The 110,031-nt window shown below is 42.7% G+C and overlaps 2 protein-coding genes and 1 pseudogene across 7 annotated transcripts; 2 read left to right on the top strand and 1 right to left on the bottom strand.

The window, feature by feature from the left end:
- The first annotated feature begins 602 nt into the window (after nucleotides 1-602).
- On the top strand, nucleotides 603-91,504 carry LOC147219190 (low-density lipoprotein receptor-related protein 8-like). Of its 4 annotated transcripts, none has more exons than XM_086173277.1 (18): nucleotides 603-736; nucleotides 1,326-1,442; nucleotides 33,571-33,693; nucleotides 44,736-44,864; nucleotides 57,015-57,404; nucleotides 59,599-59,721; nucleotides 62,234-62,356; nucleotides 67,177-67,296; nucleotides 67,901-68,026; nucleotides 72,158-72,329; nucleotides 75,936-76,163; nucleotides 78,722-78,840; nucleotides 79,206-79,345; nucleotides 81,236-81,377; nucleotides 82,525-82,677; nucleotides 84,464-84,751; nucleotides 87,617-87,685; nucleotides 88,945-91,504. In XM_086173277.1, exons 1-18 carry the CDS (start codon nucleotides 670-672, stop codon nucleotides 89,283-89,285), a joined length of 2,970 nt encoding a protein of 989 aa, XP_086029403.1. In that variant the 5' UTR covers nucleotides 603-669; the 3' UTR covers nucleotides 89,286-91,504. The 4 variants fall into 4 exon arrangements, with proteins under 4 accessions (XP_086029403.1, XP_086029405.1, XP_086029404.1 ...); XM_086173279.1 differs by having other exon boundaries at nucleotides 88,963-91,504; XM_086173278.1 differs by having other exon boundaries at nucleotides 84,467-84,751.
- LOC147219191 (U2 spliceosomal RNA) lies at nucleotides 46,004-46,169 on the top strand (annotated as a pseudogene).
- A 1,850-nt stretch (nucleotides 91,505-93,354) lies between the features above and the next one.
- On the bottom strand, nucleotides 93,355-106,387 carry LOC147219192 (KN motif and ankyrin repeat domain-containing protein 4-like). 3 transcript variants are annotated; one of them, XM_086173280.1, is made up of 10 exons: nucleotides 106,124-106,387; nucleotides 100,140-100,223; nucleotides 98,600-100,057; nucleotides 97,639-97,720; nucleotides 97,078-97,410; nucleotides 96,844-96,943; nucleotides 95,984-96,203; nucleotides 95,750-95,892; nucleotides 94,460-94,660; nucleotides 93,355-93,913 (listed from the first exon to the last, which is right to left on the bottom strand). In XM_086173280.1, exons 2-10 carry the CDS (start codon nucleotides 100,156-100,158, stop codon nucleotides 93,821-93,823), a joined length of 2,649 nt encoding a protein of 882 aa, XP_086029406.1. In that variant the 5' UTR covers nucleotides 100,159-100,223; nucleotides 106,124-106,387; the 3' UTR covers nucleotides 93,355-93,820. The 3 variants fall into 3 exon arrangements, with proteins under 3 accessions (XP_086029406.1, XP_086029409.1, XP_086029408.1); XM_086173283.1 differs by having other exon boundaries at nucleotides 97,651-97,720; nucleotides 106,124-106,386; XM_086173282.1 differs by lacking the exon at nucleotides 106,124-106,387 and adding an exon at nucleotides 100,774-100,906.
- Between the last annotated feature and the right edge of the window lie 3,644 nt (nucleotides 106,388-110,031).

Raw genomic sequence — 110,031 nt, forward strand, 5'->3', positions numbered from 1 at the left:
TTGTCATATGCTTTTTCTATGTCTACAAAAACGCAATGCAGCTCCCTCTAACCTTCTCTGTACTTCGCTACCAGCAATCTTAAAGCAACTACTGCATCTATAATTCTCTTTATAGGCACAAAACCACAAATGCTGACATCTCCTCTCAGTCTAGTTTCCAGTGCTCTTTCCCATAACTTCATTATAATGGCTCATCAACTTGATGTCTCTTGTTCCTCTACAGTTACTGGCCCTCCACCAATCCAGTACAATAGACATAAGTTTGATTCGCATGTTTGGTTTTGGCACAAATTTTACACCCGATGCACTTTTTGGCGAAAACCCCTGCTTGGGACTGGCTTAAAAAGACACTGGCTTTTTCTCCCCTTGAGGCTGCCCCAGTGAAATAAAGGAGTAAACAAACACATGTTTTGGTTTTGGGAGTAAATGGACCAAGTTACTATTCTATTGTATTCTATTGTATTCTATGCCATTATATTCCATGCCCCGCCCCCTACGCTGACGTCATGTACAGGCAGCCAATGAGGTTGAGGGGGGTGAGAGGGAGGGGGAAGAGGGGGTTTACGGCGGAGAGGCAGGCGGCGGCGTCGCAGAGCTACAACGGGAGGAGCGCCTCTTCGGGCTTTGTCTAGTGGATGTGAATGAACCGCATCACCTTCTCCTCCGGAAATGTGGACGGAAACACGGATAATGCTACTTTTCTACCTGCTGGCTTTGGGGCGTCATTCCGGTCAAGGTCGGTGCCCTCCGTCACCTTAATTAGTGTGTGTATGCATGTGTGTGTGTGTGTGTGTGTGTGTGTGTCACCTCCTTACATCGTGGCGATGTGAGTGACGGGAGCGCTGCCTGCAAAGGAGAAAAAGACAAAAAAAAAAAAAAAAAGAAAAAAGGAAGAGTAACCCTCTCCTCCCCCGCATTTCCCCGCATTCTTCCGGTGTTGGGTGATCGCCCGCAGGTTCGGATGGGAAATAAAACCCTCTGCGCGTCTGTCATGTGTCTGCACCGCATCGGAGGTAGTACTGTAGTACTACACAGCAAGCAAGCCAGCATCCCCCCCCCCCCCCGTGTTTACTATTTGTCCCACGGACACGGGATCATCTTTTCTGCCCCTCCACCCCCCTCTTTCCCGGAACTCATTTTAATCATCTTGAAAAAAGTGGACTATAACCCCCGCACCCCGCAGCCCCCCACGCCAAAAGCGCTTCAGCCAATTGACCCAAATGAAAACTGAATATCAATCAGGCATTCATTTGCAAATGACACTTCAACTACTATAACGGACTCTATATGTTGTCTCTCTCATCCTCCTCCTCTTTTCTCTCCAGCCACGGATGAGTGCGAGGATGGACAGTTTCAGTGCAATAACAAAAGGTGCATTCCGACCATCTGGAGGTGCGACGACGATGACGACTGTTCAGACAACAGCGACGAAGAAAACTGCAGTAAGTAGACGAATCAAGCTGGGACTTTTAAGCTGCTCCTCCAAAAAAAAAGAGTATTAAAAATATAGTCAAAAGCTCAAAGTCACCGCCTTTCCTCTCACTCCTGCCAGACTCATCCGTGCACCACCCCCGGCCACCTATAAATCTTGTCTTTTGGTTTAAAATGGTCTTACGGTAAAAAAAAAAAAAAATGAATTAGACGCGTGTCATCAATCTCAACAGCAGACAAAACCTGAAGCCGCGTCATTCTGTTACAGCTTCACTTAATGGGCGGTTCATGACCAGAATGTGTATTGAAGATGCTCCAAATGTTCTTGTATTCCCACCATACGGCGGAGGAGAAACAGCAGCCGCAACCTCTTGGATGTTTGTCATCTGATGTTTTCATCCTATGCTGCGTTTTGGTGTTTTGTGGGTTTGTGTTTGCTTGCAGCACTCTATATCTTGTTTTTTTTTTTTTTTTAAGAGAGACTCACAAGCTGATACGGCTCACAGGATGTGACAAAGAGAGCACGTGCACAGATAAAATCATGTTTTGAGTGGGGATTAGGCATGTGTGTTTGGTTTGTGTGTGTCGCTGGCGCTGAATGTTTGGCTGTGATTTCATCCCAACGGAGATTGATTTTGTGGCACAAATTTCCAAATTTCCATAAAGAAATCGGTCCGGTCGAGGTTTTGAATTGGGCGGCTACATGACAGGAGTGGGGCGCCAAAGGTATCTTGGAAGTGTTCTACTTTGAATTCTGGTTTCCAGCCAGTGGCCTATATTTTGGAATAATGCTTGTGCTGAAACCAGTGAAGTTGTGCCAAAGCTCTGCATGTTTTGTACTGCTATGTTCTTTTGTGTCTGGGTTAATTGCAGCTCCAGAGGAATTTACACATGCACACACGCACTCTTGTGTTGTCACATATTCCTCCTTGTTTTTGTTTTCACTCCTCCTCGAGCACTTGCCCTCGTGCAAAAAGAGCCTCTGCGCCCCACCGCGTCCTTGCAGACAAGTGTACGCGGACGTGCTCGTCTAAAGGTCTCGCCAGCCTCGGAGATCAGCGGGATGTGTCCTGGGGCAGGGCAGCGGAAGCAGGTCTTTTGAAGCGTTTGTTGCGCCCCCCCCCCCCCCCCCCCCACACACACACACACACACACACACATTTGCAGATACATACCTTATTGTACCTTAACCTTTATTGTCCAACAAATCCAAAAGCCCATGTGGTTGTAACTCCGGTTTTCATGGCCAAACTCAATGTTTTTTTTTTGTGTCTAGGACCGCAACACTAATTGAATGAGGAGTCCCGCAAATGTGGTCCCAACCTGGTGTAAAATGTGTATCCCCGTATTGTTGTTTTGCACCCAAGGTTGTGTTTTTAGATCACGACGTGTTCGTTTTTCATTAAAAGTCGCATTTCCCAGGATGTAACAGACTGGTGATAAGGCTCTGCGTGGAAGCTATTACTCTCAGCCTTATTGCCGTGACATATTTTATGCAGTGCCAAGGTATTTTTGAGAACACGTATTGTGCAACAGAAAAATATACAAGACCCCCCCGAATGACTTTTGTCAGATTTTTTTTGGGTGACATTCAATAAACCGAAGCTGCTCAAAAAAAGGACAGATTTCAGTGACGGCAATAAATGCTTTTCTTTTCTCCCCTTCAACTCATGAGGAAAAATTTCAGGTAGAGATGTCTGACTTACAGACAACCTCATTTCTTTCACCGCTGCTTGATGATTCACCAGGTGTTTAAGGACAAAGACGCGACCTTTTACCCTTCTCATATTCCAGAATTAGTTTTGCTTTAAGCTGGTGGAAACAGTTCCTTGTGTCGCTATATTTTTGTAGCTGCTGTCGCCCGACTTCATTTGCAAGTCCCCGCTTTCTGCTTGTCATTTGTCTTTTTAATTCAAACCATGTCCCTTATGATGGAAATTGGAGTTCCTCCCAGACCTTTGTGGATCTTTCACACATCAGACGAGCTCACGTGATACACCTTGGAGCACAAACTCTCAGACTTGACCGACATCGTTGTCACTTCATGATGTTGTGCTTACACAAAGAAAATGTAACAACAGTAGGCTGTGGTGAAGTTGGGACAAATTCTTGTCTCCCTGGTGATATTGGAGCTTTAACAGTCACCATGGTATTCCTCTACATAATTTTCATGCGGTGCGGTGCACCCTTTGGTTTTCGCCATTATTGTTCTTAAACCGATGTCTCGAGTTCTTCAGCAACCTGATATTGCCTTTTTCGTTTTTCCTTTGTGTTGTGACACTCATGTGTCATGCGTGAAGCAGACATGCTTCAGAAAGCAGGGACAGCGGGCAATTGAAAAACACCACAAGGGTCGATGCGGTTGTTGTTGGTCATTCATGCATTCATTCATGATCTGTACCGATTATCCTGCGTTTAGGGTCGCGGGGGGCCCGTCCCAGCTGTCATTGGGCGAGAGGCGGAGTTCACCCTGGACTGGTCGGTAGACTACCACAGGGCCACATATAAAGATATACAATCTTTAACTCAGAGTCTCCAACGAACCCCCTGAATGTTTTCGGACCGCTTATTCAAAGCAGACACCAGGAGAACATGCTCACACCACACTGTCAGAATCGAACCGGGGACCTTCTCGTTGGGTGCCGAAAGCCCAAGTCGACAATGTCGACTTTGACTTAAGGTTGGACTGAATGGTTATGGAGCTCTGCTTGGATTGACATTGACGGAATCACTGAAAGAGATGGCGATGGAGATAAAAAGTTTGGCTAAAATAAAGATTATAGATCGATTTGTGGATTCAGTCTTTAATTTGTTAATGTTTATAGATATGCCTATGTGTCTACAGTGGCTAAAATAGACACTAGATATTTAATGAGATGCAAATTGAGCTATTGGGACTAGAAATTGTTCATTGATTGATTTGCAAAGGTACAAAAAAGGGGAAAAAATGGTATGCCTAGGAGTGAGATGACTCGAGTTGCCGAAAAAGATAGCCCAAGTTATTAATAAGAGTTAGTAAATTGTGCATTTCCACCACTCAAGCCTCTGGAATGGGGGCAGGAAACCTTTTCATGTGAGTGAGGAGAGAGACTGAAGAGTCACTCGCTGGCTTTGAGATGGATGCAAAGTCATAATGTTAAAGTTTGAGCACTGCTGCGATGGGGACATGCTTTGAGCTGAGAAGCCGAGAAGCCCCAATTTAATCGTATGACAGACATTGTAACATGAGGACTGACTGGTGATTGTGCCCACGCACACACACACACACACACACACACACACACACGATCCTTGTGTCTGGATAAACTCTCTAGACTCTGGTTTTATTCGCTGTTGTTTTTCTAACGAAATGGGGACGATGTTACAGACATTTTATTGGCTGTTTCGTGCTTTCCGTCAGACGGAGGCTCTTGACACATTATAGGTTTGATTGAAAACTTCTTCTGAAAGGCAGCCCTTTAAGCGGAGACCACTGTCAAGGCATTTGATGATTATGACAGAGCAGCATTGCCTGCCGTTATATTTGAGTGGCCTTCCTTTCTGGGTCCACGTCTTTTTCGGCATCCTGCATCTGCGTGGGCAGACACATGAGGCTGGCAGGGGCTGTGCAGAGTCAGATCTGTCTCCAACGACCCTTTGTGCTGTCTGACCACTGATTGGCAAAGGGTATTTTGTGTGTTTTGGATCCCCGCATACTGTGCGTAGCCATTCCATTAAAAGTAGCTCTCCGGGGTTGGTTCTGCAAAGCAATTTTTCTTGTATTCTTACACCTGAGGAGTGCAGTGAAGTGTAAACCTTTGCAACATATGCTGTACCGGAGGGATGGGGGGGTTCGGGCGGGGGTAGTGTGCGGTTAGGATTTGGCTCGTAAACACACAAATCCTGTATTGTCAATTTCATGTTGAGTACAAAGTGGCTGCATTTCTAAATTAAGTTTCTCAATGGCTGAATGGATGGCCTCACTTTGAAGTCCTCAAGCGCACGCAATGTATTATTTTCCATCATAATGCCAAGGCAAATAATCCAGCGAATGAAGGAGCGCAACAGAGTGCAATCATGAAATACGCTGACAAGACTAAATCTTTGGTGCATCCCCATATTTTCTAACCCGATTGAATTGAGGCCCAACAGAAGGCCAAACCGCCGTTATTCCTCATAACCATATCATACCCTTGGCGTGTTATGATCCCTCCACAGTGTTCTCAGGGTCCCATCCCCCACCGGTCCGCCCCCAGACGGCGCTCCTATTTCTCGATCAACCCCACCATCCCCCATCATTCAGACGCAATTCCCCGCTGACCGTCCACAAGCTGCAGGCACCCATATATACATTCAGTCATGCATAATTGGGCTCACAAGCGTGTCCGGACACAAGCGCACATCAGGCGCTTGTGGGATTATAAACAAAAGTGGAGAGATAAATGAGTGCATAACAATGCACCTTTCAAATGTGTCTGATAAATAGTTGGAAAGGTGAGTCCCCTTTTGTTTGAGATGAAGGTTTAAATGATCTTGTTTACAAGGCAGGAATAATTTAAAGGGTGGCGTAAAAGTAATACTAAACCAATGTTTTACTTTGAGTCACATCATTACCTGTCTTGAGAACACATACGCTGATCCATATAGGTAACACTTTTATGGATCAGTAACACTTATATGGATCTGTATCCTCTTCTCTCACACCAATGAACTATGTCATCTTTCACCATATCCATAAATCTCCACCTGGGTCTTCTTCTAGACAGCTCCAACCTCACCATCCTTCTATATGCCAAACCATCTCAGTTTGACTTTATCTCCAAATGTTCATCCTCATCTCTCCCAAAGAGAACCTCATCATCTTAATTTCTGCTTCCTGTATTTTCCTCAGTGCCACTGTCAAATCCAGGGGTGTCAAATTCATTTCCGCCGAGGGCCACATCGGGTTGCTCTCAAAGGGCCGCATGTAACGGTAACAGTATAAATGTAACTAAATGTAATGTAAAATAAATGCAACTACACCTTAATGTTAAGTAACTGAGTTTCTTACTCATTCAAATCCAAAGTGTAACATGCATTCCCATTTTTCCTGAAACAGTCCTCCATCTGCATCAACCTTTCTCTTCCTGGACATTTTGGGATCGTTTGTATTTCTTAGCTCCACTTGTTGGAAATGGGATTAATGTGGATACACTGCAATCTAATTGGCGTGATCGGCCTGAATTGTGGGAAATGTAGTTTATGGTCAACGCACGCGTTTGACTCGTTTATTTTAAGACAATCAAACCTTTTAAGACGTTCTTGCGGGCCACATAAAACAACGTGGCGGGCCACATAATGGCCCGCCGGCCTTGAGTTTGCACCGCCGAGCCACGTGTACGGAGTTGACAGCAGAGCGAGCGACAAAGGAATTGCGCCTTGAGTTTTCTGAAGTCTGATTTGTGCCGACTCCGACGCCGAGCCACCGTTTAATCCTCGTCCCGATTACAGCGGCGTTTCAATCTCTGTGTTCGTTTATCCTCCTTACCTTCAAAGTCCGGCGCGTCTGTTTGACTTTGTCTCAGATGTGATAAGGATCAGTTTCATCTGCGCTCATGAATTTACCATCTCCACCTGCAGGGGGGCATTTCTCATCATCACGTAAGCCTCGAAGAATGATTGTGTTTTCCTCTGCGATGCCAAGTCAGCAACAAACTCTCTCTTCGCCTTTTGTGTTCCTTTACTTAATAAATCCCCAAAACTCCTTCAGAGGCAAACGGCTGGCACCCCTCCTTCAGCCTTTGTTCGTTCCCTTATTCCAAAGTGAATGCAGCCTCCACCTCTGCAGTGTTAACTGAAGTCCTGCCAACGTGCCAAGTTATAGTATCTCCGCACAACTGAATGCTCATTTAATGATTTATTCAACAGCTGGTCTTAAATCCGTAGAAAGCTGTTGAGGTCGGACAATTCCTTTGTACACCCACGGGTTTTTAAATGTTATTTTCTCACACCAAAGATTGTCAGTGTCAGTGGTTCTCTGACCTACTGGAATTACTTGGGGTCAGGTGTTGGGAATCAGAGTGAGGAGGAGTTGGAAGGGCACGTAAGAAGTAAGTCACAACAAACCAATTCCAGTTTTCTCTTAAAGTCCTACTTCTGTCCTTATCGACAGAATTTCCCAAATGTTGATCCAAAGGCTCTCCGAGACTAAACGCTAAACCCCAGACTTTGTCCACTCCTTGTTTTGACGGAAATCCCACCAACACGCTTGCTTTCTCTGTGAAGAAAAAAAAAATATTAACAGGAGATTTTTTTTTCCACTCGTACAAGTGTTGTAAGTCTTCTGTTCTTCATCTGTTTGTTTTGAACGAACTTAATCGAGGCATAACAAGCATGATTTTTCAGCTTCCAAAATTATTTTTGCGTTGAAAGATGATTACAATGGCATTTTAGAGAAAGCCGACTGGTATAGTTTTTGTAATTTTGTTTTGCAATTCTATTTTGCTGCCTCCGGTATAATCGGTATAAATGATTAATGTATGAAGAAAGCTTTGTAGACACAGCAAGGCGCAGAGGCTTCATCAAATCTACTGCATCACAGCTTGGCGTGCCATTCCACACATGTACTGTTATACTTGCAGTTTAAAGGTCGATAAAGGAAAATAATAATAATCCACGATTTGTCCCAAACGGGTTTCAATGTGACCTCTATCTTTTTCCACCTGTCGCTGCAATTTAGCCCTGAACTCTGTACCAGTTCCCACTATATCTTCTGAGCAAGTCACCCAGAAGTTCCTATGTAAGAGGTGTCAACGGCCTCCACTCTGACTTTTCCATCAAATGTGGAGGTTAAGGCTCTTGGGATTACACTTAAATCCTTCAAGAGCCTGACCCATCTGTGTTATTGAGACACTTTAACTGTGAAAAACAAGGATTGACCAACTTCCAATTTCACTCCAGTCTCAATAGTGGCTGACGTGTCTAAACCCTGGAATTCTTAGCGAACTGGTAAAAACCTCCAAGCTGAAGTTCCGTTTGTATAGAATCACTGTATTCAGACACCTTGCATCATGCTTTTTTTTTTTTTTGTTATTTCCTACATTTATATGGCCTATAATTTAATTTCTTCTGAATAACTGTCAAGAACTGTGCGATGTTGCTCTTATGTCAACATAGATTTTTAATTTCCTCTCTTACTGGGCATCAGTTTCACAGCTTGTCTTAATTTGTCATTGCTTTCAATATTAAATTTTAAAATGTTTTTTTTTTTTTATTTCTTGATTGGTTTGTTGACTGAAAGCTATTCCGATAGAGTCTCACTGAGTGCTTTTTTTTTGTCCTTTCACATTTGGCTTTACCTTTTGAATTCATCGCCTTAGTGCTCCAAATGCAGCAGTGGTGGCATTCAAAATTTTGTTGGCTTACATTTGTTATGTTGGCTTTTTGAGTTGCTTCTCCTCCTGCCTGGCATTTGTAGCCATTTTCTCCTGTTCAGAAAATGACAAAAGAATGTGCTGAAACGATATCTGTTAATATTTAAACCAACACAGGGACTGTATCATTCTGAAAAAACAAACAAACAAACAAACAAAACATATAATGAGTTCAGTTATCTGGGCCATGATTTCTGCTGTGACTTCCAGAAGTATTAAAGGAGACTTCAGCCATGTTTTGGAGCTAAAAAAAAAAAGAGTAGGATTAAAGTGAGAGTTGTAGAAATAGCACAAAGTTGAAAAAAAAAAAAAAACTATTTGGGCGAATCACAGTTGCTTCACAGTCCCAGACAGGAAATGCCATTATCTCCTCATGCAGTGAGGTGTGTTTTATACTCGGGTGAAACTAAAATGTGTTGAATTAAAAAAAATTATATCTCAAAATAAGTAAAGCTGACCCGTCTTTTCTCTTTGCATCTCTAAATTTAATTCAGCTGCCAGCTACCGCCGTGTCTATTACACCTCTCTGAAACATCCCATAATACAATTTCCCATGGTTATGCTTGTGAGCGTCACATTAAATATTTGCAACGGGTTTTACTGACTCTTAAAACTTGACTTGAACACGCCATAGTGGACTCATATATGACTGAAATTCCTTCATCGATTGTCTTCCAAATGCATTATTCATAAAGTGTTCTATTTAATTTTTTTTCAACAAGACTAAATGGTTCAACAAAAGACATTTTAATCTCTACAAAATCCTGCAAGCACAGGCATTTGTTTCTTGCTTTACTTTTGCCGCTCATGTAGATTTGCAGTATCTTCCCCTGTCATGGGTTAAATTTCATGCTAATGCTCAGATGCCCTAGCGCCCCCCTCCCCGAATCTACTCCATTCAGACACGATTGTGTACTAAAAGCCTGCGGCCAGGAGAACGGCCTTGGAATCGAGGTACGCAATCTTGAAAATAACACTTGCGACAAAACCTTAGAGACTTTCCTGAAAAGAGGCCATAACTTCTCTGGACATTTGCTGGCATCAGGTGCGAAAAACTTTCACAGGGTCCTTCTCCTCGGCGGTCTTGTCAGTCCTCATCAACATGTGTGGGTGTGGGAATCTCGTTCGGTTGCCCGGTCGTTGGACCCGCTGGCCTTCAGCCCCGCATCTGCGCGTCTCAAAGCCGGCTCACCCAAAGTGACCATTAAGAAGTCTGCAGCTCCAATTGAGCTATTAACTCAGATTAGTGCATGTCGCTAAGCAAAGATGCAGGAAAACAGAGTGAGAGAGGGGATTTAATGTGGGGGTATAAAACATCACTCAGCCTCAACCTCTTGCGCTCACCCGCCACACATTTATCCTCATTCCTATTACTTTTTAATGCTCAAACAGAAGGCGTTTGCCCGCTTTATCTTATACAGTACACCACCCAGAAATCACTGTTCATTTCAAAGGATCAAGTGCACATATTTCTTGTGGGACACACTTAGTCGTCTGTTTCGGCCCATGAAAAATGCTGTTTTAATCTAGCCAAATCACTGAATTGCAGCTGTGATGTAAAAAAAAAAAAAAAAAAAGAAACACAAGAAAATGTTCTTTTAGATTTATTACATTTCTGTGCGGTTAGATTGTTTGAAAAAATTTGACTGTTCTAGTGATTTTTTTTTTTTCCCATAAATATCTGATCATTTAACTGGTGCAGAATCCGTTTATGAATACGACATGCTCTCTAAAAACATAGATAATATATGTCAAACAAATAATAGAATTTGTGAAATTGGAGAGGGTAGATTGCTCAGTCGTTCCCCAAAACTGAAATGTTTGTAGCGTTATGAAAATGAGGACAGACAGCGTATGCACCAGGGAAAAAAAAGAAAAAATGTTGTTGATTTTTTAATGAGCTGGGAGCTTGAGCTCGTTTTTTAAAAGCTTACTGTTCGGTTTATAGTCAGACATCGGAGATGCATCTACAAATAACTCCAGGTTTATCATTAGAGCGTTGTGTGGTTGTTATAAATCCAGGTTTGTTTCAACAAACCTAGATTTTCGACAAAGCTCAAACTGGGTGTCGAGCGGTGCTGCCTGGTCTGTCAAGCCGGATTTTGGGGGCCCCAGCCAGGCAAACAGCACCTTTCATCCGCTATCACCTCTAGAAAAACAAATTCAGGAGGGAGGATGCCAGCGCTTCCTGCGACGACCGCGGCCCATCGCGAGCTGTGACTCAATCCAGCCAGAAATGCCACTTTGTGTGACTCAACAGGCACGCGTGTGAATCTGCGCCGACAGCCCTCGGATTGGCCGCGTTCAGCCGAGAGTTCACTTTATTTTGATTCATCTGTTTGTGGATGAACACACACGTTCATCACAGGCCGATCAGGACCGCGCCAGGGTGGAATTGAGGCACGGTAAAAACCGGGAGAGTCAGCGGTCCCGCCGAGCATTGAAGTGGATTGATGAGAAAACGGCTGTGACACTGCAGCCGGAGCCCTCGGTCGCTCTCGCTTTTATTGATGACTCAGGGAAACCAGGCGGAATTACGAGCGCCGCCGTCGTTCAGAGGCCGACGGCCTCTTTTCACCCCGTTTCAGTGCGACATGACATCATCACCGTCGCAGCAGTGCATGCTAGCACGCCGTCGCCGACTCGACGCCGATCCACCTACGTACGCGCTTCTTCTTTTAGCGCGAGCGTCATCAGCATAACCCATGACCGGGAATCAGCCGATGAGGCCCGAAAAAGGGCCGTGTTTTAAAAACAACTCAGAGTAACTTTGGAATATCTTTTGAATGCAGTGTGACAGTGAATACATTAACTAATCACGCTGAATATTTTTTTAAAGCCTGTCGGGGAGGAAAAAGAGACAACTGCATTTTTACACTTTCAACGTCTATTAAACCGTGGCAGAAGTCTGTTTTGAGCTGTTTTGTATTCCAGAAACACAAAATTGCTGTTTGTATCTGATTTCCTTATAATTTCATGCAAAACATGGTCGAATTACATTTCATTTCATGCCTGGGTTTAGCACTTTGGGTTATTGCTGCGTGCCGCACATCCTTGTGAGATTGTGAAATTAGGAAGAGTTATGATGCATACTAAAGGTTTTTTTTGTGAGGTTTTTCTTATTTTGCCCCCTAATTTTTCAGTGGAACAATGTTGGGATGATGACCAGACTCGGTGGCTGTGTGGTTCAGTGACACTCTCTTACCTCAAAAGGCTCAATAACATTTTTTTAAATTTCCAAGAACCAATTTTTTATTATTTGGTTGGTATTTGGTCAATAAGTTAATAATGAATAAATAAATTAATTAAAAAAAATATGTATAATATGATCTGACATTTCTTTTTGTCCGATCCTGACCAGCAAAATATGTCATTTTTGTACACGGAGCCAAGTGTCATTGTGATGGGGAAAATGCTGACAGCCTGCAGCTTGGAGGGAGCTGTTAGCTAACTTTGTGTAAGCAAAATGCATTCGACATTAATACTCATAAACATCCAATGTTTCATGTCAGTAAAGATTGAACATTGAAATCTGCCTGGTGCAAATGTTTGAAGGTTAATTCAGGCAATTCTTGTTTTTTGATTTAATAACAGACTGACACATTCCATGTGGTCCATGTGATCTGAAGTCACCCAGCTTTATTTTTGTTTTTTTTTTATACACACTTTTCAAAGAAGCACATTACTAACAATTCCAAAAAACCAACAAGTCCAACAAAGCAAGAGAATCCTTTCTAAATAAACTTTTACGTAGCAAATATTTGCATTTTGACCGCTTAGGTCAGGGTTGGGCAATTATTTTGTCTGGCGGGCCACATTTCTTTTTCAATTTTTATGCGCGGGCCAACTAGGTATCATGGAAATTGAACAAAACTTAAATCGAAATCCAAATATTAAATTTTTTTGGCATTTTATTTCAACTTTAAAATCGTTAATGATCATATCAATGTACCGACATTATTTTGTATGTAACCATCCACAAAAAAAAGGAACAAAAGGAAAAAGTAATGAGTTTCTAAATTCAATATTGATTGAAAATATTTATAAAAATATTCAAAGAAAATAGTTTGGTCGGCTGGATAAAAAAGCAATATGGGCCGGATGTGGCCCGCGGGACGTAAAATTCCCGGGTCCGGCTTAGCTGATTCTCCTTATAAAACATGAAGAAGCCGCTCCTGTGTTCGGGTGTCTTTATGCAGCTGCAAATGATGATTGACTAAATAATCGAGTTTAAGTTGATTAGCAGCAATACTCAGCAGATATTATGTTAATCCTTGAATCTTGCTGGGAAGAGACTTTTTAAACCTCTTCCAGCGCATATAAAGAATATAGTGCTCCACTCATCCCATACATAAATTGGACGTTTTTTGATGTGGCATAACAACCTCAACACTTGATTAAATGGTAATGACGGCATTGTTTGTGCCAAACATTTTTTTTCGTTATTCATTATAAGAATCCTCGCGTAAGTAGGCAGTCGTCATTAGGTTCATTGGGTTAATAAGAGCGTCTGATTAAGCGAGAAAGACAAATGTTTCCTGCAGATTTGGAAAACGTGTTGTATCTGGTATGATTCTTTATAGGAAAATAACAGAGAGGGAATACAGAGTCTCATTCATTATTCAATATCTATACTGCTTATTGTGCAATCCTGGGTTGAGGGTTAGCGACGTTGGGGGATGAGGTGCTATCCAAGCTGTCATTGGGCGAGATGCAGGCTTCACATTGGACTGATTGCCAGTCTGTAGCAAAGGCAAATACAATTCACCCACTGTGCAATGTAGGGTCCCCAATTATTCTGCCGCATTTTTTGGACTCTCCTGTGGGAGGAAACCGTAGAACCCGGAGGAAACCTACGCAGACACAGGGAGAACATGAAGACGCCACACAGGAAAGCTTCCTGTTGGAATCGAACCAAGGACTTTCGTGCTGCGAGGCTGAACCACTGCACAGCCGTGCCGCAAATACTGATATTCCTTCTCTTCAAAAACCGCAGCATAGTATTATTCTGTTGTTTGCTTTAGATATTATACAAAGCTTTTTACTAGGACTGGTCCAAAGAATGATAGAATCTATTATTCCCGTGGCAGAAAAAGGCCTACTCTATCTCAACATTTATATTCAAATAACAAACTCCATAAAAATGTAATGCTGAGTGAAGATTTGCCCTGCCAGTGGTTGTTGATCCCAGCATTATTGAACAGAATTTGAGCCAACTTTCTCTTTGAGGTGGATGAAAATGTGCTGATTGGGAGCAGAGAAGTGGGAAATGTTTGCTAGCAGATGGTTTCTCCGAGTTGGGCCCGACCTCATGCGCTTTGATCAATGTGCAGCAGCTAAGCTTTGCCTAGAGATAAATATGTTTTAAATGGACACTGGGATACACACACACACACATATACACACACATACTCATTATGGGCCTGCAACACGAAAACACTTATGGAATTACACGCACGCATAGAACATTGGCTTTTTCAGCATTGTGTACCTTTTGTGCACTAGTACTGATGTAATTCCCTGTGACACAGATCACCAGAAAAGAAGAACAAGAGCGATGCAGAGTGAAAAAATGAGTGGGGGGGGGAGAAAAAAAAAAAAAAAGGAGGCTGCGTGGAGGGAAGGCTGTGGGGAGGTGTGGGCTGGGGGTTGAGGGTGGGGGAAGGCAAGGAGGGCGTTGCAGTGTCATTGATTTTCGACCTGTTGTTTTGCTGTGTTATTTTTGTGTGGCAAATCAGATAAGACAGACACGGGCAATTACAAATCACCTGTAGATGCTCTCACTCAGCAAAGGGTTGGTTTTATTGTCAATCTGCTCCATCTGCTGTATGTGCATCAAGTGTAGCAGGAAAATAGATGCGGGCTGATATTAGCATTATTACTTACATTAATCCAATTTGGACTAATAATGTTATGCCGATTTTGTTTGAATTCATAAATACAGTTGGTAGAATGTGCATAAAATACCACGAGTAAAGGTATGCATATTTATATTGATTTATATATCTTAATTATGCATTTTTATGTATGGATCACATCATTGATATTTGAACGGCATTTAAAGTTACCCAGTCAATATCGTTTGATCACATAATGCAATTATTAACAAATAAGACATATTATTATCCTAAAGAGACCTTTTGTTGTACTTCAAGCTGACTGGATGATTTTTTTTAAATAGTACCCTGACATTTTGGACCCAACTGTTGCGTTCTAATTGGCTATTATATGTATGCGGATCAAGATTTAATGGAACAAACTCTAAAACATAAGCTACAAGTGTTAAGATGGTTGTTTTCCAGCCGTGATACAAAACCGAAACCAATAGCCACCTTGTACGAGAAGACATGCAGACACCTTTACGTGGAGCTCCAAGCTGCCGCAGAACATCTGCTGATTCCATCAGACGGTGAGGCTGCTGAGAACACCTGGCAAACACACTTCTTTCATGCTCTACTTATAAGACCGTTTAAAGTCAATCTACAATGTTAAATAGCAAACCAGGCTGTAGCTCATCAGGCTCCCTGCACCTCAAATAAATATGTTTCAAACAGATCCAAAAATAGGATTACCTTTCATTTGTTTATCCCACAGTGTGGAAACTTAAAGTGTATTGGATTGGAAAAATAGACGTTTCTATACAAACTGGATACAAGACCCCCTAAAATGATAAATACATTTTTTTAAAAAAGAGCTGCAAACATCAGGAAACAGTCAGAATAAATGCCGAACTATGTACCAAATAGGTTAAAGGCTGACACAAGCTAAAAAAGTGAAATACCTGAAATCGAAAATGATATTAACATACATATATATATATATATATATATATATATATATATATATAAGAACAACTTTATTTACCCCGAAGGAAATTGTTGTGCCAGAGTTTCAAGTAAAACATATGTGTATGTATATATGTATAAATATTTGTATGTAAATATGTATGCATGTATATCATATATATATGTATAAATATGAAATACATCATTGTTAATTACAGTACTTTGGTAAAAATGTCATCAGTGACAAAAGAATTTCTAACATAATTAAGATTGAACTTAAAGAAATGTTCACAGCAACACAGTGTTGCAGCCTTCTCATAGTCAATGTATTTGTCAATTGTATAACAAGGATTCGTAATAATTGCATTGACAAAACCTCCAAATCAGTCATTCACAGTCTACCACCACTTTCCAATTTACCAAACATTTGATTGGTCTTTTTAAACACATAACAGAAATGTCCTGGCAGAGAGTACAGTAGTACAACCCTACTTTCAGTCTCCGTGCCACATATTGTACAGTAAACGTAGAGATAGCAGCACAAATGCCCCAGAAAATCCATCATTAAGATGCCTTATGCAACAGTACACTAACTTTTTTTTCACTGCATTGTAAAGAATTTTTTGCTCTCGACATTAATTTGCAAAGCCTGCAATTGCTGTATGCCAGAGGCTTGTAAAGCAAATGCAGAACCAGCACTATCCAATATCACAGCAAACACGTCTTAGACGTTAGGAAACCGCCATCGAAGCCATCGCGTATCCGTCGCCTTATAAAACAAATGCAGACGATGTGACATTTTCTCAAACCTGTGATGTAACCGTTAATTACATGGAAATTGAGATCAGTGGGGCTGAAATATTTCTCACACCATCAAGGCCCCCCAACAAGATTTTATAAAAAGGCTAATACATCATTTGCCGTCCCTTCTATCAGAACAAACGAGGCCGGCTGAGATGTTACGTCTTCGATGCGCAACAAATGTACCGTGCTTTTAATGAGACCATCTGAGCTTTTCACGCATGAAAGAAACCGCAGCACAAGCGCCAGAGTTCCCCGCCGTGTCACCTTCTACGAAGAATCGGGCACGCGGTGGATTCGCTCGTGTGCGCGATCATTTGTCCGAATATTACCGTTGCCCTGTAATTTTCTGCTCGTACCAGGAAAACCGCTTCACACACGTCTGATGTTCGACTTGTATTACCTGGTCGATCTAACTTAGTACTCATTTTGTATTTATAGAACGTGCCCAACGTGTGCAGTGGCTATATTATTCTCCTTCGCTAACAACGCCTTGTCACTTTCTCAGCAGCCCTGGTGAGAGGCAAACCTTTAGTCATGGTCTGAGTAATCTGTTTCCATGGTGGGTGGTTTGCTGGAGTCTTTGATTGTTACTTCTTAGCGGGCGTTCGGTGGGCCCACACCAAAGGATATCGAATCTCACAGAGTCTATCGTATAGCTTTCTGAGACTTTGTTCGTTCCGTCCGTGCTGTGTCGGGGTACTGTTTGCTAGAAGAAACCCAAAGTCTGGAGACTCTCGTCTCCCGAGAAGACCGGGCTCGCAAGTGGGCTGTTGTGTGAGGTGCGGTTGCACGGAAACGTTGTATTCAATGGGAAACGACAGACGGGACTAAATTCGGAGTCTGTTGTAATTACGCCACTGTGTCGCTCAGGGCGGATTTTGGAGAACAAGATATTTGACCCCAGGCAGTTGTGTTAATTTTTCTGCAGAGGGAATTGTGAAATCGTGCTCCCGTTGCCTCGTCACAGCGATCCTAATGCCTCACGCTTATCTCTGAAAACTCTGTCCGCAACTGGTTTTTCATTTTCTTTTTTCTTAGAACTACCGGCGGATTTTTTCAAGAGAGAGCAGGGGAGAAAGGAAAGGTTCTTTTTTTTTTTTTCACTGGATGTCAATCCGTTTAAAGTCAATCAGTAAAAAGAGAATATAATCCAATGCAGTGCCTGTTTACATAGACGGGGCAAACCGTTGTGCTGAAGACTAAATTTAAGACTCTCCTTGCACTTATTTTATAATTGTATTTTAAATTCAAGATGCGTAATTAAGGATCGCTGGGAACTAATGACTTTACGCACATATCTCTCCAAGGGTCTGACAGTTTATAATGTGTAGTAACATTAATGGGACAACATATTTAGGGATGCACTCAAATGTTTAAGTTGTATCCGAAGTCCCTGAAAATACGATACAGCTGAATCGGACCAAAACACAAATAAAACATTGCTCATCGGGTTTCAGTTTCAGCCCTGACCTCGCTTTAGATCACGTTCGATAATCTACATTTGAACCATCACACTAACTGCACTCCGTATGTGTTTTTATGGTATGTGTTCTGTAGAATTAGGTATGTGGTACTATGTTTGGTGTTCTTTCTAACATTGTTGTGACACTTTTCACAGACCCTAACTGATCCACTTGGGAGGGGGATTAAAGATTATATCTGCCGGATAACAAAATGGATCAAGCCCCCACTTTGACCGAAATATTTTGTTTATCGGGCCCCATATACAGTGCTGCTGGTTCTGGTGCCTTTCCACTTCCCCGTGATTGTCAGATCGACCACAAATGGACCCGCGTTGGCATGAAAAACTTCCCTGGCCTGTATAAGGGTTTATGAAACACATCCAGTCAAAAGCTATTGAGCTAAAGCTATTAGCCTCATCTTGCACATCTGGACCAGCTCCAATAGATAAACAGCGAGTTGCCATTTGGGGAAAATGGACAGATTCTGATCAGGAGTGTCTTGAATGAAAGGATGTATTCAAACCTTCTCAAAATCCAGCTTGAAAGTGTTTTGCGGCGCTTGGCTTCTTCAAATTGAACGACTCTTCAATGTTGGTCAAAAGACTTTCTGTATTTCATCAGCGCCAATCGTCGGGGAGGGCGATACAGTCGGCCGCGGACTTGTAATTGTTTTTAACCAAACGGATAACGGCTGTGAGGAGCACCAGCTCCCGTGAAACAGTGGAGGATGTCCATTTGACAGAGGAAAATTGCTTCTCTCATTAATTTCCATCCCTTCCAGTCATCTCATTTTCCCAGATTCTGCCAAGTTGAACGCGAGATCGAAAGAATGCGATAACATGTGACGCCGTACCGCTAAGCTGGATGTTATTTGTTGTTTTTGTTCAACCGGAGTCTTAAATGCTGAATCGTGGACCAGGGACAATATTTCAGTGAGATTTAGGATGAAAACAACTTTTCTTTTTCCGCTCTATGAACTAGTATGCACAATTTTAAAAGCCGGTTTGAGGGCATGATTACTGTCGGGGTTACTTTAAAAGCTTGTAATGTATCCAGAAAAATATTTTCAAGACTTTTGTGCCCGCAGAATTGGAGGTGTGTAACCGTTTGGAAATTTTTCTGTTCGAAGCCCTCGGGATTACTTTTCTTAAGCGGTCTGATTGCAAATCAAAGTGTATGTTGGAACGATGCACGTGCCCTCAACCTGGCGGAATCGTTAAAAGGTTAAAAACAGGAGGCCGGTTCAATGCATCTCTGAGGAAAACTTGTGGGTAGATTGCCTGGAACTGTGATGAGAAATACAAGACCTCAGGACTAAACAACGCACGGAGGAACAGAGCGGGGAAGCGAAGGGGGGGCACGGGATGCACGGCAGACTCCACAGGATCTTGGTTTGGTTACTGCAAACTGCAGTGTGTTTCAGGCCAGGAAGAAAAAGCATCTGGCTTGCAGTTGTGATTCGGAGTCATTTCCACTGAGCCATGCGAGAAAAGGGGCGAGCAGTGGGGAAAATGTCAGCTGCTTTGGATGTGGGACCCGTCTTCGAGCCGTGCGCCTCGTCGTTTTCTCTTCATCACCTTCATCACCAAAAAAAAAAAAAACGGTCGCGGTCGACAGTCCGCGCCGATCGGATCGTCGTGTTTCCTTTGGACAGCACCTCAACTGGAGGGCCTGCGGCCGTGGACGTGCGCTCCATCATATTTATTTGCCAATTTTCTCCAAAAGATTGCTTCATAAAAGCTTTTACTCCCTTTTATAAAGACCTGTGATTGTGTCAGAGAAGTAACTCTTTATCAAAATAAGCCCTCATCATTTTATCTTACCGCAGGAGGCCGGTCTGTCCGTAGAGCAGGATTAGTTTTATTAGCGAGCTACTTGTGTTTCTGCTCTTTCTGAAAAAAGTGGGATTTTGGGGAGCGTGCAGCTGCACATTTTTGTGACCCCTTGAATGGATTTAGAAACTGCCATCACAGCTAATGCCCGCCGCTAAAACCTTGCCGGCTTCCGACACAGTCCGCCGTAATTAGATTTCTCAGCCAAAATGCTTTATTTTCGGTTTGAGCGCAGGTTTCCCCAAATGAAATGCTGGGTAATTACTTGGCTCTTCTTCACAGATCTGATTTTTGAAATTGTAACTCTTCCTTTAAACTGGTAATGCAGTGGTTGAGACAGGGCTTTCTTTTTTTTTAACACCATGTAGCTCTCAATCATACTTTTGCCCTGAATTTTCACTTGATGAGAGTTTTTGGATCTCCTCAACAGAAGCTATGCATCAGCGGGAAATTGCAGCACTCTCGGGCGAGGCTATATATTTTGAAAACTTGCAAACAAAGATAGCAAAATCCATTCTTCTGTCACTGGCCTTTTATTAATGGTGTTTCCACTCACCTGCAGCTATGGGCACGTCTGCTCTCCAGCTAAACATGTGAAAAAAGAAAGAAATATCATAAAGAGGATTTTACATCAGTTGAAGATGGACATGTTGACATTTCAATTCAAGTTACATCAAATGTTTTTTACTTTGGAAACAGATTGAGTATAACATATATATAATGTAATAGAATATATAAGAACTCATGTCAGATAAAATACATCACTCCAGCTCCTTCAGCAAACCGATATAAAGTTACAAAAATGAAAACAAATGTGGACTGATGAAGAGGCTGCAACGACGGCCACTTTTGCACTGTAGGAACTTTTTGCAGTTCCAAGAACCTTTTCAGGAACTTGGTTGTTTTTCTTTCCTAGATTTCGACAACCATAGGAACCAGGGACCCCAGGGTCTGAGGAGCATTTCAACTCCTGCTCTGAGGCGGGCGGCGTTTTCCGTGTCGTCTTCGTCTCCTTCACGATGGATCGTTCTTGAGCATGACGCAGATCCTCACGTCATTACCGTTGTCTGTTACTTCTTGTGTGAAAGCAAAGCTAAGTGGTTCCCCTCCACAAGGGTAGTGGAAACGAAATTTGTACTGGGTAGTTCTTAGAACTGTTGTGTCTAACAACGGGTAATAACTTATACAGGACAACGAATTGTAGGCTATAATTTGAGGGAAGCGTTAATGAAGGGGGTAAAGGCAAGCCTTTTGAGCTTCGGAGCCGCCTCTTGCTTATCCCGATGAACCAGTTGTGCAAACTGCAAGGGATAAAAACACCATTTAATGGTTTTCTGGCTCTTTTCATGAAAATGTGCGGTCATTTTTTTTTATTTTTTTTATGCCTTTCTGATTGCTTCCTCTCAGCAAGACTATACACATATTACATCTCAGTCACATCTAGTTTTGGTGCGGATGGTTTCCAATTTAATTTTCCCCAAGCGTTCCACGCTGAAAGCTTGTTTTGAGAGCAGCCAGAGTTGTTGAGACTCGGCGAAAGATGTGACGCGCCGTTGTCACTCAGTTTAACTTAAGGCAGTTGTGTGATGTTTAATCTCTGACTGACAGGTGGCAGTTTCCGCTCTATCTACTTGTTGCTCCGCAGCAGACGGTTTATGTTGTCTGCTCGCTCTTCCATCCCCAATCCTGTTGTTGTCTGCTTCCAGAGGCCATTATCTTGAAACGGTGTCTTTCACATCCCGGTCACACCGTACGGGTGCTTTGGGCTCTGCTCTTCCACCTCTGAAGTTTAAGCTCTACGTTAACAAGCCTCCGCGACAGGAAACAATCCATAGCTGTGCAACGCACCACTAAATATAACGGTTAAATAAACCGCTTGTTGTTCTATTGTTTTAGAATAAGTAACAAGGTAAAATTCCTAGCCCAATCTAGACGGTTATACTTTCCAGCAGTAATTTCACAATGAGACTGGACTATGTTACATCCAGGTTGCATCACTGGTGAGTCGGACGATTTGCAAGCGGTATAAAAGAGGTGGAACACACGGAGGTGTCGCTCGAATCACGCTCCTTTGTCTCGTTTTATTTCTACTTTTACGGTCCGATTTTTATTTTCACGTCATTTACAATAAGATTTATGTTTACATTCACATTCCTTTTGTGCAACCTACAGTATATTATCCCGACCATCGATACATCGTGGTGTCTGTATCAGACATTGGCTGGCAGCGGCGGAGCTGATTGTCAACTTAAGTGGGTCAGTTCATTATTTCATCGCAACCCTCATATCGGCGATGGAATAAGTGACTGTCTCTGTAACGTACATGCAGCATGCGCAGAGATATCCAGTTGGAGGTTTGGTAGAAAATGCCAGAATTCTCATGACTATTCAGTGAATTACCTTCCGTAGCTTATCATTTGCCTTAAGGAGCACAATGGAATCGTGAAAGTTTGGCTTCCAGTATTCTTTTTAGATCGTATGTGGTGTTTGATTTAGATTCTTAGAATATTGTTGCATCTGGGGCAATGTTGGGGTAATGATGATGTTCCTGTACTTTTACTTCCTATTTAAGACTTGCTCTCCATTTTATGCAACGCTTTTTTTTTCCCCCCGATCCTACAAAATGTGACGGATAAGCTTTTTAATATTTGAAAACAAATGATCGAATGGGAACATTTTATGGTGTCAAAATGATTACAGTGATTGCCGATTTCTGTGGTAATAAAATAGCCCTTTTAGTCGTTATTTTTATACATTCGCAGTAAAAGTAATAAATTGAGTATGATGATAAAGGCTCAGTGCGACTGGAAAGTTTTGTTCGGAAGAGAAAAATGTTTCATCTCGGCTCTTAAAAAGAAGAAAAAAGAAGCCTTAAGCAACGGGAAAGTTAAATGTGTAACTAAGACCAAACTTTATTCTTGTCCAAGCAGCTTAACAAAGTAACTGCTGCATGCAGAGGACATACAATACCGGAGGAATTTGTGGTTTCTTCCATTTTGAAGTCAGATTGGCACCATGAACTTGGTGGACATGCTTTTGTAGACGTTGCTCTCTGCTGTAAAGTGATAGTGCGCTCAGCTCTGGAAACTGGAAGGCTGTTGTACGGAAAAATGGTTTCGCTGTGTCCAAAATACCGAATTCTCACCGGCATCATTCTCGTCCAAATCTGATTCAAACCAATTCACGCCTGCATTTTTCACATAATTGTAAACATTTTTGAAGAGAAGCCAAGCTGTGTGGCAAAAAGGATGACATAATATGTCATCATAGGTCACCAAAGCATTAGGTTCTCTAAATTTGTAACTGCACAAAAAAAAAAAAATAAAATAAAAATGAAAACAAGTGGAGCAGAAGGTCAGGCTCGTGGAGTGGGCATCGTGCCGTGAAGGGCAGGGGACGTGTGTGTGCGGGTGTGTGTTTCCTGATGTTACAAGCAGCGATGTGTTATCTCAGCAACGTTTTTGATTTGACTGTTGTTGCATGAGTATTTTCTGCATTTGTTCTATTTGTTTACACCCCAACTCAAGTTAAATATAAGCATACAGAGCGAATGTATGTAGGTTGTCAGAGTGAATTAAACACAGTGGCATCAATGCTTGAAAACACCTTTTTGAATCAAGAATTGTTGTGAAATTGAAGGCTCAGACAGCGACATACAACCACCTGTACGTCTACCCTTTGCTCGGCAGTCGTGTTCCGAGTATCAAGTCAAAATTCTGGAGGTTTAGCCAAGCTGAAATAAACCATCTTCTGTATAAATCACTCCCAGGCTGCCTCGGAGGGGACGGAGGAGCTCTGCTGGCTGGGGCTGCCCGTGTCTCTTAGTTGGTCAGGAGGTGTTTGTGCCGATGTGACCTGACAGGAAGGGGAAAAACACGTCTTTTACCAGGGGTGTGAGCTATAATTAACACACGGCGTCAGAAAAAATGAAAAACGCGGCAACAGCAGCGACTAGCCTGCATCCGACGCGTCCCAAGTAAGTACTTTAATGCAGATCCGGTTGCTTGTAATGAATCATTATATGGTTTCGACTTTTGTTCACAGCCACGGGGAAATATATTTTCAGTTTTGGTTTTACTGACAGTAAAAGTCACCTTGCAGTCGTGCCTTCTTGTTAGATTCCCCCCCCCCCCCCCCCCCCCCCCCTTGTGGGAATAGACCCTTATAAAAATTAACAACTGGGACAAGCTGTTGCCTGGTAACAGCCAATCTTATTATTTTGTTCAGTAAAATCATAGTCTTTTGTGAAATGTTATACTTCTTTATTTATTTTTTTTCCCCCCGCTCCATTTTTCAGTGTTAATTCCAGAATCAGAGTTGTTATTCTTGGAGCTGCCACTGAAATGGAATGCATGCCGATTTATCATATGGCTACCTATTGAGAAGATTAGGATGCAGGCTCATTAATCAGAAATGACAGTTTTATTTATTCCCACATGTTGCAAAATAGTCCGAGGCAGCTTGAAAGTGGTGCAAGTGCGTATCCCTGTGTCGAAACTTTGGACTTTTATTATTTCCCTTGAATAAATTTGATGCCAGAGTCACTGCGCTATCTTGAAAATTATTTTTCTAGAGCCACAGAGAGCGAAGTTGTATCTTTAGAAGCAAACGATGATCCAGAGCTCATTTTTACGTGGCTTGTTGTCCTCTTCCCTTCCGGTTGCTCAGTATTTTTCACTTACACCATGGCTTCCTCTGTTCGAAGATAAATAAACGGGGAGCAGAGTAAATAATTCACTCGGGCTCCAGACATCCGATCCCGCTGTCTGAGCTTCTGTTGGTATAATACATATTGAGATTATAAATTGAAATTATACCCGGCTTGAATCTCAACCCACAAATTAGCCCAGTTATTTTACATAATCATTCAACCCATCTATTATCCGTAGACTCAGATGATGCATCTTTCATTTTCCAAAGGTTTCCTTTTGCATTCCCGCTATAGCCAGCAGAGTACACTGTGTTTCACGGCCTCCGACAACACTCCAGTACTTTGCTGGGAGCTAATGAGGCTATTGGTCTTCTGAAACCCAGGAGGATGTGCTTATCACCGTATTACTAAAGTCTTTCACGGCCTGCGTTTAGCAAGAGCTGTCATTAATATCCTTCACGGCGAAAGAAAGTTTCTTTAAGGGCTAAGGAATGCACGTCTGCATGTCAGATGACTGAAAGCTGTCTGCTGCTCCGCTCTTCAACCTCCGCTGTATGATTGAGTGGGTTGAGCTGTCAACAGTGTGTCTTATGATGAACATTAGCGGCCCTTTTGCTCCCACATATAGATTCCCAGGTTTGACTGACAGGGGCTCTGACGTTGCCAAGCAAAGCTCCTCGCTCCTTAAAAATGGCACTGGAGTCACAAAAAAAAACCCACTATCTTGGTTCAATAAAACTGAGAATTTCATTGACTTCTACATAATAATGATATTACTGCCGGCAGCATCACCTGCCAGTGCAGCACTCAAGATGAATTATGAATTTATGCTTTTTTTTTTATATTTTGAAGTTGACTTTTGATCCTGCAATACTTTGTGCTCATATTAACATCTCTTGAAGTTGTTCCCATTGATCTATTGTTCACTGGGCGAATAATACCTCCCTCCACTTCCCGTACCGCAGCCACTTGTGTATTTTTGACGCCTGGGTAAAATGACCAGGAATAATCTGGGTGATGGAAAAATATCATCAATTCATCCAGTAACTGAATGATCGCACTCACTGATATATGTCAGATGTGTGAGTTAGCATCTCCTTTAAAAGCTTTCCATCTAATTGTCAAAACGTAGATGTGGAAACATCCATCATAACTTACCGAAAATATTCCCGTAGATCCAAAAAAACCTTTTTTTTCTCACCAGATACATCGGCACCGAACAAAAATTGACTGGCCTTTATCAAATTTCATACAAAGCACAACATCGATCAAACGTCATGGCGAACCCACAGTGTGTTTACGTCTACCGCTCGCATCCAGAGAGATGGTATCTAAGGAAGATGAAAAGGAGCGGAGGCAGTGAAATGTTGACAACATTGGCCTCGGAGGAGAAGACTCCAGGTGGGGTTGTCGGAGCGTGGCACTCTTTCAAACTGTACCTCCTCCTGGAGACATAACACGGCTGGGTGAACTAGTGGTGGGCTTTCATTCTGTCTGTGTCACATCCCATTTGTAACGCTCCTGATAGGAGACTCACACATCACTAAATTGCAACTTCTTTTGTTTTTTTTTTCTTCCCTTTTTCTTCCTGGGATTTTTTTTTTCTGATGCACTGCAGCTGTAACTCTCCAATAAACAGGCATTGTGTCTATGTGTGTGTGTGTGTGTGTGTGTGTGTGTGTGTTTGTGTGTGTGTGTGTCCCAGCAGTTTGTGGCTGGTTCAGAAATGGAATCCATTGATTCGTTTACAGGGACATGAATATTCCCTTTTCTCGTGACAGCCAGCAACACTTTCGAGCAGATATATTTTAATTGGAAAACAGTTGGAATTCATTGCAGACTTTTTAATATCTCCTTTGCCACATGATTTACCAAAAATAATTGAAACTTGTTTTAGCCAACTTCTTTGTCATTAGGTGACTGCAATTAATTTAGAGGAATATATTTACTTTTTTTATAACGATTATTATTGCTACTTTAACTTGCTGTTCACCCACTGTAATAAAATAGCCTAATAATATAACCTGTGGAAAAATATAATCAGTAAGTCCACTGCCTGTAGAGTTCCATACAAATGTTTAATAATTCAGCAATGCTGTGGTTTCGAGAATTAGTCGTTAGACGTTATTATTTCTCTATCAATTCTCATTTAAGGCCTTTTGTCGATAACCAAAGTTGACAGCAGATTCTGCATGTAAACAGGTAAATAATAAAAAATCTTTATACGTCATGAATTGTTCCTCTAAAAAATACATGACAAATAAACATTAAAAATGAATATTTAAAAAAAGAATTGATGAAATTACAAAATTACACCCTAAAAATATTGTTAAGAGAAAATTTTGTCACAGTGGAAAAATTAACCACTAAAATTTATTAGAAAATTAATTGGTAGCATGTATAAGAGGAGGCATAATGTTCACAAGGCTATTCTGGTTATTAAATCAATCTTTTTAATTTTGCTGGGTTTTTTTTTCTATTGTTTTTTTTTTTTTTTTTTTTAGAAATAAGAAAAGAAAAGATCATTTTAACAATGTCACTAGATGGTTTTTTAGCAAAAAATCATTTTGTTATTTCAATTTTGAAGCAAAAAATACACTGCAAAGTTACTATTTCCTTTTTTTTTTTTGCCCGTTTTGTTTTTTTGAAACCCACTGTATGAAACTCCCGGATGCATGTGAGAAAGGACGCGCGGGCCGCACTGACACAAAGATTTGATTTCAAGCAGGGGGCCACAAAATATTGTTCCGAGGGTCTCAGCTCTAAACAAAGTGACAAGGATAAAAACGCACATATGACTTCATTTTTATTAATTATTTTTCATTGAGCGGATGTTTCAAATTCACGCCACAAGTTGCAACAGACTTATTCAGCCGTTGTGTACGCATGTGTTTAAACGGAGAAGCCTGCGCTCTCTTTCGGACGTGAAGAAACAGATGCGGGTTTGATCTGAATTTACGGCGGCTCTGCTTCGGCCACGGCGCTCACATGTGACCGGAGCGATACAGTACATGTCATTGGTATCACTGTCAAATGTCTGCGAAAAAATTCGTTTTCGATAAAGCCCCCCTACCGCAGACGCCCCTCTCCGTTTCGTTTCTGCAGCTATTACTCCCTTCTATTATTTCTCAGCCCTCTTCGGGTTTGCCTTTTCCCCCTCCTTCCCACCCCCTGCTCACAGATCCCCCACGAGTGTAGCATTTAAAAAAAAAAAAAAAAATCTCCTAATTAAAGCAGAGTCGTTCTAAGCAGATGGCATGAGCTGGCCTGGGTAATTATTGCCAAGCCAACCGTGGCCTCCATAGATCTTCAGTGAAATGACTCGCAGTTGGACCGGGCGAGAAGCAAAGACTCGGAGAGGAGCCGCAGTATTTGGGCTTGTTTGACCTGCAGAGGTCACCCTGCGGGGAGATTGTTTTCGTCAAATGACCGAATTATGACGTCTTTTTAGCGCGGTCTTAAGCAGAACAGTGCCTTCTGAGTCCTTCCCTATAGTGAACACAGTATGATCAACAAAAAGGTAGGAGTTTTACAAAGACTAAGATTCATTGGCTTTTCTGGGAAGTGAAATAGTGCCTTACGCTGGGGTTACATCTTTGGATTTTCACAGTTCTAGACTTTAAACTGAATAGGAAATCTTACTGGAGTCTCACTGGAGTCGCAGCGCACTTGGTCATACCGTGGCTCAGTGTAAGGTTGTAATCTTACAGTCTTTGCTCAGTCTTTTCCTGGTCTTGTTCAATATTATCGCAAGTCTTTCAGACTTTTTAGCAACGTAACACAATCAACAACCAATAGATGAGCTCTGACGAAACCGAAAAGAACTGGAACGAAAATGGCGAAGGATTTCTCGATCAGTGCGGATCGGCCAAAAAGATCGTACGATGTCAACTCTGAGGGTTGCGTGGAGAAAGACAAGCGCTGAAATAGCAGAGGCAAATACACGGTGAAAACATGGCGGAAAAAATGTTTTTGCCTTTAGATGCAAAGATCCACAGTCTTTGTAAAATGTCAGTCGGAGCCCAGGCTGAGACTTAAACCTCTAAAAAGTAATCGTTAGATGTGATCTTGTGTGAGATGATGAAGTGTTTTCAGTCCCTGGGTGTCTCTACTCTGTGATTCGCAGTCGAGCAGATTGCTGTCGCTCTTGATCAGAATCTCATGTGTAAAACATCAACACACACCTTCAAGATTTCAACTGTGACCTGAATCTGACCTTCCTCCATCGCGTTTTTCGGCGACATATCAGAACACGTTTCAATCTTCCACCCCTTTTGTCAAACGGACGTTTAGCTCACGTTGTATTCCCGATGTATGTATGTCCAAAAAGCAAATTGTTTCTGAGTATTTTGGGAACATAATCCCCGTCCTTTTCTCTTCCCACAAAACATTTTGCGATGTTCGATGACTCACCCTGCATTCGGAGGCTTAGCGCCAGTGACTGGCATCGCACGAGATACACGGTCTCCTCATTGTGGGATTTCCACGGCACAAACATTGTTCTTTTTTTTTTTTGCGGCCGTTGTTAAAATTGAACATGGACATATTCTTATCTTTCAAGGTCATGTTCAAGGAGTTAAGAGAAGACATTCTTCTATATCCACATCGCCTAATAAAGAAATCTCTTCTTTTCTGATGAAAAGCTAAAACCTTGACCGCTATTAGCGGGATATTTTTGATTGTTTTTTTTTTTTTTTAAGGATGTGCCCATTAGTAGTGTGCTGAAAGATTAAAAGGTCCTATCCTGTACACTCCCCGGGTTATGAATTCTGGTTTTTTTTTTGATGTGTTTTGTTTCTTGCATTGCATATTTCTTCCGCCTCCAGTGTACGCATCGCCCTGTATGTCTTCTTGTCTTGAAAAAGAGGAAATTAGCCCCGTAGCCAGGTTCTGAAAACAGGCAGACATTTTTTTGCCCCCCCCCCCCTTTCTATTGTAAGCACACCACTAATGAGTGCACGCACTTGAGGGAGGTGTTTGGAAAAAGGGATGCCACAATCCTCATTTATCCCATAATCATCCATCTGCACCTCTTGAGAAAGGCTCACATTCCTGCTCCGTAATGAGGACACAAATGACACTTAGGTTTCACTCTAAAACACTCACGTGGTTTCTCGAAATAAAAAGAACAATGACACAATAAAAGCTGTTTATTTTTTAAATTTCCAAAGGGTTTTTATTAGTTTGACATCATTTCACTCTTCGACGGGAAAGTAGAAAATATGAGCGTACAGGGAAACTCGTCCCTTTCTCTATCGCCGTCTTGCTTTTTATCACCCAGGCTTTCTCTTTCTACCCTAACCAGTCGAGGCGGAAGGCCGCCCATATTGAGCTCGGATCCGTCCGAAAGGTTTCTGCACCGGTAAAGAGCAGTTTTTCCCGCCACTGTTGCTGAGCGCTCGCTCAAGTGGGCATGTCGGGGTTTCTGTAAATCATCTTAAAGAGCGTGGTCCAGACCTGCTCTTCATGTTAAGTGTTATGAGGCAACTGTGATTTGGTGCTATGAAAATAAAATCTGACTTGACGTGAACAGAAGCCTGGGGATTTATGGGGAAAGTGAGAAAGAGACCTCCAACCGGAGAAGCAAACAAGAGGAAAGAGGGAGTCAAAATGGACAGGGGATTTTTATTTATTTTTTGTCTCACTTCTTTAACAGTCATAGTTTTCCGGGGAAAGTGCGGGAGAGCGACCGTTAATTGGTCGGTCGCGGTTCGAAGCGCAAAATACAGCCGTAGTACACGTACTGCAACTTTATCAGATATTTCATCATTTCTTTTTATGATGTCAACAAACCAATGCGAGCTGATGCTGGTTTGACTTTGGCTCCGTTACACGGGAGATAATTAAGAGCGGAGCAATTAAACAAGATCTAGAATTATAGATGTGCTTTTTCTAATGGAGGAGCTTCTTGGCAGCAGGTCGCGTCGCCGTCACAACAAGACCTCGCATCGGATAAGTGACCCGTAATTTCCAAACGGCGGGATTGTATATGAGAGGGAGGGGTTTATTTATGTTGAAATATAGCCAGCTAGAGTGAGACCCGAAGGTCCGTGTCTGGACATCGCTATTCAAAACCATCTCCTCGGAGTCCCCGGGCTTGTAGTTTTATGTACTCACGTCGACCTTTCTAAACAGTGCAGTCTGCTGTCATAATTCTGCAAGACGTGGCTTCCGTTGCAAAAAAAAAAAATGCAAGTGCCGAGGTCACCTTCACTTACGACCACTACCTCGCAGTAAGATTCACGAGCGGCAATTAGTATTTGCTTTTTTTTATCCTCTCCCTTTTTAATGGATTTTGCACGTCATGCTACACGAGCTGACTTAATTGCCCGTTTTTTTTTTTTAAGTACCCTTATAGTGAAGTGAGCCAGAAAGAGTGCTTTTGTAGACAATGCAATGAAGTAAACCAAAAAATAAGGCTGGAAAGCCCTGAAAAATTGATACTGTAGGAACATGAAAACCAAGCGGACATCTTTGCCGAGGTCAGACGTATGAGGTCATTCTGTAGGCTGTTTGTAAAGTAAATAGCCCAAAGCTAATTTCCTGCTGAATTTCTCCGGGATCATGTGATGACACACGCCACATGTAAATTAGACTCCCAGTGATTTTTCTGTGTTTTTGCTTCCTTTTCCCATAGCGTTTCAGCGTTTTCAAACACGGAGGCTGCCACATCATTAAATTCATGTTGCAACAATATGACGGGTCAACCTCTCCTGACTCTTTGTCTGAGCCCGGCAGACAAAATACCCAAATACTATCTGTTCCCACGGTTTAACCTACTCTTGGGATAAACAGCATGTTGCCACATTCATCGCGTGAATCATTTTTTTATATAGACGCTATACGTCTAGTTAAATTACTACAATCTGTTTGACGGACATTACATATGTTACAATGTTGAGACCGGCAACAATGACTCCACTGACAGTCTCCAACTGATAATTCATAGGATAGAGAGAGTGAGCAGGTGGAGGAAAATCTCGAAAGGTTACGGTTTGTCCTGGAAAAGAAGGAGGGATTAAGGTGAGCAAGACAGAATATATGTGTGTGGACGAGAGGGATCCAAGTAGAACAGTGAGGCTACAGGGAGTAGAGAGGAACAAACACATCCAAGCAGGTTGGAAGGTTGGATCAGGAATGAGTCCATCGGAGGGACGGCGCATGCTAGACGTTCCGGAGATAAAGACAGAAAAGGTCATTCTCGGCGAACGCAGTCGCACGTTCCTGCAGATTCCTCCTCTACAACATCAGGAGGATTCGCAGATTCCTCACGGAGGACACGGCGCAGATACTCATCTGTGCTCTAGTCATCTCTCGCCTGGACGACTGCAACTCTCTCCTTGCCGGTGCTCCAGCGGTGACCATCAGGCCTCTGGAGCTTATTCAGAAAGCACCAGGTGTTCAACCGTCCTAAATTCTCCCACACAACTCCCCTTCTTATGTCCCTGCACTTACTCCCGGTAGCCGCCCGCATCAAGTTCAGGTTCCTACGTCCCTACCCGTCCCCTCCGATCTGGCACCTCTCAGCGACCATCCACCCCATCACTCAGAGCCCGATCGGACTGGTCTTGGCTCTTCCCGGTTTTGGCTCCTCAGTGGTGGAACAAACTCCCGAAAAAGGTCAGAACAGCAGGGTCGCTATCCGTCTTTCGCCGTGAGCTGAAAACAGACGTCTTCAACAAGAACTACCCCGCTAATTGCCGAACCGAAGAAATGACTGTATGTATGTATATGGTTATGAGATGGCTATTTGGTAGAGTGGTCACTTCTGACTTCCGACGACTATACTCCGGATCTTCGGTGACTGAATTGCGCTTTTTGTAAATCGCTTTTGGATAAAAGCGTCTGCCAAATGACTGCAATGTAATGTAATGTAATGTAATGTCAGGATTTGGGTGGAGAAGGACAGTGAAGATATTGGTCAATGGATGCTGAGGTTAGATTGTCCAGGCAGGAAGTGTTTTGGATGGAGTGAAAGAAGACATTAAGTTATTTGGTGTGAAAGAAGAAGATATGGACAAAAGGGATGCATGGATGAAGCTGAAGGGAGCAGCAGAAAAGAAGAGGAGGTTCAAATAGATGCTAGACAGACAGATTTGCCACTCAGGATGAGAGAATGGTGTCACTTAGAAACACCATCCGAACTCTACCTTCAGAACTACTGATTGCAATATCTATCATTTATATGCATCTTCTAATTCCTGAACGGGAAGTTTGAAAATAAACATGACAGAAAGTTAGTCGGTACAGTAAGGGGGAGGCTGCAAGGTAGGAAGGCCGTTAAACGTCGCCACCCACTCTCTCATTCTGTCAGTTTTTGTGGAATGAGTTGGATCCAGATCAGAACTTTGCAGCTTCTGCCTGCTTACCTGCACAAAGTCTGCAGTTTTTTCACTAATCCTGCTGACACCAAAATACTACGCCGAGGTAATAAAGAAGAGGAGTTGTGGTGTGAGACCAGCAAAGAAATTCGAAAAAAAAAAAAAAAAAAAAAAAAAAAAAAAAAAATCAGCGGCTGCTCGCTTTGCCTCTGCGAAGCTTAAGTCCCCCTGCACATCTCTAAAGGCCCGATCTCATTTTGAAGCATGTAAGCCAAGGTGCAGGTTGGCTTAGGAACAGCCACGACTGTGTGACAACACTGGAGAGCTCAGCTGACGGCCTTTTACCCAGTGATTTATTAAACCCTACTGCAGGTCCTCCCGGAGTAACTGGCCAAGGAAATTGAACGGCTCTGACCTTTGTTTTCGTCTTCTCTTGCTACAGGTGGACAGTTTGTTTACGTGTGTGCGTGTTATGCGTGTCTGCGCTCATTTCTCCTATAAATGCAGGAAAGCCGAGCGATTATCTTTAGCGGGCTGGAACTCTTTCGGCCGGCGCTGACAGGTGCGATTGCCCTTTCGTCCCTTTTTGTTTCCCCCCCAGACAATTTGTTTCTAGAATATTTTGTTTTAAGCATTTCCGATGTTCCTCAATATCAGCAAATATTATTCATGAATGAATAATATTAGCCTTGCTCCAAACAGGTTAGGGTAAAAAAAAAGAAAAAAAAAAAGTTAGAAACTAAAATTAAATGACGCCGAGAAGAAAGTAGGAATAATTTTGGAGAAATGAAATCAGACTGCAGATGGACCTGACGCTGCCTGTGAATTCCTGGTCTCATGATATTATCCTGTGTGTGTGTGTGTGTGTGTGTGTGTGTCTCTTTCTGAGCAGCCAGGAAAACATGTGCCCCGGCAGAGTTCGCCTGCTTAAATGGCCAGTGTGTTCCAGGACGATGGCGCTGTGACGGCGAGCCCGAGTGTCCAGACGGTTCGGATGAGGCGGAGGAAACCTGCAGTAAGAAACAACCTGGTGGTTTTCACATACAGAAATTTTATCCAGCTCGAGGCATGATTTTAAACATGGATAGTAGGGAATGTGACACCCTTTTTGGGAAACCTGTGACACAAGCAGCCTGTCTGTGTCCAAACTTATTAAAAACACCTTGCAGTAACTCTAAAATTGCTTTTTACACACCTCTAAAAAAGGGTTTTAAGGTTTTTAGTTGCAATAAATCAATGGAAATGATGCTGAGAGGAGCACCGATTTGTGGATTTTACTTTGCTCTGCAAAGTGTGAATTTGTGATTTCTCACTTCTGAACAAGCTGATTTAGTCTGATTGGCCGTCTCCTTTTCAAAATCAAAAGTTGGGCAGGAGGTCGAGCGATCGACTTTGGAACAGCACATTCCCGCTTCGATTCCCGGCTCCTCCTGGTGCGTCGAAGACATTGAACCCCTAACCGCTTACGGTTTGATTTAATTGCGGAGGATGAATTTCCCCACGGAGATTAGTAAAGGATACATTATTATTTGCACAACATACGGTATGCACAGATGAGCACGTTAGAGTTGTTACTGGTTCCACGGATAATTTTGGTGGCTATTTTCCGGGCCTGTGGCAACCAAGGTGAGCTACCCCAAAAAGCCAAGGGTTTCTTTTAAGGAAGCCATAACTACAAGAAAGGGAAGAGTGGATTTTTACTCCTGCAATATTCACTCGAATCCAAATGTTGCCCCCGTTGGCTGAGATGGATGTTTGCGGCACACAACGCGAGCGTTATTTGAAACCTGTCTTCAAAATAAATGTGGTGATGCAGCCGCCTCGCCGGCTTCCAGTCGCCCACACATCTCCGCGCCGTCTGAGAGTAAGAGTGTAAGAAAGGCCTCGATTACCTCAAGCTGCTGCAGCCCAAGATCTCCGGCTGGCTCATTCTTTGCAGATGTCGGTCTAGCTCACCCACGCACGAGCCCTGTAAGAGGGATAGGTGAGGTGACGCCTCTATTGCTTCTTTCTACATTCCTTCTTTTCTTTCTTAAATTAGAAAAAAAAAAAAAAAAAAATCCCTTATTTTTCCCTTTTAGCTGTATTCTTCTTCTGCAGTAGCATTTGTTGTTATTTCTCGCCGAACAGCACAAATGCATTGAGAATTAAAAGTGACACTGGAAAAATAAAAAAAAGAGGATTTGCTCTCTAAAAGACCACTCGCAATAAAATGATCCTTGTTTTTGTGGAAGTTTATCCAGGGAGTCTGCAGTACATTTTCTTCAGTGGCCAAGAAACTATGCACATTTATAGGAAAATACTTAATTTATACTTAATTCTTAATTGAAAACAGAATAAGAGATAATTAAGTTTCTTCCTCATTTCTCCTCTGATAACAAGGTGTGCACGTTCAAATCTTCACTGGAGGGCTTTATTTTCATGCAAAATAATGAATACTGAATGAGTAGATTGTGCAATGGCATATATTGTGCCGTCAATTTCTTTCTAAAAATACTCTCTCATGCCACTCAGATGTTGTTATTTATTAAAAGATCTTTACTAATAGATATTATAACACTTATCACAAAGCTATTTACTACAGAGAGGGTAGCTGTTTTATTACGCCACACATTTTTTTAAACAACCTTTAAGACTTGACACAGACACACACACACACACGGATTTGACATTTATGCACCCCATACAATAGACATTTCCATGTATACCTGCCACAGTTGGTGTTTGATCAGAAATAATGGAGTCTTTCAAAACTTAAGCCAAAGGAACACCGTATGCACAAAAACGCAGATTGAGGGAATCTTTAAAAACCACTTTTTGAATTTTTGGCTTAAATATAATGAATCCTTTAACAAAATGGAGCTGATGCTAAGGGCTGACGTTTGCATGTTCTCCTCATGTTTCTGCATGGGTTTCCTCCGGTTTCTTCAGTTTCTGTCCCAAACCATGCAGGGGATTCATAGGAGACCCCAAAATTCCCAAGCGTGTTAATAAGAGAGTGAGTAGTTGTATGTCTCGCCCAATGACAGCTTGGGTCGGCGCCTCAGGCTTCGGCGCCCGTGAGCGCAGGATAAAAAAATGAATGAATTGACGCTCCTGCTGCCTCCGAAAGGCCACATGATCTGAACCCCGTTTTCTCCAGAAATCCAGCGAGGATGAGTCATTTGGGCGATTGAAGTGGAAGCGGTTGTGCAACCTGTTGGCTTCGGTGATACGTGATTGCACTTTGATGATCAAATCTCCTCTAAAAGTTTGAAAAAGGCAGCGTCATTACTCAACAGTTTGTCACTAAGGGAATATTCCCTCCAGTTTTGTCACATTTTATTGGCTGTGGATGTGTGGGACAGCTCAATGAATAATGTAGCATCCTGTCTCCCACAGAAAGTTGAGTGAAAGGAGGGAGCCATAAAGGAACCTCTGAAGGATAACAAGTTTATATTGGAAATCCAATTAAAGATAAATGAGAGAATCTCTTGGCTGTAGAATAAAGCGATAGATATCTGGGCAAAGACAAAATCTATTTATATGGAAATCTCTTATGTATTCACATGCTTTTGTAATGTCAAATTTTTTGGTGCCAAGATGGTGAATTTGATGGGGGGGCGGGGAGGGGTGGGTAGCTTATTTCACTAAGTAAACAGAAAAATCCTGGATTAGACGTCCCTCCTAACACGGAGACGCACTGTGAGCGAGCGGTTTTCTTTGAAAGATCCCCTGCATGGACGATTTCAGACAAAAATACAACTAAGTGTGTGGGTTTCATGTTATTTTGCAAAAAAAAAAAAAAAAAAAAAAAAATTAATCTCCCGCTTCCATATTATACGCACTCGCACATATATCTTATCTGGAAACTTTTAACTCACACGGATGTGACACAGCTTTATTCGATTCCACCGCATTTTGACTTATTTTTTTGCTGAATATTCAAAACAGACATTGGATTCCGGGATAATGTACGAATTCACTAATCCTCTATATAGGCCCGCCTAAATTCAGATTCAGTACGTTTCACTGCTGGGTCACAGAAAACAGTGAGATGTCGGGGAAGGCAGACACAGCTCTACTAAAGATGCGACCCATTCAGTGAGATTTGAAAATGTATCCTGAACACAGAGATGGCTAATGACGTCCACTTCATCACAGCTGTCCTTTTGTTCGGAGTGGATACGACCGAACCCCGGTCGCACTGAATAGAAACCAGAAGAGGGATCCTCAAGGATGCACTGAATTAGCGCCTTCTTCTTAAAATGGCTCTTATCATCCATCTCATTAACGCCGTTTCACTTACAAATCACCTGTCCGTCCTTCGGTGCACTCGCAAGACCGTAAAACACCAACCGCACGATTTGAATACCAGCTATTTTGCAGATAAGGCGCCGCGAAAGAACCCTCTGAAGTGAAAATGATGCATTTTAGGGTTGGGGTTGCGTTCACCGCCATTTACATGTTGCTTGTTCACACGCGGCACTTCACATCCCAATCAAAAGCGACCGAGCTTCAAGTTCATCAGCGGAGCGTAGCGGGGGATTTTGATAAAAGGGAGGGAAGGATGTAATGTCACACAAGCTGCAATCGAGCTATAATCTGATTGTTCGCAAAGAGACGTGCAAGTTTCTGCAGAGCGATGACAGTTTTTACACGGGCGCATTTCATACACCTTTAATGCATCATGCTCCAGTTATGCAGAAGCACGCTAAGCCCGGACGTGCGCTCGTACGTCCGTCAGATCGCCCCTCCTCTCCGCCCGTGTTCTTTTTTCTGTTTCACATGTGCGCTAACATACAATGCTCACTTGCACACGCGTTTAGTTCCCAGACATCTGTGCCGCGCTCATTCTGGCTCGATGAGTGTGTTCCCAATTACACGCTGGAGTAGTGTTATACTGGCATATTAAGAATTCAAATTCGGGCCACATGAGTGAGTTACTTGCGAGCACTGAAAAATGAATGACTCTTTGGAGCAAAATGGAATACCGCCGCTCAGAGTTTTTGTATTGGATTAGAGCTTTATGCAAGTAGAACCGGGCAGAGGCAGCCAGCTGTGCAGCGGCTCCTGCGCTCCTCTGCCAAAGCGGTGACAATTTTTAAATACTCTTATTTACCTTTAAAGAAGAATTTTACCTGCTTGACAGTTTTAACAAAGTTGCAGAGCTCAGCTCCTCACTGTGGGCTGCTTTTTTATAATTTCTACCCGTGACTTGGAAGGCAACTTTCGTGAATTGCCTGTCATTAAAATGAAGATATAACCCTAACCCCCGGAGTACATTGAGGAAAATGTGAGATATTAAAACTGGGGACTTTTTTTCTTTTTAAATGCACCGTACCGTGCCCTCCATTTGGTCTCGTAAGTGTTATGCGGTTTTGTCGCGGATTAAAGATTTTTCTCGGAAGTGGGTTTTATGAAAACTTTCATAAACCTCTTTTGTGTGTAATGAGCTTCGAGCGGTGTTTGAATTTTCCCCCAGGGCAAATAATAATAATAATAAAACTTAACCGGTTTGTTGACTTTATAATGGGGAAACCGTTTGCATCTGCACGTGCCAAAAATGCCATGGTTTTAATTGTGTGTGTTTATTCCCTTGGACATCTAGGGGTGTGTTATTCTGTGCTGTGACAAATGACGCCAGGAGTATTTTATGCTATAGTTCAAAAAAATGTTACTCAGAGAAAATATTTATTATGCCACATTTCTCTCTTTTCACTTTTTTTCTCAAGTTGTAAAATGTTCAAATATGGCTGTTTTTTCCAAATTGTTAAAAGGAAATTAATACATAGCGATAACCCTGCATTTAAATCCACATCATTTGACATATTTCCTCTGTCCATTTGCGTCGGCGAGTTTCAGTCCGACGGCTTCCAGACGTCATGGACGGGAACACGACTTCCTTGTGCGCTTTGCTCAAAAAAAAAAAAACATTGGTTTCCCATCTAGCAGGGGCAAACAGCCAACACGCTCTTCTGTACCAGATCTATAATTCAGAGAGGAGGATATGGCCGAGCTAACCCTTCGCTGCTTAATGAAGCAGCGGGGCTCAGATATGACTCATGGTACTATTTCTTTTATTTGTTTTGTAATTATATATATAGAGAGAGCGATGAGTAAAGAGGATATGTGCCAATTCCTTTAATTATATCAATGATTCCCCTAGTAACCAAAGATTCAAGAGGAGAAACATCGAGCGTTTGAAAGGAAATGAGACAAATCTAGTTTTTTTGCTTTTTTTTTTTTTGAATTGGCTCGGTTTTATCAGTCAGTTGGCAGCAGCTGTGCTGTGCTGACTTATGATGGTTTGGGGTTTCCATCAAAATATACTTGCCAATTTACCATGTACGCCAATTTCAAACTTGTGTTATGTCTGACAACAGCGTCGCAATGAAGCCTTATTTCATCAGGATTACAAGATTTTGATGAGAGCCTGACGTGAGATGGATGGAGGCAATACCAATGGGAGAATCTGGATGAAGAGCATTTCCAATATTGATGAAACTGAAATTGTTAATTTTAAAACTGAATGTTACAGACAGGGTACACAGAGTACTGATGCGTCATGCTTGACAGACAGTTGTAATGGATGTCGTAAACTGTTGTCAGACATGCGTTTGAATTAATAGGAATCAATAACAAGAGACATAATACCAACCAGATAACTATTTTAAGGACATTGATATGCCTCTATATGCTTCAGAGATGTACGGTACTTAGTAACACAACTTACAAGCAACCCATAACAAATGTTTGGCCTTTAAAGGTTCATTATTTAACATCAAAACCTATATTGTTCTCTATCCGTGTTTTCCCAACAGTGTTTGAGCTTGAAATAATGCAATCTAAAATTGAAAATTCTCTTTTATCGCTCCCAAAAAATTTGGACAGGAGTGCAAAAAAAACATAGACGGGCAGCCATAGAAGTAAGATCTCTGTGGGAATCCCAACGATCGGTGAAGGGAATATTTAACTCGTTTTAAAGCTTTTTAAGTGATTATAAAAATGTAAACCAGTCACCTCAACCACTAGTTCAAAGGTCAGTGTTTGCTGGCTGTTCGAGTATCTCCTTTACAAAGAAGCTCTGTTATATCGGTGTCAGAATATTCAAATGAAATGGGCCTGGATGCAATGTTTAAATGCTTTAAGTTACGAATAGATCAAATTAGTGCTCAAGTTGACTTATCCTATTGGAGAAAACCATGTGACAGACACAGGAAATTACTCCCCTGTGTTCTGTCCCTTTTTTTCCACTGGATCTTACTTGTATTTGTCTGTTAGAAGCTTCGCACAAAAACTACCAGTTCAACATTCACCAAGCTTTCTGGGTTGTTGAACGGGCCAAGAAAGATCGCCTTCAGTTTCGGGGCTGAAAAAAAAACTACATTATTTACATTGCCCTTGGCAGAGGGCTATGGTCTCGAGTCTTCCTGTCTGTTTCTTCCGGTTTCATCCGGTCTTCTTTCAAAATGGGTTGCGGATTATGAATGGGATTTTTCACCAGTTTCAAAAATATTTCCTCATGCATCCATGGAAATTTTATAAACATATCAAAGAATGTAAAATCCAGTGTAGTCATCATTGCAATGGATAGTTAAAAAGAGCTGCTCCATAATTTAAAAAATTACAATTATCTTTGCATTTTGGCACAGGGTCCATGATGCTTGTGCTCATCATGACACATGCACGTACACATTTGAACATTTAAACCTTTATATCATTGTCTGAGATATACATAATTTGTCAATCAACTAATGGATCACGCAACCATGACTTCATGGCATATAAAGTAGTGTAGGAGTGAGATGAGTCAAAAATAGAGAATCTAGGTTTCTGGACGCTAGACTTTAGCAAGCCTTGGATTTAAAAAAAAAAAAAAATGACATGTAAAATAATGAGCAGCTTCCTTTCAGTACCTGCCCGTGATGGAAGGCGCCAAATTAGGATGTAATTAATATTAATGGGCTGAAAATGATCAGCGTGCTGCGGTGTTGCAGCATCGGGGCAGGAAGGTGAAACAACACGGGTTCGGCCTTATTAGCTGTTCGGTGTATCAGAGAATTACTTCTCCCGGCAAACGGCAAATTGAAGACATCGTACAACTCCATCAAATGATCGGGAGGCTGTCCGGGATGACAAGGGAAATTTCGGTCAACAAATAAAAACGAAAGCTATTGCGGCGTGCTATGAAGAGATAAACACTGTCTTTCTTGTAAGGGGTGATGAATTCCGAACCAACATCCTGCCATCAACAGCACCGAAGATAAATCCTCGTTCATCATGTCCACGGTACACAAAAAAAAAAAAAAAAAAAATCCAAGCAGTCTGTTTGGTTGTGAGTAATTGTCTGTTATTATGTTGCATCCTGCTCCAGCAGAAACCCATTACCTTTGTCTTTATAAACGCTGAAGTTTTAGTAATCAATACCTGTCAGCTGGGACGCCGAGGCACGTTGGTGGTGGCAGGATTCGGTCTCTGTTTGGGAAGAACTGCGCTCAGGCTTTATTAAAGAGTCATCAGTTAAAAGGACAGGCTGTCTCATCCCCTGCCCGCCTTTCCGCCTTCAGCTGGTTGCGCGCGGCGTGGACGACTTCTGTTTCAGGAGATCAATAGAAGGGAGGGAACGAAAGGACGTCTCTTCGTCCCTTCGTCGCTTCATACAGCATTTCGCTCCCGACAAGTCGCCCCCTTTTTCCTCCGAGGCCGTTCTCCGTCTCCTCCCCTCGATGCTCTCTGACATCCTTTCTTTAATTTCCTCTCTCGGTTTCTTGTTTTCTGTCAGGTCCTCTCTGGCCGTCATTGCATTCCACTACGCCCCCCCCCCTTTTTTTTTCATCTCCGCAATTCTCCGTACATTTCGCCTCTTCTGGGCCGACTGTCTGTAAACTGAAGAAGCATTTGTTTCAGTTTTTCATCCCTCCCTGCGTCACGGGTGTCACCGCAATTCTGTGCTCACCTGACAATCCGTGATTTTTGTCTTGAATGCGGAGCGCAGAATCCCTAACGGTGAAGAAGTTTAGAAAGAGAGGGTTATGCAGGATGCATCCAAAGAGGATAGTTTTTGAAATGCTTTGACTGACAATACAAATGAATTTGCAGTATAATATATTGTTGATGGATCTGTTTCTCATATTTCTTGTCACCACTTTCACGGCATGCCATTATGTGCATGTGTTTACCGTGATAATAATATCAAATGGTAGTTTGTGTTCATGGACCTGGCTAAGTGCCGCCGTCAGAAAATGCAGTTCTTCCAGTGTCGGATGTGTCAAGGTCGATGTCACAGTGCCGCATTCCTCAAGCTTCCGAAGAAACCGCCTCATCGCACCGCAGTGGTCAAGCGTTATTTATTTTTGTTTTCGCGGGGTCGGGGGCTCGGCTGCGTCAGCCATTCTCAGCGCTCGCCGCTCCCCGGGCACCAGCTGCTTCTCCAGGTCGCCTTCCGCTTCTTTCTCATGTCACCGCCCGCTGCATTCTCAGAATGGAAAATACGGGACCGTGTGAAATGACAAAATTTCCTGGTCCCGGGTTCAATCCTGAATTGAAAACCTCCGTTGCCCAAACACACGAATGAGCAAGCGCACAGTTGTGTGTCTCTATATGTGGCCGTTTTTGGCGGACGGTCCGAGGTGAACCCAACCTCTCGTCCAGTGACAGCTGGGATCGGCTGGCATCCCCGCCACCCTGAGCGCATGATTAGCGGTTTCGATAATTAATAAGTGAACGCCTTAAGTCATATTAGTCATATTCATATCAACCTTCATGCCATCCAGCTGCTATATGTATATTCCGTGCTCAATTGTATAAAGTATTCATACCTTACCGTGTATATCATGTCTATACACTATGTATATAAGTTGTCTACCCATAAGCTGGGAGCTCTCACTGCAAAAGTTTCATCGTGCCTATAAAGTGACAATCAAAAATTTTCAATCTTTAGCTGCCATTTTCCAAAACCACCTATATCATGTGAACCAACAACCTCTCAGCTAGTTAGCCCAAATAACGTGGTACCACCCAGCATATTGAAAAAGGAAAGGTCTGACAATGTTGGATTTGATCCAATGGGTTTTTATCGGTAAATAGTTGTGACCAGACTGTTCTAAAGGGATCGGTCTTACTGAATGATGTTCCAACTGGCTTAATTTATTTACTATGTGGCTTGTTTTTGACATTTTAAGTTCTTTTTTTTTCCTTCACCATCATTTCTTTTTTTCCAGGTTTAGCACATTTTCTTGTAAATCATAGCCAAGGACATCTGGCTCTATTGTACATTTTTTCTCAAATCGGTTAATATAATGTTTCATTTCAGTTGAAACTGAAAAGCTACATAGTTAAATTGAGATGGCTGTTACTTGCAAATTTCGAGAGATGTTTCTTAAATTACTTAATAGGCAGCTTTGTAACAGAAGCAAGGGCTCCCATCTGAGCGATTCTTGTTTCATTTATGCGTGCAAGATATAAATGGTTGACTCGCCGTCTCAGGTTTTGGTTGTTTTCTCAAAAATCAATTGTCGTCTGCAGTTTCTCAATTTTCACCCTTCGTTACATCAATGTGGGGTCAAGGAGCAATCTATCTCTTATTATTTTCACACTCAATTCACATTTTGATATTTGCTCTCTTCATTGTTGCCAGAGATTTGGGAGGCTCTCTGGTCGGAGTCAGCGTTGAGTCACAAAAACGATGACTTTAGAAATATAATAGACCTGCAATTTAAATGCACCATAACAGTGTTTGCACCACACACTTATGACTTGAATGCCCTGATGAGATCCCTGACACCCCCCCCCCCCCCCCCACACACACACCAAAAACATACTCAGACATTTATTTCTGTGTTTGCACAAAGACTTTTTGTGTCATTCCATCTGTAAAAATCCATTAGGATTTATTTTGGACTGTTTACCATTCACATAAAATCCGCCTGAATCGGGCTCTTGTTTTTCTTTTATTGTATTTATGTATGTGTGCTTGGCATAAACATTTGCAATACTCGTTATTTCGATGTAAATGTGTAAACTGGTCTGACGGTGGTTTGCAGCCAGTTTAAAAGAAAAAGGAAAACGAATATATGGACTATTTACGGCAAAATTTTTTTCTTTAAAGGGTATTTTTGTCCATCAGTATATTTTGACCATTGTTGACATGAATCTACAGCAAATTAAACTCCTCAAACCAACCTTATTTACTCTCTAATTGAAAAGAATCGTAACTGTAACTCATTAAATAATTGAAATCTTCCTCATATTGGGATCGTATTAGATAGAATAGGATTTCAATTTCATCCCTAAGTGCTGTGTTGCCACAGATGGAATTTAATATGAAGATGTGTGCCTTATTGGGGAAGATGGCTTCTGAGGGTCTCTCTCTGTCTCCTCCAATGAAGTCTCTTTACCTAACATGGCTCTTTGCAGCTTTAGAGATTGTGCAATATGGTATTCATTATGGGGCTTTTTTTTCCCCTCTCGCCGTTCTGCAAATGATCCTCTTACAGCAGCTGTTTGTGAACAATACTGCCACCGTAAGCTTGGATCTTAAAAGAAAAAAAAAAAAAAAACGTAAATGCCTCCAAACTCACCTTTATATGCAGCCTTCAGAGTCGCGAGTTTTTTTTTTTTTTTTTTTTTTGTATAAACTGCGAAAGCACAACAATCAAAGATAAATGATTTGGCTTAGAGATTGACCCTTTGATTTCATTTTGTGAGGCTTAAGGCTGCACTGTAAGCAAAGATGTATAATTAACAACACGCCTCGTATTAAACGCACTGTAATCTGGATCAAACCCGCACAGTGCCTATGAGAGCAGATTGGCACGGAAAGAAGGAGGGGGTCCGGGTTGTCATTTGCCTCACGGCCAACTGTGCATTTGCTGTAGTTCACAATCTTCATGCATGTCTCTTTAGAGGAAGCCCAGACAGCAAAACCAGTTGGCCGGAATTCTGGAGTTTTGGCTCAATTTTAAATGCACATTGGGAGCGATAGTCCAACGGTGTCTTGTAGTTTGTTTTTTTCTCCTTTATGGGACCGTAAAACCTCTGCAGTAATCCTTCTATCTCTTTTATCCCTGCCCACAGGCAAACAGACGTGCCCTCCAGAGAAATTTGACTGCGGGGGATCCACCAACAAGTGCGTCTCATTGTCATGGAGATGCGACGGGGAGAAGGATTGCGAGAACGGGGCGGATGAGGAGGACTGTGCTTCTGGTGAGTCTCTTTCTGGAAATAACGTCAAATAAACACCTCAGCTTGTGGTACATTTTTTGCAGTCTTTAAACTACAGGTGTCTTAAAGCTATCCTTACGGTTATCCATCCATTCAGATGGACTCATCACCTATCAAGGCAAAGTAGAGAACCCTTGATATAATTAAAGGGATTTGATGGGAGTTTTAATGCGAGATGGCTGTTTTTCGGCGTGAAATATCAGATATTGTAAGCTTTCGGTCGCTGTTTTGGGGCTTTGTGTCATTTCGTTTCAAACCTCGAGTCATCTGCAAGGCCATCACAACCATTAACAAGGACTTCACCTCCTAACCAGCCAATAAGACAACTCAGTCATCCGCTTCCCCCGCCCCTCGCCCCCTGCAGGGACTATCCTTGCCCTACTTCTGAGGCGGCGTGAAGAATCGGCTTCTTCTTTTCTCCCCCTCTACTCTTGCCTCTTCACATCAAGAAAAATTGATTGAGGCAGCAGAGCTGTAGGGTTTGTGGTGTTCAGACTTTGAAGATCCTAGAAAACGGCACGCGGTGGAAAATGCATACTGGAAGGAAGAAAAAAAAAAACCCTGAAAAACCCATGTTCTCGTATTGCTGCCATTTGTTTTGGCCAAGCGTGTGTTTAAGTGTGTAAATATGTTATGTTATAAAGAAAGGCTTTTTGAAATTCGAGGCATTTTCAATAGCGGATACGATGTAGCGTTCCTCTGCAGCCTAGAACGGGAAGCAAATGAGTTTTGCATGCTGTTAAATTATAAATCCTTCACTGGGAACCGCTGATCAATACAAATCGGTTTGCATGAATTGATGTTCTACGGACGGACAAAAAAGTACATTGAAAAAAATCAAAAGGTTGATATAGAGATCCATTGTTGGTCATAACGCAAATCTTTATATTCACCTTTAAACATCAAAAACTCAAAATAAATACTTACTAAACAAACCCGTGGTATCAGTGTAAAGCCTGCAACTAATGATTATTTCCAGTATTGTTTAAAACCTCCATTAAAACACTTAATATATATTTGTCAGTAAATATCAGCAAAAGTGCTACCTTTTTTATCATTGTATGTCTCGGACCGAGTATAGATCATATCCTCGATTTATAATTTTACTGATGTGATGCTTCATCGCTTCTCGGCCTTTTGGCCAAGATCAAGTGTAGTATCTGTTCTTATCAGTTTAATATCGTGGAGACTGTATATTAAAAATTGCTTTTTGGAGCAGGGAGACTGAACCGGTGCTTGCTCTGTCCACTCCACGCATCTATTGGAGTATCTCTGGGTGCACCTTTTTTTTTTCGGGGCGCCGTGGCGCAATCGTCCTCAGAACCGAACATTCCTGTTTCAGTTCTCGGCTCCTCCTAGCCAGTCAAAGACCCCCTAAGTGCTCCTCTGGCAACGCTGGCCTGTCCATCATGGGTTAAATTGCGAGGAGAATTTTCCGCAAGGGATTAATAAAGTATACCGTGATTTAAAAATCAAAAAAACAAAAACAAACATACCCCTGGTTTCTTATCCTGCATCACAATTAGACGTTCTGCTGACTTTTGATTTTGGTCAACAGAATCACCTCACGTCATCACTTGCGGTGGCTTTTTTTTTTTCCTTAATCATCCTGAAAGTAGCCTGTCATGCTTTCCCATCACAAAGTGGCCCCCCACACAGTCATGCCAAAGTAATTGCTAGTGATTCCATCGACTTGAGAGCTAATGCCTTCTTAGCTCAGATGGCTTTTCAGTGTGTTGTCCATTGAGACCCAGTCTAGCCTGAGTGAATCCTTTCTTCATTTTAATGTCTGTATTGATGCTGCAGACTTAAGCCTCTCCGTGGCGACAGGAGGGCCGGCCTCCGCCCACCCGGGCAGAGGACCAACTCCCGCCAGGCCTTAAACGCTGCTCGCTGTGACTGTAGATGCTTCTCTACACCTCAGTATTACAAATGAGGTCCATTAAGTGCGTGTCAGGCTAGTTTAATTGAACCTTGATTGGTCCCAATGCCTGCCAGAGGTAGAACATTTAAATGTAATAGTCCCTCGCTGCATCTCAAGCTGAACTGATTGAGAAGTGTGATGACCGGTTTTCACACCGGCAGGCATAGGATGGATAGTCTTACTGCATCACAACTCACCTCCCATTCCATTAGAGATATAAACAATACAACAAATCATTAAAAGTGAACATTCAAATTATTGTACTACAAATATTCTTGTACGCTGACACAGACAACACGGCACCAACTCTACATTATAGCCATGGCCCTTTTATTATTCATGAAAGATGCAGATTGAGGATAAATAACTAGTTTTTTATTCTATTTTTCTTTCAGCTGTACAGATACATAAAAACATCCATAGCTCTCCGACCACCCCATTTTACTGGCATTTTTTGCGTACAAACCGGAGCTACACTTCCAGAGGTGTCTTGATTTCTTTACACAACCGAGCAGGTGCGAGGTTCATTTCCAAGCAATGTCACGGTGGATTGTGTCATGTACACAGATAACCCAGACATCAGAACCGGGGCCAGGCGAGTAGATAAAGGGACTAACACGTGCTCCCGTTTTCCCCGGCACCAGGAAATTAAGTTGTAAACCCAATGCTTCTCAGGATTATAATGGAAAAAAATTCAAAGCAAATGAAATGACCCTGGGTATATTGCTCTCTTGATATGCCGCACCTCTTTTTTTTTTTTTTTTCCCTGTTGGTTGTCTCCGCCTGTCAGACAGAGTGGAATAAACTGACATTCAATTTTATTTAGACCTTTTCTATAACCTTAGGCGCCTCATCTTGAAACTCATCTTTGAAAAAAGTCAAGAGCCACAGGCCGGCATAGGGGCCCGTCCATGAATCCCCTATCCAAATGGATTTTCGTGCACAATAAAATGAACCATATGCCCTAATTTTTTTTTTTTTTTTAAATGTTCATTTTTTTTTGGTACATTTTGGAAAATTTGATGCATGTTTGTGTGTTGACAGAGAGCAGAAAGAAGTGAAGTCGGTGACATTCCCGATGGCCCCCTAAGACTTTTGTTGTCTGGGCCGGCTCTGCCTCAAAACATTTTCTTCGATATCTACCTGCGCACTTGTTTATATTGCCGAAAGGAAAGATCGGAGGTCAGATAATCTCTTCCTCTATGAACCAACAGAGTGTTGGGTTCTCAACAACATCCGAATATATACCCACACAGAAACTATTGAATTCTTTAGTTCTACTTAATCACACAGTTGGACTGAACCAAGAAAGACAATCAATAAAAGGAAAAGAATAATCCTTGTTTGCATGGAATCAGCTAGTTATAGTTATTTTTAGAGAAAGGCCCGATCAATATTCCAGAGTTTACACAGCGTTATGTGGTTAGAAGTGTTGTTCATGAATGCCCGCGTTCACACGAGGTTAAAAGAAGTTATAGCTCAGCGGTGTTGCAGCTGGACAGAGACGATAAATGTAATAACCTTGTGCAGCGTTATGGATCTTTCACATTTACAGTTCTGAGGTAAGGCGAAGGGAGGGAGGAGCGATGGAAATTACCAATTGGTTTGAGTACATCTCCGTGCGTCTGTTCGTAGAAGCTTAGCTTTTGGGCACCGGGGGAAGCTCGAGGATTCACTTCAAAGCAGAACCGGCGCCGCCGTATGTCTGAGCATAGAGCGAGGAGGAAAAGGAAGAGAGATCCCTTAAAAGATGCAGATCTGCTGAACGGGATCAATAATAAGGCACTTTCAATAATTAAATTACAGTATGTTTGTGACAGAGTTTCTTGTAAATTATTTCATCGTTTTTTTGCCCCGTTTTCTGGTATTCTGTGCAACGTTTAGGTAATTACATGGTGATTTTAAGTTCATTTTGAAGTAGATTTCTTACAAATTTTTAGATTTCAATAAGTAGTTTTTTGAGAAACTAATGTTTAATGTCAACCAGTCCATATTTGGAAGTTCCATACAGACGGCTGAAACTATTCTGTTAGACCTGAAATGATCGATATGAATCGATGAAATTTTGAAGTTAACAAGTCGGAAATGTCTGTGGTTTTTACTGTTTGGTTGCATTTTCGAGGGAGTTTATTTTATAAGGCCTGTCCTTGTATGTTACCTATTGCTGGATACTTTCCCTTGTAATGTTGCTTGTTTGTCTTTTATTTTGAAAAACATTTCCTTTGAGTTTTACCTGTTTATTTTATGCCTTGATTTACTTCCTGTCTCCCATCCAATCATCTCCCAGCCCCCCCCCCCCCCCCCCCATGTTCGGCACCTGTCTAGTGTTTTGCCATTTGTTTAGCTTATATTTTCGTTTTGTCTAGAGCCCGTGTCCTGTCAGATACTCCATTCAGTTTTGTGTTGTTTTTAATCTTTATTTTATTTTTTTTCTGGCCTGATTCTGAATATAGTCCCTGTGGTTCCGCTGTTTTATTTTTGTTTTCAGTTGTTGCTTTTCTCTATCAGCCCCTGCAACCTGATTTTGTTTTTGTTTCAGTAAACCTCCAATTCTCCACCATCCATGTGCAAACTATTTTTTGCGACAAGACCGTGCATGACAATTCCTAATATTAAATGGCCTAGTTGTATGGTATTTACATATTAAATACACAAAGGTATAATTTCTCATCTGAGTTGCGAACAAATCATTTATTGGACAGTTTTGGTTACCTTGCCATCTGCACGCAATGCGGTGGCATATGTCACATCAGGCGCCTGTTGGTTAATTGGTTAAAAATGGATTAAAAACGAACAAACAAAAAACAGACAGTATTTTGAATGGAAAAAAATGATTGACTGTGGAATATTTCATTCCCATTTTTTCTCGATCAGGAAAAAAGTTTCAACTCAAACCCAATGAATGGGCAACCCCATTCACACGCTGACGTGTGTGTGCGTACAACACTTAAATCCCGCCCTAAGTCAGTGAGCGCCTCGTATTCACTTGCGCTCGGAAAACTGACTGGGACAAAATATATGCACAAAGTCCCAGCTCACTCCACTGATAGTAAAATGAAATTTCCTGTACTCGTACCCTCTTGTAGATTTCTGTAAGTGTAACTCTTACAGAGGCAATCCCCTAATTAAATCATCATGTTTTGAATTATATATAAGGTGGAATCCAGCCCCGACCAGAGAAAGCTTTCCCCTGATCAACATCGCATTAAACAGCGGCTCCAGAGAGGCTCCGCCAGAAAGTTGAACCGAATCCTCAGCCCTTCAGTGACGCGTAGATTAATTCACGCAGTCGGTAACGCACCAGTCTGCCTGAATCAACTGTAAAATGGCGGAGCGGGTCTCCGTTGATGTGTTTTTGTGTGACTTCCCGTCCCGCCGGCGGTTGAGCGGGTGAAGGAAGAGATCATTCAGAAATTCTTGTCTTCAACCCCATTCATGTTTCGTTCATTGATTTGGAAAAACGTTTTAAAATACGTTGTCTGTCTTTGGAATTCAATGAGTCCGACCATTATTTCCAGCGTTCCTCTCAGCTGCCTCAAAATGACCGTGCACGACGAGGCCCTCGCAGTGGACCACACTGACAAAGTTCCCCTTTATTTCATTACGCTAATCGAAATCTTGACATGGTCTCCATTTAACCAAACAGGCCACCCTATTCAGCACTAATTCCTCCTCTTCTCTGCTCTCTTGTCAGTCAATTTACCCCTCGGTCGGTAATGAAATGAGGGAGAGGTTAGCGACCCCCTCCTTCACTTTCATCCCGTTCTCTGTTTTCCACCATCGCTTGTTAGTTCGGATAAAAGAGTTTCTCGTCTCTATTACACGTAAGTTCTGTCGGCGAATGTGCAGCAGCACGGCAAAGGTCAAACTACTCAGGGTTCAGGCGCTGTGACCTGACTGTACTGGCAGGCGGTGCGAGTGTGGGTGTGTTTTTTACCCTCCTAGTCCTGCCGTTTGTCAGTGTGTGTCTGCAGCTTCCGGTGACCTTGCTGCAGTGAATCAAGGCTGTGGGTACAGTGATCTTGAGCATGCATGTGTGTGTGTGTGTGTGTGACACAAATTAGAAATTGTAATTGGGCACACACACACACACACACACACACACACACACACACGGCTACCCTGGATGATTTAATGATCATATCACTTCCTATTTCCACATTTGAATCTTTTCCTCACTTCTTGCAGGTCATTCTGTTTTTGCCCTGAATGCGCTCCGAAACACACACAGACACATACACACATGCGCACACACACACGCTCATCAGCTGTAACGTTAATGGAAGCAGAATGACCAGTCATCTCTTGCCTCTGCTCCTGAGCTCCTGGTTGCCGATGGCAACAATCCCCCCATCATCATAGCTGCCAGTGAAAGTAAAGTGAATTACAGTGGCGGCTCCTCACCAGCGCAGCAGGGGTTGCAGTGAAGGGGTTTCCATGCGGAGAATTGTAAATGAAGGGGCAACATAACTGCTTGTCACATTCTCACCAAGTCAAATTGATGGGATTTTATTCCCTATTTACATCATCATGTATTTTAATATATAGTTCTATGCATATTTAGAACTAAAACGTAATTTCAGGATACGTAGACGTGACATACTAATGTGCTAACATGCGAGCATTTACCAAATATCACCAAACGCAGAGTATAGGTAAGTTTTGTGGTAGTGCCAAGTCAAGACAGGTATCTTTCCGGCACAAATATGAGACCAAGGTTGAATAAACAAGAAACAGATGTCATGAACACTTCTGGAAGCTCTGTATGAGTACCTTTTGTTGTGATCTCACTCGAGGGAAAACTAGGAGGACAAATTTATTGATCGCATCGAGTGTCTGCAAGTAAAGTAAAGATTGGAAGGGAATTATTTTGTTACTTCTCTCCATTCTTGGCGGAAAGGTGGTTAAAATACTTCAAAACAGGTCCCAATGATGTCAACAGAAATTTGACTTCTCAAAATTCCTCCCCCAAGAAACAGTTCCCATGCACTCCAAGTCTCCTTCCGTGCAACGCAGCCCACTCGATCAGGGGATTGAAATATTGGGTTTCGCTGTAATTTATTCGACATTTTGAAAATCTACAGTGATCGTACAACGTTGTATATGCAGATGGTCTGTGCGCTTGCATTTGCTCAAAAGTCAATGAGTGACTGCAAAGCGTGCCGCGCCTGCCAAACTGTCCCTGTGGTGTAACCCGGCCATTCATGTGAATTTCCAGTGGAAATCCCGTGTGTGATATTGTACATATCTATTGGATCTCGTCAATTATTTAGCTACAAATTAGTATGAAACGGCTAAGAGCAAGGCCATAACAGGGACAGCGGCTACAAAACACGTGCGAATAGGATGGAGCTCGTTCAATATTAATGGATATCAACCGATTCGCTGAAACGAATCCATGCGCGTCTGTTTTTTTTTTTTTTTTTTTTGTTTCACTCGGTTCCCCCATGCGTCCTTGGCAAACATGTCAGAAGCAGAGAAATAATTAAACAGTGATGATGCAGAGGAGGAAATCGATGGAGACCTCGACATATGTTGTTCTTACTTTGGTGGGTAATTAGGACATTATCTCTCACGTGCGGATGCTCACATTTTTCCATCTTGTACGTCAGCCCACAAGGATATTTCATTTCCCCTTTTATTTACAAATGAGCTTTTTGATGTTTTTCTACCCATATTCTACAGCTCTTTCTGTTATCCACTATCCAAGAGGTCTACTAGCTGTTAACCAGGGCATACTTTTTCAATAGCTGATTCTAATTTTGCCACGCTGACAAGTTACTATTTGGTAAAAAAGTTTTCACTTAACTTCATGTCCTCTTTCACTACATCCATAAACCTCCTCTTCAGTCCTTCCCTAGACCTCCTATGACCTCCGATGTTTTGTAAAATGAAGTATTAGTGATTCAGAATAGAGATGTTTTATATGAGCCAAATCATTTTGTTTCAGGGATCTGCTTAGGTCATATTTTCTCAATATAATGATATATCAATAACATATAAATAATATAAAGAACAAAAATTTTTTAGTTGATATATCAATGCATAAAAAAACATTTAAAAAAGGTTTATTTTTAGTTTCAGTTTCAGTTCGTGCATTGCCGGTTGTAAAGGAGATTCAAGCCTTGTGATCCCGCTTTGTGTTTTATGCCCCGTCTCGAAGAGTTCTCTCTGTTCATGCGACTTGCAAATCCCGGCGTTAAACAAAGGATTTGGCTTAGGTTCTTTTCAGCCGATGCTTTTCAAATGAAAATGTGCCATGATTTCCGCCCCCCGACATCCCAACCCTCCAAAAAGTTATGGTTATGGTTAAATATTGTGCAGGCTACCCTGCCTGTAGAACCAGACTCGCATGAATAGATCCACAATAGTTTATTTACATTTCACCTCACTGTTGACACCAGAATATGAACTGGAAAACAGTCTCTACTATAAACATTTTATCACAAAATAACGATCCAAAAAATCCCAGTTTAATGGCATTTGACGGTATTTTCCTCTCAAATAATAATGATTATTGTGACGGTCGTGGACGGACTGCATATGTCACATACCTTTGCCGCTGCGGGGCGGCCCCTTCGTCAGAAACTTTGTTTCACGCCCCGACAGCGTAACTGGACAGACGGATGGAGGTGCTTAGCTTTTTGTGATATTTTCCCGTCAAGGAGAAAAGTTGTGTCCCAGCTTTATGTGGGCCAGTTTAATGTGTTGAGCGTCATGGGGATGAGGGAGATGGTCCTGATCAAGCCGCCTCGTTCAGTCTCTTTATTTATCATTGAAATGTGTTACATTTTAATATCCTCGATGGCTGTTTAAGTATTATTGAAATGTTTATTTAATACTTCATAGCCTGTTTATGTTGTTTGTGTTTAGCAATTATGTCCCCCCCCATTTCATGTGTTAATGGTGCTGACCGCCTCCTACATGTAAGTCCGTCTAGTTCAGGCGTGACCAAAGTCCAGCCCGTGGGCCAAATAATGTCCACGTTTACGCCAGGCAGCAACCTGTCATAAAATCAATGATAAGTGGCTGCCAGGATATTGTTTACCAAAATATAAAACAAAAAACAACAAACAAAAAAAGCTTTTTTTATATTTCACAAGAAGATGGCAGTAGACCTGTGATCACTTGGTGCGGGAAATTTTTACCCCTGTCACAAGGGTCAAAGGGCATCGTGTGATCCTTTCCAGCCCATTTCAAAAGTGGTGACTGCAACTAAAAAAGGAAAGTTGATGCTTTCAGGACAAGTGGAAAGGACTATTTTTTCACTGAAATACAAAACAAACTGTCTGCTTTCAGAGAATTCAACATCAAGAGGCACCACCAGATGAAACACACAAACTACAACAATCTTAACGAGTGGGAACAAACGTGAAACAAACTGGAAGCTGTTTTAACGGCACCGCAGGGCTTTTTTTTTTACAGTATCTTGCGAATCAAATGAGAATGCTACAAGCTACAAGGTAGCAACGCTGCTAACGAAGCACTGCAATCCTTTTACTGAGGGTGAATTTATTAAAGAATCAAAAAATGTGAGGCTGAATGGTCGCCCCTCACACATTTTCACCTCACAAAACACGGCCCTCGTTGCAAAAAGTTTGGACACCCCTGGTCTAGTCATATTTACCGGAGACGGTTGGTTTGAAGTAGGTGTCCTCGCTGCTATTTACTCTTTGCTTTCATTAGACTTAGCAAGTTAATTTTTCTCTCTGGTATTGATTTTGTCCGATGCGTTTAATGCTGCAGAGTTGTTCTCTGTTTATATCAGACACTTAGCAAGTTTTGTTTTTGGGATATGGTGACGATTGACCTGAGTTTTTTGATAATAAAACATTTTTTGGGATCTCTCCTCTGCCTCTGCATTTTCGGCCCGATACACCATCGCCTAGCGGTGTCCACTCGTCCGTCCCGTCACAATTATAAAATAATTAGTTTTTAAAAGATACTGCATTAATAAGTGCGGCACGGTGGCACAGCGGTTATCACTTCGGTCTCACAGCGTGAAGGAGCCTGGTTAGATTCCGACAAGGGAACTTTTCTGTGTGGAGTTTGCACGTCTGCAAACCTACGGGTTCCCACGGTCCAAAAACAGATATCCAGGTTGGAAAAAAATTGGGAACATTATCCTGACTGAGTGAGTGAGTGAGTGAGTGAGTGAGTGAGTGAGTGAGTGAGTGAGTGAGTGAGTGAGTGGTTGTTTTTCTGTATATGTGGCCCTGCCATTGACTGGCGACCAGTCCAGGATGTACCCTGACTTTACCCCCTGACAGCTGGGATAGGCTCCAATATCCCCTGCGACCCTATATATAGATATATGGTGACAATGCTTTTACAGTAAAAGTTAGTTTTCTGAAGACGCTATACTACATAAAAAGGTCAGTATAACTTAATCCAGGAATACTGTGCCACAGAAGACTACAGAACAGAATGCCCACAATGCATTTAAGATATTTGAGATTTATTTCTCTTGTCACTGACAGTGTGTAGCCACTTGGCAATAAGCGGATTCAGTAAAATGTCTTAAAGCAGCAACTGTTTCTTGTAACCAACCTCAGCAGCCAGAGGCAGCGGTGCCTGTGCAGGAGCTGAGCTCCCTGCAGTTTGTGTAAATACCAAATAGTGCCTCTGCCTGTGCCGGCCTCTGTGCCGCTTCAGCTTCACGGTGGGAGCCCTGACAGACTTCGCAGCCTGCGTGCCTTAAGCAGGGCCAAGACGTGGGTGAGAAGGCGGCAGAAGGTGGGAGGAAAGGGAAATAATCTCCGCAAATGAGCTTGTATCGCTTGATCTGACCACAAGCGGCCCAGTACGCGTCGGGTGTTTAAAACCCGTCTCTGCCGACGTCCGAAGCGACCACTTACAATTGTATTTAACGATGAACACTCGATATAGAAATATTGCGTCTTGTATCATCAGGATATCATAATTTCAATTTAATTCCCAACTTTCTCAATCAAACTTGGTTTGACACCATTTTTCCACACTCGTACATCTCCGGCTCCGGCACCTCTGCCTCGGTTCCCAACCAGTTTGTCAATGGTTTAATAACTGTGTTCATTCTTTTGCTCCATCTCTGACCTGGATGACCAGAACTTTTGTTGCCATTGAAACCGAACCCTAGTTAAACAGTTTGACCTAGTTAAACAGTTTGACAAGCTTGACAATGAAGGGTTTGTCACTACTCGTCTTAACTTAACTCCCACATTGCGGTTGGACGATAGTTCTTTAATGCATGGATGCTTCTACTTTTCGGCCCACTCACCTTGACTCCGGGGTCTGTAGGCGTCCTGAGATCCCCTTTTGTTATTTTATATCTGTGGTTGACATCCATTAATAGTCTGTTATATGGTGTCGCTCAGGGTATAAAAAAGGATCTCACTGATAAAAGAAGTGTGTGTGAGGTCAACACACCTACAGCTGTTAAAGGTGCATATTGATTCCTGAGTGAGCAGGACTGTATATTTGGAGAGAACTCAGAATCAATAGAATCTCAGTGTGCACAGTGAGTGGTCATTTGCTAGAATAATACACAATACACACAATACTTTTCACCCCATAATTATAGATGGGAAGTCCGTAGTCATTTGTGCTTCCCCCTTTAATTTACAAAAAAAAAAAAAAAAAATAGCTATGGCCTTGGTTGGATTTCCATCTGCAGAAAACATCTTTCTTCTTTGCAAATAAAGGCTGTATATGAACGAATGAATACGAAAAGAGTAAATATAAGCCGTCTCTATTTAAACCCTACAGTTGAGTGATCATGTGTCTCCAAAGAAAATGCAGCCATGAACCGACAGAGAGCAACACACAGCGGAACAAAAACTTTTTGCTTCATTGATACAGATCCACCACAGAGAAGAGATGAAGTGCGTGCCGATGGCAGGGAGAGCTTTATTATGTTTCTCCCCAGGAAAGGAAGTTTCCCACCATCTTCTTGTGATAACCACTGCCATCCTCTCCTCCCTTGTCCACCTCTCTCTCTCTTCCCCCAGTTATTTTAACAATATCCTCTCTCCCGTGTCTGACAAAGTGTATTTATTTATTTTTCCAGTCTGTTGGTGGTATTCTATTTGAAAAGCTGAGTAAACAAGTTTCTTTTTCATTAGAAATTGTGAAATTGTCCGCAGATTCACAGCAGCGGATAAATGGGCGACTTGATCTAATGTTGCAACTGTAAATAAAAATGATGTTTTCTATCCGGGTTCCCCCAGATGCCAAAGCGTGCCCCGCCGGGGAGTTCATGTGTGGCAACCGCAAGTGCTTAGCATCGGTCTACGTGTGCGACGGAGACGACGACTGCGGCGACGGCAGCGACGAGCTCAAGTGTAGCTCACCTTTGACCTGCGGGCCAAACCACCTCCGCTGCAACACCTCCGAATGCGTGCCGCTCATGTGGAGCTGCGACGGAGACCCGGATTGCTCGGACAGTTCAGACGAAGGGCCCGAGCGCTGCGGCGGCGACGGGGCGCCGCACCTGAACAGTCGCCGGGCCAACTGCACGGCCGGGGAGTTCCGCTGCGCCAATGGGGAGTGCGTGAGGCTGACGTGGAAGTGCGACGGCGACCCGGACTGCAAGGACAAATCCGATGAGTCAGACTGCCGTGAGTCTCCCTCCGTGTAAATTTTCAGTATCTTCCTCTTTTTTTTTTTTGTCCTCTGTTTTATCAGGATTGATCAAACGTGTTTTTTTTTTTTCTCCAACATTAATAATAGCCATTGCTTCGGCCCTCAGGAGATATGAAGTGATTCATGTGACTTGGTCAGTAAAATTGAAAATTTATTTTCATAATATTGTGTTCACAGTGAACATTAATGAGCACTTAAATAAATGATCCTGAGTGGCTTGTTTGATTCTGCCTTTAAATATTTCTAAAAAGGAACATTCAAATATAAATAGATGTCTTTGCTTTAATAAAATATAACTTTTTTTCCCACTTTTCTTCTGTGTTACACTAAATGATCAATGAAGTATCAATTTTTAGTCCTCCTTTTCATGAAAAGAATAATATAAACATGTATATACATGTTATGTCATAGTTCATTTCCGAAGATATAAAGTACTGAATGTTTTTATTGGCAATCTTATGTTTACACATGCCGCATTTCACGCATCCTGCGCAATTAAAGTGAAAGTCACCTTCACGTTCAGTCTGTTTTCTCTGGAACGGAGAGCAGAGAAATCACAGCGAGCAATATTTCCTTCTTCTTCTTCTGACGTGTTTATTTAGTCATTTAGCACATTTCCATTCTGCTGGAAGTTGTTTCCTTTTCCAAATGGGCCTTGTAAATAATGCATTTCTCTTGCTAAACACGTTGCGAATATGAAGAGGCCCCGTGATAAAAAAAAAAAAAAAAAAAAAAAGGTTTTTCCTATTAGCTGGTCATGGATGGAGGAGCCCCGGAGCTCCTGTCTCGCTGTGGCGGTGTGTGAGGCCGTGATAATCCCACTATTCATTATCAAGATGTGCGGCACGCGCATCAAACCCACCTCGCATTCTGGTGTCACATAAGCGGCACTTAGAGGAGATTGATGTGTTGTTAGTGGGCTGGATCGCCGTGTTAATAGACCGGCCTGGATATTGTTTTCGGCGCAACATTGTATTTGTCCAGAGGTTACCTGGCAACCGTTCCATCTTTTTATTTTCACTTTTGTTTCCCCGTCTTGCTTCGCCATAAAAATTGAATTTTCCGCCCCCTATTGCAGTGATTCATTCAGTCATTTCTAACTTTATTAGTCTTTTATTCAATAGAATGGGTTACACTATATGTGCAGGAGGAGCGGGACCTACGAAGTTATTAGCCAAACAGAGATTGCTGTTCTAGATACGAAGTATGGCGTTTATTATATGTATCTATGTGTATACCGACATGTGTGTCACGCTGCCTGGTCTCCATTACATTCCCCCCGTCCGGCTCATCCTGTGATAACGCTAAATCATATCCCTTTCGAACGTATATATTGCTTTTTACTGGGCTTTAGAGAGGAATTATATGAGCATACAGGGCGCTGTTGATGAAAAGCCTGTCTCTGCACGGGTATTAATGAAATTTGGTATGGCTTCGCGTAGCCTCAACCCCGGTGTCCCTATATTGGAAGCCATTCCTCACACGCAGCTTGGAGTTAACCCTTTCCGGCCCGGACATCGGCTTGCGAGGACCTCAAAATGTTGTTGTGCTCCTATAAGGAGTAATAATGGCCTAAATATTGCTGTAAATTAAGGAAGAGACATTAAAGCTGTGTACAAAATATGCATAGCTAAATCACATAATGGATTTTTAAATGTAACATAATATAATATAATATAATGTAATATGATATAATATAATATAATATAATATATAAACCCCTTTGCCACAATAATTTTTTGGCTTTTGGTTGCTAATTTTTGCTGTAAAAAAAAAATTGGGGGGAAAAAATTCAGCTTACATTTCAGCACTTCCCAATTTGAAGAAATTGGCAATAAATAAATATAGGAATAGATTAATAAATAAATATCTGCAGGAATTTTGGAGGGTAAAATTTTGAAAGCTGAAACCTAAAAAATAGGGGGATTAAAATATTCATGTTGCCGGGGAAATTGTTAATCTGTTTGTGTTCTATGATTATCCATACTAGAGCAGATAAAATAAAGATAATCCTTAATTTATCCGCCAGTGGGAAAATAGCATAACATCGTGATATCAATGTTATGCAAGTATATTAAATATCAATATGAGGAAGAGGTGGTTTTTAATATTGTAATAATTATTTTTCCTTATCACCCAATCTTACACGTGCATATGTTTTTCCCCCAGCCCTGCTGACGTGCCGCCCGGATGAGTTCCAGTGCGGCGATGGTTCTTGCATCCACGGCACCAAGCAGTGTAACAAAGTCCCCGACTGTCCAGACCACAGTGACGAGTCCGGCTGCGTCAACGGTGGGTTTTGGCCTTTGTTTTTTTCTCCCCTATCTCTCAGAATCTGTCCGTTTGCTGACTGGGGCGATCCAGTGAAATGCTGTTAAACAATAATGTACCAAATGGTGTATTCACTCGGTTCTGCAGTGAACATCCATTTGCATAATGGGTAACTCTGAGAAACCCGATCGTTGTCTATACAGTATACCCTTGTTTTTTTGCGGGGGTTATGTGCCAAAAAGAACCCGTGATAGGCAAAATCCGTGAAGTAGAAACCTTTATTTTTTTTTACAATTAAATACTGTATTATACATTGAAAAGAAAGAACAAACCATTTTACAGGCTCAATCATTTGTTTCACAAATAAAAGTACTGTACTTTGGAAACGTTTTTTTCATCAAATAACTTCTATACTGTACTGTCAAATAATAATTTTAATCATCAATGTGAATAGAAGGCTTCAAATTGCGGAGATTAGCACCGCCCACCGCGACCTTATTGCCGCTGTCGTCCTTATGGTTTTTTCTTCCTTCTTTATGGAACGAACGGAAGATTCATTAATTCCGTAATGCCGACCCACAGCCGCATAGCTTTTACCTTCCCTTAGCGTGTCCAGAAGTTTATCTTTATCTGCGATAGATAGCATCTTCCGCTGTCTTTTGGGCCCTTTTGTCGGTCCAGAGCGTTTTGTCAACATTATGGGCTTCAGAGAAACTCGAAATTGCAAGAGAATTTGTATGTCCGTAATGTAAATTTGGCAAGCTGTTTTTACGTACGTGTACATATTAAACTGCGACGTTATTGACGCACAGTGACTTTTTAGCCAATCAGAATGCAGAACACAATGCACGATGCAAATCCGTGAAGTAGCGAAACCGTGAAAAGTAAACCGCGTTATAGCGAGGGATCACTGTACTGCATATCGCGGGGATGCTGAAGCTTATTGTAGCTTCCATTAGGCGAGAGGCGCCCACCGCTATTCAAATGCGCACTCACACGTCCGAGCAATTTAGGGTCTCCTGTTGACCTTGATTTTGGACCGGAGAACCGGGAGGAAACCCGCTCAGACTCGTAGAGAACATAGAAATAGAAACTCCAGGTGCAAAAGGCTCCGTCCCGGTCGGAATCAAACTACACACCTCCTTGCTGTCAGGCTGTAGCGGCTAACCATCGTGGCGCCCTGAAGAAACACATTGTGCCTTTACACACCAGTGAAGAGAACCTGATTTGTTTAGCAGAAGTAATTCTGCGAACACTTCTGTTTTGTCAGAAGGAACTGGGCCAGAAGTGTCTTTTACCAAACTGACGCAGCTTGAAAAGAGAATGCTTCTTTTTCTCTCAGTCACACCACGAACACTAATAATCCCAGGTTTTTCCTCGGCATTAGAAGTCGGCGGCAGGTTTCTTTGAGGGTGTTCAGACTGTCACTTCCCACCTGAGAGACTCACTGTGGCTCCTCCGTGAGCTCGAGGACGTTAAAAAGCCCTTTTTAAAATGAAAAATTGACCATCTCGTCTTTTGCAGGGCGCTAATGTCTCACTGACAGCTGTGGTTAGCTCAAACACGTCGCACTGTCTTTTGTCTAACATGATACTTATCACTGTTTTTTTTTTTTTGCTGGTTAATGTTGTAAATTTATTATTTTCTATGATTTATATTTTAAACAAGAGAGCTTTTCTCTGTTGGATAAAATCCGTGGATTCCTTTCTTTAAATCCCTCACAGTTAACCGTTGGATAAGTGAGGTCCCAGAATGAAACCCCCTCTGCATACAAATAGGGTTTGATGTCATTAGAGAAGATAAGAACTGACTTCTGCCGTGGTGGGAGTTTTCTGGACATGACTTATTATGGGATGAGTTTCTTTCATGACTCTCAGTGTCAAGGTGCGCAGACCCATCCTTGAGCTTTTTGTAAGTCAATTTCCTAACTTCTCCCTCGTCTGGCAGGGATGCATAATTTACCAGGGTGCTGCAAAATTACTTTCCGGGAAATTAAGTTGTTGCAGTGCAAAACTGGGCCGAATTAATGGCTCCTTTTTTTCCCCATCGCACTTTGATTCATCATTCATTCATCCATTATCTATACCATTTATCCTGCACTCGGTGTTGCTGGAGGAGGTCATCCGGTGTGAGACGATGCTCGCCCTCCTTCATTGACGCATACTATACAGATATACAACCGTTCACCCTCTCATTCATAAATCATACTGAAATAAAATCTTTCATTCTCTCAAGATTCAATATTTATAACTATTTTTGTCACATGTCCAGAGAGAACCTGGTAAAAACCCACATAGACATGGCGAGAACATACAAATTCCACAAGGGGTAGAGCCAGAGGCGGAGGGACTCACCGCTGCACGATTGGTTCTCTACTTGGATTATAATGTGACGTTATTTTGATTATGTGCGGTATTTATTGCGCTTCGAGCTCTTTAATAGTTGCGGGCAGCACTACGGCTGTTCAGCCGCGTGTGGCATCTCATGGAAACGCAGGTTTGACATTTGTTTCCTTTATGCTTCCATGTTTCAGCCACCAAATGTGAAGGACCGTTGAAGTTCCTGTGTAAGAACGGGGAGTGCATCGATAGTTCCAAAGTGTGTGATTCCATCAAGGACTGCAAAGATCGGTCCGATGAGCCCAAGAAGGAGTGCGGTAAGAAAAGTTTGGCTACATCTCATCGCAAGTCCTGATGACCTTTTCTGATTTGTGTATTATTTTCCACACCCATATCTTACCTGGTTTCTGACCAGCACTGCCCGCATTGTACTGTCTTCAACAGCAGCCAAATGAACAAGTTTAGAAATGTGTAATAAATGCGTTGTTAGTTGCGCTCCGCTCACGCTGGAAAGAAATATCCGATGCTATCCATGCAATACAGGGGGTAATCAGCAGATATTCAATTCTTATCAGATATTTTTTGGCCTAAAAAAAGAACAGCGATTATCCGGTGTTCTTTTCCCTGCTTCCGTGTTCATTATACGTGTCCAACCGTTGGCCACACGGCAGGAAAAAGTTGGAACTGGGTCACTTGAACTGTTTAGGCCAAAGGCAGAAAACCATCAGGAGGAAGATCCGAGTGCAGGAACGACAAAGGCTTGGAAGATGGGAATCCTAATTGACGGAAAATTAAATAAATACGCAAAGAGGGAATAGCTGGCTTGAAAAACACTGTGACAAACCCGAGTACCTGCTGGATAAAAAAACGATCGGTCAAACATACAGGTGATGCAATTTACATTGAAAGACAGGAAGCAATACCAGCCTGTGACGCCCGAAAATAAAGGTGTCAAACTCTGGCCCGCGGGCCAAATTTGGCCCGCACTGTAATAATATTTGGCCCGCAAAGCCTTGCCAAATGACAGTTACAGCTGGCCCGCCGGTGAAGTCTACAGTGCATGTACAGCTAATGCTACAAATCCCAGGATTTTCTGCTGGTGTTTTGGCACGAAAATCACAACAGGACCCATAAACGCCCTCTCCTCTGTTTACAGTAGTCATAGCGACCTTGTGCTAATACTGGTACCCTGCTACTTAGGCAGAAAACAGGATGTTGCATGTGTGCAATATTAAGTTGTATATTGAAAAGTATTAAGCTATGCTTGCTCCATATTTTGTTCTTAAGGAAAACTTGTTTGGGTTCGTTGTTATATCTGGAGGAAGATTTTTTTTCAATAAATATCAATGTTGGCCCGTGACTTTGTCAAAAAAATGATTATCCGATAGATATCACCGGGGAAAAAAATGCAAGAAAATGAATGAGATTAGATAAAAAGAAAAATACATTACAATCCAATCTTCTAGGTTTTTTTTTTTCCACTTTCCTCTGGAGAAAAAAAAAAACCAAAACAAAACAAAAGGGGAAATTTAGTTCTTAAAAGCCGCGGCTTGTGTGAACACTCCAAGCTGTTGCCGATGGCGTTAACTCTCGAGCACAAACCCTTTAAACTTTCATGTGAAATAAGAAAGAAGTACCAAATGTATTTCATCCTCCTGGCATAAACAGCTTTCTTTTCTGAATATCCCCGTTGTGCGGAATGAGGGAAAATGCAAAATGACAGATTGTTAAAGTAACTGCAGCTGCCCTGATCGTCTATTGAACAGAACAAGCATGCGCTAGCTGTCGTCGGGAAAATTTCTGAATGACGGTCATCATTCAAACTTTTACCAAACGGCATTGATTCTCGCTTCGAAAAGGCGAAGTGTTTTTCCAACGATTTTTCACGGCGCCGAAGAAATCGGTGAGAACGACGTCACGACGTGAGAGAGAGGGAGACTCGCCGAGACCCTCACATAATGACGTTTCCTCGGCGGAAGCTCGAGCTCGGGGAGGAAAAGGCGGCATCAGGCTGCCTTCACTGACCTCTTCCAGGGAAGGAAATTACACGACTCAAGCAGGTAGCGAAAGGAAAACGTCTCCTCGCTTTCTTTTTGCCTTCTCTTCCTGCCTTGAGCCCCCCATCCATTCACTAAGGTCTTGTTCTTGGCTCATTAAAAAGTGTGTCCGCACACACACCTGGCTCCTCGCTTTGCTCGCTCAACCATTTACTGGCAAGATGTTTCCCGCCAGTAAACGCGCACACATGCACACTCAAACACACACATACACACGCACGCTAGTGAGAATGCTGCCATTTGAAATGATAGCATACTATGCCGCTTTGTGCTCTTTTCCCCCACATTAACTCCTCAACCCGTGAAACCAGTCGGTGCACAATGGGTTACCATGGCGAGGGAGAAATTACCAGATGTAGGAGATGAGGGAAGATGAGAGTGTAAGAGAGAGAGGACTTTTTTTTTATCTGCCTGTGCGAGAAGAAAAATGACCTAGAGATTTTTTGACAACGCGGAAAAACGTGTTCGCTATTTCAAAAAAAGATCCCGTCTTCTAACTCACACTGCTTGTACGGCAGATGATGCCTTCAAATACAGCTAGATTCACGCGTATTCTTCTAAATGCAGATAGTCGTCATCCATACGGCGGAAACGGAAATGTGGATTTAATCTCGCCGTTGCTGGAAATGTGGAGGCAGTCACATATATTAATATATATATGATTTATCAATGAATCTATACTTTTTAGTCAGACTCTGTCACGACCGACTGGCTACCATCAAAAAACTAAAGCATTGAAAATCCCAAACTGTATTCTCTCATCTGCGTAAGCACCTGGATCTTAAATTCAGCACTTTGTCGCCTGAGACGGCATCTCCGTCAGCTTTTCCGCGCCTGACTTTGGGGAAAGTTTATCCCATTCATCACGGCGATTCTGCTGAAGCTTGGTTGGAGACGGCTGTAAAACGCTGTCTTCGAGTCTCTCCACGGCTGATCTACGGGGTGGGTTTGTTAAAGTTTTTCGCCAGACCGCTGAAGGGCGATAGTTTAACCAGCCATCGCAGGTATCTCCACATTATGCTTTGGATGATTTCATGCTTAAAAGCAAATCGTCGCCGACGTCTTTGTCATTTTTTTTCCCCCCTTAGTCCCTTTGACCACCTGCAGAGCATGAAACCGTGCCGCTAACCGGTTCTCTGGATTTCTGCCCAATGAGTTCGATCCCTGGCTCATTAGAACTCCGTCACTTTGTCATTCGTGCTCTCAGACTCCTTGAGATGTCGTTTGGCAAACTCATGTGGCGGCTGTCACACACCTTATTGCTCAGAACCGGCGTTTGTAAAGGCCTGCCTCATTGGCCACTTCCTTGAGGCCGGTCAAATAAGAGCGGCAAGTGTCGACCAAGTTATTGACACTACCCATAAGGAAAACAGAAGGTACCGTGATATTTAGATTCTGTTTCTTTAACCCTCATATTATGTTGAGGGTCAATTTGGCCCATTTCACCCATTGACCCAATGGGTCAAATTGACCATTAACATAATATGAGGGTTAAAATAAAATATCTTGTCTATTTGATCCGACACCAAAACTAAGCCCACACAATTTTCCTGGAATTTTCCTTTTAAAAACTGGAGTTGCTTCATTAAAGAATGTCCAATAAAGAAGAACCGCCTAGTTTGGGAGGTTATTAATTCATTATGGCTGCGTGTTAACTGCCGTCGCTGCACAAGCACAGATCTGACTAAAATCATGCTCGATGGCGATTGACAAAATATGCAAAATTTGTTTCGGTGCTGTTGAACAAATTAGAAATGCACCATCTTGCACTTTTGAATTGCGGAGTGTGTTTTCTTCTGTGCGATTTAATTCACGTCTTTGTTTATCACCCCCTCCAGTCGTCAGTTGTTCACTGTGCGGCCATGCTTACTCGGTCGTAAAAAAACAAACCAAAAAAAGAGCCTAAATGCCGCTGGAAAAAGGGGCTTTTTGTTTCAAGGAGAACAGCATTTTAATCATTCAGTCAAACAATTAGTGGTTACTCCCACCCCACACACACACACACACACACACACACACACGATGAATGCAAAGAGCAAAGTGTAAAAAATTAATTTCAACTTCAAGGCATTGCTGTGTGTCCTTGTACACTTGAATGTAAAAACACCGAAATAATGAAATGAATACATCGATATACAGTTACTTGTTAGATTTTAGATGTTTTGGAGATAAATTCAAACTAAAATGGTTTCGACGTAGACAGAGGACAGGCGGGCAAGTGTTATTTGCAGTCCTTATGTCTTCTATTGTAAGTCGCTTTGGATAAAAGCGTCTGCCAAATGTAATGTAATGTAAAAATGTAATGGAATGTCTGGGTAGAAGGATGCTGAGGTTGGAACCAGCAGGCAGGAGTTCTAGAGGAACAATTTGTGGATGGAGTTAAAATGGGATGTGAAAATAGTTTGTGTGAGACAAGAGGATACAGAGAATACTGTTTGGCGAAAGGAAGACGATTTGCCGTGACAACCCCTGAAGGGGGCAGCCGAAAGGAAAAGAAGATCAAGCGTCTTGTAAATTGAATTTTAACAAAAAAAATAACCAGTATGGAATTAGATCGTTTTTTTTTCATAACTGATTTTGAGTCTTTTTTTGGGCTTGTGATGTATTTACCTCACTCTGCGTTACCGTCAACGGCGCGTCTGTTCGACACACGCTTTGTATCTCCTGCTCGCGGGATCTATTTCCACCCTGTTTCCCCCATGCAGGCGCGCGTCCTCGGATGTATCCCTTCAGAAGCTTACCGTGTGCCTTTTTTCAGTTTTCTTTTTTTTTTTTTTGCGTGTGTTTCTCCATCTCCACTCAGAATAAAAATTCAAAAAGGAGGACGGCAAACAGCCGAACACAAGAGCGCAGATAAAATGAAGGTTATCAAGATGAAATCCGTCTCCTCGGGCCCTCAAGCCACACAGATCCATTCGCCACCAAACCATCTATCACAAGTTATTTCACAGCTTTTTATGAGGCCGAGGCCTCCTCTATCCTCTTTGACGTTTTAAACGACTCGCTAGATGACCGTAATTTCCTTACCTCATCTCTATTTGGATGTGTGTGACCACCGTCTCCTTGTCTGTCTTTCTCAGGGCTCAATGAGTGTATGATAAACAACGGCGGCTGCTCTCACGTCTGCGTGGATCGACCAATCGGCTTTGAGTGCCAGTGTCCCGCTGGCTACCAGTTACTCGACAAAAAGACCTGTGGTGGTAAAGAACCATATATTTTACATCAGACAGACAGGCTGCAAGGCTTGCCCAGCGTGTGTGTGGGTGTGTGTCAATGTGCTTGTGTGTGTGTGTTTGTGTGTATGGCTGTCTGTCTGTATTGCTTTTGGCAGCTCTCACTTCTGTAGCTGTCTCTTTGCTCAGTGTGCCCAGCTTGTCACTCCCACAGGGAAACTAACACAGTTGTAATACTCTCCCTGCCACACGCACACACACACACACACAAACAAACACATACACACATGCACAGTTTATGCTCCCCCTCATCCTTTTAACACTAATGTTTCTCTCACACACTCTTAAGATAAATCCCGAGATTCGCTAGAAGGAATCACATCAGAAGTCACCCTTTTTTTCTTCTCCTTATTCCCAACAGATCTGGATGTCTCAAAGCACTTACACTCCTAAATGTGCATATTCACCAGGCTGCCATAGCTCTTCTTAAAAAAAAAAAAAAAAGCTATATTTACATCTTGAATTCATTAAATTGTCAACACATTATGCTTTAGCTCACGTGTGTGAATTATTGCTTTTCTCTCACCGGCTTTGGGTTCATTGACGGCTCCCTCTCCTCCTCTCCCTGCAGACATAGATGAATGTGAGAACCCCAACGCCTGCAGCCAGATCTGCATCAACTACAAGGGGGATTTTAAGTGTGAATGCTATCAAGGTTACGAGATGGATCCGGTCACTAAAACCTGCAAGGCAGAGGGTGAGTCTCCATGTTTACTTCGCACCGGGGTCGAGTTCGGGGTCGTCTCAGAATCGTATTTCGTGTGTATTTTTCGTTACATTTTGCACCGTGTGACATTGTTCCACATTCCCGTTGAGGCAGTTCGAGGTCAGGACCGTCGCTGTCGCCTGCTCTTGAACTTGCTCTGTCTGTTCCAATACCCAGAAAAGCGGCATTCACTTTACTGGTATGGAATACAGAACAGCTATTATATAAGAACAGTTTCTTACAGTGTGTATGCAGACTGAATGCATCTAGGGTCGGAAAAAGTATTTTGTGTATGTCGAGCTGTAATCTGTGTATATGCATCCTGCTTGCAAGATCACTGCTAGTTTTTTTAAATAGACTTATCCATATATTGCAATGGCAAAGCCTACGGGAGCCTTACTTAACATGCTAAATTAGCCGCTGGCAGGCACCCATCTGGCCAACTCGCCATCAAGACCTTTTTTTTGGTCTTCAGTTTTAGACATCAACGTGCAGAAGGAATGTAGAAAGAAAATGAATTTGACACAGGCCTGTGGAGCACATAATTGATTGTTAAGGTGAAATGAGACAAGGATGCACATGATTAGATACTAGTATTCAACTGTAAAACTCATTTTTGGAGGTGGTAGTGATCATATCATGGGACACCACTTCGATAAAGGACAACGGGGTCTCATGGATTAAGCAAGACTACTGAAACATCTATTACAAATTACATTATGATAATCCACTATGTTGATGCCCTCCCCCGTGAGAAATATTTCCATAAAAAATACACACTGAGTGGGTGGCAGGGTTGCGCTTCACAGGAAGAGGGTCCTCGGTTCGATTCAGTATGATGTTCGATTCAATTCCACCTTTCGCTATGGAGTTTGCATGTTCTTCCTGTGTCTTAGTGGGTTTCCTCCCACGGCCAGAAAACATGCAGTGGATTCACTGGAAGCCCACAGATGTGTCAATGACAGGTTGATTGGCTGTATGTCTCTATAAGAGGCCCTCTGATTGGTCCAGGGTGAACTCCGCCTCCCACCCAATGAGAGCTAGGATAGGCTCCCTCCGCGACAGCAGGATGAGCGGCACAGATAATGACTGAATGAGATGAGATGAGATGAGATGAGATGAGATGAGATGAGAACAACTTTATTTATCCCGAAGGAAATTGTTGTGCCAGAGTTTCAAGCAAAAACATAATAATAATAATAATAGATAATAGCAGGAAGGAGGGAGAGTAAGAAATACAATAAAATATAAATTGTCAAGGTTAAGGCCATCAAGTGTTTTAAGGTCTTAAGTACAAAGATTTTAAGATTGAATGAATGCATGTTCAAGTTTAATGAAATATAAGCCATCCCAACTCCATTGGAGCATATGCAAATCTCTGATCACATAACACCAGACAAACTTGGCCGATGTGATTATTGTCTGCACTCGGTTGTGCTCCTAAATGAATACCTAATGACCAGAATGGCAAATCACCAAGGCAATGACTCCCACGCCACAGTTTTATGAGTGATATGATCAATCATGCTGAACACTTTTGTTTAGGTCCAGTAGCTCTCCAGCCCGACCTGGCTGAGTCATACCGCAAGCTAATTACTTCAAATGCAACGTGGCCCCCAGTCAGGCTTGTTGACAACTGTTGTCAGACTAGTGCAGAACAAAGTGGGCTGCTTTGAGGCTAATTCATTTCATGTGACCTCCGACTGTGGCCGAAAGCTATTAGCATGAGGATTACAAAGAGAAAGCCAGATAATATGTTTACACTTGATTTCCCACTCCAAAAATGTTCATCACTTAATTGGCAAGAAATACTCAATGGACTGTCATCACTCCGTCCCCGTGGCTGTCAGACGCTGTGATTTTCATTTCCCTCAATTAAACCCGGTTAAAATCGCCTCTGACGATGCTCAGCGATTTGCACGAGTTTTTTGTGCGGATCATGCCCAGCTACTCTTTTCTGTCGCTGTGCGTGATGCCAACGGCTTTGCTGGAACAGAGCGGTGAGCCTAGATGTGTCTGCAGAAGCAGACATGGGGCACGGGAGTGGGAGGGAGGTTGCAGCAGCTCTACTTTTTGGCGAGAAATCTTCAGCTGCTCGCGAAAACTCAGCAGAGACTGTCCTCTCCCTCCCTTTCTCGTTGAGGGGGAAATCTTATTGGTGTAAATGGCGACATTGAGGAACTGCGTCCTGAACAAAATACGTCATGCTTGAAACTATGTGGTCGAGGCCTAAACCTGTGCTGTCAGAGGAAAAATAGATTCTTACAAGCCTTTAATGAGAAATATTGTATCTGCCTCGGAGGAAATCTTTTCACGACTGCCGTCCTATTACAAAGCAGGGTCAGGCTCGGTATAGATGCTGCAAAAGAAAGGTGGGCTGCAGCCGCTTGCCGGAGTGATAAAACCTTCCCAGCAGACACACCTGGTTTCTCTATCTGGGAACCTGCAACATTATGAGGAGATAAACATAAAAAAAAAAAAAAAAAAAACAGGTTGATATAAATGTGTCTAAGGTCCCCTTTCCTTTATGGTTTCTAATTAAAATGCAACCCGCGTGGCCTCATCATGAGTGGATGGCTCTAAAAATAAGCTCGACTGCCCCCAAAATGAAACAAGGACATATGGGAACATAGGCGCTCAGTGGAAATAGCTCCCTGCTAATGACGTAGCACAGCTACCAGACACCAAAATCACGTTTCATCATCAGTGACTTTCACATCTCTCTTTTTTTTCCCTCCTTTTCTTCTCTTTTTAAAAACCAATGTGTGTTCATTTCACCCAACTCTTAACTCTGCAACTGAAATTTAGGCTTTATAGCAAACAATGAATTCCCAGAAGCATAAACAAGAATTTACCCTTCAGCTGAGAATGATATAAAATGACCTGATAAAAAGATCAAGAAAACTAGTTGGGAACAGGATTTTTATTATATTTGTATGAATATATCATATGTAAACTTAGTCACTCATCTGCAATAAAATGTCTTGCAAGGAAAAAAATCAGATGATCGATTCCTTCATCTTGTTTTAAAATAATTGCCGTCATGTATTGTTATAGGATGCAAGGTCATTTTTATTTATTTCACCGAAAGCTTCCTTAAAGGCAACTCACAAGCGTATGCTCAATCAATCACGCTGACATTGTAGGGCTCCGCCTTCCTCTCTGGGATGGAAAGAAACGACTTAAATCGTTAAATTGCGGAGAAAAGACCCGTCCCTTCAATGCCACAAAACACAAGGGCGTGTTTTCACCTTCCCCAGTGTCTATTTACTTCTTCCCCCCCGTGCAAACATTGGCAGCCTCTTGTTTTGAGGGCGGCAGCCGGAACGCCAAGACACCTCCGATGTATATTTACCAGTTGGGAAACAGGTGCATGCAAACATAATCGATACGCCCCCGTTCAGCTGCTGTTAATGATGTATTATCGTCCCCCAAGTCTTGTTAGAGGCGCCATATCACGCAAGCTCTGTCGTGTCGTCCGGCGCCCGGGGTGCTGATGGCGGCGCACCGCGTGACATCGCAATGCATCTTTGCGCTGCGGTGTCACACCGGAGGTGTACATCACTTACTGACACGCAGCGTTTTTTCCCAGCGGAGGCTCCAACCTTGAATGCAGCACAGAAACATTGCAACGCCGTGATCTCTCATCCTTATCGCCCTTTCATTACTCTTAAGTCCATAAAGTAGCCCTGTATGTTTTCGATTTAACGATTACCCTAATGACAGCTATAACTCCATGTCCCGCTCAATGTGAATCCAGATTTTTTTCTAAATATTTCCAGAATTTGATTCCCCCTCCGAGAGTATTTTTCTTAAAACAATCACCTCAGACTGCTATGGCGTTTTGTCTTACTTCATTTGCAGCATGGATAAAGAAGGATCCGTGCAGCTCCCACACAAAAAAGCAATTTCATTGTCCATTAAGAAGTTGTTGAGCAGATTTGATTGGCTTTTATTGAAACACACTTCACTACCTATATATTCCATCTCATTGCTGAATATATTACCAAGCGCTGTAATGGCTGTGTAAAACCAAAATAGCTGCCACCCACACCGTTATAACTGTCAACCCCCTGAAAAAAAAAAAAAGCAAATCATGAAACTTTTTCGCTCATGTCGCAGGGAAAAGTCCTTATCTACTCTTCACCAACCGGCACGAGATCCGCCGTATCGACCTGGTGAAGAGGGACTACAGCCAGGTCGTGTCTACACAGAAGAATGCTGTGGCTCTGGACCTGGACGTGGCGAATAACCGCATCTTCTGGTGTGATCGTTTTCATCGAAAAATCTACAGGTATCCCAGGAGGAGGGGATGAATTTATTGTGCTCCTGGTTTCAATAGACAGGAGCACATCTGAGTTTTTATCTATTTATGTATTTATTTTCTCACTTTTACTGCTGGAAAAAGCAATTGTGACACAGTTACTCTGAGAAACACTGTAATAAAATTGACAATTAGATAGACTGAGTTCAATTACAGTTGTACAGTATACATACATATTATATGATGAAAAATTGAATTTAATGCTTTCCCTATCAACCATTGCCTAGCGACATAGTTTTGCATTGTTTTTCAAGAGGACCCGGTGTGCGTCCTCAGATGCTTTAAATTTCAAATATCAATTCTGATTACCGCAATGTTTCAGTATGCAGTGCATCATTTTGAAAGGCTTGAGTTTGGAAGCATTCTTGACTTTATGTCCGACCCTTGACCTTTGTCACATATAAATGGGCTCAGCAGCACACTTTTAGCTCTGCGGCATTCTGGTGTAATTGAGAACAAGTCCTCTTACGACTTTTGAGATGCTCGTACTTTTTTAAGTGTTACAAGGGGTACCGCTGCTCTTGAAATTCCTCAAAGTATCATTTGCTGCTTGTTTGTAATCCAGTTTTATTCAATTTCAAGAAGGTAGTACTTTAGACCTCACCCTTTCTGCTCGGACTCTCAGACACAACCAATGTAACGGTTACTTTTCCAATACGAATTGAGCATTCTGATGATTTCATTACACACAAATGCGTTTTGCGCTCACTGTTCTTTTGATACTCATTTATTCCGTTGAGTCATTGGCTCGGGTCCGCTACCATTTTAGATTTTGGCTCCCTATCGTCATCTAAACTACATGCTCTCCCTGGAGTGTTTTCTAATTGGAGCACTGTGTTCTCTTTTACCAAATGAATGACAGGAGAACCAAATCTCCGGGGAAACTAAAATTGAGATTCCTGTTTGGGAGCACAGGTGCTCGGCCCTCATCTCACACCTCCGCCAGGGTCGAATCATTAGCGAGCGGGGCCGCCCCTGAGTGAGGCCATGTCTTTTCTGATAAGTGGTGCACCTTAAGAGCGACTCTAACCCCCGGATGAACCCTCAAAGCACACAGCACAAGGTTACAGCTCTCCTGCAGTTGCCTCAGTGCAGAATGCATATTGAAAAATTAGCATACATGTCAGAACCCACCTTAAATTATCTGCAGGCTTGTGGTTGTTGTGTCACGTAAACCGTGTAATATTCAAAATAAATCCGAGCAAACTCGGCTTAATAGAATGGCTTAGTAAGTTCAAGTAAAAGGTATTGAATTCGGCCCAGGGGAAAGGGACAAAATGAGAACTACAATAAAAAGACAATTATTGATAAAAAAAAACCTATCTCATATATCAGTTCCACAACATGACTTAATGGAGTGTGTAGCTAGAATGATAAGGAGTGATTATCAAATACTATATTAAATTTGCCCTTTTTATTGTATAATTTCATTTACTCATTGCTGGTGATTTTTGCTGATTTTTACTATTTATTTTTCTAAGGGAATTACAATTTTGTTGCTTGCTTTGTTGATGGGAGATATTCAAGCATTTTCAAATAGAGTGAAAGAGAACTAAACGTGTATTGGATAAAAATAACAGTGTGAGTCTCGCTGGCAAATAGTTGGAGGAGAAGTAGTTGATTAAAAAAAAAAAATCCTGTCATTTTCATTAATGATTCAATTTAAGTTAAATCAACTGTGGGCGGAATATAAATTATAAGAATTATAATGATTTTGGGAGTTTCCCTTTTGCCGTGAGGATTTCTTTACTTTGTTAAGTATAACTTCTGAAATATGTATGCAATACGATTATTCAAAAAGATTATTGATCAGAAAAAGATCGGCCAAATTTGCATACTCGAAAAATCTGAGTATGCAAGACGCACAAATGACTTCCTTTTTTTCTAACACACTCTATTACCTTGACAGTCAGCAAAGAGAAATGAAAAAAAAAAAAAACAGGTTGGTGATGTATTCTACTTATGATTTATTTCCAGATTATCAAATAGGGTGGTTAAAGATTATATCCTTTGTTTTTTGGTCTTGAAACTGCTGCGCAAATGCTCTGTTTTTGTTTTTTTGTTTTCTTTGGTCCAACAGCTTTTCACTGCCGATAGGAGATACTGATCTTTTAATCTTATGGTTCAGTAGTAAACATCTAAACAGCTCGCTGGAATTAGATTTTTCTCTCAGGGGGCGACATTGAAATTATTAGATGGTGATGTTCACAGCTGCGCTGCCCGTCGCTGCCTCGCTCTCCTTTTGCTCATCGCATTTGCATTTGCGATTGCATTCGTCTGTGGACACAGTTCCAGGTCCGCGGTTCGAATCCGTCAGGGTGAAGTTTGCATGTTCTGCACGGGTTTCATCCAGGTCCTCTTCATGCAGTCCATAAACATGAAATAGGTTAAGAGGAAACCCTAATTTGCCCAGACGTTTGCCCAGAACGAGAGAGCGTATGGGCACCGCTGGCAGCCGGTCCGAAACCTGCTTCTCGCCCAGCGACAGCTGAGATAACCCCACGCAACTCTGAGTGCAGGATAAGCGGCAGACATAATGAATGACGGAAGAAAAAGAATCAGTTCTCTTTTTATGTAGTCATACCAAACAGTGAAGCAGTTGCTCAGGCCGTCAACATTAGTCATGTGCAATGTTCCCTACTAATTTTTCATATGTCTGGGCATACAGACAACATCGCCGAGCACACCGAGGACCACTGTGAGCAACATTAGATGTGCACGCTGTGGCCACACATCAGTATCACACCTGGGATCATAGCTTCCATTTAGTCCATATTTTCTCCATCATAAAACTCGCGTACTAGTTTAGCTTGTTAAAGCTACTTTAGCTTACTATTTAAGCTGCATGTTTTGTAGAGCAGACCTTTATCGCTCAAAAAAGAAAAAAATCTCCCCCAGTTTCACCGCTGGTTCTTCTACTTGCCGATACTCCAACAGCCATTCCAATTTAAAAGAACCGCATTTCTTTTTTACTTTGGTTTGGTGGGTCAATGTATCACATTCACTGCTCGTCTCGCCATCATAGGGGTTAGCATGTTAGCATTAGCGTCACTTAACTCTGCAACACTGAGCACATGCGCAAGTACTTGCACATACTCCGAAAGCCATTCCAACTTAAAAGAACCGCATTTCTTTTTTACTTTGGTTTGGTGGGTGAATGAATCACATTCACTGCTCATTTCGCCATGATAAGGGGTTAGCATGTTAGCATTAGTGTCACTTAACTCTGCCACACTGAGCACGTGCGCAAGTACCGTCAATACCGTGATTGGCTGCGTAGCGTAATTGCAACTGTATCGTATGATTGGCTGGACACCTGTCACTCACCGAGTTGCACAGCAAAATTGTCCAGAAAAAATGTTATTTATCTAATTCATTTGCAGTGCGCTCACTGGGCTGGATAGATTTTCTTGTGCGCTGAGAGTGTGCGAGCAGTGCGCAATTGCGCAGTTGTGCAGCTTAGAGAAAACTGGTCACGTGTACCTTAATTCTGCGACGAATAGCTTGCAGGCGCCCATTCTCAGAGTTAATGCCTCCGTTGCGCCGATGTCTTACCGCTTCATCCTTCCCCTGCAGCGCCTTCATCCACGAGGCCAGCGACCCTGCCCAGCAGGTGCCGCTGGTGGATTCCTTGTTGCAGACCCCCGTTGGCCTGGCTCTGGACTGGCTCCAACACAACCTGTACTGGACCGACTCCGGCGATAAATCCATCTCCGTGGCCTCGGTGGACGGGACCAAGAGACGGACCCTGATCAACAACGACCTCAGCGAACCCAGAGCCATCGCCCTGGATCCCCATCATGGGTGAGGGGGAGGCATGTGTGTGTGTGTGTGTGTGTGTGTGTGTGTGTGTGTGTGTGTGTGTGTTTCACTCAAAATTTGTGGGGGAAAAAAAATGACAATTAACAGGAAGCTAATTAAAAAGCTGCAAAGCGTCTGTTAATCATGAGTAATAGATCTGTAAGACGTTGGCTATAAATCAGCGAGAGACACTTTTAAATCAGAAGGAAATGGACTAAAAATGTATTAATATCCTAAATGTACATTTAAACATTGCATATTTACAAACGGTTAAACATCACTTGACTAAAGACAGTCACAGTTGATTTAGTATGTTTCATGTGTCCTACAGGTGACTTTTAATTCCTGTGCAATGTAACATATCAAGCCTTGATGTTAATGAACCGTCGTGTGGTGTGTTTTTCAGAAAACCACACGTTTCCATAGCTGTCAGACCAATTGCACATTACGTATTTCTTGTGCATTAATATTGAAGATAATTCTCGGTTGACCCCCATATAAAAATTTGTTAAGTGATTTCAGCTCGGCAGCCACAAATTGAATAAACATAATCCTCGTCTGGGGCCATGTAATAATAAACATTAGGGAACTCTGGCTGCTGAGTGTGTGTGTGTGTGTGTGTGTGTGTGTGTGTGTGTGTGTGTGTGTGTGTGTGTGTGTGTGTGTGTGTGTGTGTGTGTGTGTGTGTGTGTGTGTGTGTGCGTTTGCGTGTGAAGCTACAGTAACAAGGCTCTGACCCATTTAGCCTCCTGACTCAATAGTTTTTTAGAAATTCTGTGGCTTTTAAACTGCAAAAACTGAATGAAACGATGCCAGCCCTGCGCTTTTGCAGTCTTTGTGTTCTCTTTGTGATCCGAACCCAAATGAAAACATACATCTGAAAATAATGCAAACAGGCTTGTAGCTGAAAGTGAGTCTCACACACACACACACACACACACACACACACACACACGCACACACATACACACACACACAAGGTGAGATTTTCTGCACATTACAGACCATGTAATAAACGCTTGGCAAGAATTGGGAGCACAGAAAAATGAAAAAATATTGTTGAAAAAAAGGTTTATGTCATTGCATAGAACAAGCAAATCACGATATATTTTATTGGTACAGATTACAGAACAATGTCACATTCCAACTACGCAAACTTTCCTAAAGTCATGCCATATGCTGTTCGAAACATCTGGGGATTTGTGCTCGGAGCAGATTATACCGTCGCTGCAGAAGTTCGTGTCTATTTCCGATCATCAGTGACGTAAGTGAGCGCCGGCGAGATGACAGAGCATTTTCAGAAAGACCAGTGATGTGATAATAAAAGGTAGCCCTTATTAAAACTCAATTCTATCATTTACTACTAATTCTTTTCTATTAAAGTTACGATTAAAGCAGTAAAACGATGTGGACAATTTGTTTAAATCTGAACAGGAAGACAGTAGTTAGGCTGGAGGTAAGATTTATATGATACCTTCAACCATAGAGTTAACCAGAATGCAGTCACTCATGAGGAATACAGGTGTAACGGATAAAAAAAGCACAATGTCCTTGGAAAGTCACTTATTTTCTAATAGTCCTAGAAGCTTTTAAAAGTTTTACTCTCAATCAGTTTTTCCATTGGGAAAAAATTGTCAACTGCTCATTGAAGAGATGAAAACTCATTTGTTTTATAATACTGCTTCATGTACTAGCCATAAGTAGCTCCAGGGAATAAGTCTCACCAGCCAAAAATGCATAATAAAGAACGAAAAAAACATATATAAGTCGCACTGGGGTACAAGTCGCATTTTTTGGGGAAATGTATTTGATTTAGCTGTTACCTAAATTTAGCTTTTTTAGTTATCTTCATCTCAGTAAGAGTAACCTCCGCTTTTCACCAGTCCCTTACAAGTTTCTCACAAACTTCAAACTTTCTTTCTGCTGCTTGAGCTTCCAGCTTGTAACCTGCAGAATATGATTTTCTTTTTGGTGCCATTTTTATTCAGCCCTTCTCAGCTGTTTTTTAAGTTATCGCTAATGTTGAAATGATCAATTTTCATAGTTACAGAAGTAGCAGGGAGCATCTTTTTCTCACAACGCACTTCTGCCATGACCCGCACCCACTGGATTTTTATTGGTTGGCGCGTGTGTGTGTGTGTGTGTGTGTGTGTGACGATCACTGATACATTATAGACACATGCAGACATAGACAGATACACATCAGAGCAAGAGAGCTCAATACTTTCACACATAAGTCGCTCAAGAGTATAAGTCGCACCCCCGGCCAAACTATGAAAAAAACTGCGACTTGTAATCCGAGACATACTGAATTTATTCATTTATTGGAGAAACTGAAATTCTTAAAATACCTAAACCGATGGATTATTTCCACAGGAAGGAAAGTGTTTAAAATCGATGCTTGTTGGTATTTCGTGTTATGAAAGAGTTGTTCTCCGAAATACGCTTCCAACGTGTTCACCTGTTATACAGCGCGCACCAGTGTAAATCATTGCAATCAGTGCATAAAAGCACAATAAGTATTTATTTCTCTTTTCTTTTTTTTTTTTCGTTCAATCCAGCTTTATGTACTGGTCAGACTGGGGCACGAGAGCCAAGATCGAGAAGGCCGGGATGAATGGAGTGGACCGACAGGTGCTGGTGGCTGATAACATTGAATGGCCCAATGGCATCTCTCTAGGTGAGGGGAGGGGGGACGAGCCGCTCTATCACACATTTCCATATTTCACATTTTGATGTCAGCCCTTGTGCTTGGATTGCAGTCCCGAGAAGAAGCTAATGCTCTCAAAAGTGACCGAAAATGTCCCGGTAAATGTTAAAAAAAAAGCAAATCTTTGAAGTTTTTATCGGCCTGGAGCATCACGTGACATGTGTTACACCGGTTGAGCGAGAGTGACGGCGTCTAATCGTGAGAATCTGACATTTTAAAAAGCAATCAATATCACCTAAAGGGATTTGCGGAGTGCGAGAGTGCTTTACCGTGGAGACAATCAATTCCTACCTAGCGTGGGGAAGTCTTATCTGCGTGTTTGTGTTTTTACTCAGACGTGGCCAACCGCCGGCTCTACTGGGTGGATTCCAAACTGCATTTGGTGGCGAGCGTGGATCTGAACGGAGCTCATCGCAGAACGCACATGGCATCGGCAGAGAGACTGGGACACCCCTACGCCTTGGCTGTTTTTGAGGTCTGTGTCTTTCACATTATAGTTTTGTATCATTAGATTTCGACGATTTTGAGAATAATTTCTGGTGTCATCCGTATCATTTCTCCTCCCGGAACTTGTTGTATGTGTGTAGGTCTTTCATTCACAGGGAGAATTTAGATTGGCTAGAGTCACTCTGTCTGCGTGTGTGTGTGTGTCTCCTTGTGTAGTGGGTGCAATGTTAGAAGAATAATGGCAAGCATAATGAAAATATATACATTTGAATACCAACGTTTTTTTTCTATATCTTTTATACACATGAATCTGAACCTCCAAATGTGTCTTTGCTACAGGATGTATCTTTCATTTTATTTATTTATACATTTTTATTTTGTTGGTTTTTTTTTTTAGATATATATTTTGCATTTTATTTTATTTATTCTCTATTTGAGTCTGCTTACCTGCGTTCATCCAGTATCAAGCAGCTTGCAGAGTTGCAGAGTTGGGAAACAGAATCTACTGCAGCAGCAACAGCAGCAGTGCGAGGTTACAAATGGGTTCTGTGACTTCATTTGACTCACTTAAAAGGTCATGACCTCACCCTAATTTAACATTTTCTGACACCTATATGGTATACTTTGGTCTAATTGTACTAATTTTCCTCGCCTCAAGAAAAGGAACATATTACAGTGGGTAGTTTTGGGGAAAGATGTTTCCGCCTTTGTTTCCTTCTAATAAATGATTAAAACATGAGTATTTTCAGTACACATTGAGCTGGCAGTGTATAGAAATATAGTTTTATTTTATTCTTTGAGAACGTCAAACTGTTGTTGCGCGTTGTTTTTGGTGATCAGACAAGTATCACTAAGGGACTGTAGATTTTCTTGTGTTTTCTGTGTGTGTGTGCGAATGGCCAAATGCAGCCTAGTATAAAGCACTTTGAAAAATAGAAGATGTGAAAGCACAGTATAAGTATCAACCATTTATTACTAAAATGTTCAGGCACTTTTCTTCCATAAACTGTATAGATCTGTTAAAAAAAATGCCTTGATCTAAAATTTTTTTTTTTTTTTTTTTTTAGTGGCATCACATATCATTCTCCCTCTTACAATCCTGCCTCAAATCCCACAGCACCTTTAGTCATTACCTTGAAGACTTTTCCTAAACAATGGTCCGGGGCGGAGAGAGTTAGGTGACTCGGAGAAACGATGTTGAATTCCCTCCGGGGAAAAAAAAAAAGCATCATCAATCCTGCATCTCTGTTCTCTGCAGACTTCGGCGTGACCTTCCTGCACCGGGATGTCAGCCATTATATCGAAAATACACATTTGTGATATTTGACCTCGCCGATGTATGATTTCCGAGCTGTGACCGACTACACAAATGCACATATACGCAGTTTCTATGGCAACTGCATAAATGTCAGTACCTGTCAGAAATGAAAAAAAAAAAACAACTAACAGGCAATAACCTGTGGTAAAATTGTGCCTCCGAATTTAGCTATAAAATGTATTTTAGGGTTTACAGGTTTTCATTTTGGTATGATATAAAGTGAAATGAAATGTTAAATATAATCTCTAAATCAAAAAATGTGTGGAAAGCTTTTGGCACTACACATGAGCTCCCATTCCTTTATCAAAAGAAGTTGCCTCAATAAAAGTTTTAGACTGATACCTTTATTTTGCCCTAATTTTCTTTTCATTGTCTTTCATTAAATATATGACGAATTCAGGGATTTTTTTTTTTTTATTTATTGACTGCGCTAGAAACTCCCCAAATCCTCCCCGATCCTTTCTGATCTTTTATTTCTGTTTCTTTCAGTTCTCATGTTTAATTCCCCTCCCTTTTCAAAGTGTCTAAAAGTGCCCGATTCAGGGAGAAAGAACTGACAGATGATGAAACGCTAAAGCCGTTCATGCTCCATGTGTCCAGGATCGTATCTACTGGACGGACCGAGACAAAGCAGCCGTGCTCATGGCCAACAGGCTGACCGGTCAAGACGTTCACACACTGGCCGAAAACCTCAACGACCCCCATGACATCGTGGTCTTTCACCAGCTGCGGCAGCCGCAAGGTGTGTGAACAGAGTGTGTGTGTGTGTCGCCCCCCCCCCCCAGCGGGATCATTTCAAACCGGGCGCATGAATAAATGATGGCAAGGCTTGTGAAAGTGGCAGAGTGATCAAAGCATAGGGACGTTCGTCAGAACTCCGCCTCCAACCCGCTTTCTCTCTTAACGGACAATCTAGGTTTGAGTGTTTCCAGTTCTGCGTGTCAGTTTTCATATCCGTCCGGGTCTTTTTTTTTTCATTTTATTCCTACCTTCCTGTGCCGACCCCGCTCATTTATTTTCCATGTGTATTAAAAGTATCCCCCCCCCCCATCGTCTTTTCAATTTAATATCCGTCCTCCCTCACATTTTTCTGAGTGATTAAACACAATCCGTGGTCTCGACTTTACAGAGACGTGCTACCTCTTGGTGAATATATCGGTATTTATCAATATGTATCATGAAACATTGTTTTTTTTTTTTATTTTTAATAGCATCCAAGCTTGGATCATTTGGAAATGTTTGCTATTTTACACACTAATATTATATATTATTACTACTTTATTCCTAATGCCTTGTTGCACTACCTTGCACTCACTGCATTTCCCTACTACACATACAACAGGGATTAGTGTTAAACAAAATTTTGAAAAACAATTCTGAAAACAAGTTTGCTAAGAAATTGAATATATTGTGTGAACAATGTTCAGAAATGGAACAGAAATAAAGAAAAAGTATTTGAAAAACCTATACTGTTTATACCTAACAGACATATTACTCACTCAAGACATTCTACTCAAGTATTTTAATAATTAAGAAAGACAATCACAGAAAATTGACCTGAACATTAGTAAGTAATAAGTGAGCACTTAAATATGAAAATTAAAAAAATCATTAGATATCAAAAGTATCAGAAAATTAATTGTTATACAATTGATTAATTTAAACTCAAAGTTGGCTGAGAACTGCTTGCTTTTTTTTTTTTTTTATTTTAAATGCTTTAGAACTCTGCATTAAGTTGGTCTTCACAAACACTCAAACCAATAGCCGTTTAAGCAATTCTTACATAATGCTTTGCTTTGTGCATACACAGCATGTCCGACTGGGTGACATTCATGCAGTTCGTCCTTGACGTCATGACATCCCCCGCCTCGCCGTGTCTCTCTCTGCAGGCCCGGACAGCTGCAACCTGGGCAGCGTGGCCAACGGCGGCTGCGATTACCTGTGTCTGAAAGCCCCTCAGATCACCGAGCACTCGCCCAAATACACCTGCGCCTGCCCAGACGGCCAGGACCTGGGGCCCGACATGAGGGGCTGCGTGCCAGGTGAATGGCGGTGAATGGCAATTACACATAAAGGGATTTCTTAGGCGGAGCGCCAAGATCTATACATATCTCCAAGAAAGTCTTGATTTTAACTGAGTAGTCAGTTTTGCATGAAATCCTCTGCTGCCTTAAACTGATGGATGTTGAATGAATGTGATTATTCCATAAATATTGAATATGTGGATGAGATCATTCATCAGATGGACTCCCTCCAGATAAGTTATTGAAACTGCAAGTAAATAATAACTTATTAACCACTGTGTTTGCTCAATTTATAATAAGCACACATAATATTCATGCTGTGACATGGTGTCTTATTTTAGGGAAGAAATAAGATAAGATAAGATAAGATAAGATAAGATAAGATAAGATAAGATAAGATAAGAAAAGATAAGAACAACTTTATTTATCCTGAAGGAAATTGTTGTGCCAGAGTTTCAAACAAACGCATAACAATAATAGATAAAAGTAGGAAGGAGGGATGTAGGGTAGGGTATATATTATATATAAATATACATTTATATATAAATGTAGGGTATATACAGTATTTACCATCCCCCCCTTTTTTTTAGAAATACATTAGTTCAAGTACAAGAGAGTTATTATCAGTAAATATCTGAATCCTTGTTTCTCAGTGTGTTCCTTTATAAATTCTACAACATGGCTGAGATCAAACCAGTGGCCTTCAAAACTGTTACAAACCGCAGAATATACTGTACACACCGCAGATTCCCGTGTTCGTTTTAATCAAAATTCGTGCCTGTCAAATCAGACTTCACGCAGTGTAGCGATTAATCAGGTTTGATTGGCATTGAATTTTAATTACAATCTTAATCATTCATCTTTCACGCTAAATGCTCGAGAGCACTAAGATATTGAGAGCAAGTCAGATGATGAGACAGAAAAGTTCACTCAAGGTGCCTTCTTTACTTTTTTCTACCTGAGGAATTAACCAACCCATACCAAGTTTCTTACCCTTTTCAGCTTAAATGCCTCGATTTAACTGTTGGATAGAGGGGGTCCGTTCAATTGGTGGCCCATGGGGCCAGTTGTGGCCTAGAAAACCCCTGAGTGGCCCTGCCTGGCGCCAAAGAATGGGCCAAAACATGCAGGATTTCAGAAATATTTGGAAAAAGTCGCAGGGTTTGATTGTTGTTTGACTGTTTCATTGTTATTCAGATTATTCAAGATCTCCTCAGGTTCCGCTCAACCCCAACACTGTTTTTGTGTTTCTATGCCACGTCTTAAAGGGAGCCAATATATAGAAATTGCATATTTTTCATCACACTGATCCGTGTTGGGCGGGTCAGCGGCGCAGTGGTTTGACTCTGTGTATTTATTTGTTTATAAATGTTCCCCCCAAACGTTTTTTTTTTTTCCAAGAAATATTGGCAGTTGATCTCAAAATCATCATCAATATGCTAATGCTACCCATATGTAAGATTTGGAAAACTATCATCTCACACCTGTTCACATGGAAAGACCAGTTTTTAGGTGTAGATTTTACAAAGACTTGAACGTTACAGGGTCATGATTTACAAGACTGCAACTATTTTCTTTCAGCCTTTTTTTTTCCCCACCAATGTTTTCGCCGGGTATTTGCAGAGCCTTCTTTAATGTGTGACTATGAAAATCTTTTGGTGTAAGCCCAGAATAATCAGCAACAAATTGCCCAAAACATTTCCAACGCTTCCAACAATCAGAGTCTATGTGATCTTAATTTAAGTCTGGTAGAATCTGATTAAACGGGACTAAGGAAATCTTTCCTCTGGTCTTTTCCATGCAGCAGCACCCAGAATCAACGTGACGCCCACATCTTCGCCCCCCCAGCTTACACCCGGCTTGAGACCGACGGTTGCCGAGGAATTCCCGGCGTCCTCGGAGGAAGTGTCTCAGGCAGACGCCACTCCGCACTTAACCACGTCTCCGTCCGCCACCCTGGAGCCCCTCACACATCTCAGCACATTCAAACCCATGTCCTCGCAGGAATCCAAGGCACTGGGCTCTCATTCCACGGCAACCGTCACGGTCCTTTCCACCACGGCTGCAGGGGACAGCAGCATCTCGCAGCACTGTAAGTGACCCTCGGACTGCCAAGGTTGGGATGCAGGTCTCTGCTGATCGTTGAGAAAGTCAGAGTGGAATTAATATTCTGAAACATATTGGTGTTATACAGTAAATCATATTGGTATTGATAAAATTTGTAAAAATACATTTATGACAAATTCATACCCAATAAGTAATATCGCTTTAAAAGTCTCAATATTAAGAAGCCTTGTTTTAGATAAATAAAAAAAATAGCAAATTTGCGTTATAGTCAAGGAATAAATGAAATTAAAATAATAATAAAAACATTTCAGTAAATTATTGACATTTTTATATAATTTATTATCTTTCAAGTCAAGTTATTGACAATTTTGTTGATTCATTTTAAATCTCAGAAGTTGCCGAATTCTTCATGTCGTGTGTTTGTGTTTTTATCAAATCAAAGTCAATTGACTGAAGAGTTGAAAACTGCAGACCAGAATGTAGCAGAGATTAGTAAAAGTGAAGTGACGGCACTGAAGAGGATGGAAAGTGGAAAGGCAGTTGGTCCTGATAACATGCCTGTGGAGGTATGGAAGTGTCTCAGAGAGGCAGTGGTAGAGTTTCTGGTTAGATGATTCAACAATATCTTGGAGAGTAAGAAGATGGCCGAGGGATGGAAAAGTCTGATGGTGCCTATTTTTAGAATAAGGGACATGTGCAGAATTATGGTAACTATAGAGGGATAACGTCGATACAATGGAGTTATGGAAAAGAGCAGTGGAAATGACACAGCAAAAGTCAGAATCTGTGAGCAGCAGTATGGCTTCATGCCCAGAAGGAGCGTTACAGATGCAGTATTTGCTTTAGCACTGCTGTACAGAGAAGGTCAGAGGGAGCTGCATTGTGCCTTTTTTGGACCCAGAAAAAGCATACGACAGGGTGACGAGAGAAGAGCTAAGGTATAGTATGAGTGTGTCTGGAATGGCAGAGAAGTATGTTATACTGGTGCAGGACATGTATGCTAGCTGTGAGACAGTGGTGAGGTGTTCTGTAGGTGATACAGAGAAGTTCAAGGTGGAGGTGGGACTACATCAGGGGTCAGCTCTGAGCCCCTTCTTGTTTGCAGTGGTGATGGACAGGCTAACAGACGAGGTTAGACGGGAATCTCCATGGATCGTGATGTTTGCGAAATCTAGGGAGGTGGAGGTTTGCTTTGGAAGGGAGAGTAATAAGGGTTAGTCATGGCAAGACAGAATATATGTGTTTGAATGAAAGGGAGTGAAGTGGAACGGTGAGGCTACAGGGAGTGGAAATAAAGAAGGTGGAGGATTTTAAGTACATAGGGTCAACAGTCCAGAGTTTGGAAAAGAGGTGATAAAACAGGCTCAAGCAGGTTGGAACGGGTAGAAGAATATCAGCCAGAATAAAAAGAAAGGGGTTCAAGACAGTGGTGAGAGCAGCGATGCTGTTTGGTTTGGAGACAGTGGCATTGAGGAAAAGACATGATACTGAGCTGTAGGCAGCAGAGATGAAGATGTTGAGGTTTTTTTAAGTAGCGAAGACAGATAGGATGAGGAATCAGTGTATCAGAGGAACAGGGCATGTTAGATGTTTCAGAAATCAGACTGCGACAGTTTGGTCATGTGCAGATGCGAGCTAGTCACAACATTGGCAGAAGGATGCTGGGGTTGGAGCTGCCAGGCAGGAGGTCTAGAGCAAGACCAAAGAGAAGATTCATGGATGTCGTGAAAGAGGGCATGAAGTTAGTTGGTATGAGTGAAGAGGATATAGAAAATATGGAAGGCTATTCGGCTTTTCCTTTTGTCTTTTTGAAAGTCAATACACTGCTGAAAATGTGATAAGCCAAATAAGAAAAAAAATTAAAAGCATAATTTGTGATGTAAAAGCAGAGAAAAGATCTGTAGCTGACAGTCCAAATAAATGTGGCAAAATCAGGGTCAACCCTAGAACGCTAACGTTAAAATAAGTAACACCATCACTAACCTTGGGTATATTTTACCCAATACAAGACCCTGGATAAAATACAGTTTTCATTAATTTATAGATGGGCCGATGGGAGAGGGAAACAAACATACAATTAATAACATCAGTGAGCAGCCTGAAGCTACCCAAGGACCCATAAAACCCAGACAATGGCAACACAATGAAAACCACATGACAAGAATTGTGTGGGTGAAAATCACCCGACGTTAGTGTTCTAGGGTTAATAGAAATGAAAGATGGTGGAGACTCATGGACGCGCTGTCCCGTCTTAGTGTCCGGTTTCCAGAGGTCTTTGAGATTTGACCTCATCTCCCGCCAAATGCCACATCTTCTTATCCCTCTCATCACGCAACCAGCCATCAGACTATTACAGCCACGTGAAAAGCGGAATATCCTAAATCCCCAAAACCGGACACGACAGACTCGCTGTGAAAGACGAGGGACGGATGCCACCCTGTTGCTTCGGAAATGTCACCGCTCGCTATACGAATTCCTCCCCACGTGGGACAGAAGTCTCTGGTACGCGGCCCCCCCACGAAGGTGTATCAGTGAGAATTTAGCATGTTAATGGGTGTATGTGCATACACGCCGGAGCCTGGCGGATTCAAGAAGGATGAACTTTAAAGGTTGTGCGTGGTGTCAAAGTAACGGGTGGCAAATGTCACCCGACTCGTAATCTACTCTCAATCTTCACCTTCTCCTTCGCTATTTGTCTCTTTCGCAGACAATCACGCTGGTCTAAGCACCCACTCCGCTTCTGTTTAATCTCCCTCCCCCTGCTTATCTTCTCTCAGTCATTTCCTCGCACATTTCCATCCCTGTGTGCTTCCTCACCTCCCCCACCTCTCTACATCATCTATCTTCCTCCTTCCCTGACTCCTTTGTTTCCTGTCTCTTCTCTCCTCAGCTGGAAGCGAGCATTTCCTCCTGGGCGAGAATCTGACGGTGGCCGTTTTGGGAGTGGTCATCCCCATCGGTAAGTCGTCCCGACGCCGCCTCCTCCGTATGTCCGTGTCCGAGGCCCCGCAGAGCCGCGTAGAAGCATCGTCTTACCTGCCGCTTGCGGTCGACATCTTCGGTTCACACTTAAACCTCTGTGGCAGCCTTGAGAAACGCCAGGGCTCACAGGTTTGCATCACTGTCGTCTTTTTGGAGTTGTTTCCCGCGCGTCTGGTCATCGCTGCTTCACCGCATCATTCACCTCACTCTGTGTTGTTGTGTTGGGTCGAGCGGCTTCTTGTTCTGAGAATCGTATTTAAGATCCAGCCACCTGCACGTATATACAATGATATTTACAATGCAGCGTCATATGAGATAGCGTCTATCGATTCCGCCAAACAGCTGTGACTGATGCACATTATATTAGCTAAATACAAATTTCCTCCGTCGGACCGTCTCTTTTTCACCGCCGTGCTGTCTTCTCGTAGCACTTGGACTCGATTTTCTTCCCTTGAAGACGTTTCACTTCTCATCTGACAGGCTCCTTCAGCTCAGGAACTGTAGAAACCCTTTTTCATTTCATCTTCAAGGTCTTCAAAAAGTCAAGACCAGTTGTTATGAGAAGAAGATTCGAACAAGAATTGGCCATGGCCTGGATAACTGAGAACCTCAATAGATAAATATCATGGTATTGTCGTTATGAATGGAATATTTGTGATAGTATATTACGGTGCCAAAAATTCCCAATACCACTTTAAAATAACACCCAAGGTTAGTATCGCTGGACACAGCTTCCGCAAGTTAACATTGATATAAATGCTTGAAATGAGACTGGACGGCACATACTCCAGCGAAAGGCCCTTAATAAATCTGGTTACTTACGTCCAATATACTTCAAAAGAAGAGGCTAATAAAGCATTGACAGTTTGTCTGTGTCATTTCATATAAAATTGCTCGGTCGGAGACAGAGTTGCTAAGTAACCAAGGTAAATACAGTGTAAGTTAATGCTTTTTGCTCCCCCCCCGGGGACACTTTTAAACAAATTTTCTCAGGGTCAGGGTCGTGGCGGTGCTTCCCAGATAGGGAGTTGCAAATCTGTGATCATTTGGAATGTGACCTGATGCATAGCAGCTGCCCACACACAGACACACACAGTCAACCTCCAAGCCCTCTGTGTCCCCTGCATGCTTGACTGCTCCTCTTTGTGCCCGTCATTTCATACCATGGACGTGTTATACCTAGTTAACGCTCCCCCCCTTCCCGTGTCCCTGCCGCTGTGTGTTAAACGCATGCAGTTCCTATCATTGCCACAGTGCTGTTCGGCCTGGTCTGCGCCGGCGTCTACCTGGTGTGGCGCAACTGGAGACGCAACTCCACCAAGAGCATGAACTTCGACAACCCGGTCTACCGCAAGACCACCGGCGAGGGCGAGGAGGACGAGATCCACATCGGTCGGACTGACGCCATGGGGCACCACGCGCACCATCACCCGTACCCGCAGGGTGTCGGGATGGGGGTGGTGGGAGCAGGGGGCGGCACGTGCCCGCAGTTCATCGCCCTGCCACTAGGGGGCAGCATCGCAGACCCCGGGACCCACTGGTATACGGAGCAGCCGATGCTCTCCACCGCCAAGTGACCCTCGAGGGCTGCTTTCGGGGGAGGAAAGCCGGCCGCTCAGGCAGACGCACACGGAGTGGGGTCAGGGGTGACGTGAACCGAGAAGATACACATCATCAAATGTTACCCGCGGCCATGTTCGACGCCGATTTCTCCATGGAAATCAGCGACAATAATAAGGCGGACAGGATTCTTACAAAGAGAGTTTCCTACCTTTTCCATTCTGGATCTATTTTTCACCTCTTGAGAATTTTTCGCCGAGTCGAGTCATCTTTTGCATTGATTTCCGAGTAAAGTGTTTGCCGTGTGTCATATCTTGTGACGAAGCTGGTGAAAGTGTTTCGTCTTCGATGTATTCATTTTGGCTTTTTTTTTTTTTTTTACTAAATCCGGGCGGGACCGGGCGGGCTCGGAAGACAATGGTTTCGGATGAGCTCTGAAAGCATCACAACACCTGCGTTGATGGGACAATCTGTACAGATTCCAGTTAGAATCAGTCATCGTGTCATAAATGTCATTATTGGAGCTGTCTCGTTGCTTTTTTAAAGGGTGAATTTTCTTTGAGAAGAGTTTCTAATCATTCACTTCATTTTCAAGGAAGGTTACCCGCTTTTTGTTGCTTTCCGTCAAGCTAGGGGAGATCCCCTTTTTTAATCGTGAGCTGTCTTTTCTTTCCGAGTGCAGTTGTATACAGTCCATTTGAGAGGTGATATTGTTATTTGACCTTTAAGACCCCAGTGTGGAAGGAGAGCGTCGTTACGCGCGGACAGGAGAGAAAGAAATGAAGTTGTACGACAATGTTTTCAAAGAGCAGAATGGATGTTATGTCAGAGAGAAGCGGGTTTTACCCATGACTTTTTTTTTTTTTCTTTCACTGTGACTTTTTTAGATGGTTTGAACAAAAGCAATACACAGCAGTTAATTCAGCGAGGTCGCAATGTTACGCGGCGGACAAATCTCCGACTTGATCGCGCGCTTTCAACTGTGACAAATGCGTGAGCCTAATTACAGGAGGTGTGGGGGGGGGGGCACTAATGGCAAATACACGCTGTACCCCAGAGGATGGAGACAATATGCACTTGCCCTCCAAAAATATAAACAGCATGCATAATTGCTCACTGACAATGCAGCCATTCATTGTGCCAGGGAAGATACATGCACGCACATACACATGAAAACACACACACACACACACCAGACAATGCCTGTACCCCTCATCCAGAGATGGCTCATATCTGAGCAGGCAGTTTTGTGCAGTGCCATTTGGGAGGACCCAGCAGGTGGCTGAGTGAGGAGCAGGACACGTCACATGATGTAAACACACAAACATCCTGGCCCATCCAGGTACACGTTTTCTTTTTTCCATTTCACACCAGTTAAAGTCCTGCCATTGAATCATTAATCCATTTAAAAAAAAAAAAACAACTTAAATGTCTTTGTGAGTTTGTGTGTGTGCGTGTGTGCCTGTGCGTGTTCACTATTATGCATGTGAGTGCTAATGATCATCCCACAGCCATATTTGAAATGTTTTGTACGCTCTTTGTTGCACAACCCTCTTAGAATGCCTTCTATATTGTGTATCGCATGGGGAGGAAAACATATGAAGGTGTGCATGTTGTGTGTGTGTGTGTGTGTGTTTCTGTGTGTGTGTGTGTGTGTGTGTGTGTGTGTGTGTGTGAGTGAGACTGAGTGTGACACTGGAGAGTTGAGGGTGCTTTTTGATTCATTGATTTGTAAATATGTTTTCATAAGGTTTTTGATAATGTATTATAGAGTTATGTAAAAGAAAAGATGTACATAAGATTTTAGATAAAGTGTTGACAGGTATATTAATTTATTTGTACAAAGAGAGCACTGCATTCCCTGATTGTAAGACTCATGACTTTTCCACCAAAGTGGTTCGTGTTGTTTCTTGCCGTGCATCATTTAGCAACCTCTTCATCTCTTCATGTGCAAATTTTATTTTATTTTTTTTTTTAATCATGGTGTCCCCTCTCCGGAAATCTTATCATATTTGCAACACCTTTCCTCCAAGATAAAGGATTTTTTTTTTGTGCCTTTTTTTTTCCATTGTCATTTTCCACAAGTATTTTTATGGAAAGGACAGGGATCTGCTTCTTAACTTGCAAAGACAAACTGTATTAAGACCAAACTGGTTCCACTTTTTGTTTTGATTTTCTGTAACGGATTACTTTTGAATATCTCTATATATTGGTACATAAAACAGGACTGAAAATACTCTTCATGTGTGCTGTTTCGTTTTCATTGTCTGACATTCTCTTGCAGCTGCAGAAAACAGAAACATTATATCCACGCTCCAGGAGTACCAAAGTATTTTTGTTTAATACTACTTTATACTTTCACTTCACTACATCCAAGACTGGGAAATACCATTATTTACTTCCCGACAATGGGTGGAAGTAATTGGGTGTTACTTCCCGACAATGATATATATCAGAATGCTATTTCACCTTGTGTGAAAGGAACCGTGTTAATTCATAATTTTCAATTCGGTCCCACCACTATCATCATTTATCAGCTAAAGAGCTAAATTGAATAAAAGTCTAGAAGTTCACCAGCTGGTTGGAAAAAATGCTGTGCATCGATTGATATTTCCCATGATCAAATTAGAAAAGGGGGAATCTCTCACAGACATCAATATCAAATTACCCTGCATTTATATATATTTAAATAAACCGGCGGTTGAGTTTCTCTTTACTGTCCGAGTGTTGCTCATTCAGCCACTGCAGAGCCATTCATCAGCAGACTGAAAAGCAAACGTAGATGAGTCCAGTCCATTACATCTATTAAACCCCAGCACAATCAATTGTCTTCAGTCCAGACTTCCTTGTCACTCAGCTCATTAGAGTAATTTGCATTGCACCGCCGGCAGTACAGCGGCACATTGTCAGCATTTCTGCGTCAAACCGAAAAAAGGTCCTTGGTTTGATTCCGACGGGAGGGGGGGGGGTCTCTTTGCGTGCGAAGGATGCACGTGCTGTCCAAAAAGATGCAGTACGTTCACCGAATGATTGGGATCGACCGACGACCAGTCCAGGGTGAACCCTCGCTTCTCTCCCAGTGACAGCTGGGATAGGCTCCAGCATCCCCCCGCGACCCTGACTGCAAGATAAGCGGTATAGATAATGGATGGTATTACGCCATAGCAGACGAAGGTTCTGCACAATCAACGTGTGAGCAAGGGCGCCCATTTGTCACTATCAAGCTGTCGATCATTTCTTGACGTGAGTTATTTGGTTGGAAAGCAAAAGATGTTTACTTGAAGATGTACTTCTTGAAGTGTTTTGTGTACAAGAAATTTATTTGTGATGCTAACTGACCTTTGGTAGGAGGGAACGTCTTCCTTTGTGTGTGTGAGTTTCTATGATTGTTCAGAATAATTACAACTGCACCAATGCTAGAAAAATCCCTCTGAGAAATTGGTTGTTTTTATCGCCGTCATCCTGCCCCTTTCCCGTCCTGACACGCGATCCTGTTTTTTTGATTCGTGCTGCAAATATAATCTCAAGTCCTCAGTCTATAGATAAAACTCTGGCCTCCGCTGCTCTCGAGGGATCAGGGAAACAGGGGCCACTCCAACACATCTGCTCCCACGCCTGACTGGGTCATTTTACCTGCCGTGCAGCTGGATTGCAGGTGAATCCCATCGCATCCCCTCAGCGGGATTAGCAATTCGCCGGGTGTCGTGTCTATAATTGTATGTCACACTTGAAAGGGATTAGATCAAATCCCTTGGATAGGCTCTATTTAGAATTCCAAATGTATGTATGTATATTGTTGTTTTCCTTTGAGCGAATCATTGTGTGAGCACAATAATGAAGGAGCTCTGCCACCTTGTGGTCAAGTTTCTCCTCGCAGCGCTAAGACTTTTAAAGATGTGTTTGAAATTCATCCTGACATCCTTAACCACTCTATTTAAATGTATGTTTGTGCCGCGGGGGAATGGAGGGAGGTGCTCCTGTAATATGTGATTACAAAGACGGTCAATGCATTGAAATTGCAATGTTCAGTAAGTGGAACTAGCTTGACTTCCACTCAGCTTCTCATGCAATGCAACCCTGCTTTCGGTGATTTAATTAGTTTTATTGAAAATTGTACTGTTGCTTAAAAAAAAAAAGCTTAATTGAACTTTTTTTTTTTTTAAATCTGAAACAAACAAGCACTTTTTAAATTTGACTTGGCAGAAAGACTTTAGGACAATACAATACAAGCAATACAAGCTGTTTGGGGCTCTGCACAGATTAAACATAACTATGAACAGAAACAGTGCAGGCAAAATAAAACAGCATGTTTACCGTATGCTGAATCAGTAATCATAGCAAACACATGTATGTTGTGGATGATGCAGTCCTGGTATTTAATATATACAGTACTGTAAATCTCAGGCCAATGCCAATGCTCATCAGCACAGAATTCAATAGCAATTTAGTGAAACCCTCCGTCCAATCAACATAAAGCATCGACATGAAATTGGTCTCCGAGAGCTCATGTAAGAGGTCCCTGCTGGGCGGTTCGCTCTAAAACCCTTCGTCGCTACAGAGCTCGAGCTTTAGCGTGGGCTTGCAGCAGGGCCACCGTGTCGGCGTGAGAGCCCTGCGTGGCGATGGTGAGGGCGGTTTGACCGCGCTGAAAAGGGGGGGGGGGGGAGAAGAAATAGGAAATTAAAACCAAGTAGTGTCAAGAGGTTACTGGTCTTTTTTTTTCTCTCCCTTATACTCTCATGGTAAACGATTGTTTACCTTGAAAGCAGCCGGATAGATGGAGCATGACAACCCCCTGTCCTCCCCGCCCAGATTTATTCACTTCCTCCAGCGGCACATAAAGAGCAATTAGCTGATTACCTCATTCAACCGTAGGAATATTTATCCCGCTTTTCTGACTAATCCTGGAAAAAAAAGCTGCTTCCGGCAGCCTCTCGGTCAAAGTACATCCATACACACTAAATATCAACATTTTATTGTAGCCATGTCTCTTTTTGCCGTTGAACTGAATTACTGTCCAATCAAAATGTCAAATGTAATGAACTCATCGCTCTCTAAGGAGCGATTGTGAGCGAATACAATCCAACAGTCTGAATGGATGGTTGAAACAGAGCAGACTACTCGCGCTACTTCTCAATCTTTCGTTCCCGCCGGCGCATTTCCAGATGATGACTACGCGTCGCCTTATCACCTTGTCGGCCAGAGCGAGGTCGCACTGGCTCCGCTCCAGCAGCAGCCGTGCGACGTGCGTGTAGCCCCTCTCAGATGCGAACATCAGGGCCGTGGTCCCCTGGCCATCCTGGATGTTAGCATCCGCTCCGCAGCTCAGCAGCAGGCGAACCATCACTACTCGCCCGTGTCTCACAGCCAAGTGCAAAGCTGTCTGGCCCGTCTGCGTAAGAAGAACAGATTATCCGTCCGAGCAGGTAAATGCAGATCTGTCTTTATATCGCTCCGTTGTGGCCTTTATTTTGCTTTGAATGATTTTTGTCTGAAATTCCATGCTTCAACAAATCACTATTTTGTAATCCGGAGTCCTGTTAAGCTAAGAATCAGACAACACGAGCCAAATATGCTTCAACTTTATCCCGTGGTTTTCTCCTGTCACGCCACTGATCATCTGAGTTTGTTCCAACCAAGGTGGTCTGACGAAACCTAATCTCTTTTACTCTCTGGGATCAGCCCCTCTAACACAGTGAGTCCACGAGACCCCTGGCCGCGGCTACATCCGTATTAAAACGTAAACGGAAAGGACAAAATTCCCAGGGGGCCGCCATCGATGAGTGAAACTGTAATCGGAGGATTGTTTGGTTGATCGTCGTGCTCTCCTGAAACCCTGCCAACATATCCTGGAGCAAAACGCATATAAATCCCAGAAGAGGTCCATGTTATTGTGTAAATTGTATGTGATTGTGGATACATGAATGATGCTATAATGCTACACTAGCATGCGCTATTTAAGTAAGTCTTCATTTTTCAGCTAGCTGTGGTTTTGCTGTATCATTTTTCCACACTACTAGTTCCCTAGCCTGTTTCACCAAGTTAACACTAACACTTGTTTGTTTACCGCTCCGATACCGGAGCTCTTGGGGTACCTCAGGGATCCAGCTTGGGACCATTTTCACTTCGTATGCAAGTGATTTAAGGCCAAAATGAAGAACCAAAGACTTTCCCAATTGATATTCTGGAAGGTTTTTGGGGACATTGACGACATATAATGTTCCTGAGCTAAAGAGCAACGAAAGTAAAATAATAAGCATCTGTCCAACTCACTCTGTGTTGACAGCTGAAAGCTAATTTTCTGTGTGGCAAGTTTAAATCCAAGCTCTTTCCAGGCAATTGGGAACTCAGTCTACTAACTTATCATTTATATGAATTCTGTCTTTCCTGTTATGAAAGTAATTTATGCTCAGACTTGACTGAATTAAGCAATACATTCAACATATGTTTCACACCAACGTGTTGCATTTGAATCAGTTACCTTGCTGGAGCGGATGTTGATGTTCCCTTGCTCCATGAGCCTGCGAACCACCTCCATGCCAGCGGGGCCGTCGGGCGCCGTCAGGGAGGCCAGCATCACCGTTGTATAGCCAGCTTTGTTCTGAAGGTTGACATCACACACACCTGCATCACAAGAAAACAAATTCCTATTCAGTGAGAACACTGTGCAGCGACTTCACGTGTGTAGCCGATACTAAGCGGTTCACGGGAGTACCTGTGTCAAGCAGAAGGCCGACGATGCTGTAATTGCAGTGGGACACGCTGTAATGCAGAACTGTGTTCCCGTTGTCGTCGGCCAAATTCATTAAGAAGGCCAGCAGTGACGGGGTTGACTTTTTCACCTCTCTCAGGTACGCGGACACTCTGCCGGCGTCCGAGGCCTCCTCTGCCGCCGTGCCGAACCAGTTCTCGAACAAATCCACGAGGGCCTTCCTCTATGATATTCAGAGAGACGGGAATTCGAATGAAGCTGGAGATGGGATTAGGTAAGAATCCACTAAATGACGAGAAAAGTCAATTGCGTGAGGGGGGGCGGGTGCCGTTTCTCTTGTAGATGAGGTGGAAATCACAGGTAAGAGCGGTGACGTGCGGTGAGGTTCATGGCTGGTGAGGCAGGAAAACTGTGTGCCTCACTAAGTGGCTCTATGCAGCCGTTGAATGAGTGACACACAGAGAAACAGGCTTTGTATGAATCCCCGTGCAAACGGGGTTCCTTCGACGGGCGCCGTAGCTGCGGAGATTCACGAGAAGGGCTCGGCATGCAATGCACTCTCAGAAAGCAATATGTTCATAGTGCGGAGGAGTAGTTTAGCCATTATTGCGCAATCTACATTGAGGCTCAACGTTCGGCATCCTCACCACACGTCCCTTCTCAGTATTTGAACAGTAAATGTGAAAATCCAGTCAAAAAAAAGTCAAAAACTACTGCAGTTCAATTGAAATAAAGTGCAAAAAAACGACCATTTTATTCTTTTTTCATTTGTCATTTTTTTCTTTCCAAGATTGCCAGGTGAGGCACAGCCTCTCCTGCCTCCGCTGACTGCACGTCACCGGGTAAGAGAGAGGACCACATACCATGTCGTCATTTGGATTCTCCATGTTGTCCATGTGATCATTGAGGAAGTGACAGGCTGTCATAAACTCTGCATTCACAATTTCGTCAGCGGAGAGTGAGCTGGTGCATTGAGAGAGGAGCAAACGAAAGTTTGACGTCGAGATTAAACACAACACACGTCTTTCTTAGAAGCATAAACCACGCGATTAGATTTCCGATCAGACACCGATGTGTTTTCCATTGCGGTCCCTCACCGGCCCCTGGTGCTTGTCTCTGAGCCAGAGTTGTCCTCCATCTGTTCTCCTGCGGGCTGCGGTTTCATCTTGCCCATTTTTTCCGGATCCTCGGCCTGGACGGCCGCCACGCCTCCATCTGCCCGCCCCGATGCAGTTCCTCGCGATATCATCTGTCCGTCTGCGATTATTTGCCCTCTTCCTTCCATCCCCCTCTTCCCCGGGTTCGCCTCCACCTGGGCGGCAGCCATCTCCTCTGGGCAGACGCTGCTCTCCTTTTGCTCTGAGCCGCCGTGAACGTTTTCCTTCACGCCGTCCTGCTCGAACAGACCTCCGATGGATGTCGTTGTGTGCCTTTAAAATATTCAACATGACAACAGTTCGGAAACTTAATTAATTAAAAGTATTTATTTATTCATTTTAGTTAAATTTATTTCGCGATATCAAGTTTTTTAACAGTGTTTTGAATGTAATATCCATTTTAATTACTCCCTGAGTGTGTATTATAAATTACACAGAATCATAAAGAAGAACCAAGCCTTAGAGAGAACCTTAAAAAAAAATCAATAATCATGTATTTACGTATTAACAAACCCTTCAATCACTGCAGCGGAATTCTTTGTCATCTTGGTACGTTCCTCAGTCTTCCTGGTGAATCCGGAGGCTGCAGGAAACGTAAACATGGCGATTGTTATCAACTTTGCTGGACGTCTCACCTTCGTCAAAGATCCTCTGTTTTTTTGCGTGCAACCATACCTGAATGCCGAATGCAAATATATTGTTTATGATTTAATTTGATATCTTACATGCTTATTTCCAATAGACTATCGTCGTGCTGAAAGTTAGGGATCTCTAATAACCACTTCTATTAGGTCTCCTGAATCCTCATGTTTATTTCTATTAGGCTTTGAGACATCGCTGATAAGGAACAATCGTTGGTTTATAAATATAGTTGTGTGTTTGAAGCTGTACGTGATAATATGCCGACTTTGGAACAACAAAAAGGTCCGCGTAATTGGATAAAGGCAAGCGACCTGATTTAGCTGCATTTTCCTTTATTAAAATTTAAATAAGCTTGTGGATTAAATTTGAATAAACAGTGAGGCTCCCTGGGTACAATAAGCCCCCCTCATTTAACCCTTGAATAAAATCCCCGGAGTGGAAAAACAGGTCTGAAAGACTTCATAGTAGAATTTGAAAATGCGCTGTGACTGTATGTCTACCTCTGAATATAACCTTTATTTCTAGGCCTGCTTCTCATTAAAAGGACAGGCAGTTATGTTTTTGCTAAAAATCCATTTCACCGTTAAAAGTAGCCTCCTTAAGCCACACGCTTTCCTCTTCGAGGTGGATTAACGTGATTCGTAAATGTTCGAGTGCAATTAGATCAGGCTTATTCTTTTGATTCAACACATTTTTAAGTCACATTGATAGCTATGGAAAAGTTTTACGGTAAATTAACCAGACGTATCGGTTTGACCTTGAAGGAATCGGTATAGAATCATGTGGAGGCCAAAAGACGGAGCTTCTGTGACTGGAATACCTTCGTGTTCCTTGTCGCCTCCGAGCTGAGCGCAGTGGGAGGCCAGGATGTTGACCAGCTCCATCATTTCCTGCTGGAGGGAGGTGACTTTGGCGTTCTGCTGAAGACATTTTTCCTCTTCCGTTGACTCGCTGCCTGAACGCAAACACTCCCACTGCTGATCCAGGAGCCTCTTGATCTTATTTATATGTTGGATGATGACCGCGGTGTCACCTCTCCCTGCTGCTGCCGCAGCGTCCGAGGGTTCCACGGTCGCCGGCGGACTTTTTCCGGTGCGATCGACAAGGCACACCTGGTGTCTCTCCTCATTCGTCGTCGTAGTTCTCGCGGTGACGACCGCACCCGGGCTTCTCGGCCTCGCTGTCGTCTCATCCGCGTCCTGGTCCGTCGCCGCCGCCTTCCCCGCGCGCAGACGCGCAGCAGGATCCCCGGTCAGGTCCTCGGCGTTCTCGCCGTTCCTGCTCCTTTCCTTCTGCTGTCCTCTCAGCAGCCCGGAGACCCTCTGGAGTTCCAGGCCGGCCTCGTGAAGCTTCTGCTCCAGCACGGCCACTTTGGCCTGTAGGGACGTCACCGTCAGCAGCTCATCCAGGTCCGTGCTCATCCTCCACTCATGGGTGGTGTTGCCAGAGTCCCCGTTTACACTGTGACTCGCGGGTAACGTGCCGTGGCTTTCGTGCCGGGACCTTTTAACGTCCGCGGCACTGTAGTGGCAGCCGGTCCCATTCACGGACGGTCGGGCTTGGGGGTTTAAGCCGAGACGGAGCCTTTCTCTTTCCTCCTGGAGAATGTGGATCTGAGCACGTAGATCCGGAATCACCCTCACCTCCATCTCCAGCTCCCCGATGCGCTCGAGCGCCTCGGTCAGACGCCTCATCAGCCCCGCGGTGTCCTGGTGGCGAGGGCCGCCCGGCGAGTGGAAGATATCCTCACACGAGGTGTTCCTGCCTCCCAAGTGATCCCTTGAACTTCGGAGGCTGCCGGATTCTTCGGTGGATTCGGAACCTTGTCTCAGCAGCACGGTGAGCGGCAGGCTGGTGGCACGGAGGAGATGAGGTCTGATGTGTTCGCCCAGGGGTTGCTCGTCGAACTCCCTGATCCTGGCCTCCATTTCCGCCAGCGACGTGAGGCCCCTCGAAGAAACGGCCGACCTGGGATCGTACGCCCAGCCATGCTGGTGGTCATCTGACAGTTGCGACCTCGGGCCAAGAGCTCCGGTTGATCCCCAGGGACTTGGACGGTAGCCACACCCCGAGGGGTGGATGTGTCTGGGAAGAGTGCTGGCCCGCGGGCCCCGGTTACGACGGTGGATAGGAACTCTTTTGATCGTGTTGCCTTTCTCGATGTCGTCTACATATTTCAGAAAGTCCAGGTCAAGTCGAAAGCCATATGGTGTTTCTACCGAGTAAGGGGGCTTCCCCTTAATCCCGGCCTCCGTTGCTTTATAAGGCAAAATATTCCCTGTAATCGTTAAAAAAAGGATTTTAAAACACGATCAGGCATGACTTTTTCTCTAATCCAGCATTGAATGGAACTCACTTACCATTCTGTCTTTCCATCATATTGCTGCCAGAGATAGTTTCCAAAACAATTTGTTGTCACATTATCCAGTGGGAGTTTTTTGTATCTGACAAAAGACGAGAAACAAAGTCAAACGGGGGGGGGGATTCATTTTAGCAAGCGTCGTAAAAAAAATGGAAAGTGAGGCTATCTCATAAAATAAAGCGTACCGCCCCCCCCCCCCCCCAAAAAAAAATAAACAGATGGCGTTTGATTTCTTTCGGAGTCACTTGAGGTTTCACCGCGGTATTCTTAGTATGACACTGGTTCTGTCGTACAAAACTAAATGGGAGCTCGTCGTGTACGACGATTCTGCTTTCTCGTGTTTCGGTCTGGCCCTTTCCTGTTCATTGGCGCGTCCAATTACTGAGCCAGAGCGCAAAACAATAACATCCAATTAGATTTTATGCTTTCGCCCTGGTTCTCACACTGTCGCCATTTCATTTCTTTCCATGCGTCGGGATGCTATTATTCAACAGCACGCTTGATGTTGATTTAATTACAGCCCTGCCATCCAGAGGGAGAAACATTCAAAAAAAACTTTTGAATGTTTCGGCTCTGCAGCGGAGAAAAATATACTGCTGCAGACATAAATACAAAGTATTTCTCTGACTCACTACTTTGCTCCCTTCCTGTTCCACGTCTCCGGTTCCCTTCTTTCGGATCACTCGTTTGCTCTCTCTCTTAAACCCCAGGACTTTTCGGCGATCCGATGTATCGACGATAAAATTCGCCGCCTATGTATTTAATGTCGTCATCTGTCTCGCAGCGTCTCCGCTCCCTCTTCACCTTCTTCTAGACCCTCTCCTCCCCCCCCGCCCTCTTCAGACCACCGTTTTGCCGTCCTCCGGAGGTACCGCAGGCACCAAAGCCACGGCCCAAAACAATGTCAGCTATGCAGTAAACAAGCGAGAACCACCGAGTGGGAAATTTGGCCTCCGTCCCGTGCTCCGCGTGAAGAAAGGCGACAGACGGCAGCACATCTGCACGGTCTGGTATCGTGTGTCACACTTTATTTCCAAACGGGCAGGTGTTTCTTTTAAGATGCACATAACTCATTTGACACAGTTACTAGCGTTGCTGTCGGCGTCTTAATGCGCGTAAAAATAAGTTATATTGTATTTCTATGGACTTTGGTTCCAGTTCACACGAAGAAAAAAAGCTCCACAAAACCTTGTGGAATTATTTTTAATCAGGAGTCAAGCAGGAATTCTAAACTTGGCTGGATAAGAATCAAATTTGGCCTGGTTCGGTCTTTGCTGTCAAGTTCTTTGTCTTTTTTTAAAAATCCAGCAACTAAATGCAAACAAATAGAATAGAATGTGCCTTTAATCGTCCCACAATGGGGAAAATTCACCATATTTTTATATAATTATTCACAAAATTGCTCTAATTACTGAATAATTTTTATGTGTATTTCATCTGATACAGAGTGACGACTCTCCAAGTGGGGGGTTTTAAGCGTTGACAGGAATCTTTCAGTGTTCCATATCACAACTCTAACTTTAGTCCTCCCACATGTGGGGGTAAATCTAAGAAGCACTTTTGTAGATTAGACAAAGACGTGTCTTCATTCTGAGGTGCAAACTGAAGAGCGCGCTCAGGTTGTGAGGGACCAATCTGAACAGAAACAAGCAAAAAGTATATCCATTTGACAAAAGCATGGACAAAGTAGGATGTTAATATTAAGGGAAACGAAAGGCGGCCGTCACTCTTGATTCAGTCGAATAGCCTTGCGACGGATCACCTGTCGCTGCAGAAACCGACATCAGCCAAGAGCATGGAGGTCACTAAGACAGCTGAACAGCTGAACAGCCACAATTTTACCTTAAACTTAGATGATCAACAGTCAGTTATAGTCGGGTGACATTTAGGAGGAAAATGAGAGATTGAATGGTTTGTTTGTCTCTATATGTGGCCCTGTGATTGACCGGCGGACGGTCCGGGATGAACGCCGCCATTCAGTCAAAGACGACGAGGATAGGCGCGCACACCCCATGAGGATTAAGTGGATATATAATGGATGGATTAAAAAAAAAAAAAAAAAAACCCGGTATATGTGTTCTATAGGCTGAGTTGACGGAAAAAGCCTGAGGCTGTTGGTCTGAGCGAGAAGGTTTAGCTTGTTCTCAAGGTTTTTTTTTTTTTTTGTTGGAGGCAGGGAGGGAGAGTCCAGTAACCACCCAGAATGCAGTTGTAAACTGCATTTTGTAGATTTAAACACAAAGTACAAATTACATGCGTTACTGTTCACTGATCATTTTCCTGTTCATCCAGTTGAATGGCTGAGAAAACAGAGGTCCCTGCATAGGATAATAAATCAAATTTTTGAATCACTTTTGGTTTCTATGGCGCTCCAGTGAACCATGGTCACACCTGTCATTTTAATATGTTGTGAGTTTGTCAGTTATAAATTTGTGCAGGCGGTTAAAGGCTCAATCTAACCAATCTCATATATCTCCATCACAGCGTTATCAATTTTCGGAGGACTTTATCAAACTGGTAGCACAAAGATAATACTATAACATTTAGTCACTATTAACCTGTGAATTCCAAGTCACTAATCATCGTTTCATGTTTTAAACACAAGTTAAAAAAGAAATTGGTGTTGAAGTTGCTCCGCACTAGAGATGAACTGGGTTCACTGTGTCCCTAGATTACTGCTTGTTCACATAAAAACACTCTCTACAATATACAATCTGACCGGCCAAGTACGGCAAACCGCTCATTTTCTCTCGAGACCGATGTCTGAAGGTATAATGGGCTCTTCCACCATTGTGGCAAAAACCATATGTTGTCGTCCAAGATAGCTGACCTTCTCCGGCGCACACAAACTCGTGTTTTTGTGTGACTCAGATTGCGGTTGTGACAATTTGGTGAGCTGAGCTCGGGGTATGTAGCGATAAACAACTAGTCGAGATAAAATAACGCCATCTAAATTCTTTTTGGGGATTTTTTTGAATTTAGTGTCAAACGGCCCGCTGGGGTACTTTTAAGACCACACAGATCGGTGTGTAAACAATCACAGGATGTAACTTCAATGTGAACTTAATCAAAACCTTGAACAGATGATTTATTTCCTGCTGTCAGACAAACTAGTGGGATTCTCATACTTACATGTATATATAGACATAGATTTCTGACCAGTGTCACCACACAGGAAGCAATATAGCAATCGTGTCGGCCGATTCCGAAAAGTCTTTCCCAAACTCTCTCCGCATTTCTGTGGGACTTGTTTAATCGTCTGTGCCTGCAGCTGGAGCCCACCTCACAGGAAACCCCCCAACATCGGAGCACAAAATATCCACAACACCCCAAACAGGCCCCCGCTAAACGGAAGGCTGCTGCACGGCCCGGCCCCGCCGCACACACACTGGATCGGTTCCAAAGACAAGCATTGGAGCGGCTCTCGTTTTCACGGATTTTTGAAATGCAGCGTTTTCTTTGTATCCAGCTTAAGATCTCATCAGATTTCACTTTACGGGAATCTGACTGATTTTTTTTTTTTTTTTTCCCTTTTAAATCACATTTCTCACCCGTTCCCATAACACACACTGGATACCGGAGGTGCGCCCCGTCTCAAACGGGGCCTCGGGAGAGGGACACACACAAGCTTTTTACACTCTCTGTATCAGCATAAACCTCATAATCACATCTATCCACAGCATTCTTTACCAAAACCACAAATTAAATATGAACCCATGACAGAGCTGCAGGGGCCAAAGAAACAATTCTAAGGAAGGGATCATTTTAGATGTGTAACAAGAGTCTGTAGCCGTTGAAGTGCGGTTTAGCCTTTGATGATAATCAAAAACATAATGCTTATTTTTAGCAATGCTAATACTTCGGCATTCCAGCAGAGATGGTATGATCCACATTACTGGGGCGTTTAAGTCTCGAGCTGCTTTTTACAAATACTTTCAACCATGTAATAGGAATCTGTACTTTTTCCTTGGATTTTAAAAATGTGCCTGCTTGCTGCTTTATACATAATGTAGCCGTCTCTGCCCTCCAGGCATTGTGATGTCCAACCATAGGCATGTAGTTTTAAGAAATAGACACCGAAAGTAAAACCGAAACGATTGATCGGCCCCTAGTGGCAGCCACCAGCACGTGTAAAACAAAACTAAAACTGCTGCTCCCTTGATGTCAAAGTAGAAGCAGGATGGGGTTTTCTCTTGAAGTATTTGTTTGTCTGATAGGTTTGGTTTCGATCAAATTAATCGGATACATATGTGCCATTAAATAAACAGCTGTTCCGAGCGGCGCACTGCTGGACGTGAGGGCGTTTACTTTACATCGAGGTTGCGTTCAAGAAAGAGTCAGTGCTGGACGCGACACCGATGGGTTTGTTTTTAACTGACATTAGATTTCACAAATCGACCCCCCCCCCCCCCCACACACACACACACACACACACCTCTCCACCCATTCAGCTTTCATTGCTAAAAATAGAGGTGGAAACAATTACCGAGCCCTCAAAGGGTTCCTTCGCTACGCCAATCAAGTCTCCAACGGTTGTCCTCCACTCCGGGCACCCACAGGAGATGCTTTTGTTCAATACAAAGAAACTATTCTTGTTTTTCGAGAAATGGTCCACCACGTCCTAACGGCTAATTTGCTACATCTATCAAAAAAAAAAAAAAAAAAAAAGAATTCTGGTATGTCCACCCACTTCCATCTTCCCTCGGGTCTATATGTATGTGTTTCATTTCCTTTAGCCTCAACGGTAAATTCTGTTCAGTGCAAATTAACCAATTTGACCATAATAAACCAAAACTAGAGCCATCTATCACAGGCGGGGCTCGACAATGGACTTGCAAATTGCCGACGCGGTCGCCATCTTAAAATACAACCTAAACTTATTTATTCTCGCAACCCAGTCTCTTTTTCATGGGTTCGCGTGAGGTAAACACGCAGAGAGGATAAAGGGGCTGTCATCGCTTTGTCTCTGTCACACGCCCACCTGTAGTCCGACACCCTTTGCAGCAGGGGAAATGACTGACTACTGAAGGCTGGGGCTATAAATCCTAAACACGAGAACCTGAAAAGTTGTTTTTTTTTCTCTCTCTGTTTGTTCCATGGGTTCAGTGAGCTGAGGAAAAAATGTCCGCCCTGGGGGAACATTAAGGTATATGTATTCATATTGAAAAACACAAAACTTTCCCATTGTCTCAGTTCCCTTTCGCCGTGCATCCGTCTGCAAAGTATATATATCTACACGTTCCCAGAAAAATCATTCCTCCCCTTCGCTTTTTTGGCCGTACAGGCCGTGGTTTTTCCAGTGCATAACTCTTAACTCAGAGTAGACTCAGAAACCCAAGCCAACTGTTTTTAAAGCGTTTTTCTCCTTCAATCGCACATTCCTCTCTCATTCCTTTACGACTTTTATCGAATCCTTCAGGTTTCGCTTGTCCTCTTTTCATTTTCCAGGTTTTATCCCGGGATTCGAACCGCTCGAGTCGTCCTGGTTCACTTCCAACGGCAACAAGGTCGGAGTTGTCCTGATGCATCCAAGCCTCATTGTGCGGAGCCAAAGCTCGGAGGATGAAACAGCTGCCAGGGGGCTTCATGCGAGGAAGAACGCCACGGTATGTTGACAGCGAGAAGTTAAAATAGAAAGTGCACGCGCGTGCGTGTGCGTGCGCACGTCGCATCCATGTACCAGTGGCTAAATAACAAATAAAATGTAAACACATTTCAACATCTAATCTTAAAAAAAAAAAAAAAAAAAAAGTGGAAAATACTAGTCTCATTGGAATTCAGCGCAGGCACCCCGGAGTCCACTCCACACAATTTTGTTAAATCACTCCAGAGTTAAAAGCTTTTCGTAGCTTTAATTTAGATCTGCCGTTCCCGGATCGAAGACTTCTAAGGTTAACATTCAGCATCTCTGCTTTGATTGACAACCCAATCCCACGGTCCTCACCGGCAGCGGGGGTATGAGATGAATAAATCAGAGCTTACCTTGTGACATGTGTTCGGCAGTTCCCTCCACTTTGTCTTAGTGACAGTAAACCACAGTCTGCTCTGAGCACAGCTCACCCTGTCTGTCTGTCTGTCTGTCTGTCTGTCTGTCTGTCTAGCTCTCTGTCTGTCTGTCTGTCTGTCTCCGGGGAAAGCCAGGGGGTGCTGTCAGGGAGAGTGGCATGCCTTGAGTGTTTGATAGATGCCAATGTGCAGCCACTGCCATAACAGAAGCTGGGTTTGCCTGTGTGTAAGAGGAGAGCACGGAGCGGGGAGGGGCTTGCAAACATGCCTTCCTCTTGTGTGTTCTGCCCCGCAAGACTGACAAGTGAGTGGCCAGACATGAGGAACCCCCCCCTCACCCCCCCCGACCCTCCACCTCCCTTCCCTCAGACGGTAGCCAATGGGAATCCCAGCATGTAGGTAACCGGGAAAGACAGCTGCTTCTTTCGGATCCCCGGTGACAACATGCCACAGCGGGGGAGCATCTGGTGTGAAGTTAGAAGAAAAAAAAAAAAAACCCCTGACAACCTCACCGCGCGCCATTAATAATTATCTCAGATAACCCCGGTGTCGCCGCACTTCCTCGGAGACCCCCCGCGCACAGAATGTGTAACTCTACCCGCTGTTATGGGGTCTGTGCCCTATAATCAAGTAAACAGTGGGGGGAGCAGAAGGCTGGGTGCCATCCGTGGGGGCTAATTCTTTCACCGCATGCCGCTCATTCCTCATAGATCCTCTTTCAGCCTGTTACCGGCATCTTCCCCGTCCGCTCGAACATCAATATCTTCTGCTCCGGTCAAAAGGTACAATCGGACACTGTTGTTCAAAACTGTTATTTGCATTTAGATCCTGAATTTATAGACTGTATACGTTATCGTCGTTAGCGGTTACGGCGTACGAGGTTTGCACGCATACCCAGTCTGACTTTAAAACATTTATTATCCTTACTCTAATACTTTTCATTCAGTGTGACAGAAAATTTCAGATTAAACTTCAAGTCATTTCTGACAATTTCACAAGTCGGCATTATCTGTTCTTGCCGTCCGTCGGAGTGAAGCAATCAGAGCTCGGTGTTTAAATGTCAAAGGGGTCACTGAAGCGCCACGTGCCTCCGTGTCGGTGTAAAACCTCAGGAACAACTCCGGGGGAATTAGACACAAAGACACACACGTAAGATGACCTGATTAGAAAATCAACGTCATTAGTTGATTTATTCATCACATTCACACTGAAATGTCGTATTCCAAAAAAAATCACATACAAAGTGGTCAACTTTGTGATCACGATGGCGATCTCATCAGTTATCGTTCGATTGTTACATCTTCACTTATCACTCTCTGCATACTGTGAACCTCCAGGGGATTCCAAACCGTGCTTTTTTAAAACTGCAACGTTGCAATTCAATACATCGGTCAGTTGCTTTGGGCCAGACGATCATACCTAAAAACGCATTTCCATTAATTTTATAAAGATATTCATAGTTTCCAGTCGATGTTTCCCGAATGACTTCTTCGCTCCTCCGAGGTCCCCAGGTTTCCACGATTCTGGTGTGTGTGGTTTCACAACAGCTTTTGGATGCAGTGCCAGGAAATTTAAATGCACTTTCACGGATAACTCTGGTGATCCTTTGGATGTGCCTAGTTTTTATAAATCTATCTACAGGTTGAGTTTCGACTCTATTTTGTATTCCAGTTTTCGGATTTTTCCACGCTAAATGTCATAATTTGAGCATCCACGGGTGTGCGGACACTGTTAACCATCCCAGTAAAGGTATCCAGTATTATATGTTAACTGTGTGGGATGAAATTGTTGGACACAGAAAACTCGATTTTTTTTTTTCTGTTTGTTTTTTGGGTTTTTAAAAATGTTTGTCTTACAGCTAAAACACTTAAATGTATGCACACCTAGTAACCTCTTCGCTATTATTATTTTATCCATATTTTGGCCCGCCGGTGTTAATATTGAGTTTCACAAAATATCCTTCCAGAGCCGCTCACAAGTCCCATTCCCTAATTTATTTTTTTTCCCTTTATTCTTGGATTTATTAGATATCGCCTGTTTATTGTATCGCCCTCCTCTTTCTCCCCATGAATTTTCTTTCCGCGCGTGATAACTGTCTTTCCCATCAAGCGAAGCCTGGTATGTGCCCGAAAGCGAATAACAACATTCAAGACGATCCTAGTGAGAAGCTAAATAAACGGCAGGGGCGATGTTCGTGATTTGTCTACGACACGGTTGTGCAGGATCGTGGAGCGTCAACCCCCGTCCTGTGCCCCACCATGGATGGAAAAGGAATTAGCAAGAATTAGCAAGAAATACTCCTTTTCCATTACACAAGCAGACAACTGACTCCGAGAGGGATTGTGGTTTTTGACTGCAGGGAGAGAGGGAGAAAAAAAAACTCTTTATTGGCCAAATTACTGCTGACTGACTGACCACATACTGCAGAAAACTTCACCGAGGGGAAGAAATCTCGGTCTCCTGAAAGGCAGTTTCAAAGTGAGATTTAGAGTTGCATCACTTTCGAGGGTAAATGTGGGTTTTAAATCTGGATTTCGATTCACCTAAACTATTGGATGATTTGTTAATTATAATTTCCATATATAGACGTTTGAGGAAAACAACATGAAGAATAAATAAATTAAAAAAAAAAAACTTTTTCTAGCTGGCGGTAGCACAGCTTTGTACATTGAAGCCACCTCCTGGTGGAAGATGTAGATGGAGGTAAAGTTAAAAACTGCCAACAAAACATCCTCAACCGACAGGCAGGTGTGATATTTTCGGAGGTGGGAAAGCGTCGTCCGGACGACGGAGTATTGAAACAATATGAAAATCACTTGGTCGAAAATACCAACGCGCTTATAGCGGCACAAAAAATGTGAGTTTTGCAGCCACCTTAAGGAATATCAGCACAGACATCTTCCTGCCATTTAATAGCTGTTATGTAACTGTGCCTTGTGGTTAAAGGGAGTTACAGGTTCAGCTGTATTTGTATTGGCCTACAGAAACAGCAGTCATGTAACAGTGGCGTGTGAATCAAGATCAGCCATTTGACCAATGGGCCGTGGACCCCACGTAAGCCGAGCCGTCCCAGCGTAAATCGCTCAATGAAAGCAGTTTTTTTGACCGCTTGCGCCGACCACGTGTGTGAGACTTGGATGTTAAATAGGAAACTTGGAGTTTGTTTGTTTGGCAATTCAGATTGATTCAAACACAGCAGAGTTTGCATATCAATTAATTCAAAGTGTAGCGGTTGGTGAAACCAGGTAATTAAATATAAACCCCCCCTTAATTGAAATTAGAGCTAAATTAGAGAGTACCTTAGGTACAATTGACTCTCAGCTACAATAGTAGGTCAGACAGAGAGAGAAAAAAAACCTGCATTCGAACAGACATTCATTGTAATATTAGTATTTATTTAACCTTCATTAGATGACAGACTCAGCAATAAATTATCTTTAAAAAGTTTTTTTATCGAGATGAATAGTTGTAGAAGGGGAAAAATAAATATAGTTTTTTCCAAAATCAAAAAGGGTCTGTACTTTCTCTTCCTTGAATAACCTCGACATGCAACAATGTTCACGAACAATATGCTCTTGAAAAATGTATTTATGCAACGGCATAATAAATATTGTTAAATAATAATCAACATCCATAGCAGACTGAATAAGGTTTGTCTGTGTGTGGTGTGTGTGTGTGTGTGTGTGTGTGTGTGTGTGTGTGTGATTTGGCTGCTTGAATCACAGTAAACAGTCTGTGTGGGTGTCGATAAATATTTCAAACCGTTCTATCTCTGTTTTAGCAGTAAACAGAAGGCAAAGAAGAGAAAGCAGCAATAATTAACTTTATTTGTGTAGATCTGCATGAAGGCTTGAAAATAATCAATCGAATTACAAAAATGTCAT

Source organism: Fistularia commersonii, chromosome 25 (genome assembly GCF_037954325.1).
Source record: "Fistularia commersonii isolate RoL2024-O1a breed Wild chromosome 25, RoL_Fcom_v1.0, whole genome shotgun sequence".
NCBI lineage: Eukaryota > Metazoa > Chordata > Actinopteri > Syngnathiformes > Fistulariidae > Fistularia > Fistularia commersonii.

What these genes read in the sequence shown, in the direction of transcription:
- LOC147219192 (XM_086173280.1), bottom strand. An exon ending in AGGCGACAAGGAACACGAAG is followed by an intron (nt 97,721 to 98,599) that starts GTATTCCAGTCA and finishes CGTTTCCTGCAG; the next exon opens with CCTCCGGATTCACCAGGAAG. An exon ending in AGAATCCAAATGACGACATG is followed by an intron (nt 96,204 to 96,843) that starts GTATGTGGTCCT and finishes TGAATATCATAG; the next exon opens with AGGAAGGCCCTCGTGGATTT.
- LOC147219190 (XM_086173276.1), top strand. Translation starts at nt 670, where the DNA reads ATGTGGACGGAAACACGGATAATGCTACTTTTCTACCTGCTGGCTTTG. An exon ending in CGACAAAAAGACCTGTGGTG is followed by an intron (nt 67,297 to 67,900) that starts GTAAAGAACCAT and finishes CTCTCCCTGCAG; the next exon opens with ACATAGATGAATGTGAGAAC. An exon ending in CATGAGGGGCTGCGTGCCAG is followed by an intron (nt 82,678 to 84,463) that starts GTGAATGGCGGT and finishes TTTTCCATGCAG; the next exon opens with CAGCACCCAGAATCAACGTG.